General features: G+C 34.0%; 4 protein-coding genes and 3 long non-coding RNA genes across 12 annotated transcripts; 3 read left to right on the top strand and 4 right to left on the bottom strand.

Moving 5' to 3' along the window:
- Positions 1 to 1,652: 1,652 nt before the first annotated feature.
- On the top strand, positions 1,653 to 19,312 carry LOC123530609 (uncharacterized). Its single transcript, XR_006682306.2, has 3 exons — positions 1,653 to 2,497; positions 3,452 to 3,551; positions 18,207 to 19,312. It is a non-coding gene; the product is annotated as an uncharacterized LOC123530609 (long non-coding RNA).
- On the top strand, positions 5,381 to 7,696 carry LOC123544542 (uncharacterized). The gene is made up of 2 exons (XM_045330615.2): positions 5,381 to 5,552; positions 5,942 to 7,696. Exon 2 carries the CDS (start codon positions 5,947 to 5,949, stop codon positions 7,576 to 7,578), a length of 1,632 nt encoding a protein of 543 aa, XP_045186550.2. The 5' UTR covers positions 5,381 to 5,552; positions 5,942 to 5,946; the 3' UTR covers positions 7,579 to 7,696.
- LOC123530601 (uncharacterized) lies at positions 8,252 to 11,561 on the bottom strand. Its single transcript, XM_045311385.2, has 2 exons — positions 11,322 to 11,561; positions 8,252 to 9,406 (listed from the first exon to the last, which is right to left on the bottom strand). The coding sequence occupies exons 1-2, from the start codon at positions 11,401 to 11,403 to the stop codon at positions 8,481 to 8,483; spliced, it is 1,008 nt and encodes a 335-aa protein (XP_045167320.2). The 5' UTR covers positions 11,404 to 11,561; the 3' UTR covers positions 8,252 to 8,480.
- Positions 19,313 to 41,530: 22,218 nt separating the features above from the next.
- On the top strand, positions 41,531 to 63,850 carry LOC123545405 (visual system homeobox 2-like). 2 transcript variants are annotated; one of them, XM_045331729.2, is made up of 5 exons: positions 41,531 to 42,251; positions 49,548 to 49,641; positions 60,917 to 61,040; positions 61,323 to 61,503; positions 61,800 to 61,962. In XM_045331729.2, the coding sequence occupies exons 1-5, from the start codon at positions 41,831 to 41,833 to the stop codon at positions 61,802 to 61,804; spliced, it is 825 nt and encodes a 274-aa protein (XP_045187664.1). In that variant the 5' UTR covers positions 41,531 to 41,830; the 3' UTR covers positions 61,805 to 61,962. The 2 variants fall into 2 exon arrangements, with proteins under 2 accessions (XP_045187664.1, XP_045187663.2); XM_045331728.2 differs by having other exon boundaries at positions 41,532 to 42,251; positions 61,823 to 63,850.
- A 17,089-nt stretch (positions 63,851 to 80,939) lies between these two features.
- On the bottom strand, positions 80,940 to 86,729 carry LOC123553154 (uncharacterized). The gene is made up of 5 exons (XR_008366007.1): positions 86,383 to 86,729; positions 85,777 to 85,899; positions 83,379 to 83,471; positions 83,095 to 83,178; positions 80,940 to 82,055 (listed from the first exon to the last, which is right to left on the bottom strand). It is a non-coding gene; the product is annotated as an uncharacterized LOC123553154 (long non-coding RNA).
- Positions 86,730 to 91,421: 4,692 nt separating this feature from the next.
- LOC123564416 (fibropellin-1-like) lies at positions 91,422 to 136,761 on the bottom strand. 5 transcript variants are annotated; one of them, XM_053517151.1, is made up of 40 exons: positions 136,695 to 136,761; positions 136,256 to 136,448; positions 135,449 to 135,552; positions 134,787 to 134,969; positions 133,903 to 133,940; positions 133,653 to 133,672; positions 132,892 to 133,004; positions 130,976 to 131,113; positions 130,248 to 130,312; positions 129,419 to 129,535; positions 128,328 to 128,409; positions 127,678 to 127,803; positions 126,156 to 126,228; positions 125,300 to 125,391; positions 124,591 to 124,740; positions 122,902 to 122,936; positions 122,485 to 122,598; positions 121,993 to 122,103; positions 121,286 to 121,396; positions 121,061 to 121,171; positions 120,034 to 120,144; positions 116,909 to 117,019; positions 116,105 to 116,215; positions 114,137 to 114,247; positions 112,647 to 112,757; positions 102,966 to 103,076; positions 100,968 to 101,078; positions 100,552 to 100,665; positions 100,176 to 100,289; positions 99,189 to 99,290; positions 97,593 to 97,703; positions 97,213 to 97,326; positions 96,336 to 96,449; positions 95,673 to 95,786; positions 95,410 to 95,556; positions 94,858 to 94,971; positions 94,242 to 94,397; positions 93,137 to 93,297; positions 92,532 to 92,730; positions 91,422 to 91,696 (listed from the first exon to the last, which is right to left on the bottom strand). In XM_053517151.1, exons 2-40 carry the CDS (start codon positions 136,367 to 136,369, stop codon positions 91,632 to 91,634), a joined length of 4,299 nt encoding a protein of 1,432 aa, XP_053373126.1. In that variant the 5' UTR covers positions 136,370 to 136,448; positions 136,695 to 136,761; the 3' UTR covers positions 91,422 to 91,631. The 5 variants fall into 5 exon arrangements, with proteins under 5 accessions (XP_053373126.1, XP_053373124.1, XP_053373132.1 ...); XM_053517149.1 differs by having other exon boundaries at positions 136,654 to 136,748; XM_053517157.1 differs by lacking the exon at positions 100,968 to 101,078 and having other exon boundaries at positions 136,654 to 136,748.
- Positions 136,762 to 137,499: 738 nt separating this feature from the next.
- On the bottom strand, positions 137,500 to 139,426 carry LOC128546517 (uncharacterized). Its single transcript, XR_008366001.1, has 2 exons — positions 137,734 to 139,426; positions 137,500 to 137,569 (listed from the first exon to the last, which is right to left on the bottom strand). It is a non-coding gene; the product is annotated as an uncharacterized LOC128546517 (long non-coding RNA).
- Between the last annotated feature and the right edge of the window lie 4,753 nt (positions 139,427 to 144,179).

Below are 144,179 nucleotides of genomic sequence, written 5' to 3'. Positions count from 1 at the left end.
TCGCGGAGTGATTTATTGTAAAAACGAAACCCCATAACGTGGTTGTATTCCAAAGTGGCATATATATATATACATATTACAGTGGTCGAACATTGTGGTTGTATCCCAAAGTGGCATACATGTATATATAAAGTCAGAAGTGCAATTAATAACGTAATACATATTTATTCAGTTATTATGACACATCGTGAGTTCAAACTGCAGTTACGCTTTACATTTTGCTAGTTAGTATTTTTTACTTTTCTGATTATTTGTCAGAAACCGTTATTATTATTATTCAACAGTTCTAAAATTGTTATTTCAATAATTTTCATGCTTTCTTCATTAACTTTTAACATGAAGTTGTTGTATTGCATATAAAGAGCAGTAACATATATAATACAGTCATATGCAATTAATGTATTTAGTGTATATTAGTAAATGCATGTAACAATCTAAATATTCGACTTCTATCTTAGACAGAGCTGTTCATGTGAAAAATGTTATAAACCGAACAATACGAAATAAATAAACTATGAAGGAAAATCATGAGCAGTGATACATATCGAGCTTCTTCCTATCAACTATGCAAACAGCTTGGTCACGACAAACTTAGCTAAATATCAAACATCATGTTCATTAGTGTAACATCAATGTTATATGTGAAAACTGATTTTCTCATAACCAAACTACATGTTATAAATCAACTGATATGAGGTCAGATACGAAAGACTGTGGTTATGAAATTATAAGGGCTTTAAAATAAGTATTTTTGTTGTTTAATGATATGTTTATATGCAAAAATAGTTGAGGTCTCCTATACAAAATGTTAATGTTCGCCATGTATCATCATGTATAAGTCTAAAAACAGACATTAGGTATTCCAGATGATCATTTGCTATATATTTGTTCACATATTATAAATCAGAAACTTTGTTTCATTTTGCCATCTGTGTACTTTGTAGTATAATGCATTAGATATCACTTTCATTGGAGTATGTTAGGAGGTATTTTGAACCAGAAAATTTATAAACTCCGCCCGGTGAACATACTATTTCTCAATAGTGTCATACAAATAGAGGGAATATCCAAGATCACACTTCCTTATGTAATATTTAATTACTTTCTAATATTTCATACGATTTTCTACAACTTCCTCGGACATTTGTATTGTTTCTACATTCCTGGTGTTTGATGTTTAAATAATAAGTTGCCCTCATACGGAAAATAAAGATGAAAGAAAGACAAGCGCTATAAAACTTTTAACTTTGACTTTAAATCATTAAGCAACATTCTATGTAAATTAAATGCATACACGTTTGCTACAGCAATGCATTATTTCAATATCAAAATTACATTTGAATCAATGTTTAATTTAAACTATGTCATAGCCCACACACATGATGTAGGCGACGTTTAAAATTATAGGTATTTCAAAATGACAATTTATTTAATATCTTATCTAACGCCCTAAGTCTATCAGTTTTTCATTAATAAAAGGCTGTGTTTAGAGAAGCCCCGCCTATTTTAAAGATGTGTAATTTACATCCTTTTTTAATTAATAAAAGGCTATGTTTAGAGAAGCCTCACCCATTTTAAAGATGTGTAATTTACATCCTTTTTTAATTAATAAAAGGCTATATTTAGAGAAGCCCCGCCCATTTTAAAGATGCGTAATTTACATCCTTTTTTAATTAATAAAAGGCTATGTTTAGAGAAGCCTCACCCTGTATTACCTTTACAGGTGAGTTTAACGCCGACTGACAGTACAATGAGTTGTATTTAGTACAAGTTCGCCGTGCAGTTCAGCCTTCTTTAGATAGGTTTTGCTACAAAATAAAATAAAAGGGGAAAACATCGTTCTGAATTTTATGAATTATACCGTAAGAGGTGTTTTGTCATGCCACGGTAATAATTCCTTCTCCTTCTAAGTGCTTTTTTTGGCGGCCATAAAACGTCTTTACGTGCTTGGACTCGGTGTTTTTGTTATTTTCTTATAATTTGGGATCGTGTTGTTAATTCAGAGTTATTATATGGTACAGATCAGTGGTGTTGCACTTTTCATTACTTCTAGTGGACAGACTCAGCTATAGGTTTAAAATTGTTGTTTCGCATAATAGGCTCACTATATTAATGATTCTTGTTATTAAACTAGTATTGGGTAAATAGCATACTGTCTTATAAAAAGAAATACAATGAAAAACAGATGCTGCAAAATTAAACGATTTTCAGAATTGTGGGGATCAGATACAAATCAAAAACCACAGAATCATCGAGATTCGAGGTAATTACTATACATGTGTAAGATAACACTCCATATAAAATTAGTCACATCTCAAACGACCCATTAAGGGTTATTCATTTTTGTAAAATACCTTGTACGGATATAATATGGTAATTTTACGTGAATCAACCGACCGTGATTAAACGTCATTCATTTATTTATTTATTTCATTTATTGCATATAGGTCAGTAAAAAGTACACGGAACTTACTGGGAATAACGTCATGCAAATAAGGTAATGTTAAAGTCCTTATTGATTGGTAAGTAATGTATGCAATCCCAAGAAGTGATTCTTTTACGAACCTTTTTACTGCGTTTAACAATATTTTAGTATATAATAATTATTTTGACCATATTTGCTACATGTTAACTGAAAAAGAAGTTTCACAAATGGTTTTTCTCCTTCCATGCTAACGATGTAACAAAAATGTGGTTAAAGTATTACTTAATATTGTATATGTATTGTTGACCTTGATTGTATGGATAAGGAGCATCATGAATGCTCATTTCTGTTCTATTCTGTTTTGTTCTCTTCTGAAAACAGGGGGTCATATTATGCGTGGAAAATACTCAAATAACGTATTCATATAATTTTCGTCCGTTATTTTGGTGAAGCTAAGACTGTTCTTGAAAACGTTACATATGTTCCATTCATGAAAGTCCGTACACGTCATACAGTAGTGGTTTATGGAAGTGGTTCTAACTGCAGTTAAATGGTCCATTTGAACAAGACATGAATCACATTGAAGCCATGATATTTGTATCTAATAGTTGAAGTTCCAAAACGTACTTTTCTGAACACTAATGTCTTTCTTTTACTATAAAAGTTAATACTTGTAAAAGGATTTGTTGACTATATTTTTGCTTTCATGTGCCTTCGAATACATATTTGTTATTTGTTGTAATACACAAGACCGAAATCGTTCATTCTTAGTCCAATTCAAACCTAACACATATCTCTTATAAAACAAATCGACTCCCTCTCTCTCTAGATAAAGAAGACAAAATATTTTGATAAGCTGTTTTAGATTTTAGGTGGCAGGGGAGCAGTTTCGAATTATGGCCCCGGTCGATTTTTTTAAATATTTAGGGTAGCTTTGTTCAAAGTGTATTAATATTATTGTTTTAATTATTGAAAGTTTATTCTAAAAGAAATCAATGTGTACATGCATGTAGCTATAAATTTCAGATGCGAATGTTTGGCTACATCTAGATCCATAAATTTTGTGGGCCAGTATTTGTGGAGGCAGATTTGAACGAATTAGGTGTTTTCTACAGCAAAACGGACAGTAAGTGTCTTTGACCTGCTTTTTCTCCTGAAACATGGTGGCTGACAGACACCTTGCTTAGCCGGACTTTGCGACATAAGGGTTGATTTATATGAAAAACTTGTGTAATTGTATGAAAGTACATAAACGAGTGAATGGCATGTGTTGGAAGTAAGGAATCAAAGGCCTGAATGGCCTGAGTCGGCTAATGATTGATGTACTGACAGTATAGTCTACCAGTTTCAGTTTGTTTTTAGTTTTTTTTCTTAAAATTTCATAACACAGCTCGATATTTACCCAAAATATTATATCCGGATACGATTACACTTTTCTCCAGTTTGAACAATATATTTTACAAATTGTGATGATACGAAGACATTTAGCAGCAATTGGCAGTATCTGACATTGAAGTTTACGGTTAAATTACCTCTTATTTAAATCTTTTCATAAAAAATTGTTTCGTTTCGCCAAACATAGACGATCTACTTTCGATTTCAAAAACTACAAGAAAATACAATTTAATGTTTCGCCGATTTTTTTATTTCTCGAAAAATAAGAATTAAAATCATTTTTAATATCTGTAGTAACTAAACAAACCAGTAAGAGCTTCTTCTTCCGATAATTTATCCGTTTACTGACTGCAAAATTCATGTGTGTGTGTAGAAACCCACGCAAAGTTTATAGAAATCATACGATGCGTGTATACGTTCAATGTGGGAGAATTAAGGCTGATCGGGATCGGCTATGTTACCTAACGCATCCAGACGATTCAGATTTTGTTTTTAAAAAAGCATTGTGTGCATTTCTATTATTTTATATACGTTTAGAAATTATTAGACATGCGTATTTGCATTATTTCTATACGTAATTTACGCTAATACGCATCTTACCTGGAGCCCTGTGGAACTATTTTTTGTCTTTCGCTGGATGTTACGCAAGCTTTGTAAGCCTGCGCAATTCATAAAATGCACATTTATGCTTAATGAGTTACATTCGAGTATTGCACAATTACAAGTCATAAATATGACAGATTACATCGTATATTGGTCATAGCAAAGGGAATTCACGCAACTTAACTTCATTCTTGCAGTGAACTGTTTGAAGTTTGAGAAATCTAATGGAACTACATCGCTTCGCTGTGTTATTTGGTCCATTTAGACTTAGAGAATCGCTGGATAGCAAGGACTCGTCAAAACGATTACATCGTTTAGCCGACTCAAAAAATGGTCAAATTTTCTTTATTTTAAGAGGGGCTAGTGTTAGGCTGTAATGTCTTCTCCTTTTAAAGTTGACCACATGTATTAAAATTAATGCTTTCATTTTAAAGTTTACCTTAGTGACATATCACAATGTGAAACAGAAGTACTGCTTTTTTGTAGGCCTACTGATAACCTATAAAGAAAAACAGTTGAGAATCATAGACCTGTTTAGATCTAGTAAAAAAACTGCTCCCCTGCCACCTTGATATAGAAGCTTGCCGCTTATTTGTGTTGAAGCGATATATAGACGCTTGCATCTTAGTAGTTTTTCAGCGTTAAAAAAGCTTGCAGTTTGGTAGTGTTTCTGTGATATAGAATCTCGCAGTATAGGAGTGTTTCAATGATACATAATCTTGCAGTTTAGGTGTCTATTGGAAAGCACAGTAACAAATTCAACACTTTATTAAAAGAATAATACAACAAAAGTTATAACAAACATGTTCAATTTAAGATTACTGATTTAGACATTATGTTAAACAAAAATTACAACATCTTAAAAGTTGAATTAGTCTTATCTAGAGTCAAGTTACCTATGCTCGGCCAGTCCAGTGCTCGGCCACCTTATATTCTTTATTGTTTATCAAAAATAAAACTTGAAAACCTTGCTTTCAGTGTTTGTTTATTTTCCGATGTAAGAACGCCAATTCAAAATGGGGTCAAATCTGTGTCGGCCAGGCGCTTGTTTTTTCTACAGCAGACGAAACAGGTCAATAGCGACAGCTGTCATTTTGCGTTTTCTGAGTTAAGATCACCGCACTCTATGGTAAAAACGTTCATCTGTATATTTTCTTACATAAATATTTACAAAAATGTATATTCTATTGAATTATATGCAGAATATACAAAAGTTTATGTTTTTTACTGCAAAAATTTGCTTCTATCGGCGGCACTGTCAGTGTTATCAATATAGATAATAGCCCGCACCGCACCCGCCTCCTTCGTTAATGAGTTAAACTATTTGCTATTCATTTAAATTCAAATATATCAACATTTTTATTGTATTAGAGTTAATTACAGTTGCATTTGTTGTTAAGTAATTAAAAAAATAAATAAAAAAGACCCCCCCCCCCCCCCCCACCCGCTAAAAGTCAATTTTATTTTTATCTGCTATTCAAAGACCGTTCCATTGTTTCAATACAATTTGCATTACAGATAAAATGTCTGCTGTTAAAAGAGGCCAACAGATCCATAGACCCGAACAGTTTTTAGCTGCAAAGAGCCTCGTAGACCGTGACGGCTACTCTATTCGAAAGGCTGCATATGAAACCGAAATACCATACCAAACACTGAGGGATCATCTGAATGGCAGATATGCTAATAAAGTGACAACATTTGGTCCAAGGCGGCTGTTAACCGCAGAACATGAGTCATCCCTCAGTAACTATTGTAAATACATGTCGTCGAGGGGTGTGCCACTGTCCAGATTAGTAGTAAAACATTTAGCTCGTGACATCATTCACCAGCAAGGTGGTGGCGATGTTGTTCCATCTGACAAATGGCTTCGGTGTTATCTAAAACGTCACCCAGAGTTATCTCTTAGAACTGCGCATCCTTTGCAACAAGACAGGGTAGCAGTCACACAGGATACAGTGGATCATTACTTTGATCTTCTTGAGGAGACCTTGACTAAACTGAACATTATTCACGAGCCTGCTCGCATATTTAACTGCGACGAGTCTGGGTTTTCAGGCAGGCTTAATCCTTCTAAGAAGGTCATTGTGTCAAAAGGAACACGTTGCGCCTATCAATCAGTTGTTAATATGAGTGGCCATATTACCATTCTTAATGCTATATCAGCTATAGGTCAAACTCTGCCACCTATGTTGATTTATAGCCAGTGTCTTCCACGCAGTTACACGGATGGTGTGCCAGATAGCTGGGTCTTTAAATCAACAGAGAAAGGCTATATTACAACAGAGCTATTTGTAGAGTGGTTTACAAAGTGTTTTATTCCATATGTTGGTGAGAAAAGGCCAGTTCTTTTGATACTTGATAACCACATAACCCATCTATCCAAATCCTTCCTGGATGCAGCTAAAAAACATAAAATAGAGCTACTCTACTTACCTGCACACTCCTCTCATATATTACAGCCCCAGGATGTTGGTTATTTTCATGTCCTCAAACAAAAAGTTGCAGAACTTGCAATTCAGGTAGGTTATTTGGGAATGAAAACACTTCCCAGGTCACTGTTTCCCAAATTACTTGTTCAGGCGTTGAACCAAATAACCGGTGCTACAGTTGCCACTGCATTTAAATGTTCTGGTATTTACCCGCTGAACAAAAATTCTGTTTCAGCCCTTTTGCCTAGCAGTACTGAGTGTGATGCAAAAAAACACGGATCTGCTTCTGAAAATCATGAGGTAGACCTGTGTGACCATTGTGGCTCCTCTAAAGAAAACCCACTGGTAAAAATGGGTTTAGTTGCCCCAGAACTTGCAAATATTCTCCTAAAACCACCTTCTACGGTACCAGTAAAGAAATCTAAAGGTAAAAGGTCATTCACACATGCTAGGTCTGTTTTGTCGGAACCTGAAAAGAAAACCACCAAACACGCACCTGTTGTACAAAAGGTCACTGTTCAATCCACCAGTGCAAATGATGCCGATGATACGGCATTGTGTATTGTCTGTATGATTGGTTCGAGGGAGGGGTATTATTGGATTGGCTGCGACACATGTGATAAATGGTATCATTATGAGTGTTTACCAAACTATGTACAGGTAGATGTAGATCTAAGTCTTGTTACAGGAGGGGTTTGGTGTTGTCGCTATTGTCAGGAAGAATAATGAAATATAAGGTATCACCAATTCACATTGACTGCAGTTATGGACATAATAAAACAAACAGTTAATAGAGACATGTAGCTGAAGTGTTTAACTGTGAAATTTTCCTTGTTAAATGTTAGCCAGGGTTTTGTTAATTCATTCCTTGATCTGTTTCTTTCTTTTAGTTTGACTGAAAGAAAAATGTAATAATTGAAATACATGTAGGTTTAATATGTGTATTTACCTATTTCAAAATATTGAAATATTGCTGTTTTACTCATAATTTGTTGTAGAAACATGTTTAATAACATGAAAATATAATAAATTCAAAGCAAATACCTTTAACAAGCGTTATATAGGGGTGGCCGAGCATTGGTTCGTATCTGGTGAAATTAGTGGTGTTTGACCTTAGTTGCACCGCACTTATTTTACTCTGAAATCTGTGATCAATCAGACGCTTGATCACTTGACCTATTTTCTACAATGGTGTACTGTTTAAAACACGATTCTGATTGAAACTGAACAACTTTAGTAAAATAGTATTAGCAGTAATGTAATGAAAATGGCCGAGCATTGGTAACTTGACTCTATCTAAACAGCAGTGTTTTTAAGAATATCTAGAATATCACATAACATAAGAATTTTCATATTTTCTCATTAAGACCAAAAAATCGAAGTTCTCTTGGAACTAATCTATATATTGTGTTTTATTTAATTCACAAACTGTTTGTGATGTAAACGGTATATAACCTTTAATGTGTGGTACACGTTGAAAGAGAATGAATGAACGTAAATAAATGAATAAATAAATAAAATTATAATGAAAATGGACAGAAATGAATGAATATGCTATTTGATGGATAATAAATATAATTTCTGGATTTTCGTTATTGTAGACTCCATGGCAGTAGAGGTATTATGTGTTATATATGACTAGATACGAGGTATTCATTACTGTTTTTCATAACATCACCGTAACTAGGAGGGCACTCTACGGATATTTGACTCAGTCCTTTATCATTGTGATCTATTGAGCCGCCGATGCCGGCACCATCCAACTGTTCCAGTGACCCATAATCAGGTGGTGGATCAAACTTACTCGGGTCTATTTGCCCTCTATCGTACCCTTCATTTTCATGTGCCTCTGCTATAATGGAGGCAAATAGTCTTCTTGCGCGCGTAGGAATATCTTCAGGTTCCGGTTCCGGATCTTTACAATACTTTCTGTATACCAAGCAGAAGGTCAAAATTAACAAGGGTATAAAAATTATGCACAATAACACAATAGCTGCTATCAAAGATCCATTGTAGGATCTGTCATCTGCAATTATATCAGAACCCGCTGATGCAGTGTCAAACTTGCAGAAATTAAAAGTTTTATCATATGCTAGCAAGCTGTCTATGCACACATCTGTATAAGTCAAAGGTGATTCCAGCAATAAGCGACAAGGCATTTCATAGCTGTCGCAGGCACCGTAGTGGAGCGAAAAGAATATTAACTCAAAGTTGAAATCTGTCAACTCATCCCCTTGCACCTCTACTGTCAGTGTATTACTATATGTTGTTTGTATCTTATTTGTGTAATTACTATTTACACACCCATATTTTCGTTCAACTCCATCCTCATTCCAAGCCACCGACGTACACGTGTAGAAAATGTGATCATTGTGAAAAACTATTTGCCGAAAAGCTGATGTCTCCATAAACACATATCCAAAATGATGACCTGTTTCTGTTTCGATCACAATGTTACATCGTTGTCTATTTAGTTGTCGGTAATGTGTATACACCAATTTTCCAGCACCATTGTTGCTGCCAAGTGATATCGTCTCGTTACAGATATCTCTATCTGAAAAGGAAAGGAAAACAAATTTAAATGACTCGTTCTGGCTAGCTCTCTAACCCAGTGCATACTGGCAACTTTAACTACATTCATATATTGTTGAAATAAAATTTAATAGCTTTTGGGTCATTTGCTTCCTTACAGCTTCATAAAACCCTCAATTCGCTCAGAATAATTTTTAGTTAGGTTCAGTCTTTTTGTTTAAAACGGGATTGTCACGGAAAACAATATCTTCATTTTCTCTTAAAAAAAAATCAATACGAAGTTTTTATGTTTGATTTTGAAATAAAGGCACACTTTGCGTAAAAACATTTATATTTACTTAATAAATTCAAAAGACAAGTTTATTTGGTTTAGTAAATTTGAATGCACATTACACATCTTTTTTAAAAATATTCCACCGCAACAGTTGATATTTTACTTATTAAAATACCAAAGATTTAGAGTACATTCGGAAAAATATGTTGTTAATAATATTTCAAAATTTGAGCGAAACAAAGCACTGGCGTTGAATTATGTTTATTATCTAGTGAAAAACAATAAGGAAGGGAACTCATCAACAACGCAATAAGACGTCATATAATTATATAGATTTGATTTCTCTTTAGATGCATTCAAAATATATGGAACCGTTCAGTCTTTATATGGAACCAACTTTTCATTATAAAAAATATGATAATGAAACATTATCATATAGATTCGATTTCACTTTATATGCATTCAAAATGTTAGAACCAATCCCTCAAGGCGTTCGACTATTATCTTTACATTACATGTAAATTCACATTTTATTACACAGAAGAGAATGGTTTGCTATCATATAATGAAAAGTTGGTTCCATTTAAAGACAAAACGATTCCATATATTACATTTTTAATGCATATAAAGGGAAATCGAATCTATATAATAATGTTTTGCTATCATATTATGAAAAGTTGGTTCCATATAAAGACGAAACGGTTCCATATGTTGCATTTTCCATTTTTTGTAATGAGCGAATGAAGCTATAAATTCTTAAAAGGAATGAATAACATGAAAAATGTCTATATAAGACAGCCACGGCGTTCCATATTATACACCTATGTTTTCTCGTTTGTTTGATTAAACTAAACATTTGTAAATGATGTGTATTTTGTGACATTTTTATCAATGGATGACAAATTTAAAATTAAATGTTTGTTTACAATATAGCATATCTACGCAGATATGCGGAAGTATGAAAACCTGCACGTGGGGAAAATTTAAAGTAAACTTTGTTTAAAGATCATTAATTCAGTCGATATCAAACTGTGACAAGAACACCTTTTCACATATATATATCTAACAATATGTTGAAATACCGCCGCACTATTTCACAGGTAAACAGTCTGTACTGAAATATATTATTGTCGTGAGTGTGACTGAAATACTAGAAGAGCAATTAATAGTTTTTATGCCATGTTATTTTCCTGAATTTAAATTCCCCCTTTTCATAGTGTGCCATGTTAAAAATGACAAACTTCAACAAAAAAAAAAAAAAAAAAAAAAAAAAAAACATGAAAAAGAAATCAGCAAGTTTTTTTCACAGTTACAGTTACAAAAGCAGAATAAAATCACACAAGTATTACAGTTCGATTACTAGGTCATACGTGTTTACACGTTTTCAACCTAAAATTTCTCTACTTACAAAACGACCTTTCTGCTTTTTGATTATGTTTTGTTTTAGCTTGAGCTCACGTTTTTCTTATACTAGAAACACCAAATTATGGAAGCCGGAGTTAAGGTTACAAAACGTAATCTTTAATGTTTACCAGCATGATGTTTACAAAAACGAACTGTACATACAATTATATATAAATACAAAAATACAACTAAATTTCTTTGTGTTATTTAAATGTCAACAATATATAAAAGCTCAGTTTAATGTAAAAACGTGACTTACATGTTGGAATTCTGGCGGAGTCAACTCCTTCAAAAAGTATACAAATTAAGGTTCCTGTTGTAAACAAATTTCTAACTTTCATTTTGAAATAAAGTCCATACAGTGTGTCTCAAATTATATAAGATTTTAACTTTTGACAATTTTCTACTTTCTTTTTGAAACTATTTGTACTTATTACAAAACAGGATGTATGTGACAGCCAATATAACGTTCCGAATCAATGACACAGGTAGTAATGACTAAAGCTATATATATAACGCTCAGGTCAGTAGATAAGAATTTAAAACGCTTCAAAAGTTCACGTATGACGCACCTTAGTTTAAATGTTTTGATGTTTTTGTCAATGATTCGGAACACTGAAGGTTTAACAACTTTTACAATGTTTCTATGCCAAATAATTTATAGTTTGCAAACCTTGAAGATTAAATCAATAATTGTATGAATCAATTTACAAAATAATAGCGTTGTATAATCATCCTTAAATTTTCATCATGCATTTTTATATTTTTTTCTAACAATGATAAACGAAACAAACCACTCTTAAAAATACTTAGCAATACTAGCTAACACAGATACACGAAAACGGTCTTGAAGAAATACTAGCTAATGCCGATATACTGAAGAAATACTAGCTTATGCCGATATACTGAAGAAATACTAGCTAATGCCGATATACTGAAGAAGTACTAGCTAATGCCGATATACTGAAGAAGTACTAGCTAATGCCGATATAATGAATAAATACTAGCTAATGCCGATATACTGAAGAAATACTAGCTAATGCCGATATACTGAAGAAGTACTAGCTTATGCCGATATACTGAAGAAATACTAACTAATGCCGATATACTGAAGAAATACTAGCTTATGCCGATATACTGAAGAAATACTAGCTAATGCCGATATAATGAAGAAATACTAACTAATGCTGATATAATGAAGAAATACTAGCTAATCCCGATATACTGAAGAAATACTAGCTATACAAAACCGCTCCTAAAGAACGCTCTTGGGGAAATACTTGATTACACCTATAGACGACAGCACTCTTTGACGTTTATCAATAACTAACTGAGCCGAAACTGTGACTTTCCATTGAAAAACTAGTTTCTTAAGATACTTTCATTTAAGGAGCGAACCATTTTTCGGCGTAAGCTGTATAACATAGATTTTGACCTATATTCTATAGTAATCGGGGCCCTGAGCAGGTGTGCGCTGAAAAGATAAATTAAACCATTTATTACTAATAAGTCTTAAATGACATTGAATATCAGAAGGCACATTTAAAACAGAGGATATTTAGCAGTTTTGTTACCCAAAACTAAAATAATTTATTCTAATGAAAAATCTTAAATTTCATGAAAATAATGACTATGCAAACAATAACAATGTGCAAATTAAATTGAAACATCACTATTCCATCATATATGTAAGTGTTTACCTATTACTTTTTCCAAATAACAAATATTTCAACAGTTATTGAAGTTCTCCCAACCTGCAAATGTTCTTGATTCTTTGCTTTAAGTTTTATTAAATCGAGTTATCAGAATTGTTTGGGTAACTAGTGATTCAAAAGCTTCTAGGGTTTTATTTTTTATTTCTAGTCCAACTATGCTGGTCGAGATATTGTGCTAGTGTCTTCTGACCCAACACGTATAACAGTAACAGTCAATGTTCTGTTCTTATCCATTCAGTGAAGAGCAGGGCTTATGGTCATTCGTTGTGTAAAACATTTGTTGAAAGTTATTAAAAGCTTATTGAATACTGAAAATATGAATGTTAGTAAATATTATATATTTTTGAGGCCCTGAAGGTAAACCCGTTTATCATCTCCGTAAATGTTAGCAAAATATACACGTTATCTATTTTTTATTTCATGGGAAATGCAAATGTTATCAAAATTATGATATTTAATGTTCGGTCCAATTCCTCAGTAAATAGTCATGGAAGTTGTTAATACTTTATTTAGTGTTTACTGTTTCTCGTACGAAATTATACCGACTCAAAAGCATTCACGAAAACAAGAAAAGGAACAATAACTCTGTTAGAAAAATTGACATTTGTGCCGTGACTTCACAAAATAACTAAAATCTTGATACATTGATAAAACAATAGTGTGGCATAATAAAGCGCTGAATGTTTTCAATGAAATGAAGAAAAAGTCCCTTTTTACTATAACTGATAATATTGCTAAGTCGCGCTTTATGGTAATAAAAGAATCTGTTTTACAAGTTATCTTTATTTAGATAAGAAGAAATATTTATCATATGTAACACATTGTATTCATTCAAAGATCTTCCATAGGGAAGTAGATATAATAGTGTAAAAGAGTGATTTTTAATGAATTATTGTAACACATTGACTATTTAACAAATATAAGGCATCTCTAAACAACCCTCTTGTGAAATCACGTTAACGAATGCCGACATATTACTGTCGTTGTACAAATACAGATAAAAATAACGGAATGGTTGTACTCATTATAAACGCTATAGGTGTGTTGTATTTATATTGTGCAATCTATTCTATTATTGCAAATGTCTTTGCCAAACGATTAACAATTGCTAAATTAGTATTTAAAATATGCATGTAAATTCTTTTTGGTCTAAAAATTAAAAGTTAATATTCCTTTGATGTTTTGAATATATTATAAGAAATGTTATTAAATGTGAGATAAATGATCAGAATCTTTGCTCAGTGTTGACGAAACTATCCAAATAATTTTATATACTCGAAATATTTACACGTGATGAGATCTAGATTTAGTATAAATAAACTGTCAAACAATGTATAGACTTTTACCCATCCTGTTACGTCATTTGTAAAGCTAATCAAAATTAGAACTTCGTTAATATTACATGTGTTTACGGATATGATGTGGTTACTTATGTACTGTCATTAATTATGAGCATCATGCATTTTTTCATGTTTGACAATCCGCTACATTAAAAGTGAAAACACACATTTGTACTACTAGTTCAACTTAAGAATATCTAAGCAGTTTTTGTTCTTTTCTTCCGATTATTAAACATTAAAAGTAAGACAAATGAATTGCATTAAAATTAAGCTTCAGTTTGGGTGAAATATATTTAGAAGGTTTTGTTTTAATCTAACGTTACAATAACGTTAAAATGTCAATAAAATGGACGTTAGTGTTTTGGATGAAAATATATTTGATACAAGTTATCAAGAAAACAATGTATTACATGTATACGGCAATGATCTGAACGCCAAAAGATGCGACGTGTATAGAAGGCACGAAGTTTGCATCTAATAATCTTTATAACATGTAAAATGGCATTTTCTTTCTGGTCTAGCGCCAGTGGCGCAGATCTACGGATCACGGATTCGCGAGTTCGATCCCACGGTATGTTCTCCGTGGCGATCTGTGACTGTTCCGTCATCCAGCAGACAATTCTGAAATCAGAGCGCATTCTGCTCAAAATATAAAATGATTTTTTTTTTCTGGTGGAGATGCGCTTATTAATACAATGAATAAATTTATGTGAACACATATGTGAGTAAATTTCTGACATACTTTAGCCACTATTTCCATGCAGCTATTTTTTCAATTTATATATAGTATATTCTGATAAGAAACGGAAGTTTAAAGATGACAAACTTATTCCTGTCTAGGCTATCTACATAGATATGCAAATTTGTAATGCTGCACGCATGAAGCATTCAAATATTTATTTATTGTGTTATCGTAAGAGTTAGATAACTTATACATGTATTATGACGTAATGCCGACGCACTATTTTGCACGTAAGCGGCAGTCTGGCTTGTACATGTATCTATTTCGCTAAAATATATTCTGAGATAAAAACAGGCTTAAATGTTCAATTTAAACAACAAATGTTTGTTACATTGTGGAATTCAGTAATTGGTAGTCAGCATTACTAAATTTGAAGAAAAAAGATACTTGAATATGAATAAGATTTACATAGGACAATGGCAGAAGATTATTGAAAAAATCGTTTATTAAGGGCACAACTGTATAAAATGGTGATACATAAGAAAATATGTATGTCAAAAAGTGATTTTCAGTTAGTGTTCAGCATTTCCTATGATGTTTACGTTTGTAATATAGAAACATTACTGACATTTTGTAATTCGCGCGAAATTAGTGTTGAAATTAAGGTTCCTTCTAATATTTATTCATACTAAATTTGAATTAAAATTCATTAAATGTTTCTTACATGAATTGACGTTATTTGATTTAAAACTGTTTCATTTCCTTTTCCCATATAGTCATATAGAGAAAACCGCACATTTACCAGGTTGTAATGATTTTAACAAATTAACATGACTTCAGGAGGTCACCCGAAAAGCATTGCTGTAAGATCATTTTAAAGAAGTTTCAGATGAGAAGATTTTAAAATATCCCCCTATAGCCTTGTCGAGAAAACTGGTCTCATCTTCTTTAACAAATCAACATGGCTTGAAGAAAATTGGTAGAAGGTCACCTTAGGATCATTTCAGTAAAATATTTTGAAACCAAGTTAGCGGTTTTAAGGGTGAAGTTTTCTATATAGCCATATGCAAGAAGAAAGCTCCAATCCCCTAACAGTTATGTTTTAAACAGAGGGAATTTGATAGAGGGTCACCCATGGAACATTGCTGTGAAGTTATTTCAAAATGAGGATGAAATTTTATATATTTTCGTTTTGGTTGCCATTGCATATAGAATTATGCATGGATGACCTAAATGTGAAAGAATCTGAAAGAGGACCACCCAAGGATCAATCCTGTGAAGTTGGTTTGAATTTGGCTTTAGGGTTTTGGAGGAAATGTTCTTTAAAGAAATTGTTGACGACGGACATCCAACGAACTTAAAAACTCACTATGAGCAGGTGAGCTAATGAATTATCATTGACGAATGTCGTTTACGATACTGACAAAACCCTGCTTGACCAACCAGGTATCTTAATATATGTTATTGTATACTTCATAAAACTAAGTAAGAAGCATTTCCATTTTTATTAAACACATTTTTGAGATATTCAGGCTAAAACAGCCCTTTAAATTGGCGGTAATCTTATTAATAAGCTCTGATATGTCAATCAGCCGAGAGGAAAAATAAAATCAAATCCAAACGTACGTTACACAACATGATTGTGATTATAGTAATTATGATTTGTAAATAAAGATTCTGTAGAAACATGTACTGACAGTCTATACATACTACCTTACTATTTTAAATAGATAATTATTTTAGAAATAGAAGTATATTATTGTGCTTTTGAAGACAAGACTTTATTCCTTAATTTCCCCATGGAAAGAAATAAACTATGTGAGAAGACTTGATAAATAGAACGAGGTGTATGTTAGTTTCCATGGTAACAAATAACGGTATTGTCAGGCGTTATGTTATAAAACTTTATTATCAACTTAAGTTTGTATCATGTTTTACTGAATATGTAATTAGAAGTAAGAAAAGGCAGCTTTCATGAAATTAAATTTTTAATTAAGTACAAAATTTCTCATATTTCTGTTAAGCACTCTATAAGGAATATTACATGAAATATACTTTTCCTCAACATTAGTTCTCCCTTTAACTCATAAAACCTTTAGTTTCTCTGGACTGAGCCAAGCGACGATGACATACACATACTTCTTTTTCACATATCGAAGACCCTTTTGTCAAATACATGTATTATCCATTTGTGTAGAAATTAAGAATTAAATAGATTAATTTGGGTTAATATATGTCTACAAAATTAGCATTTCAGCGCAACATGATGCTTAAGCAATTAAACGATAATGACACAGAAATTATAACTACACATAGACGTTAATAGACCACGAAATGCACAACACTACCAAGAACAAGACAAAAATAGAGAAACAAGCCCTCCTATCATTTGATATCGTGTAAAACTTATATCTTAATAATAGAAGGAGATAGAGAAATTTATGTTATCTTACAGAAATAAACTGTATTATTTTTATGACAATTAACGCACAATATATTTTAAATTTCTGCATTTGTTACATTGAATACTTTTATGCTTATATACAAATTTGAAACAAAAATTTGTAGTCCTGTTTGGTGCCATATAATCTATACTGTGTTAGTGCGACGTAAAACCCAAAGAAACAAACAACTTCAGTTTTATTCTGTTTTACAGATTACGGAATGTCATGGCCATAATATAATATTTGTACTGGCCTCATGAAAACGAGTGTTATAATGTTTCTGATCTCTATGTACAGGAGCTAGATAGGAAAGGAAACGACGAGCTTTATCGACTTTACAGTGACTGTATACAGTTAACTTTGTTGTATATTTCTGTTACTGCTGTTTTTACAGTAATATATATTTATCTGTGTATTTAAAACTGTACTAAGAAGAGATTGACTGAATATGTTTGCAGATGAAGTTGTGAAAACGAATTTATCCAGGGAGAGCCTAATTTGTCCACCTGTTACCTTCTAGCATAGATGTATCATAACAGTATTATCAGAATGATTTTCCCGAACTTCATGTAGGGGGAAAAAGTTGGTCACTAGGTTGTGACGGGTCTTTAAACCGCACAGGTACTGTCCTGTATTAGAAAGAATAAAAGTAAACAGGAGTGATGAACTTACTTCCCCTCTTCAGATCCTCATTTTGTGGGATATAAATTTATTTTGCGTTGCAAAAAGTAAACGATGGACAATCAAATTCTAACTGAAATAAAAATAGTATACCAACGAATATTTGTCTGGCATTGTGGTTTTAGTGCGATTTTATTGACAGTCAGTAAATAAAGTTGTACTGTTTTGTGAATCAGTGCACAATATATTACAGGTATCAAATATAAGCAAATTCACTTTATAATTGTATACGTTTATTTTTAGTTATTATTGTTATTAAATACCAACTTCATTGTGTTCTAGGATAGTGGTCGTTTACACGTCGTCAAACACCAATGAAAAGAGACCTTGGAAGACGTCGACAAATGGCTGGCTCCAACAGAAACAAATACGGATTGCAGAAAACCCAAAATCGCCCTCATAAGAATATAGACGACAATAGAAACCTAGATGTAAACATAAAGACAAATCACAAAACAAACATACAAGGATAAATATCTAATAAGAAAAATCAAATACTTAGACCGCAGCCTTCTGGAAATGCGGACCAAAAGCATTGATGTATGCTACAAGACAAATACGTAACAAAGAACATTGAACTGGTTAAAGTTGTAGTCAATAGTAATGTGGCCGAGAAAGAAACGACACAGCGAAAAGAGAATGATTTCATTGCCAAAATGTACTTTCATGTGAAACAGACTTCCACTGCTTTTTTACCCATTTGTTATCACACACTAACTGTGGAACTATAACTGTAAAAGACGTTCAATACAATATGAAAGATAGATCATTATAATTTTGTATACACTCGTATTCAGTTGTTCATTTAAAGTCGATAGATGAAGAAAATACCATTTGTGTCCGAAGAATAGACAATAGAAGGACACTTTTACTGTTTATCGGAGTATTGTTTTTCACTGAAGTTCTGGCAGCTTGTTGCTAGGATTAAATGGTTGGCTGTTGAAACAGATAACTGCTAGTCTAGCAGTGTTACAGTGTATTTCCTAGCAACCAGCTGTTATTACTTTTACCTTCATATATTTTTACAGTGCATTTCATTTGTCACACGGCCCTAAGTCATTATGGAAGCAGTACACTATCTTTGGTGTAACTTCAAAGAACTGACCATTTACACCAACAAAAAGGCATAGAAAGGAAGCGGCTGGAAACTGAAGTCTTGAGGTAACCGTTTGTGTCATTTTACAAACTTGACAAATGAAATGACCATTTATTGTTAATATTAACAGATAAAATGTTTTACGGTTAGTCCAGGATTACAACTCTATAAATTCTAAAAAAAGTTGCTATTTTCACATGCTTTTCTCGCTATTGTGATCTAATCAATTGTAAAAAGCTAAAATTACTTGTATTTTATATATTTAATCCTTGTATAGCCTCAGTAGTTGATATTTTTTCAGACTTTTATCAACGCAGTAAAATATTCTCTTGAGAATTGCTAATGGTTCTTCATTTTTTAAAAGGTTTATTGAAAGTATTATGAAGGCCGTGTTACTAGAGTAACTCCATAAATGATGCAACTACCTTAACAAACTAGTTTAAACTATATTTAGGTATACTGAAGAAAAATAATCTAATGCATTACGTTCCTGGATGTTTCTAAGTAAAGACACGGAGCAAATATGTGCAAATGGTATGGGGTCAGGGTGTTTAGGGGTAATATATCACTAGGTCTCTGGTCGTGATCATCAGAATGTTAAAGTTAACACATACACTAGGTCCGCGGACGTAATCATTAGGATGTTAAGGGGTAACACGTACACTAGGTCCGCGGTCGTGATATTCATACATCTTGCAAGAAACTGGAGATTCACTTTGTTGACCTTTATCATTTTGTAGTCATAAGCAATGAAATGATCAGTTCTGTTTTTAGCTCACCTGTCACATAGTGACAAGGTGAGCTTTTGTGATCACCCTTCGTCCGTCGTCCGTCGTCAGTCCGTGCGTGCGTCCGTGCGTGCGTCTGTCAACAATTTCTTGTCTGCACGATAGTGGTTTCATTTATGATTTTATTTTAACCAAACTTGCACACAACTTGTATCACCATAAGATCTCGGTTCCTTTCTTGAACTGGCCAGATCCCATTACAGGTTCCAGAGTTATGGCCCCTGAAAGGGCCAAAATTAGCTATTTTGACCTTGTCTGCACAATAGCAGCTTTATTTATAATTTGATTTTAACCAAACTTGCACACAACTTGTATCACCATATGATCTTGGTTCCTTTCTTGAACTGGCCAGATTCCATAATGAGTTCCAGAGTGATGGCCCCTGAAAGGGCCAGAATTAGCTATTTTGAATTTGTCTGCACAATAGCAGCTTCATTTATGATTTGAATTTAATCAAACTTGCACAAAACTTGTGTCACCATAAGATCTCGGTTTCTTTCTTGAACCGGCCAGATCCCATAATGGATTCCAGAGTTATGGCCCCTGAAAGGGCCAAAATTAGCTATTTTGACCTTGTCTGCACAATAGCAGCTTCATTTATGATTTGATTTTTAACAAACTTGCACAAAACTTGTATCACCACAAGATCTTGGTTCCTTTCTTGAACTGGCCAGATTCCTTCATGGGCTCCACAGTTATGGCCCTTTAAAAGTCCAAAATTGGCTATTTTGGCTTTTGCAGCCATATAGAGACTTCATTTATGGTTTTATTTGGTACAAACTTCCAAAATATCTTCAACAACAATAAATCTTGGATTCCATGACTTTGTAGGTTCCAGAGTTATTTTATATCTGATTACCTCCCCTGATTGTAATCAAAATGGATTTATATCAGTAAGTACTTATAGGACTTATTTGAAATTTCATTATTGTCATTAGTTGGACTGAGCCAATGAGGGTAGATAACTATGGACAGATTTTATGTCAAATTACCTCCCTTTATTTCAAATTAAAATGGGTATATCTCAGTAACTAATGAAGATACTGATCTGAAATTTCATTTATGTCAACAGATTTATTTGGCAGATCCTTCTTTTGTTAACTTACAATCATTTTTTTTAATTACTTCCCTTTTACGTTACTATAAATAGCTTGTTTTAGTAACTTTTTTATTATTGGCCGTAGGGAAAAACTGAGACCACTTTTCTGTGGTACAACATGGATGGTACCTCCAATTTTTAAGTGTATTTTGACATATCTGTACCTTGTAAGATTTTTTTTTTCTTTGTGGTTTAATTTCTTCCCATTGTTATTCCTGTCCTTTGGACTTAGATATTTTTTCTGAGGACCTTCTTGTCCTCAAGTGCAATGATAACAGGTGAGCGATATAGGGCCATCATGGCCCTCTTGTCTTTTTATCAATTTGGAGATTTAAAATACCTTTCCTAAAATGTTAAGGTTCAAAAGCTTTCTGATTAACAATAATAAAGAGATATTAATCCTTGAAAATTGTAGCGAATGAAATCCCAGAAGCGTTTTAACTTACGGTAACAACCGGAAAATGAGGTCTGCATAATGACCCTATGTCATGTATTGCGTCACATAAGCGTTACATTAAAATCTAGATGTCGCCGTTTTTATTCGGCGGTGGATTTATTTAAGCAAGAAAATATCAAAAAGTGAACGCCGAATATTGTTGCGCTATAAAATGAAATAATCTATATTTACCCCCAGCTACCTACCCACTAATTTCACACCGACCGGAAATATTTTATCGCAAGTATGCCTTATTCTAAATGATTTTTTTTGCTCTGAAAACAATCTGATAATGCAAATAACAGATTTAATAGTATAAGGCGCCCTGAATAGTATTAGGCGCGAAAGGAAAAACCAAGATATTCTGGGGTTGGCATTGATTCGATCATCGAAAGAAGTAACTTAATTCCAAGTTTATAACAACCTCTGCCTCTCAAGTGACCGTCAACATACAAAACATCAATATATGGTGATACAGAACAAGAGCTGTCACGATTAGCGACAAATGCCCCCGAAGCGTGCACAAGTATTCTACAGTTGTCTGCGCAAAATATACCAGACTAGTTTAGGTATGAATCATTTTGTGACACTGACCTTGACCTGAGAGACCCCTGTCATAAGCGCGACACACCTCAATATGGTTAACATTTGTGTCAAATTATTTTCAAATCCCTCGATAAATGGCAGAGTTATGGACCAGAAAAGAAACAGGCCATGTTAACATTTGACTTCTAAGTGTGACCTTAACCTTGGAGCTAGGGGTCTGAGTCTTGCGCATAAAACGTCATGTCATTATAGGGAACATTTATGCCAAGCAATTTTTAAATCCCTTCATCGATGGTAGTGGTATGGACCGGACAAGAAACAGACCACGTTAACATTTAACCTCTCAGTATGACTTGACCTTGGAGCTAGGGGTCTGGGTCTTGCACATGACACGTTGTCTCATTATGGTGAACATTTATGCCAAGTTATTTTAAAATCCCTTTATGGGTGGCAGAGTTACAGCCCTGGCAAGAATTCAGACGTACACTGCAAGCTTACAAGTTCAGCCATGCATGGATCATCTTCATAATTTGCTGTATGAAAAACGCAAGCCAGTGATACATTTTAAAACACGTACGCTTTTTTGTCAACAGAACAGAACAGAGTATACATGTGCGAGAAATGAAGAAAATTTTGCTTTTATGAAACAATGTAGAAAAGACTACAAGTACTGTGTGAAAAAATCAAAGAGGCATTTTCAGCTTAAACGAGGTCGTGAAATGAACGATATGAGGCGAAAGAAACCGCGCGAATTCTGGAAAATGTTTCGAAATAAAAGCCAAAAACCGAGTGAGTCAGTGGCAATAGAGGACTTCTATACTCATTTTAGGAACCTTGCGGCTAATAATAATGATGTAAATCCTGAAGTAGAGGAGTTTTTGAATCATTTTGACGACCAAACGATAGAGACCGCAGATATTGTAGATAATATTGATACGCCTATAACAAAAGAAGAAATACAAAAAGCTTGCTCGAAATTAAAAAGGAACAAAAGTTGTGCTGTAGATTCAGTATTAAATGAGTATTTGATAGAAACAATTGATATTCTGATTGATTCATTAGAACTTTTATTCAATAATATTCTGGATACGGGTAATTTTCCGGTGTCGTGGACACAGGGTGTAATAGTCCATTTACTAAAAAAACCCACCGGTAACAGACACAAATAATTATAGGGGTATAACATTAACAAGCTGTTTTGGAAAGTTGTTTACAAACATACTGAATGAAAGAATTAAACAGTGGTCACTGGCTAGTGAACGGCTTACTGATGCCCAATTTGGATTCAGAACAGATCATAGCACCACGGATGCAATATTCATTTTGCAGTCCTTGATAGATATGTATAAAAGCAAGAATAAGCCTTTATATGCAGCTTTTATTGACTACCAGAAAGCATACGATAAAATATATAGAAATGGTCTTTGGTATAAACTTATAAAAGAAGGCATTGACGGAAAAATGCTAAGATTACTCCGATCTATGTATAGTCGCGTTAAATCCTGTGTTAAACACATTGATTCCTTGTCTGATTTCTTCAGTTGTGATATAGGTTTATTTCAAGGGGAGATAACGTCGCCAGTATTGTTTTCTCTTTTTGTTAATGACTTGGAAATACATTTACAGGAAAACATATTTTCAGGGATTAATGTAAACCAGATATGTATCTACCTGATTTTATTTGCAGACGATTGCATACTATTAAGCGATACGCCCTAGGGCCTACAATCGCATTTAGACTTATTATATGACTATTGTGAACGCTGGAAATTAACAGTGAATATTGAGAAATCGAAAATCTTAGCTTTCAAAAAGAGTCATCGGCTGGCCGCGAATGAAAGATGGACTTACTCTGGAACAGACATCGAGGTGGTGGAACAATTTAATCATTTGGGTTTTGTAGTAGTAAAAGCGGCTCAGTCAAGCATGGAATAGACACTTCAGCAAGAAAAGCTGTTAAGGCGATGAGCTCGTTACAGACGCTAACAAGAGGGATGGAAATACCTGTAAATGTTAAATTCAACTTATTTGACTGTTATGTATCTTCTGTATTATGCTACTCATCAGAAGTCTGGGGATTTTCAAAAGCAGAAGAACTTTAGAGACTGCATAGAAAATTCATTAAGTTGGTTTTGAATGTCAAACGATCTACGAGTAATTTAGCCATATATGGTGAAACGGGCAGATATCCGTTGTGTATAACATGGAAATGTAGAATATTGAAATATTGGTTTAAGGTTGTAAATACTAAAAACTGTATTACTGAAAATATTTATAGCGCTATGTTAAAAAGTTGTGAAATCGGCGAAAAGAATTGGGTATATAGTATTAAAATGTTATTGAATCATTTAGGTTTCGGCGAAGTGTGGTTGTTTCCCACATCAGTAAATGTTAATTGTTTCATGCCAGTACTCAAGGCAAGATTGTTGGATAATTTTATTAATGAATGGCAGTTAGGTGTAGATGAAAATACTAGTTTAATACTGTTTAAAGAATTGAAAGACTGTTTTGAATTATCTCCTAACTTGTTAATAGTTGAGAATTATAAACACACACATATGTTATCAAAAATTAGATTATCATCACACTCTCTGAATACAGAATACGGCCGGCACAGGAACATTGAAAGACAAAATAGACTCTGTGAAATTTGTGACAAACTTACAGTAGAAGATGAGTTTCACTTTACATTGCAGTGCGATGCATTCAAAATAATACGAGCAGAATATATTCCAAGATACTACAGACAGAGACCAAATATGTTAAAGTATGTGGAACTCTTAAAATCAAATAACAAACGTTTATTGCATAATGTGGCATTATACCTAACCAAAGCATTCAAGAAAAGACAGGATTTATTAAATCGTACATGAGAAACACTCTCGCATAATAACATGACTTTATATTTGATTAATTGAGACATGTATGCGTTATTGAACCAATTTGTTATTACTATGCATGCATTAATGTCAATATGCTGTATATGCATACGACTTGAATAAATATCTGTTCTGTTCTGTTCTGTTCTGTTCTGTTCTAAATAATTCTTTTATAGTGATATGTAGATGAAATAATTATCAAATTGAAAGAAGTTTTGGTTTCAAACATTGTCTAATATCGATAAGTTATTAATAATTCAATATGGTATGTACGTATTTACTCTGCCAAATTCGGTGTTGGTATTTTTTAGATCACAGGATGCAATATTATCAGATTGGCAAATATGGCGATACCAGTCACTATTTAGTAAATGTAAATGGTTGTAGAAAAAAGGACAAATACGGAACACCCAAATACGTCTTAAACCGCAAAAGCAGACGTTGGTCTTTATTCTAACAAGGGTATGATTCGCATTTGTATAGTACTTGAATGTTATATGTATTACTTTGTAGGTAGATGTGCACATGTTTTTAAACGATTATTTGTTTTAGCACTTGAACACTCAAAGATATGTTTCCTAACAATTTTGCTACGTTTCTCTGATTATTACTGCTTAGCTAACAGTGACATTTCTCTTAACATATCTGTTTTTAAGATGCAATTTTAATGCAATATAAGATGTAATCTAAACAAAACGCATTAAAACTTGATAGAGTCCATAAGTGAGAACCTTGTCCAAAAGAGTAATAAATATACAAGTTCAATAATATATCCTTTAAGTTCTTTTTTAGAAACCTGGTTTTAAACCCAGTGTTGTCAAAAGTAACAGGCTCGTGTCCAGACTCTCCTTCTTTTGAAAACATATTTGAAGAGATAGTAGATGCACGTCTAAAGTGGTATCGAAAAGAAAAAACAAACTTCATAAAAGACTATAATACAATATACGCATGATTTGACTAGATACTAGATCAAGTCAGACGGTATCTAACAATCAGTGATATCATAAAGTATGATTATCTTATAGCTAGGCTACTGTAGTGTGCTACCGACTAGATTTTTTTTCTAATTCTTAAAAATGTTTTTCTAAATTTCTACTTCTTTTACCTTCTTTCTTCTATCTCAACAAATCTCATCTATAACCTATATTTTGAGAGGAAGCCATCCAGATGGCTTACGGAAGGTCAGTGGTTCTACCCAGGTTCCCGCTCGTGATGAAATAATGCACGAAGGGGCACCTGCGGTCTTCCTCTACCAACAAAGCTGGAAAGTCGCCATATGACCAATAATTGTGTCGGTGCGACGTTAAACCCAACAAAATAAAAAATATATATTTTGAGAAGAAAAGGGGGATAATTATACAAAATTTGACTATCATCAGTAGTTGTCCCTGTGAACAAAACATAGGTTCTGAATACAATTAAAGGCTACTATGAGACTTTGTTGACTGTTGATCAAAATGATCAACATGTCACATGTCCCGAACACAGAAGCCCTTATTATCACTTAAGGTATACCACCAAATAGAAAAAGTGGAAACTTCACAGGTCGTCCAACGCTACAAAAATTAAAATTCATACTTTACCGGTTTCAAACATAAATGTCATTTATTGTGCCAAAGACTAGAACCATAGATAAATAGAATCTATTGTGGTAAAAAAGACTATATATCATAAAACAAATACAAATTCAATGTTTACATAATAAATGTGAACATTGATGACCAAGGATAACACAAAAAGAGAGCATAAAGCTTTCTTATTCGAAAAGAATGCAATGCCATGTATATGTGGTATGATTATAATTAATGATGATGATGACGATGATGATGATGATGATGATGATGATGATGATAATAAAGATAAAATATGGATATGTATATACACTCGTATGCATACCACTTAAAATTAGTAATCTCATTAATTACTGTAATGTCCTTAATTACTGATGGCTATTTACTAGGTATGTTCAATTTTTAAAAACATTCTTTCAGTGAATGCCAAATTCCCTGTCGTAGTTTAGTTAGTTTCAAAAGTTCACTCATCATCTTTTTGTTGAATATCTGAAATTCAAGAGACATCTTAATCTACTGGTTGCTTCCATACGAGAATCCAATAACGTGTAGTGATATTTGGATCTGGAAATCATTTTCTAAGTTGTATTTTAACTATCGTTCTAGCACGACATGAATCGTGTGATGAACCCCGGAGGGGTCAAGAATCGTGTGATGAAGCCCGGAGGGGTCACGAATCGTGTGATGAAGCCCGGAGGGGTCAAGAATCGTGTGATGAAGCCCGGAGGGGTCAAGAATCGTGTGATGAAGCCCGGAGGGCTCAAACACTACCTAAACTTTACATCATGGGATTACAAATTCAACTTCGATCATTCCACTAGGAAGTAAGGCCTACAGGAGTGAATCAATAAAAGCGAACACTGACTACTGAATCTATAGAGTCTTAGACATAAGAGGATATTAATATTACAGTTGGTTAATCTCGGAAAAATATATTTCTGTAGCAATTCAAAAGAAGTACAAGATGGAAAATGTTCATTACCTTCCTTGTGCACAGCCAATCAGTTAAGAAGCTAATTCTTATAATCAATTCAAATAGCACATTAAAAGTAGAATTTATTTTGAAATAATAGGAAATATACTGCATTTAAAATATATATTAATATTTACTATGAAATGGAAGTAGTAAGTTTTTAAACTAAAATCAATAAAAAGATGTAAGTCACATATGACCACCGCAATCTGTAACAAGCTTGTCTACTTATCAACGAGATATTTAACAAATATTAAAATTAAGTCCGCAAAAAGTATTCGTAATCGCGCTTGACCGTCACAGATGTGATACGAGGCCAATACAGTTTAACACGGTGATTAAAAAAGGAACGCACTAAGTATCAAGGAAGTCATGAAGAGTTATCAAAAAGGATTTCCAGATCATTAAACAACGCAGTTAGATAATCTGTCTCTCTTAAATATTGTTACACCGTTAAATTATTAATTCGCCAATGAATATAAAATAATTGAAAGCTTTATGTCGGCTTCCTGACAAATTAAGATTATCTTGGGCATTGCTGATGTCCTAGGCAATCTGTTTTATAAAATTAATAGTCATAATGGTTACTTAGTGAATTGAAACCCCACGTATAGAGATTGGGAAGCTTATCGCAGACGACAAATCAAATTCGGCCGAAAATCGTGGAAATTAACGACATCAAAACACGAACAAGGGAAATTTTCAAATGAATATTGAATCGATAACAGACATAACAACTATTTCTAACTACAAGAGGGATGTTTTAATTATTTTTCTCGATGAGAAGTGTCTCTTGAGTGTAGCTATCAGTTTTCATCTATTTAAACAGAAACCTTTCAAAATAATGGGCTCATCTGCAGATTAAATACAGAGTCAAAAGCGCGATTAACTAAAAGGATAAAATGAATTGACAATGAAACAGATAGTATAATTTGGTATTTAAACATTTTCTGTTGTTCGTGATTTATTCATGAAATAGGCTAATAATTGTACATACCATTAAAACAGAGGGTGTTTTAATCAGTCGGATTGATATAACTATTTAGATCACTGTTAATGATAACACAAACGAGAATTCCCATTATCTTCCTACTCTTTATAGCGTTTAATTAAAATTAATAAGTGTTGAAATGTAGAAGTATTAATCCAGATTCGTCGTTAGTTACCATATATTTTTGTGAACTCTTACACGAAAGTGAAAAAAAGATAATATCTAAGTGGAGATTATTGTCAAGTTATGCCATTTTGAAACGGATTTCGTGCTGCACGCGATCATCTCATGGGTGCAGAATTACTGGCCAATTTCTCACAAAATCAAATAAATTATCAAACAAATAGAAGCTAATACGGCACAAAATTATTATTAAATGACATTATGTGTTATCACATGCCTAGAAAATCCGTTTACTGTCGTCAAATTTAACATCCTTTCTATAAATGAAGAGCTGACTACTTTTTATGTTTCAAAATCAAATAAACTTTTTGAATTGGACAATTTGCGTGAGATATCTGAATATATCGGTGATTACACATGATTTGATCATAACTGAAAATACCAATAAATGGCGTTTTGATGGTCACAAAATACATAGTTATCATCAACGAATTTTAGCTTTATAATTGTAATTTTTCGCTGTTTGATTACTTGAACCTTTTATACATGATTTAAGAAATTTACATGTCAGAGATAAAAAAAAAATTTAACTAATGCTCAAACAAATCTCTGTAAAATGAAACTCATTCGAGATCAAATTTCTTAGGGTTTTCCAGTTTCTTCTTTTTTTTTGCACATCGAGTTGGTTATTAGAAATACAGTCTTTTATATTGCTCTAAATTGCATTACAATCATCGCTGAATTCAATTTGTTTAATTTTTATGATATAATGGGTCCATCTCGTGAGGCAGCCGCCCACAAAAAGTCCATTTATTGTGAATGGAACATTCTGAAAAAAATTAATGGGATTTTAACTGTTGTCATAAAGTTGGAAAATTAACATTATTAGGCAGTTAATCATTCCAGAATTATCATTGTTTGAGGAACAGTTTACACTAGATTTATATATCTTTTCTGTTTATTTATTTGCTCACCAAACACTTTAATGGAAGGTAAACAAACATGAGACTCTGCTTGCTCGAGAACAAAATGTATACATTAGCAGCTAATTGCAATGTATTCAGGAACTAATTACCAAGCATTCCCCAGACGTTCAACATACAACACAGGTGGCTTTGCATTTAGTCCTCAAATAATACTCGTAGATGATCGTCTAAAGTACCTGTCTCTCACTGTCTCATATTGTCACGGAAATATGGAGTGGAGAATAGTTTAATAGCTATTCGTTATATTAATAATGAACTCGATATAAAATATACAATGGAAGAGTTATCATTCACAGGTTGCATTATGGTCAGAAACATTATACATTTTATTTCACCGTAGCTTTATAGACATTAAACAACATGCACAATCATATTTGTAATTGAAAAGCTTTATAAAAAAAATATTGTTAAAAATGTCTATTTGGAAAACCACCTGTGCTAGAGTAGCTCCCATTAGCTCGTTTATTGTTAATTTTTGATGCATTTGATCCAGTCAATCGATTCTTAAAATGTTGGATAAAAATAATTGATAAAAATGTGCAGTCCATTTATTTATATCATCTTCTTTTTACCTTAAGACGAGGCTCTTATGGTCTTAAATTATTGACTTGGCCCTCGGTGGTATATCGTGATAATTTTTATAGTCAATCACGCCTTTCTGTTGTTGTTCAACTCTTTATTTTTTCGAAATACCACATTTTGTTGATCAGTTCCGTTCTTTTAGCAACAAATTGACATCGCCTACTACACATGACGTTTAGTTAAGTTCACCAAAAAATTGAGTGACCATTGCTTGAATGAGAGCTAACAGGATTTGCACGGTACACCATATTTAAAGCGCTTCCTTTCTGTTAGCATATTGATGCATGAACAATATAAATTTGTGATGAATGCTTTGATTAACTAATTGTCGCAGTTAACGTTAAATGCATTACAAATTAATGAAATAATTACAACTCATTCATTCTTTATTCTCCAATGTGTATAATAACTTCATGATTAATGCCATCGAATAATGCAGGCGTTCTTTGCACGAGCTATCTTTTTCTGTGATTTTTAAAGTTATATGTCCGGTGTTTCATTAAGCGTAAATCAAGTGGAATGAATCAAAAAATGGTCCAATTGGAAAATAGAACATTTTCATTCCCCGCCACTGGAATATATTAATATTTAAATGTTGTGGCCGAGTGCAAATATTACGTCTGAGACGTTAATATTAATTAAATATTCATGATTTAAAATTCGGTAGCACCATATACATATGCTTAGTTCAAAAAGGTGATAAAGTAGTGCCATGGACCAAAAAAGGTCTTCGGCAACAGACAGACAGCAGCACATATTAATCTTGATTGATTGCAAATAACAAAGCAAAATGATTTGGCTACACGTTACAGCAACGTAAAGTCTGGGCCACACTTTTATGTTAACTAAAATTAAAATGCGAATAGTTATGTGCAAGTGGAACTTCTTTTTTAATTTTCATAAAATAACTATGAAAAATGAATGAGTATTACTATTTGTTGTAAAAAGCTTCTATTGTTATGCTAGTTTAATGGAAATTCCAGGAAATTAAAATTCACAGTACAAATGATAAAGGAGAACATAATTGCCAAAGGCATTTCTTTTAATTACGAATTAGTTCTTATCTATTAAGAAAATACCTTAGCGAGGATATTTTTAAACGATCTCTCATCAGATGTGGATAAGTCAACTACAAAGACTAATACTCGGAGGTCTTGTCTCCATACACACAAACCTGAATTAAACAAACAGAAGAGGTTTAAAGACGGGCAGCGTGTTGGGCTTGTGTCCGACATTGGCCCCTGTCACTGAAATACTATATCGTATAATAAAAAATAACACAGGTTAAATCTCACGACAAAATTTCAAATCACCTGATCAGTCCCATTGAAGGTCACCTCGACCCCCATCCCCCTAACAAGGAATCCACGCTATTATCACCCCCTCAGTATGTATTCCGACCCTATGTTTTAATCCGAACCAGGAAAGATATATAACAGAAATGATTAAAGAAATAAATAAAGATATTCTAGTCGGTAGCCAGTCTATCATCCTCTCTGCAACCACTGACTACTATAAGTACCTTTGGGATCATAGTCCTGTAGAATAGTCTCCTACCTTTCCATCTGAGCTAACATCAACATTGAACATGTTTTGCCTGTTCTTATCATTCATTTACGTTTTTATTTGGTCCTATATCCTACTACTTGTCCTAACAAGATTTGTAACTTGACGAATGTTACTGCGTCCCTATAAATGGTTAGAAAGTACCGGAAAAATACATAAATGAGTGACAGTCAGGCTGGTCTGGATCCATGCTGGTTGCACTATGTTGGTTTTCTCATGGTGCGGCTCTAAAAATGTGTTGTTACTATTTTTCTGCTAATTACTCCGGTCTGCGTAATAAGTTCAAACTCTGAAATACCAGTGATCCAAGAAATAATAAGATTTTTAATGACCAAGACATTCAGCGGCTTAAACAATTATTTTACGTACACTTACAGACACCATAGCTGACACCATCCTCCAGACATATTTCTCCGTAATAAAATGTAACTTTTTTCACCGAGATATTTCAGACTTATTCGAATTGAGATTCCCGACATCAGAGTCATTTCCTCCGCTTAAAGTATCCATAATTACCAATTGATAGATATTCAATGGTTTTGCTGTGCCAGGGGACGGTAATTAATTACACTTAATTGCTACTTATTATAGTTACTCGTTAACAGAAATGACAGTACTTTGAAAAATTGACGGTTCATAAGGTTTGATTCAAACTACACATTATTCTTCGTTATTTTGCGGACACAGTACGGAAAAAATGTCTATAGCGATGTGATTACGATGCTGAGTTGTTAACAATTTCTTCCAATTTATTAATAATGATATTTCATTAAAGGTTTGAATTTCTGTCTTGCGCTTGCTCGTGGTCACCGTGCTTGAAAGATATCTAGGATGATGATATTGTCACCCGCTAATACATTTTATGAGAGTATAAAGAAACCAAATTAATCCGTTATAGAGACAGTTCTTGATGTGGATAACATTTACTCGAGTAAATTAAACGAGAGCGTCGTATCCAATGACTAATTATTCTGAGAAAATTAGATTTCGTGCCCTCGTAAGTGAAATTTAACTCCTGATGTGCCACAAATACGGGCTAGGCGATGAAAAATTACCAAATAAAGTACAACTTCTTGATAGCATAACGTCTTTACCGATGCTTCCAGGGATGAACATCTTTTAATTAGACATTTTTGTGGAGAAAATATCAATTTTCCTGGTATAATAGGATGTTATTTATCTTAGTTATTTTAGACCTTTACTAATGAGAGATCACGAAGTTAAATAATATTTTAACAACTGAACTAACAAGCAACACTGCCACAAGGCATAAATCCTAGAATCTGCCTTATAAGCACACCCTATATTACCTGTCTCATATCTTTTAAGGGAGGAATACAACTCAGATTCAGAAGCAGGGGCATGCTCTGCAGTGATAAAGGAGAACAGAAATGGCATAGACAAGCACAAATTGCAGGAATATGGGAGGCACAAAGAGCGGAATACAAGAAATATAGAAAGTATTTCAGCCTTGTGGTGAAATGGCAGGTAAAAGGGTTGGAAGATTGTACTTTCAGAGAGCCCTCATACAAACTCTGTAGATAGATACAAAGCTATAGTTCTTATAAGATTAAATATGTGGCCAAGAAATACTTATATTTTAAGTAAAAAAGGACGATGATTCTGATAAAAGTATGGCTGAATTATAGTTCTTAGCCTGCTTACTCGTTCAATGATGATAAACATGTTTACATACTTTCAATTCTACCGCTCATATAAATTTGAAAAAGGACCGTAATTCAGACACGTTGCAAGAGAGAATTGAAGTTTTTGGCGTTTTTACTCATTCGATAATATTTTGATATTGCAAGTGTCGTTCAACCTCAATCTTATTTAACGAATAAATACCGAATTTCTTTTTGCAAAGAGGTAGTGACTTTCCGTAAACCATCTTTACACAAGGGAAATAATATGTTTTTAGAGTGAAATTGTTGGGTGAACACCGTTTGTCAATCACAATCCTGTCAATAATATTCACTAACAAGTATATCACACTTTTACCCATGTCATTTCATTAATTTGTATTTGGTGCAGATTGTTTTCTTCTGTTTCCAATATTTCTGACTGTTAGTCGAATTAGCATTTTTTTATTTTTCATGCTTAGAGTTGAAATGTGCATGATTTTTGCAGGAGACAACAGATGTCTAGTCACCTAAGCCTTAAATAAAGTTTAAGTGAAGTTGTCTCTATTTTTTCCAAATATTTTACCAAGGATATTTTTTCAGCTCAAATGCAGTAACTCATTTTTAGAAAATAATACTTTAATCATTTTTTGGACTGTGCACTTTGATGCAGTTACTTACACATACATCTAAAATTGGTAGTGCATACATGAAGTTTTTTTTACAATTCCACTGCCTAAAAGAGGGCCATAATTCTGACAAATTGTAAGAGAGAGTGTTATAAACATTAGCCTTTTTACTTACCTAATGGTGATGAATAAGTGTTCGCGGTTTGAAAGCTATACTTATTTACAGTCTTTCTAAAAACCATGGAGCTGAACCAAAGTCTTAATTAACGACAATGCCGACGCTGACGCCGATACAGACGATTACATGACGAAGAATCTCAAAGATTTAAAGTATCGATCCACAAATAAGCAAGTTCTATAAATATCAAATTCCTAAATATAAAGACATGAATATATAATATATACATGACAAAAAATGTTTAGATTTTTTTACATATAGTTTTCAGTGAAACTTCAACTCAGAAATCCAGTTATTACGGTGTAGGATTTATCAATTCGCAGTCAAAAAATATAACTGGAATGATTCTTGCATATTTTTTATGGTCATCTTATTTACTAAGTCTTGTTCTTTCAAATGATACAAAAAACGGTATCGAAATTTACCTATTTGTTGATCGGATACCTTAAAACAGAAGAATAAGCCATGTTAAAAAAGGCTGACTATAGTACATTAAAAATTAGGCTTAACTGGGCAGATGTGGTCTGGCAAGAAAGACGCCATTCAAAATTTACAGAAAGTCAAGTGGTTTATTTGTACACAAGGTGATATGTAATATTGCTTTTTGTGATGCCAAGTTGTATTTACTAAGTTAAGGCAAAATACCATCTTTCGAAAACAACCGGAAAGAAAAAGTTTGCCGACAATTTGATAAAACAATGTAAATATTGTAATTTGCATGTTTCACATACTGATGTCATTATAATTGTCACCGACATGTATTTGTATAACAGACAAACATAAGAATCTCCTTCAAAGCAGGTGTCAGTCAAAACATTGTTGTAACATATATCTTGCAGAAGAAAAAAATCAGAGTCAATGACATTCAAAATTCAAGAAATAACTGAACATCTACAAAAAGAGTGTATATGGAGACTGACATCGCAGATGTTGTCTCAAAACCGTCCAATATTATCAAAATTTGCTTCTTTTTCTTTCAAGTATTCCCGATCCTTCCAATATAATTTAGCCATAAAGTCATGGCTTATTGCCTCACAAGCATAAGTAGCCTAGGCGGAAAGACATTCACTAATCAAGGGCCGGCCTGGATATTTTTTCAAACTTTTCTTTTTTCTTCTCAAGTATTCTCGCTCCGTAAGCATTACCGCCTCTTCAAACAGTTTCATGTATCTTCACAAAGCTTAATGCAGACTATTGCTGGACAGTACCGTGCAGTTGATAACCACTTCAATTGTCCCAGCACCCTTTGGCGATTATGTGAAACTCGGCGTTGGGCCTATAAGCTATGTCCGCTCTCTAAGTCGAACAGTTTTCATCCGATCTTCACCAAACTCTGACAATGTTTTGGGCATAATATCTCGGCCAATTCGATAACCACTCAAATCGCCCCAGGCATACTTAGATTATAGTCCTTGAATTTACGTAACTGAATATTTAAACGGGCGTATTTTGTGACAGTCTGGCACTCTTGTTCAGTTCTGGTATCAAATAAAAGTCGCAGAGGGAAAGGTCTGGAAGGACAACACTTGACACTTGAAGGAGTTTGTCAGTTCTGGTGTAGATGAGGCAGTATGAGAGGGGGCATTGTCATGCAAAAAGCGGATTTTTTTCTGGGCTAGCCTGGGACGCAACTTTTCAGTTTTTCTTTGAGTTTGTTTTTCAAAATTACTTCTGAATAGAATCAAACAGTTATATTGACCTTTTGCCATGACATGAGCCAGTATTATTCCACGTGAATTCCAAAAAGAAACCAGCATAACATTGCCATCAGAGGAGGGAGACAGCTTGAACTTCATGGGAGATCGGAAACCAGCTCGTTTCCACTGCTTTGGCTGTGTTTTGTTTCAGATTCAGCATAATGAACCCACGTTTCATCCCCATTGACAATGCAGGCCCCGAATGTTCTTTTGCTATGATCAACATGGATACCTTTTGGTCTTCTGTCAGCTGTTTCGGCAGCCACCTAGCACTTACCTTGCTCATACCTAATTTTGCGTGTAAAATCTGATATCTGAAGTGTCAACGTTTTAATAAACCTTAACTGATTAGCTACCTCCTGTAAAGTCTTTCTGCGATCTTTGTTGACAAAAACCTCAACATTCGCCATCATTGTAGGGGTCACTGCCTCAGTGGGCCTCCCTGGCCAAGGCTTGTCCCTCATGCTTATCCTGTCCTCCCTAAACTGTGAAACCCAGCTAAAAAGTTGAACGGGATATGCAGGCTTTAGAAAACCTTTTCTGCAACCTTTGAATAATTTTACCAGGTTTTCCACCCCCTAAAAGCAGGAATTTTATTAATGATGTCTGTTCCTCCAGCTTAGAGTCCATGGTTGCCTAACACCTACCTTGTTTAAATGCTCAAAACTCCATAACACGCACTTCACATTAAAAATAAACTGATTTATAGGCGATAATCAGGTAGTTTTCGCTCATGTATAATATGTTTAGGTAGCTGTGTGTGAGAAGACAGGAGCATGAAAAGTCCGGATATTTTCCGACCTCCCCTTGTGAAAGCTTAATTATTAAATGGAGACTGGAAGCAGCTTTCGACAGCTTTATAGACGTGAAGAAGTCCCCAGCATTACCTCGCCTACCTGGCATACAAAAACAGGGTGTCAGTGAAAACGAAACTTGGTCTAAGCAAACGAACAAACCAGCACCGCTCTGACTGGAGAACACAAAATTTTAATAGGTAATCAGCTGCAGAACAGCTTCATTTTACGAGCAATAATTTCACAGATATGTCCCTCTGTTACACAACACACAGTGGTAAGATGTAGGAAGATATACTGGACTCGCCGCCTAAATACTAGTAGAGCGGTTGATGAAGATGCAAAAATAACATATTTCTTATTTTTGCATTTAAAATAGCATGCTTAATATCTACATTAATTTGTTAAAATATGATGACCCTATGTGCCTGAAGGACATAACTGTTCAGCACATTATATGTTTGATTTAGACCAAAATTTGTCTATTTATGTTTATCACCTTTGAAGTGATTACATTGCGACTCAAATTTTGATGCCACACAATACGCTCGTGAAAATAATTTGTATTATTTTTCGTGTGCACAAACATGTATGAAACCCCTAAAGAACGCAAATGAAAAGCTTAAAGTAGGTGATTTATCATATATACTAGAAATATATTATGATCGTTTTTTTCTCTCATATCTTCATTTCACATATTGTCTGATCACTTAGATCGAATTGAACGACCTTTAGTGTGCAAGTTAGGTACAAGTAAGAACCTCAGCAGAGTCAATGCAATCAATATATTTTTGTTCAACGGCACCTAGCCAAAGCCAGAACCCCTCAGCTCGGAACGTCGGCATGTGCAGTATAAACGTGTAGTACCAAAACAAAACAACACTAGATTTAACTGTTACTACAATAGAAAAGGTGGAAACTCTCTAATATAGCTCTTCATACAGAACTAAATTATGAAGTTATATATTTAGTTAAGTTAAATACGTTTGATGAAAAATGGGCATTGGATATAAATCATTACTGCGCCGCAATGAATAAAAAAGTAAAATCGACGAAAAATTCTCTCTATCTATATTTATCTGGTTATATTTACTGCATTTAAGCAAGAAAATGAAATGGTCAAATGGTGACTGATATAAAATGTTGGAACTCCGCACCACAAACTTAATTTTTACTGTTTATTTCAGTTGAACATGAAAATCGTTACCACACTGTAATTAGACTGGGATGCTGACAAACCAATGATACATCTTTCAATTTAAAGAAAATACCTGTGATTTTAACGATGGTTTTGGAGCTTACACGAACTTGTTCACCAATAGAAAGATAACTATTACAGAAAATAAGACTGGCGACTGACCGACTGTCTTACCAGCTACTGAATTCGACGACAGTCGGCTTTAATTAGTCGGACGGCAGAAATATATGAAAAGTTGATTTCAACTCTTTTGCTACTTGTACATATATCATCGGAACTTTAAATAAAATTTATTAGAACGGACTGACGTGTCATACACATATGCAGCTACTTTTATGTACACTGTGTACACTGTTTACATCTGTAAGAATAAATATATAACGGTCATATCCTCCCACTTGCTTTATATTAAAGAAATCCACCAAAGTTAAATGTAGCCTGGGCAAAATGTAGGGATGTATTTCACATTATAAATATACCCAACAAGCTGAGTAAGAACGAAACAGTCGGTCTCTTGGTCATACAGATAGATCGGATGACATTTTCTTGCAGTCGGCAGCATTAATTGAGTTATCGCTATGAAAGAAAATAAATTTTGATTGAAGAATCGAATATGGAAAGGTATGGAATACCTCATCCTTAAACCCCTGCTTGCAATTAGCATAGATACGAGTTGCGAATGTCAAGCGACATAAGATAGAATGAAAGCAAACAGTTTTATTCACTAAAGTGATAACGCTGAAATAAATTTTGAGAATTGCCCTTAAAATCTCGCCGATATTACATTTTTTTCTAGGATTTAATTTCAGAACTTGTTGTCCGACCCATTTCCTTTTGTTATTTCTATGTATTTATTTACATATAAAAGGCAATACAATATTTAAGAAATACAAAACATTGACTGCGAAAAAAATATTTGCCCTTGTAGAAGGCTTTAAATCTGAAGAAAACAAAATTGTCAAAGATAGCAAATTTCTATGTTGTCATTGCAAATTAGATTGGAAAATGTCAATGGCTTAATCAAATTGTGCGTTAACTGGGATAATTTGCTTTTTAAGAAAAGAAATTTGACAGAGTGTTTTATTAGTACTGCTGAGGTCGCTGGACCCCATGCTGATATATCGTTTGTTAGTCTAATTTTGGTTTCGTTTTAACCACTCACTTAACGGGTGTAGCTCTTATTGCTCTTCATAAGAAGTTTTGATAACCCATTGTATCGGAATAATTTACGCATGGAGTGCAGTCGTTGAGAGACTTGATGAATTTTGACGGTGACTTTGACTCAAGCGAACAAATTCAATGAGTTATAAGGGCAGGAGAAACAAAACTGATAATAATCTTCACAAACATTCCGCCGTATTTGTCTTAAAGAAACGTACGTGGGGCGTATTCCGGCGAATCACCACACAGTATGAATCCGCGGAAGCAGTAATTTCTTACACAGGCACCTGCTTTCTGTTTCCTTTGTGAAATAAAATAGGAAACGCTAATTGGTAACATCAAGGTGAAATTTAAATCAGAGACAAAATTGTCAATGAAAAAATGTTCAAATGGTTGTTTTGTTTCGTTATTGGTTAGTTAAGGTATTGTAGTAACAAGATAGTTTAACATAACACGGTTCATATTTCAGACGACTCACCCGATGCTGGTGGCAAAAAGTTATACAGCAATTAGCGGCGTTCGTCTGGGCGTCGTGCTGTATCCTTCATCTTTTCCTTTCATCAGCTCGCACTGTTGTCGACTATTGATTGATGGCAATTTTTTTTAACAAATGCAGAAAGTATGTTGAAAGAAAATTAAATGTTGACTAAATGAAATGTATCAAACTTTTTTTGAATTATGTTTTGTTTTCTACGTTAATAGATAACTAATAAACAAATAACATTAAATGATTTAAGGATATTGGTACTGATTTATTCAAATCCTACCGTAGTAAATGCTTATTTTCACTGAGGCTAAATGGAATATTTACACGAGGAATTCAACATTAATAAACCACTGCGAGGCTAACATGTACGTTTCTTTATTTCTAGCTAATAAAGTTTCAATTATAGGATAGGCTGTTTACAGTTTAGAGTTTATTATTACACTCAGCACATACACAAATGAGATAAGAGGTATAATAATACAATAATTACAAAAGGCGTGCACCGTTTGAAAGTATATACACGGACAAATTGTCGGTATTACTTATTCAAACAAATCATCACTTTTAGCGTGGTATAAATACAACTTTACAAAAATCTAAAGGATATAACACAATAAATGTTTCAATTTACAGTAATTTAGCTGCTTGGCAAATTCAAGGACACGAATATCATTTTCTTCAATTTCATGTACTGTTCATTGTATGTTATTGGCATAACGTACAAGCGAACGCTAAATTTCTTTCTTACATTAAAAATAAGTTTACATACAAGACATATGTATTTCTCCTTAACAAGTAAAAGGGTTTTAATCAAATAAAAGATGCCTGGAAGCCTGAAACTGCGCTTTACGAGTAATCATTCAATCAAAAAAGTCAAAATAACGTCTCTAACAATCCACAATAATTTTTTCCGAGTTTGTTATTTATCTCGTTTCCTATTTCTAATTTTGCAAATGGTAGAGATGAATTTCAAATTTACTTTTAAGCATTAGCTTTTATGTTGATTAAGCTTTATCAGTGACATATTCTAGAGAACTTCAGACCCGTTTTTTCTACAGAAATTGTTTTACAGATAATATGATAGTCTCTTGTGTATTCCATCGTTTTATTGTAGGCATCTAATGTCATGTAGCATTTTAACGTTGAGACATTTAGTACTTAATTGTTGTATCTATACATATAAACGAAGATCGTATAAGAATCAGCATAAAAGTGAACGATAAAAGACATAGATCTATTCATCCACTACTCATTTGTCTAGTATTTCCGCCATAAAGAGCTAAATCTGTAATTGAGATTTCAGAAATAATGTAATAGATATTTCTTTTCTTCCTTTTCTAGATCTGATATATCAATTTTCTAACCAAGTTCATTTAAAATGAACTGCAGTATCAAAATAATTTCATTTATGCATTCTTCTTCACTTCTGACAGAATAATATGACAACACGCATTAAAAAAAAACAACAACAAAAAAATTAAAACATTAAAAACGAAAGCACACGATGATTACTTATATATTATGAAGCAATTAATTTTATTCTCTTTTCATGCTATGCAAAAATATGTAGATTTTTTTTACATTGTGGAGATCTCAGGCCGTTTTCATTTTACGACTTTGTTGGTGGCGGATGTTTTTTTTTTTCTCTCCTTTTTTCTGTTTAAAACTAATCCCATTCTATTGTATTTCTAAGCTAGATTCTACACTGCTTTTTAGGCGTCTACACAGTCATGACGTAAATAAAATTTAATGAAATTGAATGAATGCAATTTAAAGTTAAGCATAGCTGACAAACTAGCACGATGACACAAAACATAATTGAAAAGGGATATTTCATGAAGTTAAGAAAATCCTTTTTTTTTTTTTTACAGAATTTGCATTGAATTTTGATCTGATTTTCCCTGCTGACAAATTAATTCGGTCAACTTCAGAATGTTTCGGTTCCCTTTTAATCGTATATATCTTATATTCTTTTTCAAGTTCTCTTTCCCTTCACTCCAAGTTTGTTGGAAAATAAACGATTTCAACAGACAATTATTGATCCGGATCTGCAAGAGGCTGGCTGAAAGTTACTGTAGCTAATCGTAAAGCGCCCTGAGGATGCGGATTCATTGGCTTATTTGTTTGATTGACGCAGTGGAGTCACATGAACAAATCAGGAACAATGTTCGTTATTGAATGGTGTGAATCGGTAATCTTTATATAAAACCTCGTACTGGTAATTTGTCAGACAGTGATACTGTACTTAAACAATTAAGGAATTAATCTGAAACTTCAGAAAAACAGGAAACAATTACTACAGTAATACATGTAATATTGTGCCGATGCATTAATTGTAACTGTAGAATAGTTTAATACATATTAATTAGTTGAAGGTGAACAATATTGCACAAACGATGGAACAATTGTGCGGATTAACTGAATGTGAGACCTAATGCGGAAAAAACACATCTCTTTTTTATAGTTATAGTTCTAATATTTATTTGTTACTCTGACATTAAAATATGAATTTTCCGGCAAGTCCGCACGCTTTTACAGCTCTTGGCGTTGGTGCCGGTTCAACAGCAGCTCTAGGACTGCATGCTCCGTCTCTACCACTATCTCTTCCGCAACGAAATCCATTCGCCATACAGGAACTGTTAGGTTTGAGCTCCCAGAGTTCGGAACGGTGCAGACCTCCCGTTCCAACATCGTCAGACTCATTTTTGTCCGCTTCGGCGTTTCTTGCCTCATCGTTTTCGCCTCCATTGTCAGTTACATCGGTGGCATCCGGACTTAATACATCCGCATTCCCTTATATGGCATGGAAGTCAAGTTTTATGAACGCATTGAACAATTCGGCGCAAGGGCTGTTAAACTTTGGACCTTCCATTCCACCGTCAACACCACCAAGTTCTGTGCTCTGCAAGTCAGATTTTAAATCAGGTAAATGCATGAATAAATTTGGTAAGTTTTGTTGTCAATTCTAGTGTATGTCATATGACTGATGTAGAAAACTAGCTTTTTTAAACGATATTAAAATTATAATAATATAGTTTAAGTAGTCTCAAAATGGACGTATTCATAATATTTTAGGACATTTTACCACAGAGTAATATAATTTCGCAGTAATTTTCTGTTTAAGTCAAGTTTTATGTGGTTTTGGCTGCACTCCATACCTGACTGTTTCAAGTAATGCTAATAAATCGTAGCGGTGCTGTAGCAGTAAAGACCCCTGAAGACCTCTAACACAGACCCTTAGTTCCCTGAGAATACTCGCAAGACTTTCAGAGACAATTAAGTAGTGTAATTAAATTTATGTTGTGATCACATAATCTATAATTAATGAAAAGTTTATAGAATTTAAATTCTGAAGCACGATCTGTGTTTAAAATACATTTCTTTTGAAATATATTTATGTTTTGTCCTTTTGTTTCAATTAAGTCAAAGCAATCAAATTAGATCTATATCAAATTTTATATAAAAATATCATATCAATGTTTAGTTATATTTTAGTATTGAACATACTTCGAATGATGCGTTTTTGTTTAATTGTTTGTTCAGCATTTTTCTTTCTTTTTTTTGCATTTTCGCATGTTTATGCATACTACAACTAGATAATATATACAGAATACTGTAGAATTGGGTCTGATTTTTAAAGTACAGGAATAATAATGTATTTTGTCTTAAAATAGGTATAAATTTACACAAAAATATTAAAAAACTAACATACTCAATATGATACTGTCAGGAAAATATCACAAGAGCTTCTTTCACTTATTTATTTATTTATTTATTTAATGAAGTTATTAGACTACTAAATATTTACTCAGCAAATTAAGTCAATTTTTAAAGATAACCAAAAAAAAAATCTAGGAAAATTGTGAACACTGTTTTTATTCATATTCATTATTAACCAATTAAAAGGGCCTGATGTTGTAAAATTGGGATGAGTGTAACATAACTATTCAAATATCAATACGAAAAAATTAAATTCTCTCAATATCTTTCAGCCACAAAACATAACATTACTAGGGGAAAACGATATTCTTTAAATTAAGACGGCTAAAATACATTTCTACAATCAAAATATACAAAAATACTGATATCAGTCAATAATAAATGATGGAGATAAGTCAACAAGTATATAATGAAAATGACAGAGTCACATTCCGATTGCCTTCCATAAATGTCTTCATTTGCCTATTCAAATATCAATACGAAAAAATCAAATTCTCTCAATATCTTTCATCCACAAAATATAACATTACTAGGGGAAAACGATATTCTTTAGATTAAGACGGGTAAAATACATTTCTACAATCAAAATATACAAAAATACTGATATCAGTCAATAATAAATGATGGACATAAGTCAACAAGTTATAATGAAAATGACAGAGTCACATTCCGATTGTCTTCCATAAATGTCTTCATTTGCCTTATATCTTTGAAAATAAGCTAGAAAAGATTGAAGTTTGAAATACGCTTGAACGGTTTGAAATTTAGAATAAAAACAAATGACTCAACATAGCCCAGAATGGGAATGAAAAGAAGATATAATTAATTAAAAAACCGGTTTAATGTTAGACTTTTATTATTCACTGGCTAAATATCAATTAAGATATGAGCCGCGCCATAAGAAAGCCAACATAGTGCATTTCCGACCAGCATGAATCCAGACCTGCCTGAGCGGATGCGCAGGCTGGTCTGGATCCATTCTGGTCGCAAACGCACTATGTTGGTTTTCTGATAGTGCGGCTCAATTATAGTTTTATACCGGAATGGATTACTTACAAGTATCATTTTTGATTTTGTTACATTTTTGCGATGAATTGGGGTTTTTCAGGTGTTTCTTGTTTTTCATATGTGCTATATACGCATTATTTATAAACATCTTTAAGTTAGAACAGCTTCAGCAGCTAGATACAGCTCAAATATAGAACAAAAACAATTCCGCATTGGTTTAAGACAAACATTCTTTACTTCCGTTTGTTTCAGAAAATGTGTATTTTCATAACGTGTATAGCATAAGTGATAATATGCAAAAACAAACCGTACGGACATCGGAAAAAAGAGTAAAAGAACATTTAGCATGTCAAACACACAAAAAACGCAAACTGAATTAACACTCTAGGGACTCTCACTAAAAACAAATCTGTTTTGAAAATAACGTCAGTATAAATGAAGAGAGGATACGAATGGTAATAAATAATAAAAATTGTGAGAAGATCCTACACAGCAAAGCAAAATAATAGCAGACTCGGTTTAACTCAGTCTGTTCATGAGAGGTAATGAAATATACAACACCCCTCACGCCCCCTAGCACATTCTCAAGCTGAATTTGGTTATAACAAAATTAAAAAGGACCATATACATGTATATATATTTTAAACATTGCGTTCAAGTAAGAGGAGACATTTTACAGCCGTCACACGGCACAAAAAACTTCTGTTGTTATAGATAATAAAATTATCTGTAAGATTAATAAAGTCGGCATAAAGGGAGAGAGAATATAAAATCAGTATGAAATGAGAGGGAATATGGGTGCTAATAAAGTCGGTATAATGAGAGAGGGGAAATGGGTTGTGACGCCACTAAAATACAACACAACATACTTAATATATAAAAACGGTACGGATCAGTAAGTGCATGACCTTAATTAAGTTCATCTTGACTTTCCCACTGAACTCAGTTCTAGTATAATGTTAGTGACCACACGGTTTAAGTGAGTTACAAAAATGTCACTTCATATCAATCAAGTCACGTCATGTTGAAATTAGCATGAAATGGATAAAACAGTGCACTAGGTGTCTTGTACAAAGGTACACGTGAGACATTAGATATAAAATAGTGTCATAGCTGATCCCGATTATGACTGATGATTATGGAATACCTGTTCACATTGCCGCAAATGTGTTCAGTGATTTTAAAACAGTCCATATGGTCCGTTATGTCACAGTTGATCAAAGCCTCATTAAAATATATATCATTATATGATTGAAAATCACCACAGGTATAGTTTGATATAATTTATCTCTTTATTCTGATTATCGTCTATTTGCAACATAACAAAATCATTATACAACAACTCACACATGGCCTTTCTAAACAGAAACGGCACACGTTTCCGAATCCATATCAGTTGATCGGACATCTGTATCCCGGAATATTTCATGATGCAATGGTTGTATTGGTCGGAATTCAGACATGTTGTATGATCAGTAGCAAATTATGTTTAGTATGCTTTTGATATGTGCCTAAAAGCTCAGACAAATGAACAGAAACTAGCTTGAATTTTTAGCGATAGGACGGAACGACGTGGTATGATTATTTTGTTATGGTCAACCGAACATTTTAGATACACATCTTCAGGAAAATTAAGTTTGACATACCACTGTAAGCTTTTTATGTGTGTGTTTCATGTCCTATATTTTAGGCACAGGTTTAAATTCTTATCGCTGTTAAATCAGTCGCCGTTCTTTTTTTAAATAAAAATTTGTTCAATCTGTAAAGTTCAAATCAGACGTGCAATACGTATCTGATTACAGTTATATTGTGATATCGGTAAGGCTTAATGATACATATTTGATCAAGTTGTAGTTTGATATCGGTCAAGGTAGATAATACATATCTTATCACTATTGTGATGTGATATCAGTCAAGGTTGATAAAACATATCTGATTAAAGTTGTGGTGTGATATCAGTCAAGGTTGATAATACATATCTGATTAAAGTTGTGGTGTGATATCAGTCAAGCTTGATAATAGATATCTGATTAAAGTTGTGGTGTGATATCGCTCAAGGTAGATAATACATAGCTTATCACTGTTGTAATGTGATATCTGTCAAGGCTGATAATACATATCTGGTTAAAGTTGTGGTGTGATATAAGTCAAGGTTGATAATACATATCTGATTAAGTTGTAGTGTGATATCAGTCAAGGTTGATAATACATATCTGATTAAAATGTTGGTGTGATATCGGCCAAGGTAGATAATACATATCTGATTAAAGTTGTGGAGTTATATCGGCCAAGGTTGTTAATACATATCTGGTTAGAGTTGTGGTGTGATATAAGTCAAGGTTGATAATACATATCTGATTAAAGTTGTAGTGTGATATCAGTCAAGGTTGATAATACATATCTGATTAAAATTTTGGTGTGATATCGGTCAAGGTAGATAATACATAGCTTATCACTGTTGTAGTGTGATATCTGTCAAGGTTGATAATACATATCTGGTTAAAGCTGTGGTGTGATATAAGTCAAGGTTGATAATACATATCTGATTAAAATTGTAGTGTGATATCAGTCAAGGTTGATAATACATATCTGATTAAAATTTTGGTGTGATATCGGCCAAGGTAGATAATACATATCTGATTAAAGTTGTGGAGTTATATCGGCCAAGGTTGATAATACATATCTGGTTAAAGTTGTGGTGTGATATAAGTCAAGGTTGATAATACATATCTGATTAAAGTTGTGGTGTGATATAAGTCAAGGTTGATAATACGTATCCGATTAAAGTTGTAGCGTAATATCAGTCAAGGTTGATAATACATATCTTATCACTGTTGTAGTGTGATATCAGTCAAGCTTTATAATACATATCCGATTAAAGCTGTGGTGTGATATTAGTCTAGCTTGATAATACATACATGTATCTGTTGTGGTTGTGATATCGGTCAAGCTTGACAATACATATCTGATTAAAGTTGTGGTGTGATATCAGTCAAGCTTTATAATACGTATCTGGTTAAAGATGCGGTGTGATATCAGTCAAGCTCGATAATACATATTTGATTAAAGTTGAGGTGTGATATCGGTCAAGGTAGATAATACATATCTTATCACTGTTGTAGTGTGATATCAGTCAAGGTTGATAATACATACCTGATTAAAGTTGTGGTGTGATATAAGTCAAGGTTGATAATACATATCTTATCTCTGTTGTAGTGTGATATCAGTCAAGGTTGATAATACATATCTGGTTAACGTTGTGGTGTGATATCAGTCAAGCTTGATAATACATGTCTGATTAAAGGTGTGGTGTGATATCGGTCAAAGTAAATAATACATATCTGGTTAAAGTCGTGGTGTGATATCAGTCAAGCTTGATAATACATATATGATTAAAGTTGTAGTGAGATATCGGTCAAATGTTATAATACATATCTTATCACTGTTGTAGTGTGATATCAGTCAAGCTTGATTAAAGTTGTAGTGTGATATCGCTCAAGGTAGATAATACATATCTGGTTAAAATTGTGGTATGATATCAGTCAAGCTTGATAATACATATATGATAAAAGTTGTAGTGTGATATCGCTCAAGGTTTATAATACACATCTTATCACTGTTGTAGTGTGATATCATTCAAGATTTATGATACATACCTGGTTAAAGTTGTGGTGTGATATCAGTCAAGCTTGATAATACATATATGATCAAAGTTGCAGTGTGATATCAGTCAAGGTTTATAGTACATGTCTGATCACAGTCTTTTGTTGGCCTCATGATCTGTTTTCGAATTTTACATTGGTGTTGGCACCATTGGTTAGTAACTAATTATGAAGAAACTCTGTTTATTAAGCCATCTTTTGTGAGCATATGAGACTTATTGTTCTATTCTATATTCCACGAAGTTATTGATATATCTTATATAATGTATTACCAATTATTGACAATCTGTAAGCTATAGCGCAGTATTCCATACTGACAACTGCAATTTATTCTACATTGATGCATACTTTGATAAAACGAGATAATTTTACTGTATTTTTTTCTTCTTCAAAACAATCTCTATTTCTCGCAGAACCTTTATCAATCAATCTACTTTTCATTATGAGCTAATTTTCTATAATTTGATAGAGATAATAAACCACTGCATTCTTCCTATTTCAGAATGACTTAAGCTAATTGGCTTAAGCGAATATGAAATATAAATTACCAATATCAAGATAACAAATCAAATAATTTTCGACGTAAATTAGGTTCCATGTAACGAAGAGTAAAAAAATCAGCCAAGTTTCATTAGAATCAACGACATAGCTCGCTACCCTCTGAAGCAAGGGAACGAACATTTTGTTCACCCATAGTCATAGAACAGAGTTGAGTTTTTCTTCATCTCATTCATCAATGATGCTCATCTGACTTGCTTTTTTTTTCTAATGATGCAACTCATTATCCTGTTATCTCATCTAAAACTTGTTTGATGAAGATATTCTATTGCATACTTTGAAAATAAAAAAACACGAGAAAAGGAGCAGTAATTTCATTAAGCGATGCTTTATATCAAATGGAAAATGCCGCTTTTATAATGGAAAGAAATCAATCAAGTTAGATTTGTAATTAGCGAGCGCTTCTTGTGCCGGGATTCGAAACGTTTTTCACGTGTCAATCAATAAACATTATATCTATTAAGTCTTGAACTGACTAACAGGAATTGCAGTCTTACTTTTTCTTATTGTTAATAATTAAGAAATGAGCCGCACCATGAGAAAACCGACATTGTGCATTTGCGACCAGCATGGATCCAGACCAGCCTGCGCATATGCGCAGTCTGGTCAGGATCCATGCTGTTCGCTAACGGTTTCTCTAATTGCAATAGGCTTTGAAAGCGAACAACATGGATCCTGATCAGACTGCGCGGATGCGCAGGCTGGTCTGGATCCATTCTGATCGCAAATCCATTATTTTGGTTTTCTCATGGTGTGGCTCAAATATTGTATGTCACAGAATAAGCTTATTAAGGTAGTGGACCCCTAACGACAATCGGCGATTTCCGTGCGATTACATATTCTCGTATTCTAATTCGGCATCCTTCGGCCATAACTGAATGTGACATCTTCATCACAACCGGAGAATGCCGAATTCACATTCGGATAATGTGTTATCGAACAGAAAACGCCGTTTCATGACCTTAACGCGAGACACTTTTAGACCAGACTTTGTTGCTCGCCATATGCTATACTCTTATAAGAGTGAGTTTATATACCGTATTTTATATTATATCATTAAAAGTATTTATGAAACTTACTGTTTATTCCTATTATTGACTCAGTATATACGTAAATGTATTTTCAGTTTTACATTTTGATACATGTATACAAATTTACAAAACAGTAAAACGTGTTTCTGCTATTATTAAAGGACATGAAATTCAATAGCTTTATACAGTTAGTTTAAAAGTTGTCAAGTCAAAATTATTATATATGATAATTTTCGTTTCAGGTTTGGACGCTAGCTTCAGCAGCGATAAAAGTTCAGATTCGATAGAAACAGGTTCCATTAGCGGCAAGAAAAAGAAGAAAAAGAGGCGACACAGGTAAAATATTATATCTGTGTACTCATTGTAAGAAAAGAAAGCTATGACTTTTGTCACGTTAATTGTTTTATGTTGTGTGTACATAGATTTGCCAGTACTGCTTATAACTTGTTTTCCTCAAATAAGTTGAACTGAAACTTAACAATTATTAAATATATTTTGCAAGTTTTAGGGGCTTTCGTTTCTGGTTATCTGTCCTTAGATTGTATCTGTTTTGTTCTCGAAGCATACTATTATCAAAGAGGTGCATGTGAGTGATCGAACATCAATGATTTATAATGACAACCTGAAAATGCACAAGCACGTCAATCTAAGCTGACTGTAAATAAAACCTTCAAGAATATCCTTTGGAAGCATAAAATGCAACCAAGCAGACTCGGTTTGATTAAGTTTGTTCGTGAGAGGTAGTGGAAAGTGCAACAAAACTCCCCCTCCCCTACAACACTGGCTTAAGCGGAATTCTATTACATAGATACTGAATCGACTCCATGATCCCAATGGACCAGAAAGTATGAAAACACTGTATCCTAGACAGGAAATCGGTAAATACAAAATTGTGAGAAGTTCCTTGTGTTTATATATTAGACAAAGAGTGAATAGACAAGAAATAGAAACATGCCGTTATAAAGGCATTGACGGACAGTATAGAGTTTGTAAACAGTAAATTGTGCAACGAGGTACAGGTGATAATTTCTATAATAGTGCTTGTTTGATGGCTTGTTTCGGGTTTAGTGCCGTTTTTCGACAGTATTTCTGTTATGTAGCGGCAGATTACCTAACCAATGTTCCTATATGTTGTAACAGCACCAACATGTCCTCCGCCGGTAACTTCCAACTTCTCTACCTGAATAAGAGTTGTAAAACGAAATGAAACCAGACACAATATATTTCATCAAATCTTCAGAGAGAACATACGCTTCATCATGGCACCGTGATCCATAGATCTGCGCTCTCCCTATTAGAATAAAGGGGCGACTGTAAAATTCTAGGTGATATAAAAAGCAATTTGAGCCACACCATGAGAAAACCAACATAGTGGCTTTGCGACCAGCATGGATCCAGACCAGCCTGCGCTTCCGCGCAGTCTGGTCAGGATCCATGCTGTTCGCTAACAGTTTCTCTAATTTCAATAGGCCTTGAAAGCGAACAGCATGTATCCTGACCAGACTGCGCGGATGCACAGGCTGGTTTGGATCCATCCTGGTCGCAAAGCCACTATGTTGGTTTTCTCATGGTGCGGCTCATTTATGTCTGAAAAATATTTAATGACAAACCAGTGAACGAAGCAAATATTATGTTGACGCTAACAAAATTAGATGTAATATTCTTTGTAATTTTAAGGTTATAAAATACACATTTTATATATTACATATTCTTGGCATACAGATATGTATAAATTGCTTTAAACATTTGCTTTATAAAATAATAATACCGTTTCATATTTTATTTACCAGTGGCCTACGATAGTTTCTAATTTGAATGTCGTTAAAATCTATATTTCATGATTTTTTCTAATTTTCCCATTATAGAAACTTGCCGAAGCTCCATTTAGAATATTAAGTACGATACTAAAGTTTGCTTATCTGCCATATCGCATATTTTCCTGTTTTGAAAAATCAGAGTAAAACAAATTCTTCATTACGAAGGGTGTAAGAAAAGTTAGTTCCTACTAGGAAAGTATACCAGCGTATCACAACACAGAATGATATTTATTCTGTTCAATAATAAAATTAGAGTTTTGCATACGTGATTGACAAATCCTAGGTTATGCACGACACACATACATCTTGCAGTTAAATCGCCATCATAAAAAAAAGAGTTTTAAGGTATAATTTGACACGGAATCATGTGAAATACTTAACATGTCAATCAGCGACGGTCTGTATTTTCTTCAGACGGACTATTATAATGTAAACTCAAAATTTATAACCACGTCATGCATTTTGGAAGATGTAAATGTTTATGCAAAGTCTTAACACTTTCTCAGTTTGTAACAATATACCAAGCTATCATGATATGAGTTCATTACTAAAGTGTCAGTAAGATGATACCATGCCATGTTAATATACCCAAATTTTTTCTTTACTTCGCGTCTGGGTTTTGTTTTATCTCTGCCAAATTTTGACAGATGTGAATGAAAACTGGACACAACTTTTTACGGTTAGGCCCTATTTCATTTTCATAAAATATAGCAACGTCAATAATCAAAAGAAGTTTATCTGACCGTAACAGTGACAACAAGGTAACCCTTATATCAAAAGTCACATAATCAGTGTGTGCCAAATGAGAGCATTGCACTTTGAACATGCCGAACTGATGAAATCCATGTTATTATATGTACTTAATTTTTCTACTCCATTTAGTTGAAATGGAACATCCGTCAATATTGTCAAGTTCATTTGAGGTGCGAGGCGTCAAAAATACATTAGAATCGATTTTTTTTCTCAATTTAATAAGATTAAGGAACAAAATAGATCTATGTATCATTTCATAACTAAAAATGAAATATGCATTTAAATGATTTTCGCGGATTAACTTTGCGCAAAATATCCGCTGCAAGCCTCCTGCATATTTCACGATACAAGTCTAATGTACTAAAGCACACTTGTAGAATAGTATGCCGTGTCAGGATACGCCTTGATGAGTGTAAGGATTACACTACTTGTCGCATAGCGACCACCATCAAATTGTATTCTTTTTTCTTTTTTTTTTTTTTTTTTTTTGGCTTTTTTTTTGTGTTACCTTATTACAACTGTCACGACTCAATATTCTTCCGCTCAGTTATTGTGACTACTATATTTCATTCTTTTTATTTATATTTTTAATATGGAATTAGAAAAGAGAAGGGTTGTTGAGTATGTAAATTCCTTTGATTTTTTCTAGTACAAGATAAGACAAAAATCATTGGGTGAGTAAGTTGGATTTCACGGCAAATCGGCACAAAAAGGTCATATTTCACATAGAAGCAGTTAAAGGAAACGTACATATAAAACATGTATCTACATCATTGAGTGTGTCCAACTTTTCAGACATTAATAGGCTAATAAGCCTGAGACGTTAGGTGTGTTCATCCGCCAGGATATGTAGTGCAAAACACATGAACATGCCTACGACTAAAGTAACATTTGAAATCAATATGAAGCAAAAATGCTTAAACCAAACACCTAACTACCTCAGTCTTAACCATACGGGAGCTTTTAGGACTGATTTGCAGCAATAAATAGTCCGAAAAATGACCAGCCAGTTATAGCCCATTATTGGTAAATGACGTATAAATTATTAATGCGTTATCTGAAGAGCACGTGGCCAGTTTGTCTTCAATAATTACTAAATTGATGATTCCTTTATTTCTTTTAAAGAGAGGAAAATTATTGTTGAAAATGTAATTTCTATCGACCCTCTGATGTAAAACGGTGTTATCAGGTTTATAAAGTAGTCCTTTGGGAGAAGTTTTCCTAATAATTTCGCTCACGTCCTCGTTGGAAATTTCTAAAATCTCTCGATTAAATACTGACATTATATTTCCCATCGGAAAGCACTAATTAATTGTTTCTAATTCACAACAGTTAGTTTGCCGTCGGCCGCCACTGCTAATCATCTTTGATGCGCTGATTTATGTTCCCTGTGCGCTTCCGTAATGAAGACTTATTAATAGTGGTAATAGTGTGAAAATCGTGTGATATTTATTAATTTGGTGGTGTTGGTTATTGACAAGAAAAAAAACGTATTTCCTTGGAAATGTTTCATTTCATGTTGTTGTTAATATGTTTATTACTTTATCAAATTCCGCTTTTATAGACTGAATAATGAAAAATAAAAGATTGCTTGTCGTTACACAGACAGTTTATTTCACTTTTCACGGGCAAGTAGTTGAAAAATCTTTTTGCGCATGATGAATACATTGTTATATATTGTCATTATTTTTCTGGCAATTTTTTTTTATTATTTGGCTAAGTTGTAACGTATTTCAAGGTGCTTACGATCGGTATAGACAACAATTGATTCTTTAGACTATACACTTTTAAAGCACTGTATGGCCAATCAATATGTCATATCAATATGTCACAACTAACTAAACACTCAACATGTTCATTTTAAATGAAATAACATTTTGAAAATTGGGAGACTTATAGAAATGCTATACTACCTGAAAGTGATTAAATTGTTGCTCCGAAAATAGTTTGTTTAATAGTTAGTCAAATTCTTCCGGGATGTTTTGTGAGAATGTTCCCCTTTTTTATGTACTTATTTACGTGGACACACACACATACACACACAAAAGCCGGAAAGTGAACGGATCACTCTTCTTGATCAAATTTTCTCAAAGGGCAAACGGTAACGATAAAAATGTAAAAAAATATCTGAAATAGACATTTTAAAATAGCTTCAATATCACACAATAAAATTAAATAACGAGAAATCTTTATTAATTAAAGAAACGCTAGGCAGACAGCTTAGAACACGAAAAATATTATATAGTTTATCAAATACCTTTTTCAAACGGGCTTGGGCATCACTCGAAAGCATGATATATGCATATGACATCTTTGTAATCAGAATCTGTGCTTAAAATGTATACATTCATGCATCAGGAATTGTATAAAGTGAACTTGGTGAATGATTTAAATATTCTTTTATTTCAATATTCGTGTTATATTTTTAGGAATAGTGATTACTTTTCAATATATTGAATGTGATAGTAAATCTAATGTATTTGCATATTGATGGAATGTAACACATTAACGCATAAAGCATGCAAGCATTAACAACATCTTTTCACTAACTGTTTGAGCATTAAAAGTGAGGCATTGTGAGTATTTCAGGGGTTCTATATAAATGGAACAGATATGTGTATAAAGAATTTTCATTGAAGCTTCATAATCTAACGAAATAATCGTCTGTCATTAATAGAATGGTTATTCTTCAAACTAGATATGTGTCTATAGTAAACTGGAACCGCACTCCCCTTACTGTCACTGAAAATCATATCATTACTTGTTGACAAGACTAAGTAATTTTTCATATTACCTTTGGATGGAGTGCCTGTCGGTGATGCGGGTTGGGATTGGCGGTGTAAGGATACTATGTCTTCAAGAAACACAAAATAAAAGACTAAAGATAATCATAAAGCATTATAAGTATTTTATATGACCCTATTGGTTTATCGTAATCAGCGAAGAAGTTTAATTAGAGAATAGAGCAATGTGCATGCTAACATTCAAGAAAGTTTTCCTAATAACTGTGCCAAATGTAAAGCATCCATACCCGTAACATTTGTCCGAATGAGTTCGAACGTACAGAATCTCTTGTTTAACTTGCTACTAATGGTTACAGCCATACAATATTTAGATAAGACACTACATGTAAGTGATGCAGAAGTGGCGTCGTATTTTTAATGTGACGTCATATCCTTGTTTTGATGGTGTTCAGACTGATTTGGAAGGAACTGTTGACATTTATGCAATTACTCAAAACACTAGCCATTTAGATATCAATTGTTGTTTCTGTTTTTCCTAACTAAAATATAAAATATTATGACGATTGATCAGAAGGACATATAGGACACGAGACCTTTGGTGTACACAGAAAACGGTGACTGCTGAATAGAAATGCCAGTTTCGTGTTTTTATTAACTCCCATTTTTCATTTTACAATAGCCTGCTAGATCAAATGGCCATCGCTATAAAATTGCGAAAAGAACCGAAAGATAGTTATACAATATTGTCTAAAAAAAAAAAAAAAAAAAAACAATCCAGCAAGCTTGAAACTTTTTTTAAAATAAATAAAAAAGATTGGTACCAGAAAAAATATCAGGGAAGATATCTTAAAAATGAACGCCATTCAACATAATTGGTGTTTCCGAAATACTGCATAAATATCGAGAGACGGTTTCATTTTTATGCATAATTAGACGTTTTGTCCAAAGGCTAATTTAAGCATGCGTTGCGTAGTAATCTGATGACATTTAGAGTCACGTGCCCACGTCTCAGAAGACACCGTTGAGAATTATTAGCTACATTAAACTAATCAGGGACCGTTACCCTTGCATGATCCCGTGTGCCTTGATATACTGATAGCTTTCTTTATGAAAATTTCCTTAATGAATTATAAATTGTTTATATCACTTTTATAAATTAGTCAGAGCGATAAATGCCTATGGGGTACGTTTTAATTTCCTATGGTGAAGATAATGTGGTATTAATTAGTTATCTATAAACTCTCATCAGCTTTTCCATATATTCTCATTCTGAGAACAAAGTTCCTTACATGTAAAGCCATTGTTTCAGACATAAAATATACCGTGTTTGAAATTCCACAGACTAATCACAAGCAAAGCACAACGTGACTGTCTTTTTCTCTTTGAGTTATATTAAAATTTCCTTTGGTTCAAAGTAATAATACACACGGGTCTGACAAGCAGAATGTATTATAAAGGGGGCAGAATGTCTTTCAGGGAGGAATACTTTGTTTTGAAATGGGCAAATGTTGATGTTTTAGCGGCTCTTTTGCATCATTTAAACGGCAATTAAATGTTTCTGTCTAGAGATTTATTAGTACCTACTGACTGAAAACCGGTTTCGGGGTCTATAGGCTTGCGCTCTTTCGTCCGTCCGTTATTCCGTTATTCCGTCCGTCCGCAATTTCGTGTCCGGTCCATAAATCTGTTATTCAATGGACATTTATATTACTTGGCACAAATATTCCCCATAATGAGAAGATGTGACACGCACAAAACCAGGACCCCTAGCTTAAAGGTTAAGGTCACAATTAAAGGTCGAAGGTCAACATGTTTTTTTCCTGTCTGATATGTATGACGGGATTTTAACAATACTCGACACAAGTGTGTCCCATAATAAGACAATTTTTCAAACGCCAAGCTTAAAGGACAAGGTCACACTTGACGGTAAAATCGTATGGCATGAACAGAGTCTGTTTCGTGTCCGGTCCAGAACCCTGCCATCCATGGATTACAACATTACAAGTCATAAATGTTCCCGATAATCAGATGATGTGACATGTGCAACACATAGATCTATGGCTTAGAGGTCAAGGCCACATTTGGAGGTCAAAGTGCAACAGGTATTTTTCCTGTCCGGTTCATAATCTGTCATCCATTTAGGGATTTTTACATTATTTCGCACAAATGTCCCCCTTAATGAGACAAGATGTACAACATCCATATTCGTAGTTCAAAGGTCAAGGTCACAGTGGGAGGTCGAATGTCAACAGGAGTTTTTCCTGTTTAGTACATAACTCTGTCATCCATCAAGGAACTTCAATATTTCTTGACATAAATGTTTCCCATAATTAGACAATCTGCCACGCGAACCACTCATATCCCTAGCTCAAAGGTTACGGTCACCCTTGGACGTTTTTTCCCCTGACCAGTCCATAACTCTTTCATATATCAAAGGATTTTAATAATTTTGGCAACTTGTGCGCACACCCTGGCTCCTAGATCAAAGGTCATGATCACATTTGGAGGTCAAAGGTCAATAGGTTTTCTTCTCTCCAGTCAATTACTCTGTCATCCATGGAGGGATTTTAATATTACTTAGCATAAATGTTCTCCATAATGAGACGACTTGTATGCCTAATACCCAGACCCCTAGCTCAAAGGTCAAGGTCACACTCGAAAGTCCAAAGTCATCGTGCATATTTTCCTGTCCAGTCTTTCATAATATTTTTCATAAGCTCAGGTGTCATATGGACCTAAAATTGTCGCTGTAATTTTTCAGAATTACTTCCCTTTAATATGATGATATCTTATATATTCTCATATTTTCTCACTAATTAAAACAGAACTGTTATCAAAAGTTAGATTAAATACTTTTTTATATTCAAAAATATAATAAGCCATCAAAAACTGTAAATTTTTAACTGCAGATTTTGATCCATTGCGTGTTATAACTTATTGTATATACAGTACAAAACTGTATACACATCATTGACAGATATCAGATGATTACGTTTTATTGCAGTAGAGAAAATTAGTCACCTTCCGGTAGGGGACTTTGTAATGCGTGGCAATACTTCAGTCACTTGTTTCTTTTGTAAACGGTCTCTTTGTGGCATATTATTTGGTGACATGCAAAGGAAAAAATATTGTCCAAGTATTGATTTAAGCAGCTTTCAAACAAGACATACTTTTTGTTCTTGTATCAGTTCAAATTTCAAGTTCATTTTGATGGTAAACCCCAGATTTGTAGATTTCTACTCGAATTGGCAAAATACTAGTATTCTTTCAAAACCGGACTCACATGTGCTATATATAAGACAAGACAAAAACGGACTTCTTTAAATATGCAGCTTATGATGGTCTAAATTCTAAAATGTTCTTCAGCGTCTGACATGACTAAGTATTTGAGCAAAGTGAAAAAAATCAAATCTTCAAATTGTTGGATGCTAAGAACGAATTCGCCATTTTCGTACATAATGGGATGTGTAACCGTTTTGAAAATTATATAATATCAAAGTGTTAATTTACCTATTTACTCCTTACCTAGATAAATTGTTGCATATATATTTTTTTTATATTTTATTTCAAGTATATCATTTCTCTCCCTTCTATGTACAGAACATTATTATAACATATCAAATCACAAATGATTGATATGCAGCCATTCATGTGATAGAATTTAAGCGACTCTTAAGAAACAAATGTCACAGTCGTTACAGAAATATATACATGGTAAAAACTGAGCAGCAGTTGTTAATTGTACTTAGAAATGTTAGAACGTCGATGACAGATTTATGCAACTAATGTAGAGTAAAACAAAGAATGAAATAATCATTTGCATACCGGTACAGTATAAACATTTCAGTTAAAAAAATGATGTATAATTTATAGAAACGGGCAAAAAATGTAGCAAAATACAGAGAATTAAAAAGATTGTGGAAAATTCAGAAAATTTTGAAATACATCATAGTCTCAGTATTAATGAATAATGTATTTTAATACAATGATAAGAACTCTTATTATTTTAAAACTAGTTGTCCCCCATACCAATCTATCATATGATTTACAAAGCCATACTATTGTTTCTACACTGTTTCATGTCATCAGGTCAATTAAAAATATTTCATTCAAGGATCGCTTCTCTGATGTTTTTGGGTGAAAAGCAAAAACGTAATATAAGGTGCACAACTTCACAATCAGATTATAACATCTGTAAAGTTTACATTTTAGGATCGTGCTACTCTATTCTGAAATAATTATAGGGACTTAACTTTGCTGCTACTGGATGAAAAAAAAAACACACACATAAAACAATAACAACAACAAAAAAAAAAAAACTAAAAAAGGAGAAAAACGCTAGGAATAACTTTTTAATCTATATTTCTGTAAAGTTTCGTGTCTCAATTTGATACAGGGTAACGAGTACCCGTAAGCGTGCGACAGAAGCTGACCGGGAACTATGACGAACACGCGCATACAGCAATACAGACTGACGGATGGATATAGATCAGCCTATATTCCCCCAGTGTTGACGTAATAATTGTAATATTTCAAATCTTAAATAATCTAAATGAAAAAACTATTTTTATCTACAACCTCTACATTTCTAGAGCCAAAATATAACGTTATGATGTACAAAATATGACATAGACAACAAATGGATGTTTGCTGGAGTCAGATTCTGTTTTATCGTTACATCTAGATTGACCTAATCAGACATATGAACCACCTGTGAAAAGCTCGTGCTCTATGTAAACAGATACTAATTGGTTCAAATTATGTACAAATAGATGAAGACAGATAACGAATATTTTAGACGACTACTTAGGCAGACAAATAAACTGTTAGAAATATGAGCTACTAATAGCTTTACAAGAGTACCAATAATAAACCAGGGCTACTGTGTATTTCCGTTATCTCCCTCCAGACATATCTGTACATATTCGGGTGGCTAAAAGTATGAAACGCTACGCTTTTGAATGCATATTCAAAGTTATAGAAACAAGAACAAAAAAATCGATAGACTGGTGACACGTTAAACAGGCTATATCAAATAAAAAGGTATTAGTAAAATGTTTTCCTGAAAAACGAAAAACACACACACACAAACAATTGTAGGATCTCTTGGATATGTACATGTATCAACGTATTTAACGTCTATGTTATTTTTTTAAATGTTTAGATTCAATAAAAAAAGGCTTATTAAAACTATTTCTCCTTACTTGCTAAATAGTTCTGTTAACTAAAGCACTTTTCAGTTTTTATGTTATATTACAGAAGATTTCGATACATATGACGACATGTTCTTCTTCCTAAGGGATTTGAGCAAATTTTAAGTGTATGCAATAATGTCTAAACGATTCACATGTATATTTGACTCTCATATCTAAAGACTGAGAATATATGAGCCGCGCCATGAGAAAACCAACGTAGTGGGTTTGCGACCAGCATGGATCCAGACCAGCCTGCGCATCCGCGCAGTCTGGTCAGACTCCATGCTGTTCGCTTTTAAAGCCTATTGGAATTGAAGAAACTGTTAGCGAACAGCATGGATCCTGACCAGACTGCGCGGATGCGCAGGCTGGTCTGGATCCATGCTGGTCGCAAAGCCACTATGTTGGTTTTCTCATGGCGCGGCTCATATTGTGTTCTACTTTACTTCTCTACTCAGTTGTAGTACCTGTGATTTTACCCGTTTCGATAAGTGATTCAGTAAGCACTAACTTTGAAATGGCTGCCAGTAAAAGCCAGTGCATCACCGGCGATCAAAATGCAACATATAGTTCTTATGATGTGAATGACTACTTTGAGTAAATTTATTGTCAATAGAACTGATCTCTTTTTTAGACATGTACTCCAAAAAATATAGCAAAGTTGAAAGTTTAGACAATATTACACATAGAACAGTGTACAAAATATTGAATACTGTAACATTCAGACATAAAGATGTAAGAGAGTTCATTGCATCAAATATATTACATCAATACAATTAATACAATTAGTGTAAAGTCAGTACCCTTGATCACACTCTTATCAAGCAATATTGTGGAAATATGCACTTTGCTGATGACATTGTTGCATTCATGATTAATACGGCATTACCACAGGAAATGATATTTTGGCGCCTCTTTCAGAGAAGATTTATGTATCTAAAGACCAATTTCAATAGGCAAAACATATGAAATAATGTAAAAATGTTTACCATATACTGCACGATTGTTTTCAACAGCTTCGTTTGACGAACATTGGCAATAAAGGACCTGCAGTTTTCTAAGCATCCCTAACTGCTACAGTTCTTTTTATTTATATTTTCAGAACGATATTTACGAGTTTCCAGCTGGAAGAACTTGAAAAGGCATTCAAAGATGCACACTATCCAGATGTTTACGCTCGTGAGGTGCTAGCATTGAAGACAAATTTACCAGAGGATCGAATACAGGTAGACATATATTAGCATTTTATAAAAGCTTTTCATATTTTCATGTTAGAAATACTAAACTACGCGCAAATAATTTAGATTGTCCATTAGTTTTCTTACAAGAAAAAACAACAACAACAAAACAACAACAACAATATAAACCATTAAGCCATACTGTTGACATACAGAATTTCATATCTCCTTTTTTAACGTATAAATTCTTTGCAACCTAAAAGACGTTATAGGAAAAGAAGTGAAGGCTACGATACACAGTAAACAATTAAAATGTTATGCACAATTTAGGTATGGTTTCAAAATCGCAGAGCAAAATGGCGCAAAACGGAGAAAACGTGGGGACGTTCAAGTATCATGGCGGAATATGGTCTGTATGGTGCTATGGTACGTCATTCACTTCCGCTTCCGGAAACTATACTTAAGAGTGCTAAGGAAGGTGTTATGGACTCTTGTGCGCCGTGGCTACTGAGTAAGTAGAAAATTAGATAACTGTCTTATGTAAGGAAGCTTCATATTTGATATATAAATATATAAAAGAACCTTCAATTTGGCTTTGAACAGTTCACTGTAAATACTCGAAACAACGTAACAGAACAATAAAAAGAATCAAAATCATTTGGCCTTGCTGCTTTTCGAATTAATAATAAAACATGTTTTCAAGAAGGTAACGTAAGTTTTCGTATTGTCATCAGATATTAAAAAGAACGTTATATTTTTAAGAAACAAAATAAGTTATATTGGAATAAACTACATACTTTATTGTAGAGTGATCGCTTGCATTTTTGCAGGCATGCATAAGAAGTCTATTGAGGCACAATCTACTTTAACTGGGGATGGGAGTAACATTGATCAAGAATCTATTGACAAACCAGATGAGAGGAAGAATTCGTACATGGTTCAGACAGACATTCGATCTGAAAGTATTGCAACGCTGAGAGCAAAAGCTCTTGAACATTGTGCAAAAATATCACAAAGTGAAACACATGGTAACGACACTTCCGACAAAACAGAGGACCAGTCAAATAGTGTTGAATTAGATAGTAAAACTGAACATTCCAAATATAAAAGTTCATTTGAAGATCCAAGGGATGATAGCGACATTGTTACCGTTGTATAATTGCTTTACGTTATTATATTTTGTTACTGTTTACTTTATTTGTTGAATGTAGTGATGGTGTGCAATTTAGATTCCAGTTATTAAAATAGTTCTGTGTTGATTAATTACGTAACTTTTAGGTTGACAATTCCCTTATTTTATTTGAGCTGCAAACATGAAAAATACAATATCATTATGTCGGAAACAGACAGTATATTTCATTTACGTCGCTAGGTGATTGTTCACAATTTTGGAATTGATTGACATTACACTGTTTTATCTAGTCTTAAATATCTAACTATCCTACGTTTGAGTGTAAATCAAAGCGCAACCATAAAAACAATCCTGACGTATATGTTTTCTGTTAGAAGCATAAAACTTAACGAACTGAGAGACATAGATATATTTAAATTTCAAATCACATTAAAATGGCACAAGACATTAAAACAAAATCCCTGCAGAATTCAGCAGTGAGCCCAAAAATACATACAAAACAATATCATTATATCTATCAAGAAGTTAATGGGAATATGGCCAGGAGGTCTGGACTGTCTTATGAGTTTGGACCTCCTACACACCATGAGTAATCATCTGTTAATGTTTAAAGCACGGAAGCTTCCAATATATAATATTCCTCACACACTTCTCTAATAACAGAAAGTGGACACACCTCTGTAAAGCGGTAGAAAACACGTTGTCAAATTAACTCAGTTTTCACTAAATACTGTGCATATCATTTGGAAAATATTGATAATAAATGGCATTTTTCATCTACTGGTATTGTTGTTATTCATACATATCTTCCGTTTTAATGTATTAGCTAGTAAGTGTGAAAGTCTTTAGTTTACGAGTACAAATTGAAATGAAATTTACGATTACTGTACACCATACGTTCTTATTTAATGTGCAGTTACATCTAATAGTGTATCTTAATTTACTGCAGACATTCTAGCTTATTGTTACCACCTGTAATGACTCGAGTTTTGACTAATCTTGTGAGTGAAATTTGTTCACCTTTTGCCGTCATTTATGCTTCTGGTTTCATTTATTTTTTAATAATTTCTGAGAAATATCGATGCACTATTTCATGTCTTGTTGATGATACACCCATCACAGGGTGGCCAACCCACGTGACCTTTGGAAATCTTACACACGGAGAGAATGTCCTGATTCAGGTGACATTTTGCCTATTGACGGATTTTCAAAGATAAAGAGCGTCGAAGACAGCAAAAATGAACGGTTTCCTCCACACAAAACGCTGCAATTAGTTTTCAGTACTTTTCTCAAACATTTCACCCAACTGCGAAAGTGTCTATGTTATCTACACAGTTAATCCACGAAAAGCAGTTGGGCGAAGTGTTTGAGAAAAGTACCAAGAACTGATGGCAGACGCTTTGTGCTGTGGAAAGCACTCATTTTGCTGTCTTCGACGCACTTTATTTAATGAAAATCTGTCATGTAATAAGGCAAATATAGGCAAAATGTTACACGAGTCGAGACGTTTTCTCCGTGTGTACGGTATCCAAAAGTCACGCGGGTTGGCCACCCTGATCATACCATGTAAAATGTCCGCTAAGTTTCTTTGTTGAAATGTGTTCTTTTACAAGACAATGAATATTAACACTGGCAAAATCACCACAAACAGAAATGACCAGACGAAAGAAAATAAAATACTTTAAAAAGGTGTCTTCACATTGTTTTTCAATGTAACTCTGTTATTGAAAGTAACAGTAGTTACCGATGCGACGTAGATGGTCATAATCCTCCTATACCACTCACCCAGACATTTGTTAAATCAGTTAAAAAGATAAAAGGTAAGGTTAGATTTCCCGGAAGCACTGAACACCCCAAACACAGCTATAGAGCCACGCATTTACAAAGCAGGCCCACAAAAAAAAGAAGCTGTAACAGAAAAACTTTATAGACGGGTTGCCTCAAAACTCAAACAAGTACATTTTAATTTTATGCGAAATACAGAAGGTATGGGGGAAGGGGTAGGGGTAGAAAAGTGGGTGGGGGGCAAAGTGGTACAAGGATGAATATTCAAAAGGGATAAACAAACCGACAAGTAAAATAAAACAAATCTGTGGGGCACCGCCAAAGACACACAGACGCACAAGCAACACACGCACTCACATAAGCAGGAAAAAACAACAGTCGGGCATCGTCTAAGGACGGCCGGCAGCCAAAATTAAGGTGGGCACGATAACTTACTCATAGTAAAAGGAGAGGGGGGTGCAAAAGCAAGGGAGCGCTAATTCACGGGGAAAAGATTGGAGGGGGCGATGTGGGTACTGAGGATAAAGAGGAAAGGAACGCCTACAATAAACAATACAACAAACGCAGCACAAATACATAACAGACAAAAAACAAGTTTAAAATAGGGACCTTTTCATAATTAATCTGTAAAAAGTGAAACTGTAGCAATATTAACTGAATAATGAAGGTTTACAACTCTGGTATTATGTGTGCATTCTGACATAAATTTTCTTGTGTCGGTGCATCTGAAAACAACCGAAGAATGTCCGATTTTTCTACTGGTGATACTACAAATGAAGCAAGCAAACCTTGCTCAACCATGCACTTTCTTTTTTTATTTTCTCTTTCGAACTTCTTCACTGAGAAGACGAACTTCCTCTAAAAGCAACACATGGTCCTTCAACCGACATATCTGGATCATTTGCAGTAAATGGTTTATACTATATCTGAAATTAACCTTCCAGTAGATTTCGTTTTTCAATTATATACATTGGGAGTTGAATCCTCACAACGTATTACTTAGTATTTCAGATAATGAAACGCGTGACGTACTCTCAAAAGTCTTTTGTTTGAAATTTAAGCATTGGTAATTCCAAAATAGAATATTCTTCATTATGTAAGATATTATGCCATGGCAAATCTTGCTGAAGACATGCGATTTTTAATACCGGCATATACCTTTATCTGTGTATCATGAAAGGAATCTACCATTTCTATTTCTGCTTATGGAAGACAGATTCGCCACCGAAGTGCAGGTCGGGATGGTCTTTCATTCCGATTGGAACGAAATCGCACGACATCGTTTCCATCTTTGTGATACGCAATCAAACTTCCTTTCCTAGCACATGACGACTCTACACTGAAATGCAAGCCAGTTTTCGAAATAGTTCTTACTGTTTACTTAAAGTAGTTCCGTCACATGTGATGCTGATTCGAACGTTTTCCTTAACCATTCTTCTTACGTCAAATACAGCTGTACTGTTCCAAGTAATGGAGCTAATGCCATCAACCTTACCTTGTTATTTTGAACAAAATTGGACCTGTTGTGTAATTTCAGAACAATAACTCAACAATAACAGAAACGTGTAACCTGCCGGTGCAGAAGAAAGAGTGCACGGTAATTGTTTACATAGAAAATGATGGCATTTTAATCGTTGTGATCAAAGGGACGTAATAACATCTGTGCATATATTTCATAATGTAGTTTAGTTAATTTTCTTGAGATGACTACATTACTTTGATATGTGAATCCTATAGATTCTATAGAAGACTTGATCTTGTGAATAAAGGCTTTAAACCCGGTGATCTGGAATAATTAAAAATATGGTTTAATCGACATGTTTTAACTATATGAGCTGTTTAAATCATTATTCAAATGCACGAAGAAGAAATGAATAAATCAGAGGCATACATTGCAATTTTTGGTAACAAGACTTGGATTTCTCTGCAAGTCTGTATATAACAGATTTAATCTGTATACACGTATTCATTCCTTTTGCGAAAAACATCCGGTACAATTATCCTAATAATCTATAGAGTTGAGCACACCAAAAGTATGATCTTGATTTCCGGCTTTTCAAAATAAAAAAAATGAAGTCGTTAATGAAATGTTGAATTTGCTAAGACTACGTAACTTGAACGAAAGCTTTCAAAGAATTCATATCCAATGTGGAAAGATTGTCTGACAAAAAAACCCAGAACAAAACAAAACAGAACAACAACAACAAAAAAGTCATGGTAGTAGTTAATGGTACGTCCTGTTTCCTTTGGTTTAAACAGTATTTATTTAGAAAACTGCACAAAGGAAGAAAACTAATACATCACCAGTAAGTCCAAGTACGTGACGATTACTTACGGTGGTCGCCACCTGGAACTAAAAGCTTTGCTATTGTGTTGGTAAATAAAATCTACATTAAGATCCTTTACGCCTCAAAGCCAGTGCCGTAGCCAGACACAAATTTTAACCGAGGCAAACTAGGGGCGTCCGGGTGCATGCCAGCCATTCCAAGCCCCGCCTAAATTTTTTCCCCAGGGCATCTCTGGTGCGTTCTGGAGCACTCTCAGACTGTGTAATATCACAGTAAAAATCGTCTTTTTAGCCCTATTTCTCAGTCACTTTCACACTTTCATATTTTAAGAAAAAAATATATATATTGATAACAAGAAAACCATCAGTAAAGACATACAGCAACATGCTATTTATCAGGTTACTAGTAGTTCAATAGTTTACAACCCGAGAGGGCGTAGGTACGGGAGGTGGGCTCTGTCCGTGATGGGGGGGGGGGGGGGGGGAGGGGTTGAGGTCAGGGGTCTCCCCCTAAAACGTTTTGAAATACAGGCATGACATGACTTTTTTTTTTTTTGGTTTTTGTTTTTAATTTTGAGGTACTGAAGGGGCTCTATTTTTTTTTTTTGAACTACAGATACGAAATGATGGCCTATGGGGCATTTTCGGTCTTAATGTTCAGGTATTTTAGGAAGAACCACCTCAATTTAGGGGGGCCAGGGGATTAATACAGGTATGAAATGGTGACCTCTGGTGCTTTGTTTGGTCTAAAGTTTAAGGTGTGGGAGAGGGGACCCCTGCATTTTTCTCCCTCTGAAAATTTTTTAAATACAAGTATGAAATGGTGGCCTATGATGCATATTTTGGTCTAAATTTTGAGGTACTGCAGGGGAAAACCCTCATTTTAGGAGTCAGTGGGCTCTCCCCCTGGAAATTTTTGAAATATAGGTATGAAATGGTGGCCTCTGGTGCATGTTTTGGTCTAAATTTTAAGTTGTTGGAGGGGGTTTCCCCCATATTTTAGTGGGGTCAGTGGGCTTTCTTCCTGGAAAATTTTGAAATACAGATATGAAATGGTGGCCTTAGTATGGTGCATTTTTTGGTCTAAATTTTGAGGTACTGTAGAGGGAACCCCTCATTCTAGTGGGTCTGGGGGCACTAACCCCTGGAAAAGTTTGAATTACAGGTATGAAATGGTGGTCTCTGGTGCATTTCTCAGCCAATTTGGGGGAGGGGGAGGGGCAAGGGCCTACTCGGTCCGGCCCTGGATCTGGGCCTGGCCAGGCTATCAATAGGACTGCTAGGATTTCTGTCTCACCTTGCCTCAATGATGTCATGAGGCAAATGATATTCTGATATATTCTAATGGTGTTAATATACTTTTTTGAACTTTTATAACTGAATTTTCATGAGTGTGATAGGCCTGCTTTTTACTCATTTTTTATTTTTGGCTCCTCAAATTTTAACCGAGGCAACTGCCTCGGTTTGCCTCAGTGTGGCTACGGCACTGAAAGCACACGTAATTTTATTATACTTATATATGGATTGGGCTCCATGAAAGGACCAGAAAATGTAACAACAATGAGTCCATGTACACCAATATCTTTATTAACGAAACATTCTAGTCACATCCCCTCTAAACTGATGGAGGCTTCCTATGTGCACACAAAGTCCAGTTTAGCTGACAAATGACATAATCAACGTTGAGTGAAACGTATTTATACTTCAAATGTAATGACACTGGTAAAATTAAAACCGTTACACTTCCTGACAGTCAGGCAAAATATTGTATAAATATTAAAAGATTTTAAACTGAATTACACTGCAGAATTAAAAATGTGGGGCATATATTACTGAATTATTAGGTACCATACTTGTGTTATTTAAGTAAATGTTTAATTGAAAATGTCAAAAACTGTTAAAGTAGACATCTACAACAAGTTTTCAGCACATGTAATAACAACCTTTAACTGAGCTTGTATTTACGTCAAAAGTAATCAGAGTCATAATTTTAAAATTTAATATCCTTACGTCAGTGTGCAATTTCGAGTCCCTACCATTAGGAGATGCTTCTTACTACGGGTAAAATATCATTTTTTTAGTTTTGAGAAAATGTTGTTTAAAGCAAAAATCTATTTACATCTAAACGGCTTGCCCTTTGGATCCAGGAGGTAAGGACCATTATACTAGGGGATGCTTCCAGCCAATTGGTTGAGTTTCATCATGCCCTTCTAGAGAAGAAATTCATTGAAGGAAATGAGACTTTTTCAGCTAAAGAACAACGTCCCCAGGCCCCAAGGAGATCAGGACTAATATTTGTTTAATTTGGCCTAACCGACATTTCTGGGGAAGAAGACATTTAAATGAAATGTTAATTTTCCGACGGATGGACTGACAATTGACAACTTTACCTGGATAGTAAAGCCTGGTCTTTTGGATCCAGATGATCGAGAAAATTATTGACGAGAAGCAATTTGTCTTTGGAACGATTGCCGTGGTAATTTTCAGGACTTTAAATTTATTTGTTACGAGCCAATCCAACACTTTTCCTAAATACAACTTTTCGGACGAGGTAAATGAAATAATTTCCCACTCAATTCTAACATTTGTGAACAAAATATTTAGATGGTATCACGGAAGCATTAAAGTTTATCTAAAGATTGCAATGACGGATATAAATGGCTATCAAATTCCCGATATTATACAATGTATAATAACACAGTGATAACGTGATGTTTACAAACACAGTTATGCATAGATTTAGATAAAGCTTAGGGACTTCAAATTTTTTGCAATTTCTCAAAATCTAAGTGTCTCGAGATTCGTGCAAATCAAAATTTGTTCAGAGTTATAGCATACTGATTATGCTCAACAAATATTGTTCCGTGTTGACTCGTGCGGCAGATATTTCCCTTTATAATGTTTCGTTAAAATATTCTAATTACTTTTTGAGAGTCTAACATTTTCTCTTGGACACAACGACTGAGAAATTTCCAAGTATTATATCAAAGATAATTCTGGAAAACGTATGTCGTCCTCCTCTTAATGCACAATGGTTGTAAAATGCCACACATTAAGAGCCACAACTTCAAATACAAATCACTGATTCGGGACTCTTAAGTTTGGCATTGATCGCTCCTGTCAAATGTGGTGGAATTCCACCCAGAATTTGACAACTGAAAGGTCATGATACCACGGAAAACCGGAACATGATGATATTCACAACTACGCTTCACATTGATCACTCGTAAGGATTGTTGAAATTCATCAAAACGATATACGGCAAGTAGTGTAAACACTGTAAAACACGACAAATCAAAGCCATAGCTCCGCTAAAAATCCCTGAACTGGAACATTGGAAGTGGAAACTCCTGTAATGTTTGGTGGAAAAATGCCCAGTGGTGTAAGAGAAGTTGCCATAAAATATAAGAATTGACAAAAAGGGCCATACCTTCGCTGCAAATCATTGGACGTGTGCTGTTCAAAAATAACGTAGACGTTTGCTGTCACTCGCCACCTATTGTGTATATTGTAATGTGAAATTTATCATGCTTTATGTAATTTGGTCATATATTTTTTGTAACATTTTGCTGATAGTCGAAGCGCGCAGAACGTTTTGATACCATGACTACGCGGAACCGGCGCAGGCGCTTTTTTATCTGTCATGTTTTGAATTCGACCGCTAGTGTTCGCACCGATAGTCAACTTGTTTTGCTGCCACGGAGACATGCACCGAAATTATGGCTTCATTCGGACGTGTGAGGCGGAAGTAAACAACTTTTAAAATGAATGAGTATTGCTGATTATAAAGCACGTAATATCGTCATCATTCGCAGGTTTGCAGAGATAATTGGACAGTTGTTAAGTTATGAAGATATTTTGAAAAACATCTACTGAAATTCAAATATTAATGAAACAGACGCCAAAGCAATATTCGGTAATATGTGTCTTGATCTTCAAATGATACAAACCAGACTTGTAAACAAAAACAACGAAGGTCGAGAGAGTACAAGGTCGGTGTACAAAATATCCTTGATTTGACGTTAAAGTGTCAATCTATGACTCCTTGGATAAAGGCCGCATAATACTTCATACTGTTTTCAGTATTTTTACCCAACAACTGATTATAACTTAAGTATCGATATTTTTTTAATTAATCAAAGAAATTCAAAAATGCAAATCAATGCAAACAAGATAAAATCATCTCACTATGACAGGGACGTCGTTAACCTCGTTGAAATGTTATCACTGTGCGCCGAGTTCGTACAAGTGACTGTTTTCGAGGAGGCATAATTTCTGACGACTGTATGATCATAATCACGTCAATTTTACAAGTCAGTTTTACAAGTAAGTAAAAAAGATTGGAAAAAGTTATGACAGATTTTAATTTGCTTCATTAAAGTATATAAAGCTAGATTTAATCTAAACCTAGGCAGTCTTACTGAAAATATAACCTTCAAGTAAGCACTTTTCATTTTAGATTAACTGCATTAAATTCGACAATTTCAAATAATGATTAAAGATTCGTTTCTTAAAAAGTATTTGAGCCGAATAAATGATATACTGGGTAAGATAACGTTCTTGTAGGCTTAGATGACTATGGTTCTTTTTTCATTTCGTACAATGTATCAAAACATATTTCATTCAACGAAAAAGAGAGATTTATGAAGAACCCAGATGTAAGTATCTGATTTTCATTTGCGTAAGAATTCTTCCCTGGCACAGTATTAAAAAAACATGTGCCTTGTCACACCCTATATAGTTCCCTTCGGATATAGCTCCTCGGGGAGCTGTATTCGGGACACATTTTCTTATATATATTCTCCGTATGTAGCTCTCTTGCTAAAACTGGAGCTATAAACGGAACACCTGTAGCTTTGTTCCGTATAGCTCCTCTGTGTTGTTTATGCAACATGAAAACATGAACCACATGGCTTATTGCCGCGTTTTTAAAGACCACAGATAGTGTCAAAATATTTCACACATGATGCCTTAATTCTAATTCAAAGGTCATAACTAGTACTAAACAACTGTTTGCCAGTCAACATTTCTGGACAATTTTGGGGCTTTGGGGTAACTACATTATTTCGTCAAGTCCGACAAAAACACTAAAATGTTCAAGTATGTTTTTGGACTCGAGGGTCATAACTGCTAGACCAGATACAAAACTTTAAACCCATGGTCCTAACTTCAATTGCCAGTCATTATTTTTTGTTGGTTATTCTTGGTCTAATTGTATCCCTTTTGGTAGTATGTACAAACGCACTATCGCTCTGCTCGAGAAATCAAATTCATAAATCCCCATCTGTCTACCAAGTGGTATGGGAAATCGTATATCCAAATGACACTCTGCCAAGTAATCACGTTTTGTATTACTCGGACAGTACTGTTACAGTATTTTAATTTTTCCATGTATAGGGAACATATTCGGGTTTGTACATGCTTGCTTTCGTATACAGCTCCTCTGTCCCAAGGAGCTATATACGAAAACAAGTCCCGAATACAGCTCCCCGGGGAGCTATATCCGAAGGGAGCTATATAGGGTGTGACAGTGCCTTGTTTATACACACATGTACATGTTTTCTCTCGTTAATACTTGCCTGTATCCAGTACTTTACATAACATATCAACATTTCAAGTTACTCGATTAATGAAATATATAACAACTCTATTCATTTTACACCGTATCATTTTTGGTTGCGGGTTTATCCCGCTACCAAAGTTACAAGTATATTTCTGACAATCATATAGCATCTTTATTTTATTCCGAATCACATCCAAAGGATGTTCATGTGCTACACAAAATAGTCCCATTCATAAATAATGCGGATGAATTATCAATGAACAAGCAGTTCGTATTCAACCTGTATCCATTCACACTGACCATTTAGATTATATAAGATCTATCAATGATAAGGTATTCCAGCCCATGGTTACATCACAAGCTAGGTCAGGCAGAGTTCATCTTAGATATGAGGCACATTAAATTTGTATTTGTTTCTGATTCATGTATATTCATAGACTGGCATTTAAACAGAAAATAAATCTACCAGAAACCCGCAACCATCAGCCATTTCAAGGCTTTGATTATAAAGTGTGAAGATTTACAAACAAATTTCTTTCAGTAATTTTGAAGATAATGCGTTGGAACATCTGTATATATATATAAACTGTATATGCAAATGTACCTATGGTCTGTTTAGCTGATATACATTTTTCTCAAAAATAAGAACTACAATTTTGCGCGAAATTCTGCGGACATGCAATCAAATAAGAACTGATAGAGCTGAGAATCATTAGCAAGAAAATAAGTAAAAAAGCCTTGTGGATTATGTGACCGAATGTATGGAATGACACGCTTCATATATAATTCTAAGAAATGTGCTAGTGTTGGTGCATCTAATAACAACCGAAGAACATCCGCCGTTTCAGTAGGTGGTAGTGCAAAGAGAGCAAGGAATGTTTGCTCAGCAAATTTTCTTCTTTGAGATTCTTTTTGTCGAACTTCTTCATTGGGGTGACTGATTTCCTTTAAGACTTCGGGAATTCTTCGCGCAACAGATGGTCCTTCGGCCAGCAGGCTTTGGATCAGTTGTAATAATTGTTTCTGTTCTATATCTGACAGTTTTCCTTCCAATGTTTCGCTCTGCAATCATATAGCTTGGGAGATGACGCCTCGAAATACAATGTTTCAGATAATAAAACGCATGGCGTAATCTCGTTGGGAAATCTTTTGTTTGAAATTCAACCATTGGTACTTCCTCCGAAATCCAAAAAACAACATTTTTCATAATATACGATGTAATACCATGGCACACCTTTTTGAAAACGGGTCTCGTAAGATTTTTCAAAACTGCATATACTTTTATTTGTGAATCGTTAAAAGATTCTACCAATGCAATTTCTGCTACGGTAAAACAAATTCGCCACTGAAGCACATGCTCATGATGACCTTTCATTCCAACTGGAACGACGTGACTCGCCATATTTTCTGTCTGTGAAATAAGAGTTATTGGTGGCCAGTCGTATTTTCTGTTCCTCGCAACCCACGATTTTACTAATGATGGAACCTTACCTTGAAATGCAAGACAGTCATCATAATATAGCTTTCGGTTTAAATACGGTAATTCCAGTGCAAATGATGTCGATGGTCCATGTTTGTCTTCCCTTAACTCAAATGTTTTCTTCACCCATCCTCCGTCTGAACTTTTTTCTGTACAGTTCCAAGCAATGGGGCTACGGCTTTTAGTCTCACCTTATCATTTCGAACAATGATCGACCCATTATGTGAAGTAAGCGCATCCTTTATTTCAATTGGAATCTCTGCATCGTCCGCATTTAGTTTATACAACTCGAGCAACGTGTAGCCTGCCGATGCAGACTGAGTATCAAAGAGAAAAACTGCACGACATTTATTTATGTCTTTACATGATGCTACTTCGGTTGGTTCTATGCACAATACAGCATTGTCAACAAATATCTTATCAACATCATTGTCAAAGGATGTTGCGATACCTTCTCGTCGGCTGCCCGTAATACTATATCAATATCTTCTCCGTAAGTTCTTCTATGATAAGCTGTAGATCCTCTAGAAGCATTCCTCCCTATCCATGCTCGTTTTTCAACTATTTTTTATTATATCCAAGTACATCTAGTGCGTTTATAATTTTGCTTGATGCCATTGTGAAATATTATTAACTAAAGTTAAGTTTGTTTCGCTTTCGTAATGTAACTGTTCAAAAGCTGACTTGAATTATTTTAAGCATGATCTCACTGAACAAATATTAGCCTAAATCTTTATCATTTTACCTGCATTTATCTTATCAGTTAGAAAATATAAATCTTTTGAATGAAGTCATTTTGTTCGTGTCCAAGTTGCGATCTATATTGTTATAAATTTGTTTTCAATATCAAAGTAATACAGGAAAATACCTAGTATAATCCATTGTTACCTAGGTACCCAGTCGGGCCCATTATCTGGGCAAAACATCGTGTTCTTCTAACAAAATTATTTATCAAGTGCTATTCTAGTTAAGATGTTTGTGCTCAAACTTTGCTCAAGTTTGTTATTTTATGTTTCCATTAATACAAAACTATTATTATTATTTGAATAGACCCTTGGCACTCGCATCATTTGACAAATTATGTAGCCTTTCATATGGCTGAAGGTCACAAAGTGACCCATTCATGTGAATTCATTTCCATGTAGGCCCCATTTGAACAGATTTGAGACCTTAGAGAGATGCTACGGACAAAAGTCATTTAAATATATTTCTATTTTTAGATTTAGTGTGCCCTTAAATTAATGGGTCAATTGTGTCCATTTGAAGAACTTGAACAAAAGATCTTCGTAAGTAGAGCACCAAACCCTCAACAAAACAAACATGGAGCACAGAACGAACCACATAAAAATATGACCTGGAAAAACATCAAAACCCATAAAAATGAAAAAAAAAAAAAAATACTCGAGGGTATCACACTTGAACAGTCTGCAGCAACATGTTACAGAAGACTTGAAGGCGATGAAATGGGTATCCAACCCCACTCTTGGCTAGAAATATTTTAAATGATAACTACAAATGTTAATAAGGTCATTCCTTAAAGACCATCCTCAGAATTACGTTTTCTTTTGTGTGTCCATGATGTTAAATAATATATTTTGCATGAAAAAAATTGTGAAATACCGGCATCAAAGGATAGTAATATCTTTTCGTTGATAGAGAACCTTTAAACAATATTTTAATACTTTTCACTTAATTCTCGAACACGTAATAAACTGGATCTAGACACGAAATTATTTTTCATTGTCAGCAAGGGAGATAATTGTGTCATGAATATGTTTTTGGCCAGAGAAGGTAATCTTTTATTAAGTTTAAAATATGTTTCCTTATTTCTATCTATTTTCATATTTACTACCTCAGGAATTTCGTTTGGGCTCCAATAGCCATAGGTTTTTCTCCGAGAAAGAAAATAAACATAATCATATAAAACTTGAACTGCTCAGAGAATGTTTCCTATGAGCAATTGAACAGTTTAAGTCGTGTAAAATAATTTAACAAAGTTTTCTTTTCTTTTCGGGGTGTGTGGTGGGGAGGGGGTATTACTTACTGAATTGATTTTTGTAATATTTAAATGAAAAAGTATATGTGAGTTTGTTTATAAAATTTTACTCTGCTATATTTCTAAAAAGGACTGGTCTATCATTCAATTTGGGCAGTACCATTTATTATTCGAAGGGATGTTTACTGAAAATTTATTGTCTAAATAACGAACAGTGCAGACAATTATCAGCCTGCACGTCCTCTGCATTGGTCGCAAAGGCAAAATCACTTGCTGCCAGCAGGGTAAAGGTCAAATCTGATACATCCAATTTTCAGTGAAGTTAAGGTTCATTCTATCGAAAAAATAGTGGGTCTAAATAATTAAGATTGGCGGGTTTGTTACTGGACAAAAGTCATAAAAAGTATACACCAATAGATTCGTCTTGGAACGAAGTATACGGCTAGATAATCAAACTACGACTACGACTCTTTCATAAGTCGTACGACGACGAATTTGATAACAAAATTGGTCATGTTTTTTCAAAATCAAGGGTTGCTTCAAAATACATGCGGAGTCCATTTAAAATGTATTAATAGACAGACAAGACATGTATCTAGTTCCTGCCACCCTTTAAATTACCCAAACTTTTTGTAAAAGGCTGACAATTTACGATTGAAAATATACTTTAAAATGCTTCAGACGATTGTTTTCATCGTGTTTTGTTGACATGACGGACTACTTTTTTGTTACTATAAATACTAATATTGCACGTTGAAAACGTGCTCGATTCCCGCCAAATATAATAAAGGATAGTTCTTCACATTTACCTGAAGGGAGAGTTCTTTATCCCGATTATCATTCTCGGCAGATTTTATAGATCCAATAACACTATTCTAATAGTTATTATAGTACAGTCAAAAAGTATTCGAAGAATAATCAATATTTTTTTTTTTCAAAATATTCTACAACCTGAAATGAAATCTAGAATATCTGATTCATTGAACTATCCAACATTTTTTCAAACGGTCTACTTAATATGATAAAAGCGTTATCGTTCCAAACTTTGTAAAAAAAAAATCTTACATCCATAACGTTTTTTTAAAAAAATTGACTACCTCGGGGGCGGGTACAGTATTTGGTGTAAGAGGGGGCGTAAAATATTTGAAGACTACAGCAAATAGGGGGGTCCGGGGGCATGATTCCCCGGAAAACTATGAAAATAATGGATCCATTTGGTGCATTCTGGGCGTTCTGGGGTACTTTATTTGTTATTGACAAAGGACAGGTTTTGTGACAAAATCAACACAAATAACATGCTAATTATAGTCACGTCTTAGGAATTGTCAAACTTATTCTTGCGCGAGTGTCTCGGAATTTCTTAGCCGTTCGTTTTTTGAGGATTTTCATGGAGAGGGTTTACCTAGGACTAAAATAAAAAGGTTTTTTGGAGCTCATGCAAACTGTCAGATTTTAAATGTGCCAGCATAGCGAGCGAGAAAAAAAATGCATTTTTCCCTCAATAAAAAAAAAACAAAACAAAAACAAAAAATAACAAAACAAAAAAAAAAAAAACAAGTAAGACAAATTACCTGTGAGAAAGAGATAAAAATGCATTTTTTATGTTTAACCCAGAGCAGAAAACAAATTAAGTTTTCGAGCGTAGCAAGCGAGAAAAAAATGTGCATATTTTTCAGCCGGAACAAAAGATTAATCATTAGTGCGAGCGTAGCGAGCGAGAAAAAATGTATATTTCATATTCTTCAGTCAGAATAAAAGACAAATTATGTATCAAAGCGTAGCGAGCGAGAAAAAATGTATATTTTGCAATTATTTTACCCAGAACATAAGACAAATTACCTATGCTCCGGCGATTTTAGGGGCGGGAGCGCCCCGGTGACCCCCCCTCCCCCCACGACCTCCGCTATGAATCCACTAATGGTAATACTTCAGTCTGTACGCAGAAATGATTACTGTACAAAATTCATAACCATTTGAACTATTTATTCAAACTTGATGGAGTTTTATTGTACAAAAACGGCGTTCGTTTTGGAGTTTAAGTATGCCTGCATCTTAAGCCTGACAACAGAACAACTTCATAATCTCTGCCGACGTCGTTGACAAGCTTAAACTCGGATGAACACTGTTCTTGTTGGATCTTTAATGTAGGTAAGATTTCTTCTGACAATTATTGTCAACGGCTTCCCAGGCTAGTCCGGATCCAGAAATGCCTTTACTTGATGCAGCGAGGCAACAGTTTAGAAAGAATGTGTCACCAGCGAGACACATAGCTCCCAGCGTGAGTAGGAGTCAGGGTGTTCTCTCCCTGCAAAAGTTTGAAATATAGTTATGTAATGGTGGCATCTGATAGAATTTTTGGTCTGAATTTTGAGAAAATATGTTTAGTATACAGCATCTTCTGTGTATGACTGTGCTATTTACGATAAAAAGGATGAAAGTGACGACAAGTAAAGTAATCAATGATGACTGTTTTATTTTGCAGTATAACAAATTCATGCATGTTCACACAAATAAAAGTGTTATGTATATGAGCAAGGCACAGTAATGCATAGACAGTTGTGCTACAAAAGGAAGCAAACTCTTCCCCTTATCGGTATAGTTTGACAATATTCCTTCACGGAGGTTGCAAAGAGAACTAGAATATGTCGACAAAAATGTTTAATTCAATAACTTATAATAACGACGGGTCAATAATGTTATTAAGGAAAAATATATAAGAAGTTAAACAACTGAACAAGAAACAAATGCGCATGTCTACATAATGTTTATGATGCTTAACAAGTTTTATTTGAAACGAAGAGAAGGAAACTACAATGTAGTTGTCATCCGTCGTTAAAGAAAGGCCACAACTCCAGACAAAATAATCGATCATAAAAGTCAGGGCAACATGTACATATTCATTTCATGCTTCTGTATACCTAGTTTCAATACAGGTGGATGGATTTGTTCGACTTAAGTTCACGAGTTCACGATGTGATGAATTAGTTCAAGATCAAATAGGGCAACAACTCCAGAAAAAACAACAACAAGAATTTGTAATAGAGTTAGCAACGTCCCCTGCCTAAGGACATTTTCATCATACATACTGTATGCCAAAACAATGACATATCCAATTCTAACAACCAGCGTAAAAAGTTTCAAGAACAATCGTTTTATATAGTAGCAACAAAGGGAAGTAAGTTTTTATTTTTTAAGTCTACTAAAAACTCCTTACCCGAAGAGGTACCCTAAAATACACCTAAAATTTTAAAGTAACACAGAACAAGAGCTGTCCGTAAGACAGCGCGCTCCACTATACGGGATATGACAGTAAAATGAATATATGTCTGAATAAGATACACCAAGGGGCATAATTCCATCAAATACACAAATCTGAGTTATTAGGATTGTTACAACACATGCAGATGATGATGATAAAGATATATTTTGAGTTTCAAGTCATTATCTTATATAGCACCAAATTTATGTCCAGAAAACAAAGTTTGTAAAAAATTTAAGTATAAAAGGGGCATAATTTGGTCAAAAATACAAATCAGAGTTATGGGGATTGTTACCACACATGCAGATGATGATGATAAAGATACATTTAAAGTTTCAAGTCTTTATCTTATATTGCATTAAAGTAGTATTCAGAGAGCGAAGATTGCAAAAAAGTTTAAGTACAAAAGGGGCATAATTCTATCAAAAACACAATTAGAGTTATGGGGTATGTAGCCGCACATGCAGATGATCATAAACAAATACTTTTTATTTCAAGTCATTATCTTTTAAAATACCAAAGATATGTCTATAAACAAAGCTTTCGGAAAAAATAACCTGAAAATAATTCTATGTATAACTCTTTGGTGACCTTGACCTTGGGTATAATGGGCCCAGCCTTTACACATACTTTGTTTGTATGCTGGACAAAGTTGAACTTACAGTATGATATAAGCAAAAGTAACAAAGATATGACAGAAAAACAAAGGTTGCCGAAAAACTTTAACCTTAAAAATAACCTAAGTATAACACCTTGGTGACCTTGACCTTGGGTATAATAAGCTCAGTGTATACTGGACAATGTTTATGTGAAGTTACAGTAAGATATAAGCAATATTAACAAAGATATGACAGAAAAACAAAGGTTGCCGAAAGACTTTAACCTTAAAAATAACCCAAGTATAACAGCTTGGTGACCTTGACCTTGGGTATAATGGGCTCAGCCCCTACACATACTTTGTTTGTATACTGGACAATGTTTATGTGAAGTTACAGTACGATAATAAGCAATAGTAACAAAGATATGACCAAAAACAAAGGTTGCCGAAAAACTTAACCTTAAAAATAACTTAAGTATAACACCTTGGTGACCTTGACCTTTGGGGTATAATAGGCTCAGCCCCTACACAAACTTTGTTGTATACTGGACAATGTTTATTGAAGTTACAGTAAGATATAAGCAATATTAACAAAGATATGACAGAAAAACAAAGGTTGCCGAAAGACTTTAACCTTAAATATAACCTAAGTATAACACCTTGGTGACCTTGACCTTGGGTATAATGGGCTCAGCCCCTACACATATTTTGTTTGTATATTGGACAATGTTTATGTGAAGTTACAGTACGATATAAGCAATAGTAACAAAGAAAAAAATGACAGAAAAACAAAGGTTACCGAAAAACTTTAACCTTAAAAAAAAACCAAGTATAACAGCTTGGTGACCTTGACCTTGGGTATAATGGGCTCAGCCCCTACACATATTTTGCTTGTATACTGGACAATGTTTATGTGAAGTTACAGTACGATATAAGCAATAGTAACAAAGAAATGACAGAAAAACAAAGGTTGCCGAAAAACTTTAACCTTAAAAATAACCCAAGTATAACAGCTTGGTGACCTTGACCTTGGGTATAATGGGCTCAGCCCCTACACATACTTTGTTTGTATACTGGACAATGTTTATGTGAAGTTACAGTACGATATAAGCAATAGTAACAAAGATATGACAGAAAAACAAAGATTGCCTAAAAACTTTAACCTTAAAAATAATCTAAATATAACACCTTGGTGACCCTGACCTTGGGACAATGTTTATGTGAAGTTACAGTAAGATACAAGCAATAGTAACAAAGATATGACAGAAAAACTAAGGTTGCCGAAAAACTTTAACCAAGAAGGGTAACGCCGACGCCGACGCCGGGGCGAGTAGTATGATCCCCCTATTCTCCGAATAGTGGAGCTAAAAATGGTCTTGATTTCTCCCTAAGGTCAATTATAAAAAGTTGTCTATATATTGTTTATAGTGACAACAAAGAGAAGTTAATCTGAAAAAATCTAAGTCCACACAAAAGTACTTATCAGGCAGCCTTACGTCAAATACATCAAAAACTGGATGCAACATGTGTGTTGTACTAAGAAAACTAGTCCCAATTTTCTCCTAGGGCTAATATTAACCCTTACCCTGCTGAATTTCTATAATGAACTTGTCCATTTTTCAATTTGGACAGTAACATTAACTGTTAAACGGGATGCTTTGCAAAAATATACTCGTCTGATTGAATGGCGAACAGTGCTGATCATCATCAGACTGCATGGATGTGCAGGCTGATCATGATCTACACTGGTCGCAAAGACAGAATAAATCATGTTCAGCATGATAAGGGTTAATAGAATAGAAGTTTACAGTAATAGTTATTTATAGTAACAGCAAAGGATTAGGGGCCTGGTTCTTACTCATCACACACCATCTCATGATGATGAACATTTTTGCCATTGTACATCAAAATCCCTCCATGCATGAACAAGAAATGCTACGGACAAAGTCATTTTTGCATCTAACCTTTGGTCTCCAAGTGTGACCTTCGAGCTAGGGGTCTTGGTCTTGGGCATGACACCTGGTTTCATTATGGTGAACATTTATGCCAAGTTATCTAAAAGTCCCTTCATGGATCGCAGAGTTATTGACCAGACACCAAAAAGACTCTATTAACCTTTGACCTCTAAGTGTGACCTTGACCTTGGAGCAAGGGTTTGGGTCTTGCGCATAATACGTTGTCTCTTTATGGTGAACTTTATGCCGAATAATTCCAAAATCCCTTTATGTATGGCAGTATTGACCAGACAGAAACAGACCCTTTTAACCTTTGACATCTAAGTGCAACCTTGACTTAGGAGCTAGTGGTCTGGGTCTAGCAAACTTACATTGAAACATCCAGAAACATTTTCTATAAAACAAGTATGAAAGACTTACACTTTTTCTACAAGACTATTTTATAAAGTTACAATTTTTATGAAGAACTATGCTCAGAGAAGTTGAAGATTAATCAAAGTCCACACTTTTAACTTCCATATTCATAATATCATTAACAGTTGTGCGGATAAAAAGTATTTTGTAAAGTAATAAAAAGCAAGTTCTTCATTCATGACAATTATTTCTTTTATCCAAATTCTTGATATTTCTTCTCTGATTCCCCTAATGTGTTTGGAAATAAGATTAAACCTTTTGTATTATCCCTGTAGCCATGTTGCAATTTTTATTCAAAATTATGCTCACAAAGTTGGAAAAGAAATATTGCACTGGACACATATTTTCCAGAAGAGTACACCTTTCTTAACTTCCTTATGCAATTAGCAATTGTTAGATTTCAATGTATTTTGCAAATTATTCTTAGGCAGTTCTTCATACATGATGCATACTTTTCTTTCTCTCTAATACTTGAAATTTCTATTTCTCTGATTCTGGAAATATGGTAGTACATTCTGCAGATGTATGATCCATCAAATAGTTCAGTTTTTGTTGACCAGTGCTTTAAACAATTGTGGCCCTTCAGATGATCATCTGAAATGGAAAAATTTAGCCATTTTTACACTAGTATAAACTTAACATGTTTTATATGTTCATAAAACACAAAATTTTAGAATGTAAAATCTTACAATTATAATATTATCAGTCTGACAGACATTATCAAGAAAATGTCATTAAGAAGTGGAAAAACAGTACCTTACACAAGTAATAAAGACTAAGAAATACAGCTTTGAATTCAAACAGATGATATATATTTGTCTGTATGTCTTCATGCATTCCATTTTCAACTAACACTATATATAGCACATGATCACTTCATGTCCATAATGTATACTAAATTTCTTATGAATTGTTTGAAACAGTGAGTAGGCATACACAATGTACAAGTTTATTTGTAATATTTTAAAGGACATCACTCAATAAAAAGTAACCTGAAATGAAGTCTTGCAATATGTGCATGCCTACTTCATGTTGATAACTTCATATCAACTTACTTTTGCACTGTTACACAGTATGAAAACTGTAGGAGATGAAATATAATTCTTATAATATAAAAAGGGGCATAACACTCCAAATTTAGATTTTAGGCTAAAATAGATAAAGGCCTTAATTCACATTTAAGGTAAAAGTGTATTACAAGTTTCAAGGGCATTGGATAGAAAGTGGGGGAGGACTGAGTACATAAAGAACAAAAGAAAAGAAACTGTAAAATCTTCCATTTAATTCAAGATTCTAAAAGGACCATAACTTTAGAAAACTGTCATTAGATGTAAAATCCACTATTATAATAGTATTGTTTTAATTCTGCTGCTTGGCCAGAAGTATACCATGACCCATTTGAATATGTTGGAATCTGCAGAAAGAGAGTTTTAATGCAAAAGGTATGAAGGAAGCTATATATGACAGTTTGAAAAAGAAACTGACATGATAACTGAAGAAACAAATAATCAAATTTGATAGTCCTGACAATATGCCTGTCCAGTTCATGCTGATGTACCAAGTTTCATTTGAAAATGATAAATTAGTCATTACATAAAAAAATACATAAATGCAGCTCTAAACTATCCTGTACCTTTTGATGTCTACTGTTCATAGTCTAGCCAAAGCTCCAGAACTGGCTGCATTGAGGCATTTTGTTCTCCATATCATATTTTAACTAAAAAAAGCCCAACATGTACATTTATATATACATAAATTTTCTTTCACAATTAACTGTGATTTCTCTATAAATTTCTGACACTTCACATTAAAAACAATTTAAAAGTACAATGTACATAATTCTAAAATCAGTTATTATAGTTTGTAAAATAGTGCTGAATGCCATATCTATTTTCAAAACACTTTTAAAACACCTACCTGTATAAAATGGTGTGTAAATTGGCAGTCTTCTTCTTGGCAATTTTAGTATTCATTGTCCCATTATTTCTTTGAATAAATTTATATCTTCATCTGAAATAAGTATAGTATAGTATAGTATAAAAAAAACTGTGAGGAAACATATTGGTGGTTTTCAAAATAATGAAGCAAAAGTGTGACATAGGGGTTGGAAATTCAAACCTATTTCTTTTGGTGGTCACCTATTTTTTATGATAGCAAATAATTCAAATTTCAAGGAAATATACAACTTTGGGAAAGTGTTGAGAAATACCAATCAGATAATATTTTGAACAGCCTTCAGTTCATAAGTTCAGAGAATTTCCAGTAAGATGGGTGATAAATATTGCAGTGTTTTATGACAAGGAAATATGTATAACAGTAAATGTTTTTCAACATATATGAATAGGTGTTTGTGTATAGTTTGAAACTTATTTAATAAATGTTTGTGGACCTTGGTTTTTAAAATCACCCTTTCTGCACAAATCTGACATAAAAATAAAATTTTACCTAGAAAAGTTGTTGCTGAATGAAAAATAATTAACATATTATTATAAAACTTATTTTTTCTCATATTTTGCAGGTTTATAAACCACATTCCAAATTTCAAAAATGTCTGGTGATTTTTAAGAGATGCACAGGGGACACATACTAAAAATCAGTGTAATATTCATTAAGTATTATTTTTTTCTGTTCAAAACAAGATTAATGGTGATCATCTTAAGACAAAAGTCTATTGAACAATTACTTTATTCCACAAAATAGCTACAAAACTGAAAATTTTCGCAACACAAACAGGAAAATTCAGCAACATGTAATGCTTTAAATGAAAAATAAGTGACTTTAAACACAATTAACACATTGAAATCATTTAGTTTACATGTACTGCTTATTCAGAGTAGAAAAATGACAAAATACCATGCATGATAAAATGGAATGGTAAAATTCATACATCTTTATAATGCTACTAATTTTAAGAAGATGCACAGGGGACAAATGGCAGCAAAATATATATTCATGGAATATGTTCATAGTAAGTAAATTCTTTCAACTACACAATACTAGCTACTGAATATTTACATATGTAGGTAAACTTCAATTAAAATTGATGTTTCCCCTTTTAAACATGAAAACTTGAGAAAAATGCAAAAAATAAAATTTAAATTGTCCTGGGATTCTTATATAATGCTTAATTATCAAGTAATGCCTGCATTTAACTTACACACTGCTAAGAATATAGAACTGCCACAACATATTACAGTATAAATGCTATGATAACTCATGAATGTCAAAAAAAGGTGCACAGGGGACATCACTTTGGCTTAATATGTGAAGCTGAAAGCTGCTTTTGTAACTTCCATTTAGAGGGAAATAAAGTAAAAACCCATTTTATTTAAAGAATACTTACAAGGGACATTTTTGGGTGTATAGACATATATCAAGATTCTGAGAAAGTTGATTTATAAAACAATAAAATCATAAGGTGGTTTCAAAGCTGTAAGGATAAAGATCTTAGAAAAACATTATGACTTAAGAAAAGTAATGGGGTTATGAAATTGTAGTGTTCAACTTTTAAATGTATCACTATTTTTTTTTATGAAGGGGTTTCCATCACAAGACATGAACTATTGGTAAGAATAAAATGTAGTTAATGAAAAGAAGCATTTTGTTTTAAATGTGCAGAGTTTAGATTTCATTTAAGAAAAGCCAAAGCTGTAACAATTAAGTTTGGTTTAAAAAAGTAAAACACAGTTGAAAACTATTCTTCATGCAAAATGTCACACTTTTGGTGCAGAGGGGACAAAATTAGCTAGATCTATATAATTTAACATAACTTTAAAAATGCTTGAGCCATTCATCTGAAATTGCACACATTTCTTGAATACATTGATTTGGATATGATTTGCCCCAAAACACATTCTAAAACTGAACTGAATTAAAGTAAGGTGAAAAAGAAGAAAAAGCATCATTATTTTGAAAACCACCCATATAAGGAAATCAGCATTATATATGGAATCTTGACAAGTGTGGATTAATGTATCTTAAAACTACTCATGTAGTTTCATTTCTTTATGCTGATTCTGTAGGTCTACAGCACAGTTGTTTTACGAAGTTGAACAATTCATGCATGCCATGTAAAATAGATAGTTATGATACCATTTATTAATCACATCTTGCTGTAATATAGGCCTACTGTATGTTATTTCATTCCATTGTGTAAATGTATAAATTTGTTTGATATTTTGGTGCATGATCATGCTTCATTTAGACCCTTGACCTTGTCAGCTATGCAGAGGTGTCCTTTCTTTGGCTTACTTATAGACATTGTTTTTTTTTTTACGAAATTATTGTAGAATATATATAGAACACTGACATTTACCTAGCTGTACTGTTGGTCGACATCATGTATTCCTGTTGAACAAGAAATGTCAATGTGAACGCCCAGCACTGGTTCAAAAAGTTTGCAAATGACATTGTTTCCATGGTGCTGGTATTCATTCATCTGAAACAAACACATGACGGATTAAAATGCACAGTAGACCTTGATTCTAATTAATGTTACTTTAAAAATATTGATGGTTTTTGCCGGATGATTCAGCACGTCCGATCAGACATATTTTATGGCATAAATGCAGAGTCTATGTTCAGATTATGTCAGTTCGAATGCAAACAGAACATCAACGTTTTTTTTTCTATGACAATGATCTATTTTGTCTATTCTGATCGATTCACTATCTATGAAACAGTGCGTTAATTCTGCATCGACTCTTTTTCAAGATCTGAGAATGATTTGTTGTAGATCTACCAGTGGATCTAATGATAATCTATGGTGGCAGTGATACAAGCATGCATATGCTATGTTCTCCGCCCAAAAATAGGCAAATCATTCTCAGATCTTGAAATAGAGTCGACTGATAATCAACCTTACTTTGAACTCGTTGCAAAAATAATTAATTTATATAAATCAATATAACTTTGCACTTACCATTGTTCCTAGTCCCAGAACAACTCGACCTGTCAAAATATGTAAACACGAGGGAGGCCTTTTGACAGGACAGTCCTGTAAACTTCCGAAGGAAATAGTCCAAATTTATTCCAGTTACTTCCATATGCGATATTATCGTGAATTATAATTATATGCATAATGTATCGCATATAGATTTAAGCATAAATTTAATGTTCGTGAATCCTGTGCTTTAGCTGTTTTCACGTTAAGCGCCGAAAATCATGAAATCCATAAGGCCATTGTGCTCAGCCTGATCACATTTCTACGCACTAACACATTTTTGTGTGAAAAAATATGCTGAAATTTACATTTTATTCTGTCAATTACTTTGTGACTGCAACCGTTTCTAAAATAAAATTGACACATCTGACTTTTATGTGTATTGCCCTTGTAATGATATTATGGATTTTTGTCATAGATACGCATGTTTATCTCAAATTAGTTGTGAAATGATGATGTCTGCATGAAAAAAAGAGAAAATAAAAATTGTCTGAAATTATCGACTATAAAAGGCACTTTCATCAAATTATTTAAAATTGATTGCTCGCAGGAAGTAGATATATTAAACTAGGTACGTTTTGGTCACAATTTTAGGCAGAATAATGCTTGAATGTAGCAGCTGTCGATTTTGAAAAATATGACCGCCTAAAATATTTTTTTCTGTCTTCTGTCCGGATTTTCGGGTACAAGTTGGCATTTGTTTTTCAAGATATATACTTCGAAGGAGAGCTAAATCATTTTCAATAGGCATTTCATTCATCAAATTATGTAATTCTTCAGTAAAAATTCGCAAAATGGTTGTAAAGACAAGCACTAAAATGTCGATATTTTGGCTATAGAATGTACCTTAAATGGAGTTCTACAACCGACTGGAGTTTTTTCTTCCTTTGAACAAAATGTTTGATCAATGATGATTAGAAAAAAAACATTTAGAGAAGTGGAATTAATTAATTTACGTGTATAACAAATACCGAGAGAAAACATCATTTATTGTACATGTGGTTAAATTCAGTAAATAAAATAGATGATTCACGAATCAGCCAATGTAATCCCTTATCCTGCAATAGAAATTTCATTTTCACTTTATATAAAATCTGGAAAGTAGATCCCTCGGAAACACCGAGAACAAGGCAAACAGTGAAAATTGCAGACTCGGTTTGATTGAGTCTGTTCATGAGCAGTAATGGAAACTGCAACACTGCCCACGCCCCCTAGCACAGGCTTAAGCAGTATTCAATCTTCAAATCTGAATGAGTTGAAATCAATGATCCCGAAGGACCAGAAAATATAACAACACTGAGATGAAGTCGGGGCGCCTTATTACGGCCGCCACACAGCACTTAACACCCGCTGTTGCGAAGTAAATAAAATCTTATATACCTTAGGAATTTCGTCTAAGCTTCAGTCACCTTTTTCTCTTTTGAGAGAGAGAGAGAGAGTGAGAGAGAGAGAGAGAGAGAGAGAGAGAGAGAAAGAGAGTGGACATAATTATATAACATTTGAATAGCTCTGAGAATGTTTTCCATGAACATCTGAACTGTTCCCTTCGTGTTAAACAATTAAACAAAGTCAATTGACATTGTTATCCTATAATACTGTTTGGTTTTTGTTGTTGTTTTTTTAGAGTTGGGTATTCAATACTAACTGCATTGCTCTTTAGTTCACCTGTCACGTAGTGACAGGGTGAGCTTTTGTGATCGCATTTTGTCCGTCCACATTTTTTGTGAACACGATAGAGACCACATTTTGCAATCAATTTTAATCAAATTTGCAAACTACTTGTATTGGCATAATATCTCGGTTCCTGTCGAAAACTGGCCAGATCCCATCATGGGTTCCAGAGTTATGGCCCCTTAAAGGGCCAAAAATTGCTAATTTTGGCTAGTGAACACGATAGAAACAACATTTTGCAATCCACTTTAATCAAACTTGCACAAGATTTGTATTGGTATAATATCTCGGTTCCTTTCGAAACCTGGCCATATTCCATCATGGGTTCTAAAGTTATAGCCCCTTAAAGGACCAAAATGTGCTATTTTTGACTTTTGAACACGATAGATGCCACATTTTGCAATCAACTTTAATCAATCTTGCACACAACTTGTAATGGCGTAATATCTCGGTTTCTTTCTCTGGCCAGAATCCATCATGGGTTCCAGAGTTATGGTCCCTTAAAGGGCCAAAATTTGCTATTTTTGGCTTGTGAACATGGTAGAGACCACATTTTGCAATCAACATTAATCAAACTTGCACACAACCTGTATTGGCATAGTATCTCGGTCTTTTCGAAAACTGGCCAGATCCCATCATGGGTTCCAGAGTTAAAATTTGCTATTTTGGCTTTTGCAGCCATAAAGAGACTTCATTTAAGGGTTGATTTAAAACAAACTTCCAAAATATCTTTAACAACAATAAATCTTGGATTCAATGATGAATCTGTCAGATCGATTCATAGGTTCCGGGGTTACGGCCCCTGATTGACCCCTGAAGAGCCAAAATTTGTTAAATTTTAACTTGTGAACACGATAGAAGTGACATTTTATATTTGATTTTAACCACACTTACACATAACTTCAGTCACAATAAGATCTCAGTTCGTTTCGAAAATCGGCTAAATTCCATCATGAGTTCTAGAGTTACTGCCCCTGAAAAGGGCAAAACTTTCTATTTTGGCACTTTCAGCCATATAGAGGTTTCATTTATGCGTTGATTTAATATAAACTTATACAGAATGATTATCTTGATAATCTCTAGGCCTGGATCGAAACTGAGTGATGTCGGGTCAAAAACTAGGTCATCAGGTGAAATCAAAGGAAAAACTTATTAACAACCTAGAGGCCACATTTATAAGCCTATCTTCATAAAACTTGGTCAGAATGTTTATCTTGATGATTTCTAGGTCAAATTCAAAACTGGGTCATACGGGATCAAAAACTAGGTCACCCGGTCAAATAAGTTGAAAAGATTGTTAACACTCTCAGGCCACATTTATGATCCTATCTTGATGAAACTTGGTCAGAATGTTCATCTTGACGATTCCCAGGCCAAGTTTGAAACTGAGTTATATGGGGTTAAAAACTAGGTCACCCGGTCAAATCAAAGGAAAAGCTTGATAACAATCTTGTTCATTTGATGTGCATGAAACTTGGTCAGAATGTTTGTCTGCACGAAATATCGGATACATTTTTATCTGGGTCATGTGGGGTCAAAAACTAGGTCACCAGATCAAATAAAAGAATAAGCTTGTTTACACCCTATGCGCACATTTTTGATTCTATCTTCGTAAAACATGGTCATAATATTTGTTATCATAAAGTCTTGGATGATTTCAAATCTGGGTCACGCGGGGTCATAAACTAGGTCACTAGGTCAATTCAAAGGAAAATCTTGTATACACTCTAGAGGCCACTTTTTTGCTCCAGTCTTCCCGAAACTTTGTCAGAATGTTTGTTTTCATGAAATTTTGGACAAGTTTGAATCTGGGTTATGTGGGTGTAAAAAACTAGGTCACTAGGTCAAATCCTTAAAAGATATTATTGTAAATTAGTAATCGCTTATAATTATGATGTCATAGTATGACGCAAACTTTTGACGTCAATGTAGCACATGTACATATAGCTTTTTTGCACATGTAGCTTATCTTTTCCTATCTTGTCTTTTCCCATTAGGTAGACAAGAAATGCTTATTCACGAACAAATAGGCAGATGGAAGGATAGAAAGATTGCTCTTGGTGATACATTTATAAATCAAAGGACTATATATTAACGGTATTAATGATTAAATAATAATTGTTAAAGAAGCTTTCGAAAAGTAAACATAATATGATACAAATGGCTAGCGCAGTTCATAAGGCGTTCAAACTATGTTTTAGCTCATTGTTCAAAACTTATAACAGTGTCTAGATCTTATGACTTTCTTCCTTAGAAGGCATTATATTCTTTTATTTCATTATTCGGTTTCAAATACAGGTATGCCCTTTTCTCGTTATTCCGAGCCCCTAAGCCGGTTTTTCAGTGCTGGTCAGTAGAAGATTTAAGTTTCAAAAGAGTTTTTGCTATAGTTTGGTACTCCAACAACTAAACTTATAAAATCCCCATGAAGAAAAATTCTAAGGATTTTTGTAAATGAATAATCTAGGCTTTCACATGATGACCCTAACCCTCTGAAACAGCCAAATTATTTCTCGTTAAAACCGAGACTTGCAATAATTTGTACTAGCGCTGAAACATTAAGGCTTTTTTGAAAAAGTTCTTTGTTAAAATTAAGAACAGATATATTATTGTGTTAGCGGACAAAAAAGTTTTAAAATAAATGCTTTCTGTTTTCTGTAAGAAGGTTATATATTACCCCAATGATTTTAGATAAGCAAATTTTGTGACAAAATTTTCTGTTGTGTATATTTCTATTCTATGCAAGTAATTCTATTTTCTTTTTACTTTTGCTTATCTGTCATATGTTTTTTTACAACATACATAAAATTTAGAAACAGGAAATAGCTGCAAGTGCAAATTTTCCAAAGGCTCGGTTCAATGAGAAGGCTCGGAATTACGAGAAAGAGGCATACTAGACAGGCCTGTTTTGATATACTAGACAAACTGTTATGAATCAAAACGAGACTATTATCTAATAGCGAGCTCGAAGAGCAGGCCCAAAGGGCCTGCTCGAGAATCGAGCTTTACGGTAACGCAAGTATACTTCCACACTTAGTGATGGATTTGAAAAGTTTCGTGGGAAGTTCTTGAAAAGCGTACCCTAACGGATAGGTGCTCACAGGAAGTACTTCTATCCGGAGTGAATACAGAACTTCATTCAACTGCTAAAAAATATTCATCACTCAACAATAGTGAAATAATGAAAGAATGCTTTCCAGTCGTTTGAAAAAAAAAATATTTTCATTTAAAAGATCAAGCATCGGCCAGAAAATGGAAAAAATGCCATTAATAAGCGGAAAGAAACGGGAACGCGGTAATAACGTCACCGTGACAACGGCTTCCCATAATTTTTGCAACATATGATATTCACTGTTACAGGTATGGTGACATTAAATGTAGACTTTTTCAAGTGAATGGGTTCTCCTGAATTCTTGTGAGTAGGGAATAGTTTCTTTGTGACAAATAAATGATGCATAATATTTTTCGCTAAATCCGATTTCTTTGAGCTCGCTTTGAGGCTTTGCCTTATTTCATATTACGTTGCGCTTTCAAAGTTTCGTCAAAGAAATGTCCAATTAACAATGAATCAGATATATACCTATAATCGGAACATTTACATCGCTCGAACTTGTCTGGTCATCTGAAAATAGATTTCAGGTCGTAAAATTTTGCTTACTTGTTAAACAGGGTGAATTTTATTACTTGTACGAGTACTTGTTCGTATAGGATTTCACTATAAGTAACTGTTTTATTTTTCTACACGTAGGTGTTCACGTAGAAATATTGAAACCTCAAACTCTTTAGTACTTCGACAAAAAACTCCAAGTACATTCGAATGATCTAAAATTGTAATGATGTACGGACAAAATGGAGCCTGCCATCTTATGACGTAGCTGATATATTCAGAATATGTATTATAAGCTAGCACTAGAAGGTTCCGTTTTGTAAAACGCTTTTGCTCCTTTGATCTCCTTTGATCTCAACTATAGTTATGATAATCAGACTAATATGACATATCTATAAAATATGCATCATTGGGAAATTGTCAGTTTCTTGGAGAAAACAGAGCTGATACTCGTTACCAAAAGGTCGGCAAGTATTTTGAAGCATACATAGCAACAAACGATTTAAATGTATGTTATTGATCTTTCGTTTAATGCTCAATATGTATAATATGATACTGTAGTACTGGTTTTCATAAATCAGCACATGTTGATTTACTGCTGTACAGTGACAAAAAAGGCCAATACACCCGACTGTACCAGTTCGTATCTCTATAAATGTGTACAATACATGCACTGGATGTCATTTGCACATGTTTCTTATCAGTGATATTTTTTTTTGAACACTCCACGTACTGTCCGTAGAAAAGGTACAAAAACAAAGAAAAGTAAAAGTTATCAAAAAGTGAATAGTATTTGTGCGTTCGGTATTTTCAAAAGGAGTTCCTGCAACTTAAGAATATTTGAACGTACTTGTGCACTTGCCCTCACTTATTGACAGGTCATCTATAGCGGTGTCTCCATGATAGGTTGGGCCTATATCGCCTGTTAGCACTATTGTATAGTCGTTTGGAACACGATGGCTTGGTATTGTTACAGATGCTTTTATCCATTTCTGTCCCTGATCGCCTGTCCGCTTAAACACTTGAGTGTCTTTGTGCAAACAACGATCCTATTTTACATAAAATTTTGCTAAGTCTATATACGTGTATTATGACTATTTTTGTTGAGAATTAACGTTTTAATTTGAGCAAGAATAAAGACCGCATCCTATTTTGCGGTAACTTGCAAGTCAGGTATACTATAGCTATTACCTCTGCAAATTAAACAAGATGTTCCTACATGTATGGCAGCATTTCTCACGCAAGTATTATTTATCCAGTTGTAAATCCAAAAGATCTATAAACTCATTTATGCATAGAAAGACTGAAGACATAAGAAACATGGATGAGTATGCCTTTAGAAGAATAAGACCCTTCAGTCGGAGGTTATGTTATCATTAGCAGTTACCTTTCACAAGTTCAGAGCTGATCTTGAATCAATACAAAAACGTCTTAGCAAAACTGATATATATTTACTTTTAAATCTATGGTTAGATTACCAATACCATCTCCATACATGAAATACCAGAATTCTAAACACATGGTATGGTTTGCTGGTAAAACTTGTGACATAAGACTGGCATAATCGCCCTGTAATCTCGGTGATGAGGCCTCTATGTACATATATACACCATTTCCTGCAAGGAATAAGAATAGATGATTTTAAATTTAAAAAAAATGCAAAGAAGGTCTACCATTGCATTGTTTTAAATGAGACATATGGAATTAGTGTTTTAATGTTAAGGCAAAAGATTATTAGGAAAGTGATATGTATGATCAGCCCAAGAATTAAAAAGAATGAAACCCAAAAAGAAAACGCAAAGCACGTTTACAGGATATCAAAGTAAATCATAAATTGCCCTTAAAACACAATGTTTTAACCTAACTGAACCACTGAATGTCCAGGAAAATATTTCAAGATTATTTGTGGTACCATACATTTTTGGCCAAATTTAGGAGAAAAATAGTCGCTGTAATGTTAAAAACAAAGATTATCGACCATTGAAACTTCATTTTAGCACCATGAGAAAACAAACATAGTGTATTTGCGACAAGCATGGATCCAGACCAGCCTGCGCATCCGTGCGGTCTGGTCAGGATCCATGCTGTTCGATTTCAAAGCCTATTGCAATTAGAGAAACCGTTAGCGAACAGCATGGATCCTGACCAGACTGGGGGAATGCTGGTCGCAAATACACTATGTTGGTTTTCTCATGGTGCGGCTCATTTTGTAATTCGTAAAAGTTAATATCAATAAATTGAACATATTTTGAGGTTTGAAATAGAAATTTGGAGTTTTCAGCCATTGTTATTTAATGGTATCTGCTAATTTCGTCCAAATTTTGAAAGAACAAATCTGAGAGTTATTTGTGATAATTTTCAAGGGAACTGATATATGTTTTTAAAAAATTATCAGTTACTGACAGTCAAGGATGAAATTAATGTTGTACTGGATTTTCCTTTTTACAATAAACGAAGGCCGAATTCATCTTATAAAACATCTGTGGCACTGAAAATGAAAGCAGATAATTCGTTTGTAATTTCTAGATAAAACATAAATAAAATAAGAGATTTTCCTTACCATTTCCAACAGTATGATCATTGTCAGGTCCCGTTTCTGATGACTGTGTGCTGCCTTTCTGGCGTGTCCAGTCGAATTTATCATCAGCTGTATTATTAAGTTGTGTCCAGTCACATGCTGCGTTTCCGTCAAACACACATTTATCACTTTTGCTTGCTTTAAATGTAATAAATAATCATTGCGTCATCAGACAGTGACGGTCAAATAAGGATAGGAGAGTAACGGCGTGTGCAATGCGATATTCAGAATGTTTGAAGTAATTAAACACGTTACTAGGTAATTCAGTGTCATTTTGCCTTTATACTGAACTAGATTTGATTTCATCTATTGTATGTGTTATATTGTTAAATAAAGGGAGTAGTTAAAAATATGATTATTTATGGATCACTTTAAAGATAATACTAATGTTCATCTAAAATTATTTAACTTATGCAAATTTGATAATTATTTGAACTAGAACCGTTATATTGGTCTACGCACCCACTGTGAGGTCGAACAGAGCTTCGGGTTTAGTGTCCTAAAACTTTCTACATCTATTATGTGTGTTTGTTTTGATCCAGAAGATATAGACTTCAATAACAAAAATGGTTCAAATCATTTGAAACCATTAACTTACCGTTAACTGTTACATAAAACGTCCTCGTGACGTTTGAGCCTTTTTTGTTGGAAGCAGAGCACATATATATCCCGGCATCGCCTCTTCCGGCGTTATGAATTTCAAGATTGGAACCTATCAAATTATTATTAACGAGATGCATTCTGTAAACGTTATGGTAATAAAACAAATACTTGATCTAATACTGTTCTCTGTTCTGTATTAAGCAAACCAAAGGTTTCATATATGCTGTCAGGAGAACGGGACTTTAATTTAATACTTGATTTCTACTTGGAAGTAATGATTGTAAAATTTATAACAAAAAATCTAAAATACGGTCTTCAAATTCGATTCGACGGATATATGCTTGCAAGCATTCCGAGTTTGATATGCTTTCATGTTAATAACTGGAATTCTGCGAAAGCAGTTAAATTAATTGAAGAAATATTAATATAAATCTAATAAGTTCTTTTAATTCTTGAGGTACTTTTATTGTTTCAGGTTTTAAAAAAAATGAACGTATATTGTTATTCAAAAAAACATATTTCAAGTGCTTTACAGACACTGTTGTACCTCCTGCCGTGTCATATACACCTCCACAGCCGTTCTTCTTTGTCCAAGAATAAGCTGTAGGTTGCCCTGTCACACTACAATTCATCCGAATGTCACCGCCTCTAGGTACAGTAAGGTTGACCCGATCAGGCCCATTTACGACCATAACTTGAAGTAAAATCGCAGATATTATAATAAAAGTTAAACATGAATATTAGAAATAGATGCGTTGAACAGCTTTCAAAATTGTAATAACAAATTTGATAATAAATGTAGTCTTTTACCTGTTGTATTACATGTTTTTCCCGTATATCCAGTGGGACAGGTGCAGTGATAATCAGATGCACGTGAAAAACATGTTCCCCTGACACATGGTTTCAATAGGCAGAAGTCTGTAACTAGATCACAAATGAAAATTGATTAATACTTATGGCTACTCTTTATTGTGATATAAAAGTATTGCTTAAATCATGCAAACACAATATTTAGGGACCACCGCGGCCGAGTAGTTAAGGTCGCGGAATTCAAATCTCTTGCCCCCCGCCGTTGTGGTTTGAGTTTCGCTCGGGGCGTTGAATTCTTCATGTGAGGGAGCCATCCAGCCGGCTTACGGAAGGTTGGTGGTTCTACCCAGACGCCCATGATGAGATAATGCGCAGGAGGGCACCTGGAATCTTCCTCAACAATCAAGGGCTGGAAAGTCGCCAGGTGACCTATAATTGTGTAGGTGTGACGTTACACCTAACAAAACAAAAATAAAACTCTATGTTTAAGTTAATAAAAGTTGTCGTTTCTATTATTCAAAATACTGAACATCTCACGTTTAAACAGAAAAGCGCCTAAAAAACTTGCGGGAGGCCTTAAAATGCAAGTAAGATCTATTTTTTCTCGTAAAATATTGCAGAAAAAAAAGATTAAACACAAATCATGTTTAAAAGTTTATTTACCAGTCTCACACCTGTCTCCACTATACCCATACTGGCACTGACATGTGAACGAATTAATTTCATCTTTACAGTTTCCACCATTCATACAAGGTTTTGACAGGCAATCGTCTATATCTGTAAGTATGAAAGTACTGTTTTGGAATTTCCCAGATATATCCCTTTATTATTTAATCTTTCCGAAATGGTCGCGCAAGTTATAAGACTTCTTAATTCCTGGAAAAGGTGTGCTCAATCTGAAGTTCACGAGTGTAAATATTTTGATGTTGCATGGAAAACAAACATTTCTTTCATTTCATTTTTTTCTTCTAAATTTATATATTAGGCCTACGCAACCCAAGTGAAAGTATATTTGATACGTTATTCTGTCACTGTGACATTTCTCTGTTATATTTCAATAATTTGATAAAAAACATGTAAGGAAATTTACAAACCAGCTTAAAAGTGACCAGATTTTTATATCATCTGCACACTGATATTAGTTTCATACCAATTATTGCAACTAAATTTTGCTTTAATAATTTTTGCTTCTATTTCATACTTGGTATGTCCCTTACACTATTCATTTTTACTAGTCTATTTCTCTTTGAGACTTTGAGGCACAAGTATGACCATCTTGAAGTATTAACAAAGACATAGAACCTAGACAGTAGAACAAAAATTAAGTTTTGTGCCAGAACCGTCTAATTTGTCTATATGTTAAGATAAATCCCCGGGAGCGGCAAAAATGTACATTTTGTGATTTCACCTTATATTATATACTTATATATTGCTTGACCCATAGTCGGATTAAAAGTCGGTTACTGTAGGATACTGAAAATATGTTGACGGGATATACTGTATATCCATTATCATGTAAGGAACACAAAAGTTATATTACTTGTTTGGCAACGGTTTCCAGTGAAACCGGGAAGGCAACTACACGTGAAATAATTGTCGCCGTTTGTACAGGAGCCCCCGCTTACACACGGGTTAGAATCACAGTTGTTGAATACTGAAAATATATCAGGGTCTTCATTTGACTTCATCTTCAAGAGAAATACCATTATCCTTACCATCTTAAATACTAAGCTGTTTTACACTGGGCAGCAAAGTTGGTTTTTTTCGAATGGTGCAGTATAACTGGAGATTTGTTCTGCTTCTGTTTCGATAAGAAAATACTAGTATGCATTTTTTATAAAGATTCAGTCAAGTTGACAACGATGTAATAAATGATCCTACGGACATAAAAGCCAGTCAAATAACGGATGATATTCTTACGCGTTTCGCACATCTTTCCGGTATAACCACTCTTACAGTCACAGTAAAAGTTAGTGTTGTGATGGTAACAATCGCCATGCAAACACGGAGAAGAATGACATGGATCTAGATCTGAAAATTAATCGACAATCGAGTAAAACATATAGGCATCCTAATGTATGATCCTAAATATTCCAAGAACAAGAACTTCAAACAATTCGTATTACTTTTTATTTAAATTTTACTATTTGGATACTTTTATTTGCTGTATAATGCTAATATTATACACAATACTGAAAAGTTGTTCATCTGATCTCGAAAGAAAAAACATAGAGGCGTTTATGAGGAAAACAAATCAAGAAATATATTATTCTAGTTTTGACTCTCGTGTAACTAAAGAAAAACTTTAACTTTAAACTACACGTACAACACTATTTTACATCACCATTAAGAATTCACCAGTGAGGATACAAGAAAATAACAACGGAAAGAGTGGAAACGAGTCTAATAACAAAAATGCATCCTGACTGATATACAGTACATTAATGTTATTAAATTAATATTAATTTTACCCATCCGTATTCAAATGATATACATCCGATTTTGGTAGCAACTGATTTGTAAATTGTTTAAGGGGATATAACTATCCACAACTACAAATACGTAAGATATATTTATAGTCGATGTGTGTGCAGCAGCACACTCACAAATTATAACTAGTTTTTGCAATGGTGCGAGCACACGCCAAAACGCAACAAAATGCGATTCTGAAAAAAGATGCGAGCGGCGAATCCGATAAACTAATTTGTAACCTGATGAAAATGCATGTATGGAACACAATTCTTTATGGTTTCACACTGATATTTTCAAATCTGCAGGATATACAATAGTGAAAATAGAGTGACTTTCTTGGAGTGATTTGAAAAATTTCGACCTCCAGACAACAGGTTCTTATATTTCCAAGTCCTTGAGGTTCTTGGAGAACATTCAGTTTTACTATAATAGAATTCCGACCAAGACGGTTCTAGGGGTGTGAGAGTTGCTGCACATTTCATTACCTCTCATGAACAGATTCAACCAAACCAATCGTGTCTGCAATTATTTTGCTTTGTTGCGTCCCATGTGTCCAACGGATCTTATCACGGAAATTGTTCATAATATCAAATCTGTTGGAAAATTACACAACAGTAATGACAATTTTGCGGATAGAAAAACATTTTGATGAAACCTTTCAAAGATAAAATATGTCCATTTCTATACAATTTATAGAGGTATGTGTTTATTTAGAAACATGGACTGATGACTAGAATAGTCCAATTTTCTAGCAATGGAATCATTTGAACCTGATTAATATAATTCTTACTTGTCCAGAAAATCTTAAATTTTCAAGTTTTTTTTTTTAAACACGGAATATGTGTAGGCAAAAGATTTATTTCCATTATAATTTTAAAGGGTTTACATTCACATTGAGAAAAGTAAAACAACAGTAACATCTGTTTCCCTTTCGAAAAAAATGCTGCATTATTTTAAAAACTTTTTCTTCTCCAAATATTTTCGACATTTGCAAACATTACAAAAATTTCAGTATGACCCGGTTAGGAATACACATATACATACATATTTCACAATGTTCCCCTGTATATCCAGCCTGGCACTGACAGTTTCCAGTCACACATGTACCACCATTCAAACACTCGCCTGGAAGACAGTGGGCCACTCCTGCATGCAAGGAAAAATGTTTATAAGAAGCTGTATTTAAAGACCTACTTTAAACGTATATTAGACAAAACAAAAAATTCATATTCCAAAAGATAAATATTTACTTAATATAGTTTATGTAAATTTGAAATTAACACGTTGATGTGTATTAATAGTACTATGCATTATGTTTAAAATAGTAAACACTGTATACATGTATGGATAAACACAGTACACTAAAGAACCGGCTGTTTTTTAACAATCAACTATTACTGCATGAAATTTAATTAAGAATGTAGCTCTACATGTATATGTAAACTTCATATATATCTTTAGTAAAGTTAAATAAATTTAATGAGGGCTTTATGCGTCTGAAGTAAATATCTAAACATAAAATATTTCAGTGAAAGATGGCCACTGAATATCTTTCAAAAATTAGTAGAATAAAAGTATTATAGTAAATATTGGTTACTTCATAACCGATAATAAAAATGACTCGTTTTTGTCATCTAAATTGAAATGTTTTGTTTCAGAATCCGACACAATCAATGCTTTTATAATTATAATGTATAAGCAGCAAAACAATATATATATTTATTTAATCATACATGTATATATGACAGCTACTATAAAATGTCATGATTCATATAATAATTTTACTTCCATTACATTTGTCTAAATTGTCATTGATCATATTAACCAAAGAAGACCAATTCGCCTAATATTTTATAGTTAAAGCGACCAAAAAAGAATGATTTGTGTCTTCTTGTGACAGACTGTGGACACATGACATTGTGAAGTTTGCGCTTGAAGATTTGTTTTTCTATTTGTATCTATATAGATTTTACGTTTTATATGTGCGCGGATTGATAAACTAAAACTTTTTTAAAAAATAACGTAGCTTACTATTTTCACAGTATAGTCCAGAATAACCATCCTTACAGCTACATTTGAAGCCGTTTACAAGATCTGAACATGTGGCGCCATTCAAACAAGGATCAGACAAACATTCGTCTATTTCTGAATTGAATTGATATAAGTTTTAAGTTGGTAAATTTTCTGCATAGCCATTTAGAACATAAAAAAACATTCATATGATTTGTAAAGATAATGTCAAGGCAAAACATTGCCGATTGTTTGTAATGATTTTGAATAATAATGACGATAAAGTAATAAACCTAAATAATAAAAGTGAAATAATAAAAAAATAATATGAACACACGAACTAATATTCACTATGATACATTTTTTCAGGACCTATTTTCAAAGAATTATTTCTCACCTTTTCCACAATTTTGTCCAGTGTAACCTCTATCACATCTACAGACGTAACTATTAACGCCATCATAACAAACGCCTCTGTTTTGGCACGGGTTTGACAGACAGTCGTCAATATCTGTAACGAACTGACAGTGTTTACCATTGCCCGTTCTGTTTATTTTTAAATTGTACTCCAGAGTATAAGTTATCATCCCGGAGGCTTCGGAAGGAGTAAAACAGTATATAGAAAAACTGATAAAAAAAGGATACAACCAGTTGTGCTAGAATAAACCGTTTGTGTTTTTCGGATGATATTTTAGTAGTTTTGATTCAGTATACAGAAGTGAAATAACCATGTGAACGTTTTTAAGAATATAAACGATGACGTCGCCCCTACCCCTCCAGCACAACGGCGCCTTGTCTCATAATTAAACTTACTTGTGCCACAAACACGTCCACTAAATCCAAAATCACAGACACACGTGTAGTTGTTAATTTCGTCCATACACGTTCCATTTACACACGGGCTTGGATAACACTCGTCTATATCTTGGAAAGTTGAGAATATTGCTGTAAACTGTTTTAACCGTAAGAGGAGTGGTGGTCTACTGGTTAAAGTGTATGCATCTCTAACGAGAGGTCGAGGGTTCAAACCCTACTGAGTCATGACTGACTACATCTAAGGTGATTTAAACGATAAATTTATTTTAGAAGCCTAAAATACATAGAACGAAAACAAGCAAAATTTAAGCAAACTAGTTTTGATAGTTTGTTGATGTGTTGTAATAAAAAAAAAAGAATAATACAACACCCTCACGACCCGAGCACTGGTTTAAGTGTAACTCAATCATCAGAAACGTTGAATGTACTCCATGATCGCAAAGAACCAAAATTAATAACAAGCGTCTTTTCATTTAGATTAAATTCGACTATAAATTAAAAAGTTATTTTTGACCATAGATGTAACGTAGCAATTGAGAACTATGTAACCAAACTTTTGGATCAGTTCTTGTGCCAATTATATAACGAAATAGTTAGTCTGAGTATCTTATTATTATAGAGAAGAAATTAAACCTTTTTACCCCTCCTGGCAGTGACACTGAAGATAGTCCTCCGCATACTACATTCATGTTACTAAAGTTATCGGAAACAGTGTAAGTTTTAGAACCCTTATTACTTTCTGGACAACAGATAAAGCATACTGTATATTTCAAGCTCTGACTTGAAATATACAATTTTGCCAATTTTTGTCGCGATTTGATTATTGTGTTCCAAACTAAAAGGGATATATTGAAGACACTTGATAAAATCTGTGAAAAATATATCTCGGAAGCACTTCCTGACCTTGACATTGAAGAATTTAGTAAAGAGACTCTAGTCTAAAAATCGCAATATCTTGAAAAATACTTCTGTCAAGCTTTTTAAGCATGTGTATCAAAATGTGGCACGGACAAAAAATGAGTGTCCCTGTTACCCTTTTATAACACTGTCCTTGCAAATAAGGCGACCGGTGTTTAAGTCCTGCGCAACGCAATAATTCTGCCAATTTGGAAATCAAAGACCTTTTGATCTAACTGTTTATAACTCGAAACTGAGCGAGAAAGAGAAATTAGCCTCTAGCATTTACTACATGTAGCATGGTTACAGAACATAATTCGAACAACCTAGGTCGGATCTAGATTGTATCGCTTGTACGTATTACTAACTGGTACCGTTCTTTCGAAATACGAGTTCAAAATCACGCATAAACTCAAACGCCGATTTTCAGGGACCCTACATTAAAATAATTTCATATTTGATTCTTAGGCTTTCTGGATCAAAATTTTAACTAAAATATAGAATTTGATAAAATTCCAATCTTCCAAAACTTCAAAGTCAGCAAATGGAAAAGGTAGGAACATGTGCTTGATATTTTGCTAGACTTATTTGAATGAAATGGACCCAACTCGAGTTTTTGTAATTTGAGCCTAGGGGAAAATTTTAGTGACATTTTCATTAATAGAAATTTTCTACAACGTAGATTTAAATGAACTTCTCACAATAATAAATAAACATATTGACTATAATACGGTGAAATGAAATGTATAGGTATGTAAGCTTATTTTGGGGATATATCTGCCCATAACTATAAAGATCTGCATACTTCAAGCTAGTTTTAAGACACTGTTCGGAATTGTTTAACGTGTCAATATCTGAATATTCTTTCATATTTAGAAAGAAAATAACGTCACCGTTTTTATAAATCTACTCAAATGTTGCCATTAATTTATGATAATTATCGTTTCCGTATTCCGAGTCCAGGTTTTATTCTTCGTGTTGTGGATAAATGGTACTGTGGTATCACTTCCGGTTTATCAAACGTGCTGAACTACCTTAACTTTTCTTTGTCTTATAGAAGAAATGGCGATCCAACTCATTTCTATATTCTATACTTACTCGTGCCACAAACACGGCCACTAAATCCAGCATCACAGACGCACGTGTAATTGTTAATCCCATCAACACAAGTCCCAGTTACACATGGATCTGGTGAGCACTCATCAATGTCTGGAAAAATGAAAGTAACATATTTAGTTTACAATGATGTAACATGACATAAATTAATGTCTGTGCTGTTGTGTCTTAGCAAAATGATGCGTTTTGGAAAGATACCGACGTCCAAGAAATAAAACTTCGTAAATTAATAACAGTACGTTTTGGAAAACTGAAAAAAACCTATACATTTTGTTTCACAGATTTCTCACCAAAACTGTTTGTATCCATAGTGTAACCTCGTAGCTGAAACTTTCAAATTCTTAATGTACCGATTACCATATTCAAGCTGGTGATATTAAAAGAAATCGTTCATACGCCTTTTTACGGTTCACAATAATGAAAGATCGTATCTGCTACTTACGACCTTTTTACTTTATAAATGTATCCAAAATCACATAAAATTTAATCTTAAAAGGTAGCGAGTGGCAAACACGACCTTTTTTCTTCAGTAGATGTTTCTAAAATCTCTAGAAAACTTGGTCGTAAGTATCAGATACGACCATTTATCTTGCCTCCTACAAGTTTCTTGCATTTCTATTGGTCAACAGACGTCACGTGGAGACAGGATAGATTCCATATCCTGCTAGTATATTTCAGATATGAATTTTAATTTAAAAAAATGGCTGCCATTTTGTTAATTTACAAAATATTAGATTATAGCATGTGAGTAAAGGGTAGTCGGCAAGATAAAATCGTTACACAGCTTGTTGGTGTCAGGATACGGGATATACGCTGTCTCGAAAATCCATATCAGGCTCGAGCTTCCCTCTCGCCTGATATGGATTTCCTCGACAGTGTATATCCCTTATCCTGTCACCAACAAGCAGTGTATCTAATGATACTATTAAGTAACAAAATGTTATTTTTGGTTCAATAAACACGGTCACACAGTTATGATTTATGCTCAAGCTATGACTCTTTCAATGCAGTTTCCGAAAAAAAAATATAGGTCACAAAAGGTTGTAAGTAACAGTTACGACCTTATATTTCTGGGACGTCGATATATTTATCACAAGCGTGCCTGATCAATCAAATCATAAATTCTAAAATAGTGTCATTAATTGTAAAAAAGGGTATTGTTTATTATAGCGTCACCCTATTGAAAGGGCCAGCCAATTTGGCTTATGAGACACCTTTATTGTGCGTACCAATTACCTCCCAACTCATACCACTATGCTAGGCGCCAGGGGGATAGAAGTCGGTAACCATTCATTTAACTAGCTCGCGGCTCACGAACCGGCCTTTTCGGAACAAGTCCAATGACGAACGCTCCCCATGGGGCTCGAACCTTGACCTCCCGATCCCGAGGCTGACGCCTTAACCACTGGGCCACAGTGACCGTATAATTAATTGTAACAGCAATTACATGCATGTAGTCGGACAGTGCACTTAAAATATTTTGTACTAGATCTATCACCGTTATCTGGATTTAACAAGACTCAGTCACAAAATACATCAAGTAAATCTTTTTCTATCTTCTGCTGAACTCTATGTACGTTTAATAAGAGTTATATGATTTTTTATAAAGCGGAAGCATTTACTTCAGTTTTATATTGCAGGCAGATATTTCAACATAATTCGTAATACGTGATTTCGGGAAAAAATGGATGGAACAAAACAAATTATCGCAAGTTTCTATGGGTGGGTCAATTCAAAATGTCGCCAAAATGGCTACTAAATCCAGCATGACAAACACACGAGTAATTGTTTATTCCACCGATACACGTTCCATTTACACACGGGTCCAGACAGCACTAAAGTTACCCCAAGTTCAGTCTATGAAGAAAACTTTGCACTGATCAGTTTGCAAGTTTTTTTTTATTAAATTTTTCCTATAGCTTATATCTTGGTTCAGTTACATATATTTTAATCCAATGTATTTCTGTTGCTTTGTTTGAAGCTCTATCAAAACGATTGTATTTCAGAGAATTGAATATTATGGACTCGGCCTTAATTTCAGAAAAGTAAGTTGCCATTACTAATTTTTAATATCTACATATCGTTGCAAGTGTGCATCTTTTTTATCACTGGAGGTGATTCAAGGGAATAAAACTAAAATATCGGTCAATATCATTGAATATGGACCTCGCATTCTGATAATACGCTATTAAATTAAAATCTGTAAAAAGATCCTTTGGAAGCAAAGAATGCAACCAAGCAGAATAGTAGCAGACTCGGTTTGATTGAGTCTGTTCATGAGGTAATGAAATGTGCAACACCTCTCACGCCTCCTAGCACCGGCTTAAAGGCAAAGAAAATCTCCTATATAAGTGACCCCCCCCCCACCCCCCAAATACCAGACTTTTTAATCCCCAATATACAAGATCCTGTCTGGTCCAGTCTGATAAGGGTCCATAAAACCCCTGTAGACTTGACATGTAGCCTAATTATTGTCAGAGAATCATAAATTTTATTGCCAACAGATAAATTGGTTATTTCCTGTGTTTTGCATTTTATTGATTGAAATGCTGTTGTTTTTTTTTTGTTGTATTTTTTAGAATGTACACAAAATTATTTTAATTTATGTTGAGTAATGACCCAGCCAATTAAATAATAACTCTTCTAGCAAAGCAATTCTCACTCCTTTACCATTAAAGAGTTACTTAAAACTTAATAAAAGAAATTAAAAGTTTGTTTATTCAATGATTATGATCTTAAAAATCAAAAGTAACAAAATAAAACCAGAAAAAAATGATAAAAATGATAATTGCTGGATTTTATTAGAAATTAAAGAAGCGTTCTGTTGCATTTATTAGTAGATAAAATGGAATATGGACAGAACGATTTTATATATTAAAATGCATAATTTCCCTTGTGTTGTCTAAATAACGATTCTTTTATGTATAATAAAATCCAGGAATAAAGAGATATCATTGTTCAAAATACACATAATTTATTATTTCTAAAAGCTTTGTGCCTGAATGCATTTTTGATTAAAAAAAAAAAGAAAAAAAAAACAAGGATGAAATTTGTTAAAAAAACTTGATTATTGAAAATATGAAAAAAAAACACTGTTGCATCTTAACACTTTGTTTATTTAGCCCTAATTCAATCAAGGTTTCTAAACTCTTATAAAGGTGAGAACTGATTTGCTATGAAGGTGAGAAATATCACCTGTAAATTATGTACTGCACAGTAGCTATACAGTAGCTTATTGTGATAAACAGAAGCAAGTCTATCAATGGTCCAGCCTTGTGTATTGGCCCTTACCGCCAAAGCTGATTGAAAATACATGGACAACTGTGCTGATAAGCGAGAAAAAAGCAGAAACAATAGGTAACACTTTAAAAAGTTATACTTAATTCAATAGTTCGAAAAGGATCATGAACTTGATCGCACCTGTAAATAACCCTTATAATCCGCCGATTAGCGCATTGAATGGACAATCACAATGTGTGTTATATTTAGCCTCTGGGCCACAAGTATATCACCAGCAAACACCTACTTATATTGAAGATGAAACATATTGTAAACAAGTATTCTCATGTCAACAGGTAACAAAAGCCTACAATGGCCAACATAATGGCCAACATAATAGCTACGACAACAGCTCGCAGCAGTATTTTGCAAATGGACAACAAACAAGTAAGGGAGATAATATTGCAAGCCAAAATACTAAAAATATATCTGAATATACACACAGCTTTATGAATGATCTCTTTAATGACGATGATACGTATGAAAATAATGAACAATACTCAGAAGATGAGTATGAAAATGAGATATATGATGAAGAATACACAGAATATGTAGCACAGGTTTATCAGAGAGATACAAATTCCCATTTACAAACTGATTATGGAGCGTCACAAGACATCAGCAACTATCAACCATGTCAGCGTTTGGATAGAGAACTAGAAAATCAACCAAAAGAACTGTATATTGAAAATTTACTGCGCCTCACTGACCGCGACAACAGCAAACTTGAAAGCTACCGTAATGTTTTAGTTGCCAGAGCAAAGCAATTACACTTATGCCCAAAAGGAAAACTTATTAACAGACGAGGATCAGACAAGTGTCCTCTGGCCTTTAAATTAGCTAAAGACTGTTTTCTATTGTATATGTTAACCAAGGGAGAGAAATCACCAGAAATTGACAACATGTTCAGGAAAGTAACAAATAAGGAGATAGAGCATGACAATAATAGCTCTGAAATAAAAAACCCTATCACAGAGTTAAATGTGGCAAAGATCATGTCAGAACTACTAGAAATAAAACAAGAAATAAAGGAACTGAAAACAAATGCAAAAAATGATCAAGCTAAAATTGAAAGCTTATCCTCAGAACTCAACAGACTTAGCCTTGAAAATCTCAGTCTAACTAGCAAGATTTTAAAAATGGAACAAACGCAGACACAGTTACAATGCACCTTGGAAGTTCAAGAAATGTACACAATGCTAAACAGACTTACACAATTGGAGGAAAGAATGAAAACCTTAACGACAATATCTACAAAAGAGAAAGCGGTTGCAGACCACCAAATATTGCCTGAAAACCAAAACAATGAAACAATTAATAACGATCTTGACCCACAAAGTAACACAAACTCAATGAGCTGTAATAGAAATAACAGCATAAACCAAGCACCGTATACATTTGCCGAAGCAGTCACAAATTCAACAAATAAGACATACTCGCAGATAAGTGGACTAAGTCAAGCAAATGATAGCACGCACAAAAGTATGTCTAACCCGAAACAGCGCAATGACAAAGAAAAAGACAGAATAAGTCAAGACACTAGTCAAATACCAAATGAACACGATTATAGGAAAACAAATGAAAATCCAGTAGTTACAAATAAAAGTAGTGTTAATACAAATGAACGCCAAATACCTAAGACAGCAACACAAAGTAGAAACACGGACAAGTCTCGACCAGTGGATAGAAATGATACACGGACAACATACATAGGACAGAAAACCAGAAATGGACACAAAGAAAACTCACATAGCCAAAAACAGAACGAAACTCAAAACAATTCAAATACTTTTAAAGGCGTCTTTCATGGAAAAAAGCGATACTTTTTAGGAGGCATAGACACAAGCTCAACGAAAGAAGGGATACGAGAATACCTTGAGGAAAGAAGCATAACATTGTTTGACATCAACATATTTAATAGCAAACATGGAGATTTGTCTGCACGTATTACTATACCGGCCTACCAGGGAAAGCAGATTGAAAACCGTGAATTTTGGCCAATGTTTACTTATTGCAGACCATGGTATGGTACAGAAACATGGAAGAACTATATCAATAACAAACAACATAATTATAAAGGCTATAACAATTGGGACTACGACGCATACCATGAATTCAACGAAAGAGCAGACGACGGGTACAATGATGAACACAGTTATAGTCCCAGATCTCGTGAATACTCAAATTACGCTAACCCATGGAACTAAAACATAACACAATAAGCCCTTTATATCTCAACAGACTCACATTACTTACATGGAATGTACGTGGAATAAGGTCTTCAGCTGGGAGTGTAAGTCAGCTTCTTGAAAAGTATTATGTAGATTTAGCATTTATAACTGAACATAAATTGCTCCCGCAATTAAACACATTTATGCAGACGGTACATAAAAAGTACGAAAGTATTACAAAATCGGAGGAAAATAGTCACACGTTGAGAAACTTGTCACATGGTAAAGGTGGAGTATCGATTATTTTTTAGAAAACGCTGGCGTTTGCTATAAATGAAATTAGTACATTGGGGAGTAACAGAATCATAGGAGTTGAAATATCAGTAGCTAAACGTGAACCACTATATGCTTTTTGTGTCTATATGCCATCCGTAAATTACCCAATGTGTGACTATGATGAAACAATAAACACTATTCAAGCAATATATCAAACCTACTCAGAACTAGGAAGTAGGTCGGTGACTTCAATGCTGAGTACATAAAAAGTAACCTCTCAAAAACAGATTCGGAAAGAAATAGAACATTCTCAGAATTCCTGAACAGAAATAACCTGATATCTTTACTGAATAAAACCAGCTATAAAGGACCAAACTTTACATTTAAACCCACTATGAAAAAATTAGATAATATTGTGATCGACGCCGAACTTACTGGTCTCACTGGCAATACAGAAGTGATTGATGATGATGAAACTGTTGTCTCTGACCATCTACCAATCTACACGGAACTAAACATCCCTGTCGCAACATATATAGTAAATAAGCTACCGCAGAAAACGGTTGCTTGGCATAAATGTACTTCAGGCGACCTTGAAAACTATAACAATACATTAAAGGATCTACTCTCAGATATATGTATGCCTGAGGTGATTTACCCAATAACAGAAAATGATATCGACACTCTCTACCAAAATATCATAACAATAATAGAGTCTGCGGCAGCAAGAACACTACCGTTCTCGAAATACAATCGACACGCAAAACCGTATTGGACCGAAAATATAAAGAAAGCACACAAAGCGCAAAGAGATGCAGACCAAGGGAAACTACTTCTGAAAGCTTGAGAACCTATAAAACACTCAAACGAAACTTTAGAAAGATACAAAAGATAGAAATATCAAATATAGAGATAAAATATATGAACGAACTAGAAGCGGCGACAGAATGCGATACAAAAACATTTTGGAATCTGGTAAACCAAAAGAGAAAACACAAAAAGCGCAAATGTAGTGGTTTACTAGTAAATGGTAAAAAATATAAAAGCCCTGAAGACATTGTAGATACATTTAGACAATTCTACCAAGAACTGTACACACCGCTCACTTCCCCAGAATTTGACGAAACATTTAGAAAAGACGTCTTACAAGAATTTAACAAAATAAAAGAGAGAACACTGAATAGATCTATAACCCGAAATTTAACTTTGATGTTGTAACTCCCACAGAAATCGAAAAATATTGTAACGAAATAAAAGTGAAGAAGGCACCCGGACACGACAGAATAACAAATGAACATCTGAAATATGGAGCTAAAGCCTTTATCAAATATTTTAGCAACATTGTTTAACATAATGGCAAAAAATAATTGCATACCACTTGACTGCAAGAAAGGCGTGATCATTCCTATTTACAAAGGAAACGGCAAACCAAAGGAGGACCCAAATAACTACAGGCCAATTACACTGTTACCCGTATTTATAAATTGTTTGAAAGTACACTTCATAAACGATTACAATCATTTACGGAAGCAAATAACATCCTTCTTCCATCAAAACAACAAAATGCATATCAGAAACACATTGGTTCCGTGACTGCCTCCTTTAACCTCCAGGAGAGTATTCGCCATCAAATTGAACTTGGGAGTAAAGTATACGTCGCTAGCCTAGACACACAAAAAGCATTCGACACTACCTGGCTTGAAGGCGTTTTAGTCAAACTATATAGATTAGGCGTGAAAGGTGAACTGTGGAAGATAACATATGAAGCGCATAAGAATATGAAAAGTCGCATCACATTGAACGGAATCGATTCAAATTGGCTGCCGGTCATGCAAGGGGTTCGACAAGGTGGGAAGATGTCAACTTGGATATATACACTGTTTCTCGATGAATTATTGAATATATTAGAAAGTAGTAAACTAGGACTAAAGATTGGAGATATCTATTGTGGAAATGTTACACTAGCCGATGGTTTAACTCTCGCAGCTCTATCTCCGACAAGCTTACAAATAATGTTAGACAAAGTAGAATCCTACCGATGTAACTGGCGATATAATGTAAATGCTGAAAAAAGTCATATTATCATTTTTGAACCAAACAGGAAGAAAACGAAACAAAACCTACACTTTAAATTAGGTAAGAAGGAAATATCAGTGACTGACAGTTTAACACACCTCGGAATCAATTTAAATAAATATCTGAAAAACAACGAAAATATAAAGAATGCTTGTGTCAAAGCAAAATCGGCATTCTTTTCGCTCTTAAGTGTCGGAATAAAGCCTACATCGACGGATCCTAAGACATCTGCAAACCTTGTCAGAAAAGTTGTTTATCCAACACTTCTATACGGCAGTGAATTATGGTGCAATCTGACTAAAGAGGACTTGTCAACTCTTAAGGTCACAATTAATCTATTTGCAAAAGCAATACAGGGTATGGATATCCGAACACGCACTGATATGAGCTTAACAATGCTTGGGTGGTTAAGTATAGAATCTGAAATCGACAAACAAAAATTACTTTTCGTCCAAAGACTGTGTGATATGCCCACGAAATTACTAACAAAAAAGATATTTGACTTCCGACTGTGCCACTTTCTTACACGAATATCTCCGCATCAGACCGGTGTAGTACCAGATATATACAAATGTATGGTAAAATACGACTTGCATATATATCTAGTAGAATATGCTCAAACTGGAATGTTTCCTACAAAATACGAATGGAAATCAATTGTCAATTAATCTGTGAGACAGAAACATTCAGCATCGTTACATGACAGAATGAATAAATGCTCTGATTTTGACCGCTTCAAAGAAATACATGTAGAAACAAGAACGGCAGTTATTTATGACTGTATTGACGACCTATTCCGGCCACATGAAGCATGTGAAATTGCTAGACTATGGACAAAAGTGATAAACAGAAATATTTGTGAGTGTGACTTATGTAATCTGCATGTTCAAGATATATATGTTCATAAGACGACTCAGTGTAGTGAACTTTACTTCGAAAGACAAATGTTTTATAATAGCATTACCAGACTCAACATTCATGGTTTGATTTATCAAATGCAGATGTTAAATGATGAAATGTTATATCAAGTTTTGCTAGGAAGAACTCTTGCATCATTTGTCAATATGGAGTGTCACAAATCATTTCTGCATGTATCATATAAATATTTGATCTCATGTCTTAAATTCAGAAAACTGTAATAGGTATTTGCGTTATATACCCAGAAACAAGAACAAAAACTACACAAGCTGTGAAATATGTTTAACTCTAAATACATCATCAATTTAGAGGACCTCATTTCAACATACGCAAATGTATAATTTTCCAAAATGAAAACAGTTGTTGTTTGTATTTCGACTTTCGACAAACAATGAATGAATTCCTAAATCAGGATATCAGTTGCAAAACCCCTTAATATCCCTTTATAATTTTGAAAGGTATATTCTCGCATAAGAGTAAGGGGTAATATGATGCTATCAGATCTGTCTCTATTTTCTTAAAACACATTATGTATTATTAGCACCCAAAATTGCTAAGTAAAATCCTGTATTTGCATAAACTGTACATTAGATTTGTACGAAATTTTGAAATCATATGTAATATAGTTCATCCCTCCTGTAATATGCAGTAATGTTAATATTTCTCTCGTATATCATTAACATTATATAATTATTCATTTAGATATATAGAAACAAAAACAAAGTGTATACTAATACTTATAAATGCATTTTCTAACTTATGCTCATACTTTTACTTTTTCTGTTTTAACATGTTTGTGATAAGAAAATGAATTGTATACATGTATTGTAAATATCTATCACCGCAAGGTGGAAATAAAGAGAATATATATATATATACACATATGTTGAATGGACTCAATGATCCCAAAGGACCAGAAAATATAATTCATCGTTGTACTTACTCGTGTTACAAACACGACCACTAAATCCAGCGTCACAAACGCACGTGTAATTGTTGATACCATCGATACAAGTTCCATTTTCACACGGATCAGGGGAGCACTCATCTACGTCTAGAAATATATAACGCACATAATAATAGTATATAATAATTCAAATGAAGGTAACATGATAATAAGAGATTTTGGCATGATTAATCGGTTTAAGCTCCCGAGTAGTGATTTTGACACCGACCATTCCAAGGTGGTATACCACTGTTCTGTCATTCACTTTGTCCTTGTTTTAGGAAAGGTAAAGGCATGGGTCAGCAGGATTTAAATTTTAAAAAATCTCTAAGATTCAAAGTATGAAAATTAAACCTGTATCCACGTTACCATCTTTTATTCTTTTACAATCGAAAAGGGATTAGTGCCAGGTGCGTTTTATTTATTAATTCGTAATTTCGAGATACTAACTCGAATTTTCGGGTTAATAGATATTCGAAATTTCGAGTAAATAAATAAAACACATCTCAAGTTAATAAGTCGAAATTTCGAGTAGATAACACGAAATTTTGACTTCGTATCTTGCCCTTTTATCCGCAAAATCTGAACGTTTGTCCGTCTGTCAAAGGCCAAAAATGTAATGGACGACTTTTGACTCTTCAAAGTGGAATCATTTATCTACACATCCATATATTGTACCCAACATGTAGCGACTTGAACGTATACTACCATACATCAATGTATGACCTACCATAGCCTCTAGAGCTACTCCAGATTTCAACTGTCTCCGGAATATATACCTTCATTTACATGTATAGTATGTTCAGATGGTAGTGGCTCGAACTAGGTGGAAAACCTTCCAGATATGGTCGAAAAAGTGAAATATTCTAAGTTTGAATACTTCCCAGTCACCTTCTATGACCTCTTCTCAAAATCTAGATCTACCAATCTTGGTCAGACTCATTACTACACGTTCATATACGGTATGTCTATATTTCCTTGCCATATGGACTCAAACTAGGTCGAAAACCTTCCAGGCTTAAACATGGTTTAAATAGCGATATTTTTATGAGCAAACGTTGCTCTGTCATCTTAATCATATGACCCTGTAAGGCTACCCGATGGATGCACCAGGTACCTTGGCCAGGACCTATACATCAACGTAAACTATTGTAGTTAGTAACTCGAGATACGTCACTCGAAATTTCGACGTAGAAACTCGAAATTTCGAGATACATTTCAAGTTGTTAAATAACATACACCTGGCACTAATACTCTTCCGTACTATATAAATGAAATTAAGAATACCTTATTTAAGATAAAAGAAGTAATAAAAATACTTATTTTAGAGCGAATTCAAAATTAAGCGTGGACTCAAACACCGATGAATGGGGACCCCGCATTTCGTTAATCGCATATTCAATTCTAAGGTCTTGGAGACTGACCTAACGTTAACTATGCTTTCTCTTACAGCAAAATATGACGATCCAAGTTATTTCTAAACTTACTCGTGCCACAAACATGGCCACTAAATCCAGCGTCACAAACGCACGTGTAATTGTTGATTCCATCGATACAAGTTCCATTTACACACGGATCAGGCGAGCACTCATCTACGTCTGGAAATATTTCACGCACATAATAATAGTATGTAATAATTAAAATAAAAGTAACATGATAAAAAAAGAGATTTGATAAAAAAAAAAGATTTGAGCATACTTAACCTGCTTAAGAAAGTTTAAGCTCGAGTATTGTTTTTAACAACGACCGTTCACTGTTCGTCCATGTTTTACTGAATATCATTCAGTAACCGAAATCTTAATAAACTGCTGACCTATGTTTGAGTTAACTACGTTGAAATATATCTTTTAAATCTAACATATTGGAGACATTTTATAACTTGGATTTGATCTTCAATTCTGGAAAGTTAAAGGCATGAGTCAGCAGGATTAAAGTTCTTAAAAAAATCTCTATGGTACTGAGCAAGAAATTTAAACCTGTATCCAATTGCCATTTTTTATTCCTTTATAATATTATGTCTTTATATAAATGAAATTAAGCATACTTCTTTAAGATAAAAGAAGTATTCTAACATGACTCGATTTGAATGCCATTTAAACAAAGAAAAAGAACAACATCTGTATATTCTGCGATAAGCAACGGTTGACCGGTAAGAGACGTCAAACATGACGTCAAATTGCCGCGTGACGTCCGGTTCATTTCTCTACGGGTAAATGAAGTCCAGCATAATATCTATGAAAATATTACAATTACTACGTAAGAATGAAAACAATGCCTTCTTGTGGTCTATCGTCTTATTTACCACAATTCATCGTTCAGATGCTTCAGTATTTAACCACTCGGGCTAACGCCCTCGTAGTTCAATTCCTACGCATCTGAACTCTGAACCGTGGTGACTAAGCGACAAACCACTCGAAGCCTCGATTATTTGTTAAATACAAACTACTTTATTTAGAGTGAATTCAACATTAAACGTGGACTCAAACGCCGATGAATGGAGACCCTGCATTTCGTTAATCGCATATTCAATTCTAAGGTCTCGGGGACTGATAACTATGCTTTGTCGTATAGAAAAATATGGCTAACCATGTTATTTCTATACTTACTCGTGCCACAAACACGGCCGCTAAATCCAGCATCACAGATGCACGTGTAATTATTAATTCCATCAACACAAGTTTTAGAATTATATAGCATGACTTTGTAAATAAATGTCTGTAAATAAATGAATGAAGGATCATTCCATCCATCAGAGGTTCGTCGAAATCCCGAGGGAACCATGGTAGACCTCTGGTATACGAGAATGGGAAGGATGGAAGCATTAGGGATGGAACAAAGCAAATAATCGCACATTTCTGAGGATTGATTTCAAATGTCGCACAAAAAGGCCACTTAATACTGCATGACTGACACACGTATCATTGTTTATTCCACCGATACACGGTCCATTTACACACGGATCAAAAGAACATCCATCTATGTTTAGAAAATTATCCCAACTTATGAAAAATAAATATTGTTGGCTCAGTCAATGTGGAAAACAAATCGTACCGCACGTCGATTTTATGCACTGAATTGGTAACCAATTGCAGTTTGCAAGTTTGTTTTCCTAAGTCATGTTTCGAAGTAATGTAGCCTTGTTATTTCGCTATTTATAAAATGAATTCAAAGAAGATGTCCACATTCATTTATCTAAATAGTAATTAAATGTTTGACTTTTGCTGTGTTTGGAGGTCTATTAAAATCTAACTATTTCACGGATTTAATAATTTTGGTCTCGACCTTAGTTCTGTTATGATACCTATATATTGCTGAAAATGTACATATTTATATATAGTGGAGGTAATTTAAGCGAATAAGGCATAAACTAAAATGCCGGTCAAAACGGACACTGCATTTCGATATCACATGTATTACCTTGGCATTAGAAAGACTGACTTTATTTTTATACTTACTCGTTCTACAAGCACGACCACTAAATCCAGCGTCACAAATGCACGTGTAACTGTTAATTCCATCAATACAAGTTCCATTTACACACGGATCAGGAGAGCACTCATCTATGTCTGGAAATACACAATACATGTAAAAATATTACATAATAGTTCATGATAAACATAACAGAATTGCGCATAATTAACTTGTTTAAACCTCAGTAGTGTTTTTGACATCGACAGTTCCAAGGTGGTATACCACTGTCGTTTTACTTCGTCGTTGTTTGATGTCCATCGTGCGCACATACATTATACGCTGCTGTGGAGTTTTCTTTGAGAGGCTACGGTCTAGGAACATGGGCTCTTCCTATTTAATCCAGGTCCTTGATTTTCATAAAATGTTTGTGGTGTTGGATCTATGCAAAATGGAGTGGTTTTAACGGCAAAAAAATGTCATTTTGCAATGTGAAACCCCTACATTGCTCAACGTTGTGGCGAACCTTTTTATAGGAATTAACTTGAACTCTGTACCATCACTGTTTAACCGTTTATCAAACGATATATGCTAGAAGTAACAACAATAAGTCGGACAGTGTATTTTTGTACTACTTACGAACACACATCAAGCCAATATTTTTCCATCCTACTGGAATCATTTAGAGTTACATGAAGATTTGTGAAATAGGTAATATTAATTTTTAGCATTCATACATAATCTAATGACCAGTTAAACAGTGCTGGTAAAGTGTTCAAGTTAACTCGTATAAAAAGGTTCGAGAAGGCTGGATGGAACAAAGTAAATCCTCTTTTCATTCATTTACTTACTCTTGCCGCAGTCATTCCCACTAAATCCAGCATCACAGACACATGTATAGTTGTTGATTCCGTCCGTACACGTTCCATTTACACATGGATCTGGAGAACACTCATCTTTGTCTGGAAAATTAATCCAATTTATTAAAGAAATGGATGTTGTTGAGTGAGTCAGTGAATCAAACAAAGCGCTCTTGGCGACGAGTAGTGTGAAACAAAAGAAACTTTGACTGAAGCATGTCAACTGCTAACAACTGTTAGTTTCCCGGAGCTGGTGTTCATTTGACATGAACAGGGATGATACAGACTTTATTGTATATACACAAGAGGGAGACAATTACAACAGAAAGCAAGAATGAGTGATGGTTCTTGTACACTGAACTTTTCTTCTTCAGGGTGAAGTTTTAACAAAATTGGATGACGAACCGGGCTATAAAGGAAGACAGTTCAAAAAGTACGCAAGGCAGCGTTCTAGTTCTTAAACATTTCACTTTCTCTGAATGCATTGCATCTATATATGCAATTTGAATAAACTCCCTTTAGCATTGTAACGGCAAGTATATTGAATGAAGGGAGGTTACATGTGTCTCCCACTACTTACCATGCAGAATTCGTGAAATTCCACAAATTAAGAGCCATTGCTCCACAGAAAATCACTGAAAATCAATGAACCATAACATTCCATCAATGACGAATCATGGGACATAACTCTGTTTAAAAACACCGAACATGCCAACGATAAGCACTACTAGGCTTGGCAATGATCATTATTGTAAAGTTAGGTGTAATTAATCCTGATTGTACCTGAGCTGTTGCCCAGACAAAATAAAGTACGACAAATTAAGGCCATAACTTTGAAAATCACTAAACCAGAACATGCCGATAACATTTATACTGAGCAAAACTTCCAATTAGACCCTTGAAGAATGCAGATATCTTTTTTTATTTTAAAAGGTAAGCTAATGAATTGTAAACATTGTTTTATTGACCTGAATACCTAGACAAATATCGGTAAATTAATTTTTACTTTTACGAAAATCCCGTGCTTGGCTGTGCACGTGCAAATCGTGATTTTGTCATTTGTATTCTTAAAATTTGGTTGCATTTAATTTTTGTTGTGTGTCTCCAGAAGCTTGGCGATTTGTGTAAGCAAAAAGCAGAAAACATCTGAAATAAACATGCGACTCGATGAAAAATCGCATGCTATAGGAATGTTGGAAGCAGGAATGATTGACACATGCCTGTCTATGATCATGACCACCTGGAATAAAGCTGAAAACGTATTGGGTTTCACTTCTGAATAATTGTATTCTTGTGTAAATCATTTAGAGAACTTTCTTTCAAAGAATATTGACAATTGTAACACGAATCACAATGTTTTTCTGACGTCGTGACATTCCTGCTTCCAACATTCCTATAGCACGTGCCCTTTTATCGAGTCACATCCCAGGCATATTGAGTTTTATTTCAGATGTTTTCTGCTTTTTGCTTACACAAACCGCCAGGCGTCCTGAGACACACAACAAAAATTAAATTCAACCAAATTTTAAGAATACAATTGACAAAAGATTAGCACGTGCACAGCCAAGCACGAGATTTTCGCAAAAGTAAAAATTATTTTACCGATATTTGTGTAGGCATTCAGGTCAATAAAACGATGTTTAAAATTCATTAGCTTACCTTTTAAAATAGAAAAAAGATATCTACATTCTTCAAGGGTCTGGTTGGATTTTTTGCTCAGTATATAACTAGCCTTAGCACTGATTACTCCTGTAAGCTTTTGTGGAAATCGCAAGTTGATATAAGGGAAGTGGCAAAAACATCATAAAATTTTATGAATCAAGGGCCATAACTCCACTTAAAATAATCAAATCGGAAAATGCCGGTAATATGCAAAACGAAAACTTGGCAATGATCACTCCTGTAAGATTTGGTGGAAGTCCACCCATTGATATAAGGGAAGTGGTCAAAACATTATAAAAGTTGATGCATCAAGGACCATAACTCCACTGAAAATAACCGAAACTGAAAATGCCGACGATATGCACAACTAGGCTTAGCAGTGATCAATCTTGCGAAGTTTGGTGTAAATCCCTCTGGTGATGTCGGAGGAGTTGCGTGGATAAACTTTGTGACAGACAGACAGAGACGGAACAGACAGACAGACGGACAGTACTAAATCAATATGTCTACCCCACTACACGTGGGAGACATAATTAGCTAGCAAGGTAGAGTTACGGGTCGTGTACACAACACTTTCTCCCAATGCTAAATTCCCTCAAATAGTTCAGAAGTTACGCTCCGGACTAAAATGTTATGCGTGTGTTCATTTTAGACACACAGGTGCTAAATCCATCTATGATTAAGACCGTAAACAAATCAAGAATCATTTATTTTACTGAATGCCGATACCACCACACATACCCACTTCAAAATTTTAACACATTGGTAGATTTCACATAATTTTTTGCATAAATCATGAAAACAGTGATGTGCATCCCTTATTTTTGCAAAAGAAATATGCATTTGCTTTCAGGACTTTATTTAAAAAATAATTTGATTTTTTCGGATTTCACGCAAAATGCACAGCAGCAGGTGTGATCGGCAAATTAAAGAAATTTCGCAGACCTGCGGCACGTGATCATCAAGCGGCGCTATCGTAACTCTGGCGCTTTTCTTTTACGGTTCATGCAGCATGAACGTTATACTGATCAATGGAACGAAAAGGGAGAATGTAAATGTTAAATAAGTATTTTAAAGTAGTTAATATTCGTCATGATTTATCGATTCTTAACAAAAGCTTAACATATGCAACGTAAGCATAATACCGTCTGACAAAAACAAAAAAATGTCTTCATATCCTCATGTTTTACACCAGCATGTATAAATTAGCTAAATATTTGCACCCAAGAGAGAATAGGGCGATCGATCAGACGGGCGGATATCGCCAGCGAGCGATCAGACGGGCGGATATCGCCATAGCGTAACAGGACGAGCGATCAGACGGGCGTATATCGCCATAGTGTAACAGGGGAGCGGATAAAAAATTTACGAAGGTGTTCTAGAACGAATGAAGAGCTGAAACAAAATTATAACTAATCATTGTGATAAGGGTAACAATAATGACTTGAATTTACCGGTTTCGCACTGTCGACCTGTATAACCCGAAAAGCATGTACATGTGTAATTGTTAACGTCATCAATACATGCTCCATTTTGGCAAGGGTTTGTACTACATTCATTGATATCTGAAATCATTACAGTACTTACTATGATATGGCGCCATCTTCAAACAAAGTTTCATAAATACAAATATTGGAAAGAATAAAATAAATTAAGCCAGTACTAGGAGTCGTGAAATGGGTTGCACATTTCATAACATCTTCTTAACCTAAAACGTCAGCCCCGCACTTGGGCTCTGTGTTGTTGTTATTTCTGTTTCCTTGAGATCATTAAGTATATTAAAGAGCCGCGCCATGAGAAAACCAACATAGTGGGTTTGCGACCAGCATTGATCCAGACCAGCCTGCGCATCCGCGCAGCCTGGTCAGGATCCATGCTGTTCGCTGTCAAAGCCTATTGCAATTAGAGAAACCGTTAGCGAACAGCATAGAGATCCTGATCAGACTGCGCGGATGCGCAGGCTGGTCTGGATCCATGCTGGTCGCAAACCCACTATGTTGGTTTTCTCATTTGTGCGTTTGTTCGTTAATTCTTAAAAGACTTATACTTTGGCCGATGCAAGGGAATGTGATTTTGTTTGTTTGTTTTGGGTTTAATGCCGTTTTTCAACAGTACAAGGGAATGTGAAGATTCATTACCACTCTTACGCAGACTTAATCACACAGAACCTGTTTCTCTTTTTCTCAGTTCAAATAGACAGGTGCAGATGTGTAAAAAGCAGAATCATATAAAGTATATTTTTCTCAGCCTCGAAATATCATGATTTCACATTTAATCTTAATTAATGAACCAGTTAGCTTAATTGCTTTGTTTATGTCTTTTGGGTTTAACGCCGTTTTTAACAGTATTTCAGTTATGTAACGGCGGGCAGTAGTTCCTGGATTCTTGACTGGTACAAACCTGTTCCCCGCAAGTAATTGAGTTAATTTAATACACTACCAACTATAGTCACAAAAAGGGTTAATATTTATTTGAACTCACCGGTTTCACAATGACGACCTGTAAAACCAGGGAAGCATGTGCACGTGAAATTATTAACGCCGTCATGACAGATTCCGTGCTGACATGGGTCGGGATTACACTCATTTATGTCTGAAAAAAAGTAAAGAAAGAAACACAGAGTTATTTTCTAATGACAATTGTCCAAACAGACTCCAAAATGCACTCGTATTCGAATTATAGGTTTTAATACTGGAATAAACTCACCGATTCCACAAGTTCGACCTGTGTAACCTGCATGACACGTGCATATATAACCGTTAATTACATCACGACATGATCCATTTTGGCAAGGGTCTGGACTACATTCATTTATGTCTGAAAATAATGATATTATACGCTTATAATCATGTCATTACCGGAATAAAGAATACAGAAAACGTTAATCAGATCTGAGCAATGAGCTCCTCATCAACATGGAAACATATTTACAAAACTTTAAACACAGTAACAAATATCAATGTCAATTAAATGTTTCAGAATTCAGTTACTACATCATTAAGCAAATTTATAATATATAACCTATTAGAATAGTATAGGTATATGTAAACAATATTTACTTGGACATACACAATTTGAAATACATATTTAATTTTCTAACATATTTCTGTACAACTGTCACGCAGAGCCTCAACAGTGTGCGCAGCATTTACCCTATATAAGTCAGCAAATCCACTAGAATCTTGAAAAAAGGAGTACGCTGTATAGATATCCCAGGACAGTAGAATCAATTTATTTGAGAAAGAAGTCATCAGCTAAAGTAAATTTTGGCAACTTACAGATATTGAGGAAAAAAAACAGAATGATACAAAATTATATTCTACGCAGTTATTCCAATTTTTACCTCTTACAATTAATAAATAAATGCATTAAAATTTATTTCGTAAAAGCAGTTAATATCTTTTAGAATTTACCGGTTTCACAATTTCGACCAGTGTACCCAGCATCACATGTGCATGTATAATTGTTAATTTCATCATGACATATTCCATTTTGACACCGATCTGGACTACATTCATTTATGTCTGTAAAATAATGTATATTTATTCTAAACGACGGTCATGCAGTAAAATAGAAAAAGTAAATACAAACTTATTTTCCAACAGGATAAAAAAGAGACCGTTTCAGGGTTGGTTTGACTGAGCCTGTTCATGCACGGTAGTGAAAATGCATGATACTATTCACGCCGTCTAACCGCGGAGTACCAAAGTACCAAAAGAATAAATAAAGACATCCGCAGATGTGTTCATACAGCGATGTACAAGAGTAGTTGAAACCTAAACATACTGCAAAACACCCAAAGCAATAAAGTGTAAAACTCCACCAAAATATTAGACGCATCTTTCACAAGATCAAGTTTATAGCAGATGGCCCTATAAAAACATTTAATAAACAGCTTAACTTACCTGTTTTACAGTTGTTGCCCGTCCAACCAGGTTTACACGTACATTTGTAGCCGGTTAGTAACGCTTCACAAGACCCTCCGTTCTCACAAGGATTTGTCGAGCATTTTTCAAAATCTGAGGTGGATTTGAATATTTTATGAAGGTTATGCAAGTTTAAATTTTCGAAGTCTAACGTCCATCTTTCACCCCTAACATGAAACATAAACAGTGACACCGGTACCACATTGGTCGATTTATCAAATACTGAAGCATTATAATTAATGTGAATTCATAAGCTCGAAAGCAAAACATATCCATTTAAAATATTTAATTATGAAAAATACTCTCAAAGTCATAACTTTGTGTTAAAACGTTACTTATTCGAGCTAAAATGTTTTAATCCGTGTGTTTATTCATAATGTAATCAAAACAAATTACCTTTGACTGTAAGGTGTATACATTTTACATCAGATCTGCAAAAGAAACAATTTCCATGTGCACCCAGTAAAACAAATTTAAAAATACATATTGTACGCCCTAGATGGTATCACTTAATACGTATTATGCTAATTGCTAAAGTAATATAATGATCAAGTTGGCAATACTTTGCTTCGTCTCAGCCAAAACAGAATTTTCTAGGCCAGTATTAGACCCTTTTGATTTAATTCGTTAATCAACTCGACCAAAAGGGCTATAACATCTAACTGGTTAAACCAACATGTGTAACACCAGGATCCATTTTTGGAAGAAAAATGGACCGCATCTTCAACGTTTCTGAAGTATCGTAAATACCTTTAAAACCCTCCCCGTAATTGAATTCAGTGATGTTATATTTTCTGGCAGTTTGGAATCATGGAGAATTTTCAATTCATTATAATAGAATTCCGCTTGAGCCGGCCCTATGTTGCGTAAAGAGTTCACTACATCTCATGACCGTGTCTGCTATTATCTTGCTTGGTGCAAACAATCTTATTACGGATTGTATTAATTATTCAATTGTCTAATGTCTTCACGTACTGGAACTCAGTATTGTTGTATTTTGGTCCTTTGGAATCACGGAGAACATTCAATTATACAATTACGCTTAAGCCGATCTTAGTGGGCGTGAGAGGTGTTGCACATTTTATTACATCTCATGAAACAGACTCAAACCAAGTCTGCTATTATTTTACTTGGTTGCGATCTATGCTTCCTAAAGATCTACCCATAGATTGTATTACTATTATTTGACAACGAATACATATATCAAATCATTACGTACGCTGTACCATACAGTAACTTCGTTACTATTAACGGAAGACGAAAGTTTACATTGTTGTCGATCGAAAATTTTGCTCCAGCAGTTTTATTGGATTTAGGAAGGACAGTTGATGAATTCACATTATTCTGGCAGGCAGATGTAGTAAACAGGCATTCGGTTTTGAAACAAGTATAGTAAGACAATGCATTATGCTTACGTAGTTGTGGAAGGGTGTCTCGATTGTAACTGTGTATGACTTGACAGTTACATTGTTATATGTTATATTGTTGTTATATTTTCTGGTCCTTTGGGATCATGGAGTCCATTCAACATAGGTGTAATAGAGTTCCGCTTGAGTTCCGCTTAAGCCGGTGCTAGGGAGCGTGAGAGGTGAGTCTGCTATTATTCTTCTTGGTTGCATTCTTTGCTTCCAAAGGACCTTTCTACTGATTTTATTAACTATCACAACATCAATCGTTAAGTGCCGTGTGACGGCTGTAAAAGGTCTCCCCGTACTTGGATTCAGTGTTTTCATATTTTCTGGTCCTTTGGGATCATGGAGTCCATTCAACATAGGTGTATTAGAGTTCCGCTTGCTATTATTATGCTTGGTTGCATTCTTTGCTTCCAAGGGATCTTTTTACAGATTTTATTGACTTAGGTTTGGTCTTATTGAAAGTACTTGGACTCTGGTCTTTTGCTATCATAGAGTCCATTCAATTTTCCTGGAACATAATTAAGCTCAAGCTGGTACTTTGTGGCATGAGGGATGTTACACATTTCATTACTTCTCATGAACAGACCAAATCAAACCCAGTCTGCTATTATACTATTGTTTGGTTGCGTTCTATGCTTCCAAAGGATCTTTTTATTGGTTTTATTCTTACCTTGTCTGCAAGCACAGCTGTTGATTCTCGCCTGGTTTGGTAGAGCCTGTTACCAAGACTGTTGTCGTACACTGTGGTCTGGCAAATGTGGATGGACGGAATATATGGTGGTTATTCACCGTAGTATTTGGGTGAGCGGTTACATTTGGACTAGTGTAGACAAAATAAGAACTTGTTGATTAAAAGTGAAAACATATGCATTAGTTCCATTTTATCATTGCGTTTTGAAAATAATTTACAAAACTAAATTATGCAAATTTTTTTCACATGAAATTACGATAGATGTACCTATGGCATGAAAATATGAGCCGTGCCATGGGAAAACCAACATAGTGGGTATGCATCCGCGCAGTCTGGTCAGGATCCATGCTGTTCGCCATGTTGTTAGCTAACAGTTTCTCTAATTCCAATAGGCTTTAAAAGCGAACAGCATGGAGCCTGACCAGACTGCGCGGATGCGCAGGCTGGTCTGGATCCATGCTGGTCGCAAACCCACTATGTTGGTTTTCTCATGGCACGGCTCATATGTTCTCTCTAATAGAATTATCATTTTGATTTTAAGATGATTATTTGCTTTCTAAATGACAAATTGGTCAGAATCTTTATACTACCACTATACCAGAAGTCACAATAAGTAATGATGTTTAGGTGGATAATAAATTTATACAAATGGCCAAGACAAAGACAAAGACGTTCAACTATTACATACCAAGTATTGTTGTTTGTTGGATATGTTATTATGGTAAGATAGCAGTTGCCTCCAGTATTACAGTTGTATGTCAGATTGTTGTTTGAAAATCCCTGAAATATTTACTAATATTTTTCTAATATATAGTTTAGAAATGCATTTGATAGCTCGTTATGTTGTTAGTGTATCGTTCATTAATTTATCAAGTTTCATTGTTACCCAACCTATGCGACAACTGTCCTTAAGCTAGTCCGCACTTCTGTCGGTAACTATATAGGAGAGTAAGCAATGACAAACAGGGATTAGTGAATTATACACTTAATAATCTGAAATTGCCTTTTCTAATGACGTCATATCCCGGGGACGTGGAAATGTAAGAACTTGAAAAAGGGATGAAGCTGAGATTGTGCCATTTGAAATATTGATATATATGAGATTATTTGAATTGCTCTATCTAATATCAAGGTAGATAAGTTATTCTTCTTAACAAACGGTCAAGAGTAAAGCAAAATGCATTGCTACTAATATTCAAGTTTGCGGTCAATCCTGGCAAAACGTCCAGGTCATTTTGACTAAATTTGCCGATAGATTGAAATCTCTAGACGTGACTCAAGTTGCCAAAAAATATACCCATTTTCGTTCTTGGTCATTTTATCAACCCTTCGGTCAAATATTAACAAACAGTAACTTCAGCCGCCATTGTATCCATATAACTAGTCCAACTCGTGACGGTAATTATCACTTTCATTTCATTTCAGTCTGATGTGGACGGACCGTCAGGGGAGGTAACTAGAGTCACGGATTGAGACTACCATATAACGTACACCAAGGAATCCGCAAATAAACGTTTTCAGCGTTATGTCATTATAAAACATACCCCTGGCATGTGTGTTGGAGAAAGAAGCTGGTTATCCGGAATCACTGATACACATCCTTCTTTGTAGCAGTTACTGAAGAACAAATAAGTCTAAATGTTAATTTTTTTTCTTTGTAAATTCGATGTATTACTTTAGACAAGTACACTAAATCAGTATTTCCCAAATAGTAAAAACTACTCAAGTACGAATAGGACCGATAAGAACAAAGAGGGAAACTTGTAGTACAGTAGTACAACATAGTCTTTATGCATATGGTAAGTATGTACCGATTCTCTATTCATGATAGAAAATAAGTTAAAAAAAGTAAAATAATTAAATGAAATTTTGTATGAGTACATTTTAAGAAATATTGAAGCTATCAGCTAACACATGTTCACATAGAAATGCAAGACACAAATGAGATCTATACATATAGAATCACTATTAGTTATTTGTTAATATGTTCAACTAACACTAACTATTGGTATCATTAATTGTATTGGTTGTATTTTATGTGTTTTACATCTTCAACTAGCCTATATAACCCTCTCAGGATCAGCCTATACAACCCTCTCAGGATCAGCCTATACAACCCTCTCAGGGTGCTGTAAACTTTCACAGGTTTCATGATAAAACAGTCCTCGTAAAAAATAAACCTCAGTATCAGTAAATGATGCATTTCCAACAACACAATAAACAATATCTAGCTGAAAGGATCTCTTCATGGAATTATTTTGGCTTGAAAAGTTCATTTACAAAATTGATACAACGATCCAGAGTACTTTTACCAGTAATCTTAATTAATAGATTTAATTCCTAATACCATTCTTTGGCTCTCTTTCTCTTCACTTTCCAGATACCTTATCCAGCTTATATGACCGCCTTCGCCATCAAAATTTACTAGATATATGAACCTTTTGGCATTTACCGGAAACATTTAAAAGTTAGCTTCAGTGCTAAGAAATAGTAGTTATTGTGCTTGTCAAACATTTGTAACCAGCAATGTTTCATTAGCTGCTTTCTACATAGTCAAATAATATTCACGCCAAACTCTTCTTAATATCTAATAACTCCCATTTTATCATTTTGTGTAAGTGAAAGTATGTTTATTAGAACTATTCTTGCATTATCAGTAAAAAGATGTTTAATAATTTGTCAACATGGCACATGTTTAATGTTCACAATAATTTATCAGTGAACAGATATTTGATGACTGACAAATTGGCTTTGTTACCTGAAAAAAATTATTTCTACAAACTCGTAACTCTGGCGTGAGGGGAAAATATGAACTCTAGAAAGAGTCATGTGGTTTACCTATTTAATTGAGTAAAGGGCAAGCTGCTATGTGATGGGCTAAGGACATTGCGCTATAGGATTTACCTACAGTACTGAGCTGAGAGTAATGTCCTACGTACATGATCCAAAGATGACTTTCTCTGCTTCCAGCTGCATTACAATGATATATTAGTAAAAATAAATGACTTAAACTGACACGCGTTTTTCATAGTGTCACTACGTCATTGCAATTGCTTCAATACATACGCCTGATTCACGTGATAGCAGATCTCGGATGCATTTCCACTGGCCTCGATATTAGCAATAATCACTTTACCATTGTACGCATCTTGCTGGTAGCTAACTATATTGCCATTCGAGAAAACCTGCCTCCTAAAAATCATATACAATTCTATGATTTCAAAATAGATTTTACTTTTCAACGTTGACATGCATCTGCCAGAATGGAAGGCTACTGGTTTGAAAAAAATTGACATGCAGATTGTTACGCAAAGCTGATACTAGTATTTCAATTGGAAATATCAGTCTCGCAAAGACATGATGTCAGTTCCAGCATGCCAAGCGAAGATAGCGTAGGAGCAATCAAAGAATTCAACAATGATATATTAATCATATGTAAACCTAAATACTAAATAGATAGAAAATATAAGTCAATGGCCACAGATAAACCTGTTATGCAAAAAATGTTAAGACTTCGAACAGACAAAGTAAAAGTAGCTCCGAAATATTCGTGTGAGGTTACAAAAGATATACAGACTTTATTTTCACTTCAGAAATACTTAAGCCTATATACTATATAAGGAAAATATATTGCTTTTCAATTAGTTCTTAAGTAGCTTTTTGTTTTGTATGAACCAATCAATTTTATAAAGGTGGTCGGACAAAGCATAACTTACGTGCCTATTGTGATTCCAGTGACATGACAGTTGCTTTTAGGGCAAGTTACTGACTTAGGAAAAGAAAGGTAACACTGTACAGCTGAAATGGGAAAAATAAATGCATATATAAGACCTAATTACGTTTTGATATCCATCCTGAAAGCTTATGGAACGCTGGTGATCCGGACATGCAATTATTCCACGAGGGGCATCTTGGGGCTTCCCCCATCATCAAGCTAGACAGTCACCATATGACGACAGTCACCCTTTGACCTATTATTGTGTCGGTCTGATGTTACAACCAACAAAAGTAGATATCACGTTCGTAGGAATAAAAATGATATGGTAATGCGGAAAAATAAGTCCGGTCAAAAATCTTCCTTGTTAACTTTCTTTTTTCTAAACAAAAATGCAGATGTTTATTAGCTACTACTTTTTATTCTGTTTCATTAATCAATATCAATATCAAAGCACAATAACGCTTTTAAAAAACTTCATTGTTTTTATTTTATTTAGGGAATTTAAAATTAAATAAAAAGGAGAATATACGAAAAACGGCAGATAAAGAAATGTTATTGCAAAGAAACCAAGTAACGATTGTCTTCACCCCAGTTAAATACTGAAGAAAGTAGTTGACATAAAAAAAAGAGAATAGAAACAAATGTGAAAAGAATATCTTAAGGGAAGAACATCACTGCGTCACTTTACTTTAACTTATCCAACGTGTAATATATTGTGACAGTTATTTAATTCCGTGATACTAATACAATCATCAGAATATTACATGGAACTTTTAAATACAACGACTGTAAATATTTTAAAGAAATTAGCTTCGTTTTGTACAAAAGCTTTTCAACAGAGACATATTGAAATAAATTATCTGACTTGATAACAGTGATGACTGAATAAACATATTTACGACTACTTTTGACAAAATATATACCAATTCTCGCTGTAACTCCTGCACATGCAAAGGTGTGCACTTTATAATAATTTCCAAAAGTGTTTATGTGCATGCAAGTACTTTGTTAAAATGATAATGAATGTTATATAAATTCTTGTGTTCTGTTTAGGATGTTACTTATATATGTAGCCAAAGTATAGCTTACGGTGAGTGCAGGATGTTCCCGTAAATCCAGGCGGACATAAGCATATCGGTCTCCCGTTGACGGAATCACAGAAACTTCCACTGCTACAGTAGATTCTACTGCATGGTCCTGCCAGCTCTACGTATGTATAAATAATAACTAATACAAACTCATTCTGTATTATCAGTCACGAGGGCAGTAAAAAGCTGTTTTTCGGTGAAATATGGAAACATTTTGATTAAATATATCTGATAATTTCAATTTAGAAATAATGAAATATATTTTCACTGGGGTTACCAAACAATGATAAAAATTTGGTTAAACCAGTTTAAAAGACAAGAAAAAGTTGTTGGTTTTACATATACGATCAAATATCTTTTCACTTGTGGACACTACACTTTGTATTGTAACTTGACATAATATGTGAATACTATTGAAACTCAATATCTCGAACTTGCTTATCTCAAAATTCCGGCTATGTCGAAAATATTTTCGTGTCCCGTCCCGAAAACGCGCGCACAAAATATAATTTAAAGTCGAACTTCGGTTATCTCCAAGTAAAACAATGGGTCCCTTGGAATTTGAGATACTGAGTTTTAATTGTGTATTGCATCTGATGTTCACTATTGGAAAGATATTTCGAGATTTCACGGAAACAAAGACCTTTTTACATTATCAGGATGATCCATTATTTGATTTGAAATTCAGGATTCGTTACTAGCAAAATTCTAAATTATATTTTCATTTTATACAGGTGTCTACTTCTTTAAAAGCAAATATTTGCAATAAACCTGATTTAACTATCCGAATACTTCTTTAAAGCTAAAGTGCTTTTGGAAGGGTTCCTTACCTTGCCGAGTCAGTGATGTAACTTCAACATTGACACAGTGTGTTTCTACCGTTGACTTGTTTATTCTATAAGTTAGTTACAATAAATTGAAAGCATTCCAAGTAAAGTTTGTTCACACAACCTATGTTTTGTTCGTAAAGATTATTTATCTTAACTAAATCTATACATTTGGTGACAGAAACCCATGTGCCTTTATAATCATTAATTGCATTAGAGTACACATATTTGAGAATGATCTGGAATCTTTGACCTTGGAACAAAACAACTATTCTTAAATTCCCTTAAGCAACAAAACTTCAAACTTACGCTTAGCTCCTTAATAAGCTTAAAACTATCTATAAAACTATTTATTTGCTAATATATTGTGTTTGATGTATTTTACTTGCAATAAGATTAAACTCAGACAAATGCTCTAAAAATACTTTTTCTTTATCATATATATAGAAATAATATATCCAAATCAGTGATGTTCTCACTAACTAAATCATTGTTAGAAGTTCAGATTGAAAAGAATTAAATTACGAGGGCTGCATGAGACAAATTATTTTGATTCTAACACTATATTAAGCAAAATGATTTATATCCTTTGACAACCACCAAATGTTGCCGATGCGACATTTTACGCTACTGACGTGAAAATTGTGACGTGCAAATAGTGATTTTGTTGAGTAATAACGTCACACTTTCAGTCTAACTTTTTACAAGAAACATTATCAATATACACTTACGAGAGGCATATTGCCTTGTTGCCAGTAGCATGTACTGAAGGAGTGTATTCAACATCATATTTGCAAGCTCTCTGTTTCACTTCCGTTTCGTGTACATGTATATCTATATCGGTCACGAGGTTTACTTTTGGTGGTATACTGAAGATAAATATTAAATTCATGACCAATGGTAACAGGAACATGAACGCTTTCGACTTTATTGCAATATTTACGTAAAACTAATTCATTTCTGAAAAGCAAATGTTTCACAAATAAAATGCAACAGGATACAGTATAGTAATTTTTCCTAGTACTGGTACTGATGATAAACCCGAACAGAAAATGAGGTTTTTTACCTGTAACTTTTTTATTTCTGCAAATTGAAATCAGTGGTCGGTATCAAAATAAAGCTTAACCTTTGCTGAAAACTTTACATAATTCAAATTTATATTTAGTAAGCAAACTCACACGAAGTGAGGGCCTGAAAGGGGTATATAAAAAGGGGACTTTATGAACGTTGACTGATGATAAATTCGAACCCTTTGTCATTTACAAAATTTTCTTGGTATTATTATATTGAAACTTTCCCAAAAAAGCTGCAACAGTCATTCCTGATCAAGCAATGAAAAGTTAACAAATGTCAGGCCTTCATGTTTCGACTGTGAGCATGCGCAAAAAAACACCCTCTTCCCCAGTAATTTTGGATAAATAATTTTTATACAAAGTTATGTAAGTCATTTATTTATACAGAATATTTACCAATTTTGTTTTTGTTTACACCAGTTGGTGTTGTAAGTGGAAACTATTAGATGGTGTGTTCAATTTTATAAATAAGCGATTTCAATCGAATATTTCCAGGGTGTTCGACTTTATCATCTGTCCGGGTTTATCATCAGTACCAGTATGGTAATCAATAAACGTAGGCATGTTCATGCAAGACTTAAGCTCTTCCTAAATAAAATTATTCGACAAAATCCATCAGACAACATCCACTGCACAGCAGCTGAATTAGTTTAGATACATTATCCTAAAATCAGCATGACTCAGTTGTCACACATATTGTTGCAACATTCAAAGCTTCAAATTTCATTTCATTTTATTTTTGACTAAATTAAGTTTTTTCGAAAAGTCGGGTAAAATCAAGTATTGGTTATTTAAACATTTAAGTGACCATTATAATGGTCATAAAACATCACTTCATACATTTGTGACACAATCGGTATGATAAATAAATTAATGAAATTTATCAATTAAGTATTGGTAATTGTAAATAAAAATTTATATGCATGAAATATGAATGTCAACTGCATATTCTAGAAAAGTTAAGATGTCTTATTTATCAAGGAAATTGGGAGACTCTGGCGACTATTCGTCCGAATCTGTCTGGACGATGGCAACGACTTTGCAATACTTTCATAAATACAAAACTAATAAAACGAACATGTTTAATGGCATGCATGCAATGTCCGCGTTCAGGCGCGCACTGCCGTGGATTGCAGTTTAAGACAGCTGCATATTTGGAACGCGGCTTTCCTGTTGGATATTTATCCAAGTACATTTGTATTTTTTACAACTGCCATGTATTCTTTTTCTACCACGGTTACCACACTACTTTCAAAGTTCGATCACACCATTAATCAAATTTAACCGCCCACTTGCACAATGCCTTGAGTATGTACATCATTAAGTTCTAACCTAATCATTTTAGTTTAAATAGTAAAAATGCTATCACACGTGTCTGAAATTTTAGTTAATAAAGCTTTGTACACTTTTATTTTAAAAAACACCTTATGGGCGAACATCCAGAAACGTAACTGCCACTAAATGAGCAATAAAACCAGTTGCAATACAATATATAAACAACGAAATCTACATTTAAAAAATCTGAATTAGTAGGATTATGATTATATATAAACTAAAACACGCAAAACGTTTACCAATAGCCTCCATGTCTTTGAAGCTCTACCGCATAGTGACATGTCACATTCTTCGGACAACTCACGGTTGAATTGTTGGGAAATGAAGGTGGATAATTGAAATGTGGTGTTGCCTGTCTTACAAAATAAAATATATATTAAAAAAAAAAATAAGATATTGTACAGTAGACCTTAAAAACCCGTTTTTCGAGCAATCAGACACGACTTCGCGATTACCCGGACACCACCCCTAGAATGTTGAAAATTTTATTTTGTTACAGTGCTAGTCCTATGGACCCTGATTTTGCAGTGATATGTAGTGAGATATATATTAAAAATGTCATCTTAAGCATCCTTGATTTGACGAAAAAGGGCAAACTATCATTTATTTATTTATTTGGGTTTTACGGCGCACCAACACAGTATAGGTTATATGGCGCCAAACAGGACTACAAATTTTGTGTCCACATTCATTTACATCGAAATAAAAACATGAGGTATGGAATCAAAATTTGCATACCTGCTGGAATCACAGAGTTACTGCAAAACCAAGTGTTAAGGCCCTATTACTCGCTTCTTACGATCATGCAAGGGTAAGGCAAAATATCAAGTTCCTACTATGACACAGATACCTTTGGCCTTATAAAGTTCCATTTAAATGTTTCCTCTACATGTCATGATACTTAGATGTTTAATATTAAAGTCAGGCATAGTAATATCGATCATTGTTGGTCTGTTAATAAGCTACACAAGTCAGAGAAAAAGAAACATGTAATGCTTACATTCATAAAGTTGTTTCTTACTGTAAAGAAACAAAAAAAAATATAATCGTTGAAATATGTCTGATAATGTAATAAGAAATAAATTGAAATTATAATGTAATAGCGAACATTAATCATCACATTACGTTTCAATTATTATCAGTTTTTATGAAAACAAGTGTAAGTGTGAACAATATGTAGAATATAGAATATGTAAATACACCGATGAAAGCATAAAGCTAAATCTAGGAATACAAAACTTAATACTTACTTCCTTGTACCATAAAACATAGCTCGTCAGCGTTTATCCTGAAAGTGTTTAAAATTGAAACATTAGTTAAAGAAATATAATATAATAAAAGATGCATGTCAACAGATCTGATCAAGGGCAGTATGTGTAATTATTATGTGATAAAGTGGTCACCGGTAATATATCGTAGCATATTGGTACTATAACATTCGGTCGCATCCAAAAAAATGTCACAAAAACAGGAAGCTGTATGATTGTATTCTTTTATGCACCTCGTGCCAATCGGTCTTAAATCAAATAGGCCTAACCAAGACTTAGTTATTTTCAAATATCGAATTCGCATTGCCTAGACCTTCATACAATTTATGTACCCTTTACCGAAACTTACTAAGGTAAGTTCCATGTACCACGAATTTTAATCAAGCACATATAGATAGAGGGCAACGTTTTATATATTTAAGGAATATATTAAGAAGAAAGAGGACTTATTAAAAAGATTATGAAAGGAAGTACACATACACTGGTAAAGTATTAATATTTCAGAACAATATAAAAGACATGAAATAGCAGTAGATAACGGAAAAGAAAGATAAACAGAAACGAAATTCAAGATATTAAAACAGAAAACGTACAGACAACTTACAAAAAAGAGGGGACAAATATAAAAATACAATAAAGGAATAAAGCCGTCAAAAATGATGTAGAGCATAAAAACAACGGACTGTTAGACGAAATACATATGTATAAACCATGCATGTACGCAAATATAGTCATAACAGACGGTACACACATTCAAACAAATAACACGTTAATTAAAAAAAGATAGTACATAGATAACCGACAAACCGACAAGTAGACTGAAAAAATATTGGTAAGGAATGAAACAGTTTACTGAAACAGTTTACTTTTCCTCAGTGGTTGTCTGAACACAGTACTGATATGTTCTTTCCTCGGTTGGTATAACAGTGACCACGGCTTCGTATGGGCATCTGGTTTGATTCGGGTTGCAAATAAACGGCTGTCTACTCCAAACAGCGATTGGCTCTACCTTCAATCCAGGATCACGGTGACCATCTTGTACATTTGGTCTGCAATTATAAATTAATATGTAAGGGCAGACAAACTCAAATGTCTTTTAGAGGATGAAGTGTTCTATTTTAAAACAGTCAAGATTTGAAAATAAAGAAGCATAGCAAAGGCAATGCAGGGATATAAATTAGCAGTGGCCCAGTAGCCCAAGGCCCCTAGATTTTGGGCTGGGCCCCTAAATTGTTGGAGAAAATGCCCATTTACCTAATGTTAAACAGTTATTTCTGACCGTCTGTGCCCCTAAATAAAAATAGTTAGTTTATATCCCTGCAATGTCTAAAACTGTAGACAATTGAAATAAAAACGTTTCTCTCACACATTTTAATAGATTCCTCAGCAGTAAAAGAAGAATAGAAATGTGTTTAATTACAAATCAAGAAAAGCTCTGATCGATATAAACTGTGTATATCTTGAACGAATAACTGGTAGAAATATGTTGATACATAGAAAGAATACGAATAACAGAGTATAAACTTACATCTGGGTATGTTTGCCATCAACGGGAAGTACTAGCGAACATGGTTTATCTACTTCACAAAGCAGAATTCTTGGGACTAAATTCTCTGAGAAGAGTGGCGGGGTCTGAAATTGTAGCATGGTACGGTAAAATAGAAAAACGTGAAAACTCCGCTGGTCGCCCAACATGATATAATTGAAAATGCAGCAGGCTCAGTTTCACTGAGCCAGTTCATGGACGGTAGTTGAAATGCATACTACCGCCCGCGCTCTGATCTAGCCCTGGGTTGAGCTGGACTCAACATTTACACATGTTAAAAGTACCAAAATACAATTTAGAGACATTCGTGAAAAGTGGACTTTAGAAAACAATGGGCAGAACTAAAAACGCTAGAACCTAGAGATAGGATCAGAGTTTATTATATCGCAGAAACTGTCAAAAGTCAAAATTAAAAAGCATATACCATATCCGAAGGGTAATTAAACAATACCCAAACTATGAAAGTGGGAGTATTATAACCACCCAAGACGAAATGTTCGAACTGAAAAACTAAACACTACTTTTAATACAACATAAATGTCGTGCTGAACGATCTGGTGAGAACAATCGAAATATAACGGCTCTCTCAGATGTGTCGTACAGTGTTCTCTTATAACTAAATACAGCTGACATATATGTTGAGAAAAAATACATTGCTAATATTTTGACATTATTTCTTTTAAATAAATGTTTATAAACCAACATAATTTATTACATGTGTATGTTCATTCAATTATAATAGCCGTGACATATCAATAAGTCAGTCATTAGTAAAATTCTGTCACTTACCGAACTGCCATTTTGTTGATCTCTCGTCATGAGAGACTTTTTATTCCGTTTAGCGTCCCCAAATCCACTAAAACACAATAACAGCAGCAAACAAAACAAGCGCATTCCAACCATATTTCGCTTTATAATCTTTATACACCACTGCTCTTCTCTTATAACTGCTGGTCTGTATGAAGAATCACCCGTGGAGGAACTGAAAATCCGAAATAAAGAGTGACCATATAAATGTGCACCCGTTGAGACACGTTTCAGGAACAAAACATTAGCATAAAGTTATTTCCCTGCAACAGCGTTTTGTCAACGGAATGTTTTTGCAGGACCTGTGTTAGTTAAGCAAATTGTACATTGTACGCATCAATTACGAGAAGTTATATAAGTACACTATACTAAATAAATACCTTACAATTTAATTAAATGGCCAGGTAGAAATAATCCGTACGTTTAGCAAATAATATCAACAAAGAATATATGCTTGCCGTGTGCAGTATAAAACAATAATATTGCAACTGTCTTATCTTTAAAAACACGACCGATAAGCATAGCGTTGACCTTAATCTAATATGTAACGTTAAACATGTCGTACAGCCCCTGATGAATATGTTGGTCAAACATTTACTGGTGATAAATAAAGCGAGTTTTTTCAATTATTTTTAATTTACCACTAATATGCATCTCCCTTTTGGTAAAACACACACAAAAAACACTGAACAAACATAAATGAAAATTGGACTCTAAACAGCATCAGCTGCCTTACAGGTCAATAAAGAGTGTAATATCCATAAACAAAAATGAAAATGGGACTCTACATAGCATCAGCTGCCTTACAGGTCAATAAAGAGTGTAATATCCATAAACAAAAATGAAAATGGGACTCTACACAGCATCAGCTGCCTTACAGGTCAATAAAGAGTGTAATATCCATAAACAAAAATGAAAATGGGACTCTACATAGCATCAGCTGCCTTACAGGTCAATAAAGAATGTAATATCCATAAACAACAAGAGCTGTCCGTAAGACAGCCAAGCTCGACTATTCGAAATATTGTCACAGAAGCAGGAAATTATTACCCAAAATGTTAAATATCAAAAGAGTTTTAAGTTTGAAAGGGGACATAATTTGACCAAAATGCATATCAGAGTTATGGGACTTGATGCTATCAACTAGTTTTATAACCCCGAAGAAACATGTTAAGTTTCAATTCCATATCTGCATTAGTTTTGGAGATAGTAACTTGAATGTAAAACTTTAACCAGAATTTTCTAAGTCCAAAAGGGGGCATAATTTGCCCAAAATACATGTCAGAGTTATGGGACCTGATTCTGTCAACTAGTTTTATAACCCGAAGACACATGTGAAATTTCAATTTAATATCTGCATTAGTTTTGGAGACAGTAACTTGCATGTAAAACTTTAACCAGAATTTTCTAAGTCCAAAAGGGGCATAATTTGCCCAAAATACATGTCAGAGTTATGGGACTTGACCCAGTGAGGTAGGTAATTGATCTAGAAAAAGAAAAAATAAGTTTTAAATCCATATGCCTTTTAGTAATAGCTGTATGTACTTGCATGCAAAACTTTAACCAGAATTTTCTAAGTCCAAAAGGGGGCATAATTTGGCCAAAATACATGTCAGAGTTATTGGACTTGACCTAGTGATGTAGGTAATTGATCTAGAAAAAGAAAAAATAAGTTTCAAATCTATATGCCTTTTGGTAATAGCTGTATGTACTTGCACGCAAAACTTTAACCAAAATTTTCTAAGTCCAAAAGGGGGCATAATTTGGCCAAAATGAAGGTCAGAGTTATGGGACTTGCTGCTATGAACTAGTTTTATAACCCCGAAGACACATGTGAAGTTTCAATTCAATATCTATATTAGTTTTGGAGATAGTAACTTGCATGTAAAACTTTAACCAGAATTTTCTAAGTCCAAAAGGGGGCATAATTTGCCCAAAATACATGTCAGAGTTATGGGACTTGACCCAGTGAGGTAGGTAATTGATCTAGAAAAAGAAAAAATAAGTTTTAAATCCATATGCCTTTTAGTAATAGCTGTATGTACTTGCATGCAAAACTTTAACCAGAATTTTCTAAGTCCAAAAGGGGGCATAATTTGGCCAAAATACATGTCAGAGTTATTGGACTTGACCTAGTGATGTAGGTAATTGATCTAGAAAAAGAAAAAATAAGTTTCAAATCTATATGCCTTTTGGTAATAGCTGTATGTACTTGCACGCAAAACTTTAACCAAAATTTTCTAAGTCCAAAAGGGGGCATAATTTGGCCAAAATGAAGGTCAGAGTTATGGGACTTGCTGCTATGAACTAGTTTTATAACCCCGAAGACACATGTGAAGTTTCAATTCAATATCTACATTAGTTTTGGAGATAGTAACTTGCATGTAAAACTTTAACCAGAATTTTCTAAGTCCAAAAGGGGGCATAATTTGCCCAAAATACATGTCAGAGTTATGGGACTTGACCCAGTGAGGTAGGTAATTGATCTAGAAAAAGAAAAAATAAGTTTTAAATCCATATGCCTTTTAGTAATAGCTGTATGTACTTGCATGCAAAACTAACCAGAATTTTCTAAGTCCAAAAGGGGGCATAATTTGGCCAAAATACATGTCAGAGTTATTGGACTTGACCTAGTGATGTAGGTAATTGATCTAGAAAAAGAAAAAATAAGTTTCAAATCTATATGCCTTTTGGTAATAGCTGTATGTACTTGCACGCAAAACTTTAACCAAAATTTTCTAAGTCCAAAAGGGGGCATAATTTGGCCAAAAACAAGGTCAGAGTTATAGGAATAGCTGCTATGAACTAGTTTTATAACCCCGAAGACACATGTGAAGTTTCAATTCAATATCTACATTAGTTTTGGAGATAGTAACTTGCATGTAAAACTTTAACCAGAATTTTCTAAGTCCAAAAGGGGGCATAATTTGCTCAAAATACATGTTAGAGTTATGGAACTTGACCCAGTGAGGTTGGTAATTGACCTAGAAAAAGAATAAATAAGTTTCAAAGCTATATGCCTTTAAATGATAGCTGTATGTACTTGCATGCAAAAACTTAACCAAGGTGTGACGCCGACGCCGACGCCGACGCCGACGCCGACGCCAGGGTGAGTAGAATAGCTAGACTATTCTTCGAATAGTCGAGCTAAAAATGAAAATGGGACTCTACATAGCATCAGCTGCCTTACAGGTCAATAAAGAATGTAATATCCATAAACAAAAATGAAAACTGGACTCTACACAGCATCAGCTGCCTTACAGGTCAATAAAGAGTGTAATATCCATAAACAAAAATGAAAATTGGACTCTACATAGCATCAACTGCCTTACAGGTCAATAAAGAGTGTAATATCCATAAACAAAAATGAAAATTGGACTCTACACAGCATCAGCTGCCTTACAGGTCAATAAAGAGTGTAATATCCATAAACAAAAATGAAAATGGGACTCTACACAGCATCAGCTGCCTTACAGGTCAATAAAGAGTGTAATATCCATAAACAAAAATGAAAATTGGACTCTACACAGCATCAACTGCCTTACAGGTCAATAAAGAGTGTAATATCCATAAACAAAAATTAAAATGGGACTCTACACAGCACCAGCTTAAAGTGTGTAATATCGGTATGTTACATGTTTCATTGGAAATCAAATAGGTTTATTAAATTAAGCGGTAAGCAAAGAAAGTGTTAAAAGTACAACCATTTCATTAAAACAGTGATTGATAATGACAGCATCGCCTTAAAAATTTCTTTTTATCAAAGAAGAAATAAAAGAGCCGCGTGTGTCTAAGATATATCTACAACGTAGCGATTATACTTTTATTCTGCCAAACGCGGTATGATTCTAGTTATACAACTACAGTTAACTTACGAAAAGGCAAGTACGTCCTCTATCTATGTTCAATAGTAACTGCACGTTACAAAGAAGAAGGAAGTACATTATCCGGCATAAACTATGAGAAGTGACTTCGAAAACTTGCACTATTGTATATGGACTACACTCTTCTTCTGATGATAATAAGAAAGATTTGAAACATTGCGCTATATGACACGTAGAGTGTTTTTTGCAAGCCGGTATCAAGGAAGAATCTTAATCCTTTCACTAAGTGATTCAAATGCCCACTCGAAAGTTTGCATTCACATCGGTCATTGTGTCGAGTATCATTATTGACGGTTTCACAATGCTATTGGTTGCCCTGCTGTTTTACCGGATGTTTTGATTTTAATGTGCATACGGTCTTTGCGTGTGGCAAAAAGACCGCTGAACAATAAGTAAGCCTATATAAAATCATCATTATATTACGAATTGTTTTGCCACAATAAAGTTCAAATTTCAAAGTTCAAATTTTATTGGCAAATCAGCAAAGTACTTGCCTTTGGCCATTTACATTATAATAGAAATATGGCAAAGACACAATTTTACAAAATCTTAACAACATAATTATACATGTACACATAAATAACAAAAATTTTACTAGGAAACAGTAATATCTGACAGGGTATTGCTGCGTTGAAGCATAGCTTCTTTTATGAATTTACACAGGTTCAAAAGATGTTTCTTTCTCATAACTGACATAACAGAAACAAATTTATTTAAAGAGGGCCAAGAAACATTGCCCAGATATTTATGTCTAATATCTCTATATTTGTCACAACACAATAGAAAATGATACTCCGATTCGGTTACATTTTGGGTACATAATTTGCATACTCTTTCATTTCTATCCACACCAGCATATCTTCCTACTTCAATTTCTAATTTATGAGAGGATAATCTTAAGGACGTCAAACACTTTCTTAAATTATCGTTTGATATAATTTCTATATAATTTTCAAAACAAAATGTTGTCTTATATTTGCAGTAGTATTCGAGTTTAGGCATAGTATTAATTGAGGCAGACCAGTCTTGAATATATTGATCTTGTAATCTGTTTATAAACATGGGCAAATAATTAAAGTTTTCGTCGAAGTTATTTCTAATATTTGTAAAACCTAAATGATCAATAATTGAATTAATACGAGTTGACCAGCATGAATTGTTTACATTATTCAAAAGGTCGTAATACATACTGTAGAGTGGGGAATCAACGTTCTTCATTATTTTTAACCAGAACTTAATAGAACGTTGCTTGCAGATGATAGATAGAGGAAATCTTCCCAATTCTCCAAATACGGCAGCATTTGGAGTTTGAGATTTAACTCCTAAAACATACTTACAAAATCTTAAATGTAATTTATCAACATCTTTTGGGTTGTATACACCCCAAACTTCGGAGCCGTATAACAGAATTGGCACAATCATTGTATCAAATAAACGGAGTTTTGTTTTTACATCTAGAAGTACTTTATCAAATAATATCATTAAGTTATGGTAAGCTCTTAATGCTTGATCATGAAGACTTTTTATTGCATGATTCAAATTCCCAGTATACGAAAATCTAACACCAAGATATGTGAAACTATCAACAATTTCTATTTGTTCTCCATTGATAAAAAAATTGCCATGGTGGAACTGTTTACGTTTTTCGAAAATACAAACTTTTGTTTTGTTGATATTAATGTTTAAACCCCATTTTATGGAATACTGATATATACAATCAATTTGCGCCTGAAGGCTTACAGGATCAATAGTGAACAGAACAATGTCGTCTGCAAAAAGTATTAGATACATAGATAATAGATCTAGATCTTTATCGGTTAAAAGATTAAAATCTATATTATCTACAATGTCATTTATGAAAAGAATAAATAAAAGAGGTGAGAGTGGTTCCCCTTGTTTCAATCCAATAGTTACATCGAAAAAATCCGAAAGGGGCATACTATTTGATAGCTTAACACAAGACTGGACTTTACTATAAATAGACTTGATCATGTTGATCATTTTACAGCTTACTCTCGTTTGAATTAACTTATTCCACAATGCATCATGATTGACGGTGTCAAAAGCCCTCTGGTAGTCAATAAACGTGCAGAAAAGTTTCGATTTATTGGCTAATACTTTTTGAATAACTGTATGTAATAGAAATATAGCGTCAGTCGTAGAACGGTTATCACGAAAACCAAATTGAGAATCAGTTATAATATGCTCCGATTCACACCATTTATTTATACGGTTTCTTAAAAGCAATGAAAATATTTTACCCATTATATTAACAAGTGTAATTCCCCGATAATTGGAAGGATCATTTTTATCTCCCTTTTTGTATATAGGTACAATAACACCTTTTGTCCAAGCTTCAGGATACACACATGAATCAAATATATGATTAAAGATTAGACAAAGATATTGAGATATGAATGTGTTTGAGTCAATGAAAAAATCTGCAACATTGTTGTCAAAATCACAACTTTTATAGCGCTTTAATTTAGAAATAGTTCTTTGTACTTCTTCTATAGTAATTTTTGTATCCAGTTGTTCAATGTTAATCGTATTGTCTACGTCATCATGGCTATAATTACCCGAAAGATCTTCTTCATTATTAAAAACATCAGAAAAATGCTTAACAAAGCTCTGAATATCCACATCAGTATTTACAGTGTTTGACTTTTTAAATTTATTCAAATATTTCCAAAACTTACGTGGAGATGATTTACATAATTTTGACAACTTGCTCTTCTCTTTGTTTTGAAAATTCCACCTTGCACGTCTTTTGATTTTAGCATAATTTGCCCTTTTCAACAAAAAATCTAATTTATTTTCATCAGATTTGCAAGACAGAAATTTACGTTTTGATTCCATAAAAATTGATTTACTTTTGCGACATTCATCATTGAACCAAAGTGATTTCTTCTTCTTACGTTTTGGTGTATTTGTAAAAGTTTTGCCAAAACATGTGAATGAAGTGTCGTACACAAGCTTAGAAAAATTGTCTATACACATATTTATGTCTATATCTCCTGTAGATAGACGATTTCTTATATCATCAAATAATTGTTTTTTAGAATGTAACACGTCTAAAAAATGTTCAGTATTCGATGTATCCCATAATATTTTATCATAAGCATGGCTATCATCCATATTCAGATTAAATATACAATTCATTGTAAAAGCAACAGGACAGTGGTCCGAAAACTCTGATAAATCAAGAACACTCATATTGAATATTGAATTAAAGCTATTTACATCTGTGATTAAATAATCAACCGTACTTGCTACGGGCTTATTTCTGTAAATTCCGTGGTATGTGTAATTTCCGTGCTCTAGTCTACCATTGACAATAACGAGATTGTTTTCTTTGCAAAGATTTAACAACCTTGATCCGAAATTATTCAACTGTGTATCACAATTTTTTCGGGCAGGTAAATTTGAGGCATTATTATCCAATTGTGGTAAATCTATGTAACGGTTCAAATTTATGTCATGCACGTAGTCGAGTTGATCGCTCGTGCGCGAGTTAAGGTCACCCACGAGATATACGGAGCCAAGCTCATTATACCTGCGGATGTCATTATTTAGATTTTCAAAAAAATCGAACTCGTAAAGTGGAGAATTAACATTACGATACACAGCAGAATCTTCCGGAGGAATATAACATAAACAAATATATACATCTTTGGCAGAACTACACAATTTTTGTTTGAATTTAAACCAGATAATACCCTTTTCATTTGTGCTTAACAATTCAATGTAATTGCAATAGCACTGCTTATAATATGCAATTACACCACCGCTATGTCTCTTTGATTTTTTATTGTATTTTGGTCTTGTGCAGTTAAAATGGTCATAACCATTGATATTTATATCTGTTAATTTAGAGTTCCATGTTTCAGTAAGTAAAATGAGGTCATAATCCGAAACAAAATTAAGAAAATCACAGTCATTTAGTTTATTTTTGATACCCTGCACATTCCATAGTAATACATTTAACTGTTCCTGATTAGCTTCCTAGCTGTAGCCAGCAC

This window comes from Mercenaria mercenaria, chromosome 1, assembly GCF_021730395.1.
Source record: "Mercenaria mercenaria strain notata chromosome 1, MADL_Memer_1, whole genome shotgun sequence".
Lineage (NCBI taxonomy): Eukaryota > Metazoa > Mollusca > Bivalvia > Venerida > Veneridae > Mercenaria > Mercenaria mercenaria.
Note: the sequence above shows the minus strand (reverse complement) of the source record. Positions and strands in the feature narration are given on the sequence as shown.

Bases quoted from the DNA above. Each gene is read 5' to 3' on its own strand.
- LOC123545405 (XM_045331728.2), top strand. From the start codon at position 41,831: ATGAATTTTCCGGCAAGTCCGCACGCTTTTACAGCTCTTGGCGTTGGT. The intron at 49,642-60,916 runs GTAAAATATTAT...TTATATTTTCAG, and splicing joins AAGAAAAAGAGGCGACACAG to AACGATATTTACGAGTTTCC. The intron at 61,041-61,322 runs GTAGACATATAT...TGCACAATTTAG, and splicing joins TACCAGAGGATCGAATACAG to GTATGGTTTCAAAATCGCAG.
- LOC123544542 (XM_045330615.2), top strand. From the start codon at position 5,947: ATGTCTGCTGTTAAAAGAGGCCAACAGATCCATAGACCCGAACAGTTT.
- LOC123530601 (XM_045311385.2), bottom strand. From the start codon at position 11,403: ATGAAAGTTAGAAATTTGTTTACAACAGGAACCTTAATTTGTATACTT. The intron at 9,407-11,321 runs GTAAGTCACGTT...TTTCCTTTTCAG, and splicing joins CTCCGCCAGAATTCCAACAT to ATAGAGATATCTGTAACGAG.
- LOC123564416 (XM_053517151.1), bottom strand. From the start codon at position 136,369: ATGGTTGGAATGCGCTTGTTTTGTTTGCTGCTGTTATTGTGTTTTAGT. The intron at 133,673-133,902 runs GTAAGTATTAAG...GTTTCTTTACAG, and splicing joins ATGTTTTATGGTACAAGGAA to TAAGAAACAACTTTATGAAT. The intron at 121,172-121,285 runs GTGAGTTTATTC...ACTTTTTTTCAG, and splicing joins AGGTCGAACTTGTGGAATCG to ACATAAATGAGTGTAATCCC.